Here is a 131,082-nt window from a genome sequence, read left to right on the forward strand (position 1 = left end):
TTTTAGATGATACCTAAGGACTTTCTATATTAGTATCCAAAAAATCATAATATCAATCTGTATGCTCAAACTCTAGTAGGTTGATTAAAAATTAATCTTAACAATCACCTCTACTAGTTAGTTTTCAAATGCAGAGAGTGTACTTGTAGTCAGAATTATAGATTATAGATTAGAACCACCTGTGTTTAGAGACCAATGTCTGATCCCAGCTTGCTAGCCATGCAGTAGGTAAACCTGAGGCCTTGGAAGATAGACAAGAAGACAAATCCATAAGTGAGAAGCGAATGTTGGTATAGAAACAAGTGTGTGCCTGTGTGAGGTATGTGTGAATATGTACATTTGGGGAGGTAGGAGTGAGTCAAGATAAGTACATGTTCAAATTTCTTTCAAAGACTTTGGGAGGCTGACAATTTCTGAATTAAGAACGAGAATTTGATCAAAGAGAGAAGTTTGGAAATGATCTCTGCCATTCGTATAGCTTGGATATTTGTTTTCACTTATGTCATGTCTGGGAAGAACTGAGGTTTGAATAGGCGTGGGTGCTTGTGGGAGCTGATTTTGCCCTGGAAGGAAAATCAGGAATATGCTACTCATTTGCATCATACTGTCATAGTCTCAGAAAATCTGATGAAGATGATGATGTGAGAGACAATGAGATGATGGGAGTGGCAGAATGATGGAGACAACAGTGATGATGGTGGGGGGGATAATGGGGGGATGGTGGTAGATGGTTGGGGGCATAGTGCTACTATTGGCAGACAGTGATGATATCAGTGGGGACAGTGGTGGCACTAGTGGGGAGGACTATGGTGCTGTTTCTGCTGCCACTGGTGATGGTGACGTTATGGAGCCTAATTGTTTAGATTTTTGCATCACCTTTGGCTCAATTGGCTCTATGGAAGCAAGCCATGTGGTCTGCAGTTCTGTTATCTCAAAAGCAAAAATACAGATAAGTCTCTCATGTTTTGAAAAAGTAGAAGAAAATGAACCAAGTGAGTGACCAGGTATCTTATCAGCAGTGATGTCGGTACTGCAATGTGAACCTGGAACTGGAGCCTTCATCCAGAACTGGCATGCAAGTCCCATCAGCATGCCAGGATACTCAGGACTGGCCTGAAGTCTTGTTGCTATCTGGTAAAGGTTAAGGAAATGTTTGTTTTGAAGTTAGTTTCTCTAGAAATACAATTTTGATCAGCACCAGGATTCATGCAAAGTTTCCAGAAGCTAGATGGATTTGAAAAATGATTTGATAGCATAGCATTACAGAATTGAAAGCTGGAGAATCGAGTTCTAATCACAACTCCTCACCACTCACGCTAAGTGAGGTCAAATATGTGAACTCCAAACTTCAGCTGCTCATTGTGAAATGAGGATTAGATTCAACACATCACATGGCAGTTACAAGGTTAAAAGAACTTCATCTGGGACTTGTTGGCCAACACGTGGGACAGAGGGAGTGCTTTCTTGGTGGCCATGGCCCTTTTTTGCCCTCTCAGTAAGTGCACCATAGCCATTGGCTTGCTGCCAGTCTCTGTGAGGTGCACATAGAAGCATGCAGACAACAGCAAGGGGCAGGGGCCAGTGTTTCAAACACCTGCGCAAAGCTGTGTGGGCCCTTTAAGGAGATAATGCTTGGCTACAGTAGAAACGTAGCTTGCTGAGTGGCTGCACTTTTGTTGCTTAAGTGTGTCAAGTAGCAGAGTGTCTTGAATGTCAATGATTAGCCAGCATACTTCCATCCAGAACTAAGAGACCCACTTCCCCTTAGCATTTGTTTGGCAATCAAGGCCTGTGATACCAAAAATGGAAATAGACTGAGATTCTCCCCTATGATAAGTCCAGAGAACCCACTGGAACTAAAGTCTATCTTGCACTTGTTTTTTTTTTTTTATTGGAAAGTCAGATATACAGAGAGGAGCAGAGACAGAGAGGAAGATCTTCCCTCTGATGATTCACTCCCAAAGCAGCCATAACAGCCAGAGCTGCACCAATCTGAAGCCAGGAGCCCAGAGTCTCTTTCAGGTCTCCTACATGGGTGCATGGTCCCAAGGCTTTGGGCCATCCTCGACTGTTTTCCCAGGCTACAAGCATGGAGCTGAATGGGAAGCTGGACTGCCTGGATTAGAACCAGTTCCCCTATGGGAATTGGGTGTGTGTAAGGTGAGGACGTTAACTGCTAGGCTACTGTGCCAGGCCCCATCTTACATTTTATAATGAGTTGTTGAATATGACTTAGCTTCAAAATAAAAGTGTATACAGAGAAAATAACGTGCACAGGTATCCTGGCACAAAAGTGTTATTCAAATACCATCACACATTTTAAGCACTTCATGAACAGTGTGGGATTCTACAAATGCTTGGCAAGATGCACTGACAACATTTTATTGCCTTTGTATTTTGGTGTGGCTATAATCAAAGACCTTGGGAGTAGAGGAACTTGAGTTCTCCATCTGCACTGAGGATGTGTGAGAAAGAACAGTGCATCATGTGCACAGATACCATAGGCACATGTGAGGGGGCCAGGGGGAAGTCACGGTTCTTGGGCACTGCCTTGAGCATCAAGAGGTGGAAATAATGGTCTTTCCTAAGTGAATGATTTAATCACCTTTATAAAAGCAAACCAAGAGCCTGTTTATTTCTCAAATTCTCAAAATACCCATTGTTGGGCCAAACTAAAACTGGGAGCTGGGAATTCAGTTTGAGTCTCGCATTGATAGCAGGAACTCAACTATTGGACCATTTCTTGCTGCTCCCCAGGGTGTCCTTTAACCAGAAGTTGGAATTCGAAGCAGACCCAGGACATGAATCCAGGCACTCAGATTGCAGAAGGCAGCCATCTTAAGCAGTGTCTTACCTGTTGCACCAAATGTTCACTGGGTTCTTTTTCTAAAAGCTACTTGTTGTTGTTTCCAGTTAGACACGTGATTTGTTTCTGATGAGCAACATCATGCTTTTCATAATAAGAAAGTTTTGTGGAAAGGTGATAAAGGGATGGAAACATAAAACAGGATAGATCCGATTTCTGATTTTCCCAAACTAGGGCCTCCAACTGAAATTACACTGTCTTCGCATTTCTGAGATATTACTACATACCCCCTTCTTGGTTCAGTTGCTAACATGAATCCCTATCCATTGTCCTGCATCCCTCGTCCCCAGCCTTTGGCCCCCACTCTGAGGTGCTTCATGTGCAGTAACATGAGAATTATTCAAAATATTCATGGGACATGAAATTAAAATCTATGTTTTGATGTAAAATGTTCAGGAATCCAAGTGTAAGAGGAGGTGTCAAAAATTTCATGAAAACGCATTTAGCGAAGAAATTATGCCACCCAAGTACATGCAAGTTGGAATTTTGTGTTCCATGGATGTCTTAAAATCTCATGTGTTTATTCCCAGGAACTAGTTTTGAGTATGCTTGATTTGTCCTTAGTGGCCTTCAGCCCTTGCTACCAAATGTGTACTCTTCTAGGCCGTACATCAACCACTCCTTGCTAGATTCCAGCAGTCTTCTCCAACTCCTGCCAAGCGTATCTGTGAGTAGCATATACTGCATCTGAGCTCAAGCTCTTGTGAGGTCTTTAATGAAAGACTTAGTGATGTGCTAAGTGTAAACCACCACGTCCTTTAAAATTCTGTGTTCTTAGAGTTTCAGGCTCAGACTCAACCTCTGTACACTTCGCCCATGTTCCACAGGGCACCGGGGAACCTTAGAGTCCAGACCCACAAGGAAGCAGGTACTTCCTTTCCTGGGCCAACATCTAACTCTCTTCTCCAGGAATAACCGACAATTGTCCCTTGCCCTGGAAGGTCCCTTCCTCCAAACATGTGTGACCCTCAGAACTCAGACATGGTGATCATAGCCAGCAGAGAAGTCTCCATGTCTGGCGTAGCTGGCCAACAGCAATGCTCATGGAGGCCATGGAGGCCACCCAGCTTGCGTGCCATTCATCTTCCATGCCTTCCTCTGGCTGGAAACAAAGCGAAGTTCAGGAAAGTTCTTCCTCACCACGCTGGTGTTTGCTCCCAAGTTTTCAAATACAACTGTTTGGACAGTAAAGTAAACATACTTCCCATGAACAAACATAGTTTTCTAGAAAGTACTGCGGAGCATCATTTTGCAGCTCTTCAAATAGCAGATCTATTATTTTAGTTCATCCACACTGCCAACCACCTAGTAGCATCTGAGCCTGCTGCCCCCGTATTCCCTCTTCAGATCCCAAGTTCCCCTTTCAACAAGGGACAATTGTTTGCCTCACATATGAAGAGATCTTACCAAACAGTCCACCCCACCACAAGGAGAGGCCCCATCTCCAAAATGCTGTTGACATCCCCCACTAAGGCTCTGTTCACTCTCTAAAACCACGGTCCAAGTGAGTTATACCCCACTACCTGCATGGTAAGATTTTTAAGAAAAACATTTCTTAAACTTTCAAGCTCAATTTTACAATCCCAGAATATTAACTCCTACCTGTCCCTGTCCAACTGCTATGAAGACTGAACTAGACAGCCCCCATGAAAAACAATACAACCACAGGAGTTAAGTGAGATGAAGGGAGGAAGATTTATCAGACATTCATGATATTACAGAAGGTAGTTCAATAATTTGTTAATGTCAGGTTCCCTGCCCACACCCCACCCCCACCCCCAGTGTAACAGCAACAGGCAGTAACTGCCTTCCTGGTTTTACAGGCATCATTGCGCAGGTGCAATTTCCTTAGCTATTTAGATAACATAGTTGGTGTAACAAAGAACGCCTGGGAGAAAGCAAGATCATAGATCACTTTCAAGTGCAGAATGGTTTAATTGTTGTTTTCAGCAATCCTAGCCTGACAAAAGGGATTATCACTGAAGTTGTGCCGATGGCATTTGTGTTAGACCAAAAGCCAATGCTGACTTCACTAGTTTTTCTTCTCCCCTGCGGTTTACCTAGAGCAGATGAGCAGTCAGGGAAGGATGATTGTAACGTATAAATGCAATCCTCCAGATAGATTAACTTTGAAGATTCTGGAGCCACCAAGGGAGAGTGGCTACACAGATCCAAGGAATCCCAGAGTTGGAGAGGTGTGGCCATGCAGTTTCCTTGGTCAATGTTTTTCCCATGGGCTTGTTCATAACTTAATTCTGCAGGATGCCTAGGAACAGGACATCCTCAGCTAAAATGTGGGCAATCATCCCCTGGGTCTCTGCCTGCTAACCTACCTGAGTGTAGGTGTGTGGCCTGCAGCCTACCTGAGGCCCAGCTTCCAACCCTGCCTGCAGAATGTGGCCTTTGACATGACTGGAAGGTCAAGTGCAATAGACGTGCCCTTTATCCAATAACCTTTAAAACTTGTAACTTGTGCATAATAAAACGGACATTCCTCACCAGTTTGTTTCTGGTAGTTCTGTAGTTCTGCAGCTGAAGAACACCACCTCAGTGTCTTCGGGGCCTGCTGGCAGGCTTCCCTGAGGCTAAAACCCCACAGAGTAGCATACAGCACGGGTGCTGGGGAAGAACTTGTTGAATTAATGTCTCCCTCTGGCTTACCAGTTTTACTGGATGTGAAGTTATTTAAAACATCGTTTTCATGCTATTTAAAGCAAATCTGCACCAAAAGTGAATCTGAATGTATGCAGGCCCCATTTAGGAGATTGGAGACTCTCAAAATGGAAGGCAAAAAGTCACACACTGACCTTTGTAGCTTTGACTCTATGACTCTTAGTCTCTTAGTCTCTATGACTAAAGGCAAAAGAAGTTGGATACAAGATTATCCTCCAGTTGCTGCAATACGTATCCATGTGGATACGGATAACTCAGACAGCAACTACATGTGAATCCTGGAAAATAATTATTATGTGAATGGAAGACAGCCAGTGCAAGGTAGATTTGTGAGTTGGGATGAAAACTGACTGGTCAGCAATGGGTGAAGACTAGAAGGATCCATGCGTCAATGGATTAGAGTCAGAAGTTTATGTTGAGCTTGAGTTTATGGATACAAATGTGTATGTACTGTGGTTACAGATAGACAAATTTATAGAAAAGTGTTTTTTCTCTGCCTGCTAAGAGGGCTAGAAGACAAATACATGCACACCTAGCACCAAAGCTTGGTTTCAAATACTACATACCAGGAAAAAGAACCAGTACTCCTTGGAATAATGGCTGATTCTACATTTGGAGTTGGGAGTACATAGAATGAGACCTAATTATCTTTTAGTGCCAGAAATAACTGTGAGGAAATCAACAACAACAAAACCAAGCCCCCAACAGCAATGGTATGTCAGAAGAACCCAGCAAGCAGCTGACAGAGCTCTTAACTGGAGCAATTTGAGCAATAATAAAGTAGAAGTTGATTATGATAAAAGTATGAAATAAGTATTTATGAGTCTATACTTACAGAAAGTATTAAATAAATAAGAAATAGAACCAGGTTTTCTGTGCAGAAAAGTTCCAAATAATTTGCATGCTTTTCCCTTCAGGACATGGAGGTCAAGCCACACTAGCTGCATAACTGCTTAACTGTGAGTGTGCTTAGAGAGTTCCTTCTGAAGATCCAATGAGGAGAGGAGAGGTTGTGTTGTGATGCATGGGTTAAGCCACTGCTTGCTTGCAATGCCGGCTTCCCATGTCAGAACATTATTTCAAGCCCTGGCTGTTCTACTTCCAGTCCAACTCCCTGCTAATAGACCTAAAAAGACTATGTAAGATGGCCTAAGTGCTTGGGCCCCTGCCATGCATGTGGTAGACCCAGATTAAATTTATGGCTCCTGGTTCAGGTCTGTCCCTGACTCTGGCTTTTGGGGCCATTTGTGGAGTGAACCAGAGGATGGAAGATTCTCTCCATTCTCACCTCTTGCTCCAACTTCCCAGTAGAATGCCACTTCATCCCAGGAGCACAAGGTCAACACCAACAATGACAAGTCATACCCTGGAGGGGATGTGATGACAAGTGCATTTTAACTGTACTTTAACTCCTAAAAACCCATGACCACAATCCAAGCATGAGGAATAGGAGGAAAAACTTCAGCTGAGGGACATTCTGCAAATGGCCAACTATTCATCCTCAAAATTGTCAAAGCCATCAAAAAGTAGGGAAGTTGGAGCCGGGGAGATAAGAGAATGCTGAACCAAGAAAAGACTATAAGGTAGAAATGAAGGAAATCTGATTTAACTACGATTCTCACTGAATAGCAATGAATCTATGTTAGTTAATTATAACACACTTACTACATCACAACAGGCTTATTACAAGGACTTGGGTACAAGGACTAGAGGAGTTCTCTGTACTATTTGCCATTTTTCTGTAAATCTGGCACTGTTATAAAAAGCTGTTTGCTTGTTTCATTTGATGGGTCATGGAGTAAAAGGCCAAGTATGCATGAATCTTTCCAGAAATGCTGGACTAGGGAATACCCCAGGGGAGGCAGAGCAAAGCTGGAGTCTGCTCTGACATACAGGAGGTGCTTGGGGAGCAAGGGTTATGGTGCATGAAACCTCATCTTAAACCTTGGACTTTACCTGAGATAACTCCAAGGAAACTTCAAGGATTTACGATGACTGTTTTGTTGTTAAAGGAGTGGAACAAAGAGGCAGACTTGGAGTCCTCTAATGATTAACTCACATATTTACATTATCCTGGTTAGAAAAAAATTTTTTCATTTACAGAGAATTAAATTAACCACTTATCAGTAAGACTTACTAAAATATTTTACTTTCATAACATATAAAGATGATAAGTAGGGCTGCTTTATTTTAGCAATACTTCCTTGTTCACTTTTAAAAGCCTTTAATAGTTTATAATGACTGTACGTATTTATTCAAATAATTCCCTCAATCTCATTTCAGTAGTCTCCTTCTTCTTTGCCTTTTACTCTTTACAAAGCTAACATCCCCAATGATTCTAGAGGATAAGAAATTTCATCAGTTTAGCTTATACTTTAATACTGTAAAAGTCTGCTAACATATATTGCACTTACATTGCTTCAATGTAGGCTTGTAGTACTTGTTAAATTATAACTTGTGTTTTAATCCTTAGTAAATCCCTTTTGGTTATGAATTAAATGTCTCGTTAACTACATACACATTTTGTTAGGTGGGATACTTTTAAAGACGTGAGAAGTGAACTTTGACCTTTTTTCCAATCCCTGTCTATCTTCCTTCCAAAATGCTCAGAGAGCATCTACTCTGGTCAGAATTCAGGAAAACCAGCATTATAATCATAAGGGTAGGGAGGCATCCCAGTCTAGTGGTAGGAGCAGGTGGACCAGATCATTTAACAGCATTACATGAGTTAAGGTCAATGATGTACAAAGGATGCACCCATTGGAATCCTGGACACAAGGATGCTAGGCAGAGATGGCACTGCCTCTGTTCAGCCCAACCCTGGCTGCTTCTTCTGTCCCAACATGCATCTGAAATTGGATTACTCTGTCAGTTGTCAAATGCATCAGATGTAATGGAATCGCCCAAGTCCTGGCTTTACTTAGCAAAGACAAGTACAAAATTAAGTGTCTGTGATGGACCCTTGCAAGGGCAGTGTAATTTATTTTGTCCTCTAGCTCTCATCAATATTGAATAGATAAAATAGAAGGGGGCCAGCTAAGTGATCAGGTTGAACTGCAGCACACATCACTCAGCCAAACACTTGAATAGAAAGCCAGATTTCTTGGAAGCTTTAGAAAGCCATAAAAGAACTTCTAATTTCTTCAAAATTGACTGATTTAGGGATGCCTGTTTATTACATAAATCCAAAGTGACAAGTAGCCACCAGTCTATAATCTGATAGCATTCATCTCAGTGACTGTATTAGAAAAAAAATGTGATATTGCAAGGGGCCAATGAAAGCCTGCCATAAGAGCCCTGCTCCAAAATGTGCTGAGTACCATGGACTCGCATCATCCCACAGAGTCTGGTAACACCTGCATCAGCACACAAGACTATACTATGTGGAAGAGATAAGAGCCACCACCAACGCTAAACCAGACACAAGAGCCCTGAAACTATCAATCAGTCCGGTCTTCCAACCATCAAACTTGGCAGGAGACAACTTAAGCTTCTGATAAAAGGAAGTGTTTTACTAAAATTCCTAAGTATCATTTAATTTAAGAAAGAGATATTTTACATTTGTGAATATTAAAGAGAATCATTATTCACAAGGGAGGTTGGTGTTACAGGCACCAGTTTTACTTGGTGTGTCACAATACTGGTCGCAACAAATAGAATTTTTAGGAAGTATTTATTTACCTCATCTTAATTCAAGAGACAGAGATAGAGCACTCTCCCAAATGCTTACAGTGGTGGGGATTGGCGCAGATCCAGAACCAGAGGCCAGGAACTCCATCGCATCACATGGATGGCAAGGACCAAAGTACCTAAGCTGGCATTTGCTGCCTTCCAAGATGTGCACTGGCAGGAAACTGGCATGGCCAAGACTCAAAACTCAGGCAATTCTTTATGAATGAGGGTGTTCCAAATGGTGTCTTAATCCCTAAGCCAAATAGCTGTGCCTAAATATTTCTTTAAAACTGTGTCCTGTAACAGTCTGCTAAGATCGAATGCTAATCGAAGGTATTTATGAAATCATCAGAGCGACATATGTGAGATTCAGTAACTTCTGAAAAGAAGCTGTTACCTCCATGAAGGGGTTAGTATGCTCCCTGGCTCCAATAAACTGTGGGTGTGAGTCCAGGTGCCATTTTGATTCATCAACAATAGTTGCACTAGATAAGGAAAGTCCCCCAAGGCAGTTCTTTGATAGACCAGCCTCACTGGCAGATCTTGCTTCTAATCTACTCCAGATAAAGAGAGTGCTGTGGAGCAACTGTACGGGCACCACCCAGGGCAAGAGCTAAAACTGGTGCCCTTGCAGGTGTGAGCAAGAAAAAGCTTTCAGTATGGCTTCTACTGAGTCAGGCCTTGTTACCAGGGCAAGAAGCAAGGCCTTACAAGAGGTCAGCAGTTCAACAGACATATCCTTAGTCACAGGGCTGGGCTTCATTCACCTCCTCCTGTCACCACCCGCAGAGTGGCCCTGGGCAGTAGGAGGGGAAGAGTGGTATACCTGTAGTGTGTGTGTGTGCACAATGTGCAGGTCCAGATGTGTACACACAGTGGACACAATACTATGCACACTCCTCAGTTAGCCACCCATGCGTATTTCCACTTTGCTTTTCACGGGGATTTACTTGGCACGCCTTGACTGGCACTAATTCTAATGAGATAATCCCAGCAGAATCACTTACCATGTTGCTCCCCAGCCCGGATACTGTTCCAAGTTTTAAAGTAATTATTTCTGTCCTTCTCTCAAAGGTGATTAGGCCACACGAATTTCCAATCTCATAAAAAATGGCATGCTAGGCAAGTCTGCTACCCATAATATTGGCACCTTTAATGGGTTCCAAAGCACCCTATTCAAAAAGGCATAAGGATCAATGGGGTCACAGAGAACTAGCAAGATTTCCTGAGCTCCTGAAATCCTCTCCCATGACTACAAGGAAAATTAATGCTTCCAGACACAAATGTTAAGAAAGTGGTTCCTAATTCAACAGAATGTTATCTGGCCAACTTACTCATCAAATATGACTTTCATATTTTCTCCCCTCACAGCAGAGAGGTTGATAAACTTTCTGGAAGGTATAGATGGTTCTGCAGCCATACAGTCTCATCTCGTTACTCCACTCTGCCATGGTATGGGGAAACAGAAGTAGAAAATCAGCCAGCATCGGTGTAGTGGTATGTTCACAGGACTGGAGAAGTACAAGGAAAGTTTCTAAGGGTTTTATTCTGGATTGTATTGGGATTTAAATGTCTGCTCCACTGGTTCACAGCTGTGTGACACTGGGTAGATATGTCATTTAGCTCTCTGTGCGGTGATTTCCTTATTCTGACACAAGTTCACCAAGGTACATACTCTGTTGAGTTGTGAAGATTAAACAAAATAATAACACACAGGACACTATAATTACCTACTACATATGTGTCATATGCATTTACATGGCCCTTGGAAACACCACATTTATCACCAAGAAAATCAAGCACTGCTTCAACTGCCTGTGAGCTAGGAGTGTTCCCAGCCACTGTGGAGTTTGGCTTCTTAGAACTCCCTTGCTCTGACTGGCTTGAGTGCAATCTTACCTAAATTCCACTTGTCAGAATAAAAAATCAGGTAATCAAGACCTGTCTTGAACTTGAAGCAGTGGAAAAGAACCTGAGACCATTTTGCACTTACAAAATCCATTTAATGTGGTCATTTAATGCGCTTGCCAAATTTTCATATTCTTCTCCCTCTTCCACATTTGGTGAGTTGGTAATTAACCTAGTACCTATCAGGTATCAAGCACCTTGTAAATGTCTTTGGAAGGTGTGTTGGACTGGACATGAGGGCCAATGTAAGAGAAAGATACCTGGCTGTGGCTCTCAGGCTAGTTCCTTGGAACGAACCAAGAATTCCAGCCTTGGTATCCACACCCTTCCAAGGGAGGATTCTCAGGACAAAACATGTTCTTCAGCTTCTCTGTGCTAATAGAGAAATGCTGACTTGGAGTTCATTCTGTATACTCACTCAGACAAGACTGTAAGTCAGTTTCTTATCCATGCTACTAAACTTCTGCTTCATTCAGTGGCAGAGACTTAAACTCAGTTAATCCAACTCCACTGTCTTGCTTCATCCTTGGGTCCAGGCTTTGTGGGGCCTGGGGTTATCTTTGGACATCAGCTGTCCAAACCACAGCCCTGAAAGAACTGTTGTCCTGCCTGTCTCTTCCTGGTCACCAGACATACACGGCCACATAGACGCCATTCCTTGTCTGTAGCAATACTCTTTGTGCTCTGTCCCGGCTGCTTCTAGACACCCAACAGGGACTCAGTCCTCTGTAGTCTGGCCTCTTTCTTCCCTAAGACTGTAGGCAGGAATGTCCTACATGATTTACGGAGAAGGGCAAAGGATCCATAGAGACTTGGTAGAAACAAATACAGAAACAGTGCTAATTAACATTTTAAAATTGTTCTGCCACATATATCATTCAAATTCAGAAGGATTGGACAAGAGGAATGTAAACCTGGCTGGGAAGAGCCCGCATGAATCTCGAGTACACAATTTGGCCTGTGGCTAGATGGTGTTGGGCAATAGACCTGGCTTGCTCAATCAGATAGATAAAACAAAACACAAACGTGAAGCTATTTGAGTTATCTACACATGAAAGTAGTTGATTATGAAAGTAGTTGATTATTGGCCAGTGGGTTACTGGGAAGAAATCCTCAGCTGAGACTAAATGCTGGCTTAGACAGAGACCTATAGGTAGGGTTTGGAATAAATATCTTCAGTATTTTCTCAATTATACAAGGTCTGAAATTTTAAAGAAGGGATGATGTGTGCTTGTATGTCTAAGTGCACATACAGAGAAATACAGAGGGAACTGGCTCTGGGTATTTGTGGAGATTTGATAAATCCCAAATCTGCAGGATAGGAAACCCAGGTATGAGGTGCAGTTGGAGTCAAAGGTCACCTGCTGCAGAATTCCCTCTTGCTCATGGAAGATCCTTTACCTGATGACATGAGGCCCACCTATATCGCTTCTTATGTTAAGCTTGCTTCTTAAAACACCTTCACAAAAACATTTAGAATAATGTTTGACCAAATATCTGAGCATCTTCTGGCACAGTCAAGGTGACACATACCCATCACCCTGTGGTTCTCCACAAAAACTCATTCCAGGTCCTGCCTAGTTTGCCACATCCTCACAATGAGTAACATCAGGTATGTCTGATACAAAAAGCAACTTTTGAGATACTGAGATAAATGATGCTGTACAATTACCCAGGTTTTCATCTTTCTTCCCTATTTCCAACCCTCTTTCTGGTCTCTCATCTTCTCTTCTTCCTCCTTTTTCTGGGAAGTGAAAGAGGTTAGACAAATGGAGAGAAGTTTAACGGGAAGAGCTTTGTGATGCAATGTCATGACTTGCTACAATGCTGTTCTGCCAAAGGCAAATGCAAAAAAAGCAAAAAAAAAAAAAAAAACCAACAAAAAAACAAACAAAATCTTGCATTTTTAGGAGTATGTACTAAAGTAATCAATCAGCACTTACTCATCATAGATTCTCCATGCCTTTACATATATTTTTATTCTTTTCAGATAAGCCTTTTTCAAAATGAGAATTTGAAGTATAAAAGGTAAGGTTAAGAAGTCCATGCTCATGTGATTATTCACACCAAAACTTTATTGCAAAGGGGTCGATTGGATGTCAGGCACTCTCGGCTGTTGCTCCCTGCCGTGCCCCTACAGCTAGCAATGTTTTTGATGGCTCAGATGTGGGTAATAAACAGTGTTTCCATCTCCATATGGGAAGTCACAGGCCTAGTACAATAAACGCCAAGAAAGGGATACCTTTTAGGACATCAGGTATGCCAAGTTCCAAGGAACACCCTCGCCTACTCATGATCACCTTTCAGAACTCATGCTTCAATAGGAAGAACAAATTCAGCTCCATGATTCCAAACCAAACTAGCAGCGCACTTGCTAATTACTACATGAATTACGTTATGATGAGTTGTTCTAAAAAAAATTGAATTAATTCACTCAAAATGCTGTCAAAGGAATTTTTAATCAAAATATCCAAAACCTAGGGATGATCAACATACCCATCAATTAGGAAATAGATAAGTTGTGGGAGAATAGTACTTATCAATATAAAAAGAAAAAAAATCTTTGCCACATGAAACAAACTGGATAAATCTCAGAAGCATTGCATCAAGTGAAGAAAGCCACACCCACAATACTACACACTGTATGTTTCTACTTCCATGAGTTTCTTGCAAAGGCAAAACTGCAGCAAAAAGAATCAGACTGGTTATCACCAAGGGCTGAGGGTGACAGGAAAAGACTGACAACAAAGGGGAAATGAGGGAACTTATACAGGTCCTAACTGTTCACTGCGATGGTCACATGACTGAGTCAGTATGTTAAATTCCATTAAACTCTAACTCCTTAAGAGAGTGAATTTACTGAATATAAATGTACAAATACAAAGTGTAACTTCTGAATAATGATGGATAAATGATGCAGATGTCTGGAAAGAGAGATAATATTTTTGGGGAAATGGTTTCAGAAGGGGAAAATTAGTGATGTGGAAAATGGTGCAAGGCTCCCCTGCCAATACCACAACGCAATGTCACAGAACAGAAGTAGTGAAGTACAAACCATGGCTCTCAATACAGGTACAAAGACTTTGCTCAGCTCTGCCAGGGCTTTGCCCTGACAAACACTATCCTTGTCTAGTTAAGGACTGAAATGCACAAGTCAATTCAAACCTTCCTGCTACAGGAAGATAGCACAGGGCCAGCCCCCTGATAGGAGCTCAGCTTCTGCTCCAGCTGGTGTACCTTCCGCTGGGGTGTACTAAAGGGACTCCAACTGAGAGAGTTCCTTTTCCTTCTTGCTATTCCTGGATTGGTGCCTTAGGATAGCATAACTACAGGAAGAAAATTTTTATTTGCCTGAAAGAGTTGAAAGAAGAAGACCAGGAGAGAGGGGCTTGCTAGAAGAAGTTTTAGGGACAAGGAAGTGCCATTCAAAGAAAGCAGCAGCCAAGTATTTCATTTGGACCCAAAGTCAGGGACTGTTGGCAGAAAACAATATGACTGAATTCTAATGTTGAAACACAGGGAAGAGAAGTGAAATAGGAGATTTCAAAGGGGTTGGAAGAGAGTTGAGGGAAAGGTAAGAGAAGGCACGTTTTAAATGATTGAAGAGAACATCTCAAATGGCATCCAACTGTGGCTTGAATTTCTCAGCTACTTCCAAAGGGTACTTTAAATATCTTACATTTCTACTTCAACCTCTGTCCTCCGCTATGCTGGGGATTTTAAACCAGCTTCCTTCTCTGCAAAAGAGTTTCATTCATGCACGGTGTATGTTTCCTATCACCACTACCCCACAAGGAATGTAGTGTGGCTATTTTGTGCATCCCTGTCTTGCTGCTGACTGCCATAGAGTTTGGAGAAGACAAAGTGTCACAAGCCAAGTCAAGCACCCCACAAACAGTCTGCTGGTCCTACTTCTCTTCTCCACTGGCTCCTCCCATTAACTTGACTTTGGGGATGTCTCTTGCCTCCCACTATGCATAAATGGAAATAAAACCCAACTACTCTCACGCAGAAACAAGCCCTCTTTTTTGGATAGGCAGCTCCCAATTGCTTCCTGTTCTTACCAACAGAGTCCACACTTTTGATTGTGCTGGGCCTTCAGCTCTGCCCATTCTCCTCCTTCAACAGCCCCACTTGCAGCGTTACAGCAAGGCTAAGTTTATACAGACGTTTTTTGAGACTCCACACTGAGCTGGTGATGAGAGAAGTTGCCTGAGGAACAGAGGAGGACTCTGGCTCTGAGAGGTGGAGATGAGAGCCTGGGATAGGGTGAGATCTGCTGCTGAGTTCTACTGACATAGAGATGTCAAAAGGGAATCAACACCCAGAAGGCCAGTCTTTCTTTGGCAGGACTGTTATGGCAGCCAGCATCCACAAGACTACTGGCATAGCTTACAATGAACAATAACTGGCTGCTTCAAGGTCCAAAAATGGCTCTGATTCAGTACAACTATTTATTTCCGCCTTCTTCCACACAAAGATGGCATGGAATTTTTAGTCACCGCCTCCATGGAGTCCGTAGCTGCTGTGTACACTGCATCATCTCCATCCACAAGCACGAGTCTTCTGACCACCCTGCCCCTTCTTGTTTGCTTCTTCATCCTGAAATCATCAGATTCCATATCAAGCTCATGTGTCCTATATTCACACTCAACGGTTCCAGCGTGGGTTAAACCTTGTAAGAGAATCCACTCGGGCTGAATGGTTTTTGATGAAGGTCAGAGTACCTCTTAAAAGCCAAAGCAAGCCCATGGCTTCTCTCTGATGTCAGGCTTATCCTGTAGGTTAACGGGGCTATAAAACAGAGTATAGATCAGGATTTCTGGCCTGTAGATTATTCCTGTTGAACTAAGAGCAAATCAGAGAACTGTAAAAAGAATGGGAGCAACAAAGGAAGACATGAAAATTAAAGAGGCCAGTGAGAAATGATACAGGCGTTCAGAACAGGTGGGACTAGGAAAGAAAAGGCCTGGAAGGTGGGGAGGGAACAGCCTTCTATGGACTTGGAAGCGTGACTAGAATTGCATGAGGTGGAGAAGTCTGCAGAGAGAACTAATGAAAACAGAAAATGTGGAAGGAAATTTATTGGTAGAATACATGCATGTAAGTGTCCCCTCAATGATATCAGATGTACGATGAGCATTTTAGAGCAAATAGTGTGCCAAAGCCTAGGGGAAAGCAAGAGAGATGTCAGCAAAAGATGCACAAGTGTAAGAGAATGTGTCCTTCCTCCCTGAAGTCCTCAAAGCAAGATTACCTTTCAAAAGTAGGAAAAGCGGGGCAATGCTACAGCTCAACACTCTGATCCTCCACTTTCAAGCACAGGCATTCCATGTGGGCACCAGTTTGTGTCCCCACTGTTCTGTTTCTGACCCAGATCCCTGACTGTGGCCTGAGAAAGCAGCAGAGGAGGATCTAGGTCTTTGGGAGCCTGGACCCATGTGGGAGATCCGGGAGAAGCTCCTGGCTCCTGGCTTTAGATCGCCTCAACTTCAGCTGTGGAGGCCATTTGAGCAGCGAACCAACAGATGAAAAACCACTGTCTCTGCTTCTCTCTGTAACTCTGCCTTTCAGGTACAAATAAATGAACCTTTAAATAAATTTTTAAAAAAATGTAAAAAATGACAGCATTTGGAGCCAACAAAAAGAAGTATCCCTTGATCATGTACTGGCAGCCCTTGCAGAGCTACTGGCTACAGAAGTACAGACTTAGCTGGGTTTTCAAAAAGTGTGACTTTAAACTCATAATTTCTACTCATGGGGTGGGTTATTACGTGAAACCACAGATGATATGTTTTCTCCTTGTTCTTGCGGGCATCACAAAAGGCAACAACATTCTTTCCTAAAATTTCCTTGGAAATCACTACCCTGTGATAAGACCCATTGTAGGGCTTTGGTCTTGAGTTAATGTTTTATGCTGGGGAGCCTGTGAAACAGAGATTACATTTCTAACCAGAGAGGTTTTCTAATGGCCCCAGAATCACTGGATCCTTCAAAATTATCCTGTTTTCATTGAAATGATTTGTGAGCTAAGGAGATCTAACCTCGCTCTCGTAATTGCTGTGTAAATTCATTGTACTTTCTCTGTTCTCATCATGTTCCATCTAATCCATTGCCACTGGAAAGATCTGATAGACATGAACTAAGCATTGAGCAGGCCCTTCTCTGTTATTGAAGCTGGGATTAAAAATAAGTACACTACTAATATGCTGCTTTTGTAGATGATTTATTTTCATATGTTTTATCACATCAGGGTGTCTCAATTTCCATTACTGGTTTTCCCTTTTTTGAACTACAGAGAACCGAGAGCTGTTTCCGGGTATCACTATAACAAGCTTCATTTTTCACTCCTGACTTTCACGTCACAGAAAAAGCAGATTCTCCCTTTTTAAACATTTGTCTTTGAAAAATGTGAGCTTTTTTGATCGGCAGGGAAAAATACATGTTTCTTCTCCACATTTCACATCAAAAATCTTTAGATTTCATCAAAACTGCGAAACACTTTTTTCTCTTAATTTTCATAATCTCCTTTCTACCAAAAGAGGAACAGAAAAAAAAAAAAAGCCCTCTGGGGCCGTTAATATTTATTTTTAACTGTAAATACATTTAGGCTTTTTACAAAAGCATGAACAGAAAAAAATTGTGTGTGTGTACACACAAGTGTCGGAGCTAAGCAGGGAAGCAAGTATTGGCATGAAAACCAGTGTTCTTGGTCCTCATGGTCTAGGCAATAAGGCCTTCAAGTAAAGCATATTTGTCTTAACTTGGAACAGTCCAAAGGAGGTTTGACACAGTAATAAAAGACCAAACTGTTGCCTAGCCTGGAGACCTACATTTTGGCTGGATATTTTAGCTCGCCATCAGTGCATGGTGAAAAGCAAAACGCCTTCTGGAGGTGTGCTTGTCAGCTCCAATTTCTTACCTATGGCCTCAATGAGATAGTATAAGACTAGGCTTCAGCAGGAGGCCTCTGACTTGACTGCTTTGGGAGCCGCAAGGGTGTTGGAACTAATGACTCAGAATGCTGGGACCTCTTGGAGGGTTCACGGCCCCATGGCTCGCCCTGCGCTTGGCACAGAGAATCGAGCCTTGGCTGATATTTCATTATGATAATATGGCACAGGATCCTCTTGTCTCTCAGTACCCACCCCTTCACAAACTTTTTGAAACACCCTCGTGTCTGCCAGGTTCTGAACTAGTCATGATACTTAAGTTAGCTTGCTTCATTTTAAAGATTGCTTGATCTTTTTCTGTTGGCTTGAAAGGCAGAATTACAGAGAGAGAGAGAGAGAGAGAGATTGATTTTCTGTCCACTGATTCACTCTTCAAATGTCTGCAACAGCCAGAGCTGGGCCAAGCCAAAGCCAGGATCCTAGAACTCCATGTGGGACTCACACACAGGTGCCAGGGGACCCAAGCACTTAGGCCATTTTTTTTGCTGCTTTCCCAAGGGCATTATCAGGGAGCTGGTTTGAGAGCAGAGCAGCAGGGACTTAAACTGGTACTCATATAGGATGTTGGTGTCACAGGTTGAGGCTTAACCCACTACCTCAACCAGCCCCAGTTTCCTTCACTTTGAAATCTACCCTCTGAGAAAGGCATCAGTAGCTGCATTTACAGATGAGACCACTGAAGCCAGTGAGGGTCCCTAGTCAGTGTAAAGAGTGAGGGAAGGCATTCCAAAAGCAGTAACAGGGATGACACCCTCCATTTCTTTTGTCCAAATATGTTAAAACCAAATTTACCCGGCAGCTTGGCAATCACAGTAAGGATAGGATATGTAAGAACTGACCACACAATTGATATTTGCCCAAGCGCTGTTAACTGTGGGTAGTAGCATCAATATGTATGAGATGGAACCATCTGGAATAGAGCTGGGCTGAGCTGATTGAGCACTGAAGGAGCAGTGAGCCTTTCTTTGCTATCCCACCTCTCCCCGACTCCATCCCACCCCATCGCCCCCCCCACCCCAATATAGCTCCTTGGAAACCAAGGCCGTTGCCCTTCTGGCTCTGTTTAGATGCTGGGACCCATCTGTCAAGCACAGGGGCTGGCTGTGTCTGAGCCCAAAGGAGTCACTTCACCATCTCTGGTCACACAATAGCAGGGGGATGCCTATTCTTTCACTGGGCTACCAACAAAGAGACATTATGCCCTTATATGAAAAGTCACATTTATGTTCATTCTGTGCAACCGCTCTGGGGGACCCTGCACGTGAATATGGCTGTCATGCCTGCTGCGACTGAGTCAGCCCCATTGGAAGCGATGCCGTGTTTGTTTTCTTTCGTTCCTTTGTAAAGAAATGGATTAGCGAATCCATGTCTGTTGGAAAGCAAATTCCTTTTTGATCAAAACCTCAGCTCTGTGCCCTGGTTTGAAGATCTTTCTTCTGCATCTTGTGACACTGACCTAAGGAGGGGCGGTGAAGTTCAGGAAGGACTCATGTCTGGGAGTATCGGAGCTGAAACACTGTGGTTCCCTCAGCTCACACACATACACATTCTCTGCTTGCTCAGACAACCCCTACAGGGCCAGGCTGTCTGGAGTTGCTGCAGGTGGCCTCTCGCCCCCGCTCACAAAGCCTGCTTGTTAACCAACCCCATCACGTGTCTCTTGACCCCCTTCCTCCCCAGCCCTGTCCATCTTTCTCCCTGCCAACCGCCACTACTACTTCTCAAAGAGAAAGCACTGAGACATTGGTCAAAAGAGCTATTCTCTTGAAGACTCCTTAGTGAGGTCCAAACTTTCCAGTAAGTTAGACCAAGTTAGGCTTGGCTCCCCTCCCCCTCTCTAGACATGGTCCTGTCCTCCCCTCCCCATTCCCATTGGCTGGGGATGGTAAAGTTGATTGACTCTGTTCTGGTTTGGGAAACGCCACCAAGTGCCCCTCTGGTCAGAATCCGTTAGAGGTATAAAACCGCAGGCAAGTGATCCTGTGACTAAGCAGGGTGTGGCAATGGGGACAGGGCCCAGGGCAAGGTAGAGTTTAAACAGGGGATACGAAAGGCAAGCCACCGTGCTCCAATCTGTGAGGTTGACAAGTCTAGGTGTGTTGGTCCTCCCTGCCCACTTTACATAGCTGAAAAGTTGAGATTGTTCATTCTACACATTAGAACTTGGGGGGAGAAACACTGTAATAAGGGCCAGGGGAGAAGACTCTGGACTGGCCTGGATAGGATGGAGATGATTCATGTCCATTTGGTACCATAGGCCTGAAACTGAAGGAGGCTTGTCTGCATCCACAGGTTTTATTTACTTCCCCAGATCACCCCATACCACCCCACTTGAATATTAAACAACAGGTGTCTCCTGATGGAAATCATGTTCTCGGAAACCCCCAAATAAAGCAGGTTAAGCTCCACTCATCCCCCCCCCACCCCGGCTTTAGTGTGTTTTGTACCAAAGAGAGAAATAAGAAATCTCTCCAGGGTTACATGTGCTGTGTCAAAATAAGGTTTTCTCCATGCTGGTTATTAGTAAAATGCTCACAGAGTCACAAGAATGTCTTACAATTCTTTCATGGGCACATTTACTATGAGAACCGTAATGGAAAAAAAGAGAGAAAGACAACAGGCCACCCTACTGCAAGAATGAATGGGTACACACACCATAGATAAACAGGTTAATAAAATTTTATAACAATTGGCCAACAACATATTCTTCCTAGATAAATAGCAGCTCCTTTTGGTCCTGCCCCTGGGTCATCCTCAGTAAAACCTGACGGTGAGTGCTGGTAGATGTCTGTAAGACCGCCACCATGTCAAGATATTTTCATCGATGGGCTTTGGCAAATGACAACCAGGTCGCAGAGGTAACTGCATCCAAGCGCAAACAAGTCAGAGGGCTGGGCAGGCTGCAGTTTCTAGACCTAGCCAAACCAGAACTGTGGCTGACTGCAGGGAAGACAAAGAAAGCAATGTCCTGGACGGGAGTGCAGGACAACAAGAGGGCAGGTGATGTTTCTCACCTGTGTTTCGCAAGCGGCTGGAAGCCTGGGCTTTCAATGACTGTGTGGGACTTTGGATTCATCCATTTCCTACAGGAGGTTCTGACCAATGGCCACAAAGGCTGCTGAGATAATGACATCTGTTTATTCTTTCAAACATAGGCAGTTCCCTTAGGAACGTGGCTGGTCTCTACACCTCCCTCCTTAATTCTGAGAAATCTGTTCTTTTATATGTACAGTTCAATAGCATGAAGTACATCACACTGTTGTGCAACCATCACCACTCACTCTAAAACTTTGACCATTGTCTCCACATGCAGTCTGAGACCTATTAAGCATGAACTCCATGCACAGCCCACCTAGACCCTGGCAATCTCATATCAGCGCAGTGGCACGGTATTTGTTTATTTGTGACTAGCTTACTTGCTGTCCTAAACCCAACTTTCACTCATGTTGAAGCCTAAGTCAAAAATTCCTGCCTTTCAAAGCATGAATAATATCCCATTCTCTCTTTTGAGATATAATTGACACAATATTTAACACGTTGAGGGTACAATAATTAATAGTAATTGTACTAAGCGGCTCAAGCATTGTCCCAATCTAGTTTTAGAACTTTTTTTTTATTATTTCAACCAAATCCCTTATGATTGTAGTTAATCCCCATTTGCATATCCCTTTACCTCCTCCAGCCCCAAGCAACCACTGATTCACTTTCTTGTGGCAATAGATGTGTTTTCCTAGTTGTTTTAACAGTCTGTCTCTGGCTCCTTTTATTCAGACTGACATTCTTGAGAAGCATCTACATTGTAACAAGTGTGACTATTTCATTCTTTTTCATTGCTGACTGGTACTCCATTGAGTGAAACATTATTGATTCATTCACTAATCAATAGGTATTTGAGCTGTGTTTCCTCTTTGGCTACTCTGGCTAATGTTGTATGAACATTGTGTGCCAGACCTAGTGTGTCTATATTGCCATTTCTCCTAGGAGTGGGATTGCTGGCTCATAGGAAAACATTATTTTGAACCTTTGAAGAAATTGTCAAACGCCATCCCAAAGTGGCTGTCCCAACAGAAGGCTTTCTTTTGGCATCTGGACAGAGCAATCAAATGGGCTTGTTTTTTTCCTTCGTAATTTCCTAATGTGAAGTATGCTGCTTCTTTCCAACTCTGACCCCAGTTCAGTTAGAAAGCCAAGCAGTGAAAGTCATGAATTAATTCCTCAAATATTTCTCATTTTCATATCCTAAACTCACTGTTAAGTTCACCTTTAAAACCCAAAAACCTTGGAAGATTAGAACAGTGCTATGGAATGTTCCATGAGAGCCTGGGCAAGCTGTGCTGCTAGCTGAGAACCTCACAGGCTACATTTGTAAATAGCGGATTAGACCTGGAAGATGTTTGATGTTCCTTCTTGCCATTCACCAGTGGAAGTGTCTGTAGAAGCAGAATAATTCTTTGATGGCTAAGACACGTGTTTGCATCTGTTCACTTTACCCAAATGGGTAGGATAAGTTTCTCACTCACGCATGTGCCAACACAGTTAAGGGACCGATCCTCTCTCTTAACCAACATGGGAGAGGGGGAGGACCGGGTAAAAACATGACCATTGTCCTTGGAAGACAGAACCAAGCTCCCACAGGGTGTGTGAGGGCACAGCTGACTTTCCTGTTGCAGTGCTCAGGCATACTCCTGCAGTAAGCATTAATCAATATGTCTCCTGCATGTCACCCTATTACCAGTTGATGTTTTGAAAAAAATGCTTACCTTCTGTCATGGAGACACATCCCCTGTCATGCCCTGCAGCATCTTTTCCCCCAATAATTGAATTAGGCTACAACAACAAAGTACCCAAATCTGGGTGCCTTAAAGCAATAGAAATTTAGTGCCTTATAGTTCTGGAAGCTAGATGCTAGGGATCAAGGAGTCTGACGGGGAGGCGAGGGACGGGCTGCAAGCAGGAATTCTCCCTGTTTTGTCCCAGCATCTGGTATGTGTTCACAATCTTAGCCATTTCTTGGCTTACACATGCATCAAACAGGCCACCTTCTCCTGGGTGTCTCCTAAGGCCAGTCCTTTGTGTCTTTCCAATTGTCCCTTCTCAGAAGGATGCTGGTCATACTGGATTAGGTTAACTTGATTACTTCTGTGAAGATCTCACTTTCAAATAAGATCACATGCTAGGGGGTACTGGGGCTTAATGGGGCTGGGGGCAGCTTTGGAGAAATACTGCTCAATGCACAAGTAGTCACATTTGGAAAAAAATGAGGTTTGCAAGAACCTCATAATGTGTGTATGTCACTGAATACATGTCTAACTACACTGCAAAGGGGAAGGGACTGTCTTTCTTTTTACCCCTGATATCTGAGTTCAGTGGTGCTGGGACACACACATTGCAGACCTCCTGAGCCTCTGGCTCTAAGTCTTCTGTAGTTTGAGATTCTGATACCCTGCATTGCTATTCAAATAATAATTTCAGTTTGGCCAGGAATAAAAAACAACCCATTGTCAGTGGTTGGATGATGACACTATCAGTTATTCAGAATTCTCTATCCTGCATAATGCTACCAAGGAATAAACTCGGGCAAGTAAAGATGTTGGAATGGTCAAGTGGGACACAAGGAAGTGGTGCCTTAATTAAAGGCTGCAGATTAGCTGAAAAGGCAGCTTGAGTCTATACCACAATGAAGACAGAGATGGCTCTAAGTTGGCAGCCGAAAGAGCTGGTGATTGCTCTGGGAGGAAAGAAGGGGAGGCATGGGGCCAAGGACACCTACAGGAGCAGCTCCTGAGGGCTTTGCTCATTTTTACACCACCGTTTTTTTCTCCCCTCCTTACCCCCTCCCAAGCCCCTCCATGGTGGTTTTGGGTGTGATGGGGCAGACCCAGCTTTGAGTGCACCTTGAGGTTAGGGTATCAAGCACATTCCCTTGGTTTTCCAACGCATCCCCTGCCTTCTCATGTGAGTGGCACTCTCCTCCCAGTAGGTAAAGCTTCTCTTCCTACTTGCCTCCCGTCCAGCTCACTTAATCCACTCACGTTTCTCATCTGATTCATGTCTTCCTTGGGGGGGGGGGTTCCCCCCACCCCTTCCTGCTACAGAGGAGTCCTGAGTCCAAGCTTTGTTCAGATATTTCCCAAGGATTTCCCTCCTGCCACCCCCCCCCCCCCCCCCCCGTGGAACTCTCTTGAAGCTTCTCTCTGGAGTTAAAATACCCTGGAGGGGAGAAGGCGGGCAGGGTCCTTTCCACCCAGACCTCTTGTAAGGGGTTGTGGCCTATGACCTTCACCTTGACTCATCTTGTTTGCTCTGTCTTTGCAAGACTCCTGCAGCCTCTTTCATTGGCCCCTGGGCATCTGAGCACCACCTCCAGAGGGAAAATTTGGCTTACTGGAAGGCTACCATACCCTTTCAACTCAAAGAGATCACAAAAGGGAATTCTCTGGCTTTCCTATGGGGACTGATGTCTTCACCATTCCAGGGCTCATCTTCAATTCCACCTTAAACATTCCCACTTAAGGCAGTGTTGCTGTGAAGTTTAAGAGAGAAAAGCCACTTAACAGTCTTTGGCACCAAGATCCTGATGCAGAGGAAGCACCTTGGAACAGATACTGTTAACAGCCAACAGGTGAGGAACCAGTCCCTGTATTCTTCAAGGGTCCCACACGCCGTCCATCTTGTTTCTTCTGCCAGCCCCCTTATGAAAGTCCCCTACCTGATATCTGGACCCAGGACAGAAAATGTAAACCAATCTCCCTGGCTCCCATCTCTGGCGCTGTTTCCTAATCCTCTCTGGGAGACAAAATTCCAGATAAGACTAAGGAAAAACTCCCCGGATGATGTCATCCTGTCACTCAGAAATAACGCTTTCTTGTTGGTTCAGACAGAAAGCAAACGCTTCTGAGCCAGTGCCTCACCGCATTCCCAGGCGCGTCTCCAATATCCACGCTCCAGGCCGACTGCAAGAAGTCTCTCTCGCCCACGTCCGTTCCTTTGTGGACACCATTCTCTCAGGCCGGAAAGTCCCTGTCGGCCACAAATAGAAATGTTTGTCATTCCTCCAAGTCGCCTTTCTCCATGAAAACTCTTTTTTTCTGTGTGTGTGTGTGTGCGTGTTTCCCCACTTGGAGCCCCTCTGGCCCTGGCTTATCTTCATCTTAGAACTTGCATTTTCTCTCTTACTCACCTTTCTTTATTCTCCCTCCCAATAACTCACTCAGCACTTCCTAAGACAGTGCCACTCAACATTTGGTGACTCAAATAGAGCACCTTTCTTTCTCGAAGGTCAGAAATAGCTCATCTTTACTGGGGAAGCAGCATGTATGAAGTAGCTTTGATTCAACCTTCATGCTGGTGACCAGTTTGCATTTCCATGATATACTCTGATGGTACACCCTTCATAAGTTTACCCTATTGCTGTTCTAATTCCAGATTCCTTTTTTTTTTCTAAAGGCAGATTTTACAGAGAGATAAGAGAAGACAGAGAGTTCGTCCATCCACTGGTTTAATTCCCAAATGGCCTCAATGGCTAGAGCTGTACTTCTTCCAAGTCTCCCACATGGGTACAGGGGCCCAAGGACTTGAGCCAGCTTCCACTGTTTTCCCAGGCCATTAGCAGTGAGCTGGATGGGAAGTGGAATAGCTGGGATTAGAACCAATGCCCATATGGGCAGTTGGTCGCTTAACCTACTGTGCCATGGGACTGACCTCCAGACTTCTTTTGTTAGTGCCAAAGCACTACTGTCTTTGTGTCTTCCCTGAATTTCCTAAGCTCTAAGCATTTCCTTGACAGAAGAGAGCCTGTGGACTAACATCATGAAGCAAACAGCTCCTCTTCAATGCCCTGGTCTTTATCTCAGAGCCCAAACCCTGCAGTTAAAAATGTCATGAAAATGAACTGGTAAGAGCTCGAGGCAAAACACTGTGTATATCAACCCCTACTGCACTGCAAGGTGCAGGTTGCAAGTTCAAGTAGAAGTGTTTATGAAATGCATTAGCTGACTGGAGCTAGGCTGAGGCAGTCACCTCCTTAACCAGCAATGGCAAAGCATGTGTGAGAGTACGGGGGTCTCGTGTGCATCTAGCTTTTGATTCTCTTCCTCAGGAAAGATGAAGCCAGCTTTATGAACATGTTGTTGGCATAATAAGATGCACATTACATGTCAGCAGCTACAGTGTAATGTATTTTGTGTGAGCACAGCAAACTGCTAGGAGACACAGTTTACTTGGCAGGGAAGCTGAACGAACCTTGGAACAGCTGTCCCAAGCCACAGAGCCAATAGGTGGTCTTGTCACACCATGGCAGCTGCTTCTCCTGATTCTATTCTTTAGCTGGTCTGTGTATCAAGAATAAATTAGATAAGGCGAAAAGGCATAAAGGGTGCTGAAGTGTCTCCTGTGTCTTCAGGACAGCGTTTGTTTCTCTTGTGGGGTGAATGTCCCCTTCCAAGGGAGCATGCAGGACCCCCAGGCTGGGGTCTAGGAAGCAGCACCTGCTGGAAGCCCCACTTTTGCCTTCTCCCCACATGTGCCTGAACTACCTGCACCTCCATGAGGCTCTGGCATCTTTCCCGTGCTGATGACTTGGGAGACACCTGCTAAACAACACCTCTCCCTCCTGGGTCTTTCCACCTGAGCAGGTCAAATGCTGGACTCTGATGGGTAGTAACAGAGTTCAGCAGAGTTTGCTGTCCTATGCATTCAAATAACTTCTCTCTACTTTGGGAAGGAAAAAAAAAAATCAGACTGGTTTCCAGTATTCAGAAACACAGCCTGAGGCAGTAGGGCCAGACAGCTCTTGGTTTCAACACCAGGTTGACTACTTCTCCACGCAGAGCCCAGGCACTCTCAGCTTCACTTTTTTCCTCTGTAAAATGGTGCTAACAGTAGTCTCTACCCTGTAGGGCTGCTTGGCACAGGGTAAGCACTTAGTGAACGCTGGTTCTGCTCCCATCCCTCCATCTGTGCCCATGTAACTGCTTAACTCTATCCATTCTCTTCAGAGAAACAGGTCACACAGGAACAGGACAAAGCCAGGCTTCAAGAATATTTTTCCTTGCTCAGTCCCCTTCACCTACTTCCTCTTCCAGGACCTGCCATGTCACAGGCACAGGTAAGGAAAGAAAGCACAGGAATCTCAGGGGACCCCTGTTTCTCCTATCAGTAGTGCTCGCTATTTGGCAGAAGACCTCAAGTGCAATGAAAAGGCCAAACGCAATGGGAAGGCCACATGAATTTTATCCCCCCCCCACTTGGGGAGGGATCTTATTCTTGTTCCGTTTGATGAAACCCCAACCTGGCTGCAAAGTCCTGGGAACTGTCCTCCACGCAGGTGTCCTGTAGCAACACCCAGGGCAAGGTGCGAGGGCCTAGGCAGCTGCAGGAAGGGAGGTGGAGTGATTGGATCACGGTTGTCATCACTCCCGGGGAAGAATGTGTTGCCGGAGGACTGTCTCAGCGCATGACTCACTGGGTGTACACTCAGGTGCAGTGGCCTGCGGAGGGCCTGCCTGTCCCAGCCAGGTGGAAGGCCAGCACTGTACAGCCGGACTCTCGCATTTTACCTCTAGAAAACTGGAATTCAAAGAGGTTGAGCAATTTGCTCAGAGGCTTGAGCAGGACCAGGAAGCTGCAGTTTGGGCCGTCACCCAGTTCCCTCCCGCGCCCCCAAACGCCCCCCAGGTAACAAAACCGGACTCCCAGGAGCGACTCGGGCCGCGGTGCTCCCGACCTCTCCCAACCGGCCTCCCACCCCCCCTCAACCTTGCTTCTCCCAACCTGAGGGCCGCGGGGCACCTACACCTAACCTGAGTACCTGGTGGCCAAAGGAAGCTTGCACGCGCCACAGCTCGCGCCTCCCTCAGCAGCCCCGGAGGTCGCCGACGGGCAGCGGGACCCCCGGGGCTGGGGGTTGGGGGTTGGCCCGCGGGCAGCGCCCGGCAACGGGCTGAAGGCGGAGCCCCCAGAGCGGGGAGCCCGAGAGCGGGCCTGGCGCGCGCGGGGAGACGGTGGCGGCGGGCGCGCGGGAGCGGAGGGGCGCCGGGCGCGGGGACTGCAGCGGGGCGGCGGGGGCCGGGCCGGGCGGCGTCACCGGAGGCGGAGGGGGCGGAGCCGCGCGCGCAGCTGCCAGCCGGCCGCGGGGCCCAGGCAGACGACAGCCGCCCGCGGCCGGGCACGCAGAGCGCGCGGTCCCTCTCCGAACAATGCTCCGCGGCGCCCGGCTGCGTCCCGGAGGACAGCGACGCGGTGACCCACGGCCAGACCTGGTTAGCGCAGCCCCGAGGTGAGCCCCGACTGCCTGCTCCGAAGTCGGCCTGTTCTTGTGTGTGTGTGTTCCATGGCTAACGTGGCTGCATCGAGAAAATCGGCGGCAGCCGCGCGGGCGACCCACTGTCGCCGTCCCGCCGGAGCTGACAGGCGGCAGCCCAGGGGCTAAGTGGGGGAGCGTCCTGACCGCGTGAGCCCAGCGGTGGTTCCCGAGTCCGGAGCAACCCACGGGAAGACTCGGGAGCCGGAGGGTTGTTCTCGATTCATTCGAGAATTGCGCGCTCTTGGAGAAGGGGAAACTTTCCTTGGAGTTCCGGGATGGGGGGAGCGACTGCTGGAATGGTCTTGGCTGCTCCATTTACGCCGGGAGACCCGAGGTTTGGGAACTGCCTTTGACTGAAAGCTTTGTCACTGGAGCTGCGAGCTAGAGGCCACCCCGTGTTGCTCGGCCTGGGACCCCGGCGGTGATGGTTTGGGGGCGCGAGGTGATTACCTTTAGCGTAGCGGCGTGCCTGCGGAGGGCCGGATTCTCTAGCCTGCTTGGTCGCTTGGAAGCCCAGGCTGAGAGCACGTTTTTCCCTCTGTGCCCGTGTCGCCCGCTCCTGGCCGGGGACACACACACACAGTCCACTAGAATGAGAATGGAGGCAGCGGACAGCGTCGCCTCGCTGTGTGTATCCTTCAGGTGACGCTCAGGCGGGAGGGAACACGGTTTCCCAAAGCCGATACCAAAGCCCACAGGTCTGGGGCCCAGGAGTTGGGCAGTACAAGGGTAGTCACGGCAGGTTCCTTGGGCTTTGTTGAACCCTCCCAGCTATCCTTAATAGCCCTTGTCCCCTTCCCTGTCGGGGACGGAAATCTGACAGAAAGTCCTAAGGGAATCCTGCAGTTCTTCAGCCCTCCTGGGGTCCGGTGAAACTCAGGTAGCCTCCTTGTTGGCTTAAATGTGGGTGCAAAACCATATTCCTCCTGCTGAGGTTAGATGACACAGCACTGGAGAGAGAAAAAAAGAAAGTTGTGTATCTCAACTTTGTGTGTGTGAAGGTTGTGACCTTTTCCTTTCTGCTCTGGCCATCCTGGCCAATGGATCCTGTTGAAATGCAAACACTTTTGTATAAGGATTTTCTTTTGCTGGTGTTGCATTAATTTAGTTACAATATATAGAAGAAACTGTAGACTCCTTCTGTTACCGCCCCCCGCCCTCCCCCCGAATTCTCTCACTACATGAGCAACTACCATGCAAGCCTAAGGGACATGTTGAGCTAAGAACTTGAGTCCCACGAGTCTGGCCACTCTGATTCTTGAGATTCCTTTTGAAATGGGGTGGGAGTGCATCTGACAGCTTCGATCTTACACATGGCAGCCACAAATGTAGTGCAGGAGTTTGCAGAGGCAAAGATATTTTATCATGACTTGCATCAGAAAGAATGCTGAGATCTTTTGCTAATCTTACATGGCAGCCTCCTACTGGAATGGGTGAATTTGCATAATTCTGGGGGCTGCATCCCCTTGGAGGGTAGGAATGTGGGCTGGGGAGGTGCCATTCCCAGGCTGTGGAGAGAGCTGGCTCTGCTAAGGCTAGCCCCGGGGGTGTTTTTTTTTTTTTTTCTCCCCTCCTCTTTCACTTACAACAAACAGGAGAGGATGCCAGGCGCAATAGTTAGGGAGGGGTTCAGGTTCGATGTGTTGGTGAGTTGCTTGCCGGGACCCAGAAACCAGTGTGAACACCATGGTGGGAAGACCAGGGCTTCCTGTTTTCCCTTTCTCACAACTTCGCCTTAAAAACCTGCGTGTCTCCGGGCAGCTGTGTTGCCTAACCATTGGGGTGTCTCCTCCGCTGAGAAAAGGGCTCAGACACTGGTGAGCGGTTCCCAAGGAAACGCCTGGCACAGCCTCACTCTCAGGGCTGCAGTGTGCCATTGGCTGCAAAGGTGGGGGCCTGAGAACATGGGGAGGGGTCCAGGGCACCAAGCAGCCCCCTACCTTGTGACGTGTTTATATTGTCAGGTATCTGCTGAGGAAGTGAAAGGTAACCAATTCCAATGGTAAACCGGTGGTAGTCGCCGAGGAACTGGTTAGATGCCCATCTCCTGGGATGAGGACCTGGCTGGCAGCTGGGAGCCCACCTAGACCTGGTTTCTAAGCTCTTTCTCTGCCGTACCTCACCCATGGGCTGTGGGGGCACCTGCTGGTGCCTTTCTTTGGGGCAGTGTCAGTAGCCTTCACCCATCAGCTGCCCAGGATGACAGCCACTCCACCCTACTAAAAATCAAAATAGTCCCCCTGCTTTTTGCCTGCTTACAAAATGCAGCAGCAAGCCAAAGGATTTTGTGGCCCAGGTTTGTAGTAGGAAGAAAAAAACCCTGCTCTCGGCTTCCTCTGTCTGTTGAAGGAAGAAGCCCAGTGACCCCTTCTGGAGGATGTGGCTTGAGAATGAACCTGCTAAAGGCATACCCGGAGGGAGAGAAGAACATGACAGTCATCTTAAAGAAAGAGACCCAGGGACTAGTGTTGTGGTGGCATGTTGGGAAAAGCTTTCGCCTACAGTGCTTTGCATCCTGTGTGGATGCTGGTTCATGCCACAGCTGCTCCACTTCCGATCCAACTCCCATCTAATGGCCTGGGCAAAGCAGTGGAAGATGGTCCAGGTATCAGGACTCTGCCTCCCATGTGGGAAACTTGGTTGTCACTCTCTTTTTTTTTTTATTAAACTTTTTTTTTATTAATTACATTGCATCATGTGACAGTTTTTTTTTATTTTATTACTTTTTTATTTCATTTTTTATTGGAAAGCTGGATATACAGAGAGGAGGAGAGACAGAGAGGAAGATCCTCCATCTGATGATTCACTCCCCAAGTGAGCTGCAACGGCCGGTGCTGCGCCGATCCGAAGCCGGGAACCTGGAACCTCTTCCAGGTCTCCCACGTGGGTGCAGTGTCCCAATGCATTGGGCCATCCTCAACTGCTTTCCCAGGCCACAAGCAGGGAGCTGGATGGGAAGCAGGGCTGCCGGGATTAGAACCGGCGCCCATATGGGATCCCAGGGCTTTCAAGGTGAGGACTTAAGCCGCTAGGCCATGGCGCCGGGCCCTTGGTTGTCACTCTTGGCTCCAGGCTTCTTCCTGGCCCAGCCTTTTCTGTCGGGGCCATCTGGGGAGTGAGCTAATAGATAGATGATATCTCTTGCTCTGTCCATTTCTCTCTCAATTTTTCAAATAAATAAATCATTAAAAGAAAGAGAAGAGAGAGAGGAATCCAGTGTGACTGCTGACAGACGAATACTTGCCTTTATTCCCAAGTGTTCTGGCCACATGGAGATTCTGTAGGCTCCCGTGCTGGCTTTGCAGGGATGAGAGGGCCCTGGGCCCAGCACTGTTGCGCACCCCTGTGTGTAAGTGTGGGAGTGAGACCAGGAGCACTTCCCACGGAGAATGGAATGATCTCGGAGCTCCTGGCACATTCCACCTGGTTAGTCCTGTTGACAGTTTAGAGAGCATCAACCTCCAGCAGATTCTCGTGGGAGCAAAGCCAGGCCTGGGGCCAAATTGCCTCCGTGTAATGAGAATCTGTTCACCATGGGGTCTCCCAGAGGCTTTCCCAGGTACCCTCCCCCAGCAGGAATCCAGTGCATAATTCTAGGTCAGCAGGTGGACCCCAGCAAACTCTTGGTATCCCTGGACAGTTCTTGGTTTTTCTTATAAAGATATACTTATTTATATGACAGATAGACAAAAGGGAGAGACTGAAATAGACAAGACAAATTCTTCCATCCGCCGGCTCACCCCCCAGCTGTCCGCAACAGTCAGGCTGTTGGACCAGGCTGAAGCCAAGAGCTTCAGGTAGATGGCAGCGGTCCAAGTACTTGGGCCATCCTCTGCTGCTTTCCAAAGTATATTAATTAGCTGCATGGGAAATGGAGCTGCCAGGACTCACACCTGAATTCCGGCCTGATCTTCCTACCTCACAAGCAGCAGTTTAACCTGTTATGCTACAATTGATGCCAGCCACTAGGTCTTGGTGTTTGCCTTCGTTTTTCCCTCTGTGAAATGGGGTTAATAGCAACTAGATGGGATGTCACTTCAGTTAATTGGGTAATTATACATCTTGGAGCTCTTCCCCAGATAGTGTGAACTATCTCCCAGTCATCTTCTATTCAGTTACCACATGGACAAAACCTGTTTGACACTCCCTGCTTCCCATTCTGTTCTATCGGCCAGGCCTTGGCAAGGATAGCAGGCACTGAGCTGCAGTGACCTCACTCAGCACAGGTTGAAGGATGCACAGTAAGCTGTGTGTGTGTGTGTGTGTGTGTGTGTGTGTGTTGGGAGGGGGTGTCCTCAAGATGCCAGACCCCCGACAAGTTTTGTCCTAGGGGACAGGTCGGCGCCACAACGTCCCCTCCTCCACCTGCTCAGAGGAGTGCATTCCAGTGCCACCTTCACTCTCACATGATTCTCAAGCAAAAAAATTATAACTTGTTATCTGGGAACCACTACTCTGATTGGTCACGCACTTTGAGGTCCATGTGTTTCTGGGGCCAGTGTCACAGGCCCTGCACTCCCAGTGAGCAAAGCACAAGCTTCCCATCTCAAACTCTGCATGATTCCTTCCGGAAGGTGGCCAGAAGCCTCCAAGCACCCAAGATTTTAGGGGGGCCCCAGGTGGTTTTTGTTTGTTCTTCAAGTCACGAGGAGTGTTTAGCTTTTATAGATTTGATAAAGCCACGTTACTCAAAAGTGTGTAAGGGCTTTATGCGAACCATGGAAAAAATGGAACATTCCTCCTTAGCTCCCTCTTCCCCATGAAATAGACTCCAGTTGCCCACACTGGCCTTGGGTAGGGCAGGTTTCTAATTAGGTGAGCTGTCTGTCTTTCTAGGAAGTCACTCTGGGACCTACCTCTTCCACTCACCAGGCCACACCAGCAAGCCAAGCACAAGATGAGCCAGCACCCCATGGGCCCAAGATGCAGCACACCGTCCCACTGACCCTAAAGAGCCTGAAGATGTCAGCGTGCAGTGACTTTGTGGAGCACATCTGGAAGCCCGGGTCCTGCAAGAACTGCTTCTGCCTGCGGAGCGACCACCAGCCAGCTGCCGGTCGGCCCCAACCCCGAGCAGGCAGCCTGCCCTCCCCTCCTGCTCCTCGCCTGCCTCCCAAGCCTGACAGCGGCCGCTTGGAAGATGAGGCCGTGAGTGGCTCGCCCTACTCCAAGCCCACCATCGCTGTGAAGCCCACCATGATGAGCTCAGAGGCCCCTGACATGTGGGCAGAGCCCAGCATGAGTGCCGAGGTCTCACAGGTAAGGTGGCTTTTTTCCAGGGGCTGCTTCTCTTCTGACCCTGGGTAACTGGTGGCAGTCAGCGAGGGCTGTGGGAGCCCTGTTCCTGCAGGTTGGCTTCCAATCCCGAGCCCCAAGAATGGCTCTTTCCCAACTGGAGTGTGTAACTGTAGCTACCCTCCCTTGTACGGATCCCCTAGGCAAAGAACCATTTGACGTTGAGATTGTAGATGGGAAGACAAATGAAGCTTTTTAAAAAGAATTATTAGCAAGAACTTTATGATTTATTTTCATATTGTACAATGCCAGTTTTATAAAAGTTTTATCTCATTATTTGGAAACAGAATGACAGAGAGAGATCTTCCATCCACTGGTTCACTCACTCCCTAACTGGCTGAAATGGGCAGGACTGGACCAGGCCAAGGCCAGAAACCAACAGCTTCCTCCAGATCTTCCACAGGGCTCTAGTTGGCCACCTTCTACTTCTTTGCCCAGGCCATTAGCAGGGAGCTGGATCAGAAGTGGAGCAGCTGGGACTCAAACCAGCGCTGTGATATGGGTGCCAGTGCTACAGACAGAGGCTTAACCTCACAGTGCCACAATGTGGCCCGCAACAAATGAAGCTTTTTTAAAGGAGTTTTAATTTTTTTTTTTGTCCAACTGATAAAATGATGCATGTAAGTAGAAAGCATGGCTTTAAGTATGTTATGTACCCAAAATGTCTCAAGGCAACTTTAGCCAACATGAAATCATAACCCACAGCTCCCACTTAGCTCCTTCCTTGCTGTGCCAAGCACAGCTGATTGCATCATTTTCACGCATAACTGTCAAAGACAAAATTCTTTATTAAAAAAGTATAACCACAGCATGACCACGCTGAGAGAAGTATCAGCAGCAACGGCATGCCATCATCCCCTGCCCTGCAATTCCATGTCCCAGTTTTGAAGTGGGGGTTTCAGCAGCTTTGTTTTCGGGTCACTGAAGACAGTTGCATCTCCCTGGGGGGCTAGACCATTCCAATCTGTCCCACAGAGAACTCTTTATTAAAAAAACCGCAGCCATCTAGAAGGCACAATGACCAGGCCTGTTACCTGTAAACAAGTGTGGGAAGCCGCAGGTCCCAGACACCTTCCAGGAGCGCTGGTTCCGTTTTGGGCCTCTTGGCCCCAAGTGGCCTTCCTCAGGAGTGAGTGGGCCAGGAAGGGTGTAGGAGCCATTGTTCAAAGGTCAGTTTCAAATCAGACGACACGTAACTGAGGAATGGCATTTCTTGGGGAGGCGGTGAGCTTCAACATGGCTGCCTTTCTCAGGGCTGCCCGGGTTGTCCTATGCCAGTTAAAGCCCATTCGCCTCTCACATGCTGAGCAAGGATTCTGGGTTCAGACCCCCCCAACCATCTTCCTGGTGTGGAGGAATGGGGGGCTTGGGCAAGAAGCCAGAAGCCAATGCTGTTTGAGACTGCTTCTAGCAGTGGGGATAGGCAAGAAACTGAGAAGAGAAGGGGGATGATCGTGAGCAGTCGACTTCTGGATCTCGGCACCCCCACCACCACCACTACCGGGTCCACCTGTGCCTGTAGCCAGGAGAAAGAGCCGCAAAGCCAAGCCCAGGAAGCAATGGCCCTTAGCCATGCCCCCTCCCATTCTCCTGCCCTGTCTGTACCTGTCCCCCTCCCCCAAGGGTTTTAAATCATCCTGACTTTGGCTTCTTCAGGAGTGCCTGGAGACAGGCTTAAGGGCAAGTATGATGGCTCAATGGGCTAATCTTCCACCTACAAGTACTGACATCACAAGTGGGTGCCGGTTGGAGTCCCAGCTGCTCCACTTCCCATCCAGCTCCCTGTGTATGCTCTGAGAAAGCAGGATGGGTCAAAGCCTTGGGACTCTTCACCCTCATGGGAGACCCAGAAGAGGCTCCCGACTTCGGATGGGCTCAGCTCTGGCCATCGATGCCATTTAAGAAGTGAACTAGCAGATGGAAGATCTTTTTGTCTCTCCTCTCTATAAATCTGCCTTTTCAAGAAAAGTAAATAAATGTTAAAAAAAAAAATGAATGCGAAACAAAAATTAAACAAAACCCAAATGTTTGTTTTGTTTTTAAAGCTTTAGCCATTGAGTCACAGAGAAAGGAAAGAGTGCACTTCATCCATTGGTTCACTCCCCAGATGCGGACTGCGTCTAGGCCAAGGCCAGGAGCCATGGGTCTCTCACGTGGGTGCAGGCACCAGTCTTCTTCCATGGCTGTCCCAGGTGGATCAGAAGTGGAGCAGCTGGGACACCACTCAGCACCTATATGGGCCGCAGGGCCCACAAGCTACTGGCTTTACTGCTGGGCCAAATCTTTTCTAAGCCTGTAGGGGAACTTACTTTACTTGACACCTGTAAGAGAACAAGGAAAAATGCCTTTTCCCTCTTCCCCTCAGATTTATAAACCAAAAGCGTGGCCGACCCTGGGAGGGAAGCAGAGGCTGCCTGCTTGCAGTGGAGGGGTGGTCTCTCAGTGGCCTTGGCCGGGGACAGCCGCAAGCCACTTCCCTAACGCCAGTCTCTTAACCCTTTAGGGCATCTGGAGGCGCACCCCCGGCAAGCTGCCCCTGCCCAAGCCGGATGATGTACCTCTGGTGTACCTGAGCAACTTCCGCGGCGTCCCCAAGCCCACCAGCCCCTCGGCCTGCTCTGGCGGCAGCCCCCGCTGCCCACCCGCCTACGCCATGGTCGGCCTGCACAACCTGGAGGCCCGGGGGGAACGGAGCATTGCCTTCCATCCCGTGGGCTTCCAGGACGAAAAGGCAAACCGAGAGGACAAAGCCTCCTTTCCACACACGGAGCTGCCTTCGGCTCAGGAGAGCTTCCGCCAGAAACTGGCTGCCTTCGCGGGGAAGAGCTCGAGCGGTGTTGGCAGCCACCGAGGGCCCCGGTCCTGCCCTTCCCCGCAGCAGCCGCCGCTGCCGCCACCGCGGGGATCCCTGCCCTCTGAAGATGACAGCGACCCCAGGTGCTCGCCCTCTGGGGACAGTGAGGGTGGCGAGTACTGCTCCATCCTGGACTGCTGCCCTGGGAACCCCACTGCCCCGGAAGCCTTGCCCGGGGCTGGAGACTGCTCACCGCAGCGCTGGGAGCCCACTGCGGAGGAGAGGCGGGCACTGAGCGACAGTCAGGGCCCCTCCGCCAGCACGCCACCCTGCCTGGGCCCCAAGAAGCCTTCCCTGGCCTCTGAGGCCGCCAGCTCCTCCGACGGCCTCTCCTGTGGCAGCCGCAGCAGTGGCGCTAGCAGTCCCTTCGCTCCACACCTCGAGAACGACTACTGCTCCCTGGTCAAGGACCCTGTCCAGGGGAAGCAGCCGGACTCTGGCTGCCACACCTCCCTAGTGACCTCCAGCAGGTGCCTGGGGCCTACCACGGAGCCACAACTCCCGCCTCAGGCCGGAAGCGCTGCTCCGCCAGAACCCATCTATGCTGAGAGCACCAAGAGGAAGAAAGCACCTTCAGGCTCTTCACGGAACCAGGCCAAGACAGAACAGGCAGCCCAGGGCCAGGCGTGGACAGGTGACGCCCGGGCTCCGAAAGCAGCACAGGGCAGGGGTCGGGACAGGGAAGGCTCAGACCTGGTGCCCCAGGTGGCTGCCACCATCACGGTCATGGCAGCCCACCCGGAGGAGGACCACCGCACCATCTATCTTAGCAGCCCTGACTCCGCCGTGGGTGTGCAGTGGCCGCAGGGGCCGGTGTGCCAGGACATTGAGGCAGGTGAGGACGAGACTCCCGCGGTGAGCTACAGGGAAAGCCAGCATCCTCACGGTGCTGGCAACAGCACACCCAGAAGGAAGCCTGCCATCCCCCCGAAGCTGTCCAGGAGCAGCCCTGGGGGGTCCCCTGTGTCACCTTCTGCCTCCCCACTGGCTGACCTCAGCGACGGGAGCCCAGGCAGTGGCAGCCTGGGGCTGGCACCTGCGTGTAAAGGCCCTGCCGACCCCACTCCTGCCTGCCGGACCAATGGGGTGGCTGCAAGCAACTCTGTCAGGTGCCCAGCACCCGCCCCTTCAGCCGTGGACCCCAGGCGGCCCAGGTTCCAGACAGGTGCCTGGAGCCGGCAATGCCGGATAGAGGAAGAGGAGGAGGCAGGACACGAGTTGCTGAGTCACAGCTGGGGAAGAGAGTTGAACGGTCCCTCTAGCTCCTCCACCTGGCATCGGGTGCAGCCCCCAGATGCCGCCTCTTCCGGGCCACATGGCAAAGCCAGCACAGGGATGAGCAAGTCGGCCTCATTTGCCTTTGAGTTTCCCAAGGACAGGAGCAGGATGGAGACTTTCTCACCTCCTCCCCCACCCCCAAAGTCCAGGTGAGTACCCTGTGTGTATCTTTGAACATGTGGTCTGGTTGGCTTACCAGGAAAACAAGAAAGCTCATGGAGAGGAGAATGGGGTTAGAAGATGCGGTTCCGACAAAGTTGGCAGTGTCATGAGCTTACTTTTCATTTCCTGCTTCATGAACTTTTTACCTGTTTGTGGGGAGGACTAGGCTCTCTTTTCTCCAAGTCCTTCGGTCTGCACCTGTCTCAGTACCTTCACAGCCTGCGGAGAGTGGGAGTGGCTGCCTGCACTTGAACTCAGCATACCACACACTCCCTAGGCCCCTTGTTTTTATAATCTGGTCTTTGTTGTATCTCCATCTCTCTGAACTACTAGCAGGCTGTTTCAAGGAAACCGTGAAATTTTTCTGCAGCAGCTGTCTTCGCTGTTTGCTTTGACGTTGGTGCTGGAAGCGAGCGAGACTGCATAAAGGGAGAAGCCGCTGTACCCCTTGAGTTTGAGCATCAGGGCGTTGAGTGCTGTGACTGCATTGCCTGGCTTTGGTGCTGGCTGCTGAGCCTGCACACCAGGCGTTTCCCATTTGCACAAGGAAATGCCATTCTCTCTGCTCTCTCTCTCTTTCTCCTCTCTCTCTTTCTTTCTCTCAGGTGGGGTTTTAATTATCATCTGAGTTGCCAGCTGAGATTTGGGATTTGATTTGTTATGCTAAAACCCTTGCCTTCTATAAAGTTTAAGCCCAATGGGATTTCCCAGAGGGTCTGAATTCTAGTTCTTAAAACCCAAACAAAACAAAAATTCTTACTTTTTGGCACTTGGGGGAGAAAAATTTAGGAGACACTGTTTAAGGGAATATGGGTGGAAAAAGCTTCTTGTACTGTTTTAAAAATAGCAGATCAGTGTTTATTTTCACTTAGGGAGGTATTTTCTATTTATTATTTTTCTATTTGAAAGGCAGAGTTACAGAGAGAGATAAGGGGGAGGGGGGGTACGTATATATAGAGAGATCTGCTGGTGTACTCCTCAAATGGTTGCAACAACCCAGGCTGGGCCAGGCTGAAGCCAGGAAATATTCCATGTCTCCCACATGGGTTGCCAGAGCTCAGCAAATCCACTGCTTTCCCGGATACATTTAGTAGGGAGCTGGATAAGAAGTGGGACAGCTGGGCCTCAAACCTCCTTCCCTACAGGATGGTAACACTACAGGCCATAACCTTACCCACTGAGCCAAAGCAGCAGGAAGCATTTTCATGTTCCAGGCTGTTAGATTTGCTGCTCGCCAAGATGTTAGATTCGCCACCAGGGAAAGAATAACTCAGCCAAATATATAAAAGAATTTAGATGGCCTTTATTTCAGGGAACCACGGTCATGGGCTTCCCTTCCCCATGCAGCAGACAGACAGACATGACGCTGAAGGCTGCAGAGGAAGAAGAGTGTGGGAGAGATGGGTAAAGGCCTTTTTAAACTCTCCTTGACCCAGAAGCTGAAACTGGGGTCTCCTTGGCCATTATTTGGTGGAGGGATATGGGTTTGTGTCCCTCATTGGTGCAATCATGGCTTCACAGCCTGAGGGGCCCACCAGAATTCCGCCATCCGTTCCAGGTTTGGTGGAGGCAAACTCCGCCTTCCTCAGGTTACCATGGTAGCCATCACAAGCATGACTGTCCAAATCTGAATTTTGACCTCTTGCCAGTGAAGCTATGAGAAGGCAGGTGCACACTATCCACACACCACAACACTGACTCTTAGCTCTAAAACTGAGGAGGATGCCAGGAACTGTGGCAGCCTTCAGATCTCCCAGTGTGAGAATGCAGTGCATCCTGGATCCAGCACCCAGACCAGTACAGACTGGTGGTCAAGAAAAAAGGTAGATCATGGAAAAACGTGGGTCTTCAGACAACATAAGTGCTTTGGTTACCTTTTTCCAATGGGGCCAGTGGATGGTGTGTGTCCAGTGGATCTAGTGGGTGGTGCTTCCGGTGAGCGGCTTCATGTGGGAGTGATGTGGAGGTGTGGCAGAACCTGGAACAGCGTGGGTAAGACAGGGCCCCATCTGCTTTCCCGGCCCATTGTGGAGGAGCACATTTTCTGCCTTGCCCATCATCCTGTCTGACAAAGCTGACTTTGGCTGGAGAGGAAAAAGAAGCAGATGTTAAGAATTGCTAGGTTTGCTAGAGCCTTACTCAGCAGAAGCTTGTGTGTCTGAGATTTTGTGCCCTGTAACTGTCCGATACCTTCCCGAGATAACACCTGTTCAGAGGTCCTGGTGATGTCCGTTTGGTGTGCTTGGTGATCCAGGCAGGCAGGTGAGGGCAGAGTCTCACCAAGTAGCTTCCTTCTCACACCTGCTTGGAATGATAGGGCCCTTGGGCATCCCTGGCTCACAACCCCTGTCTACCGAGGGTGAGTGTATGTGGGGAGGACTGGTGGATGAGTACTGCTGTGTAGGAAACAAAACCCTGCAGGCCACAAGTGTGGAGTCTTAGTGCAAAGTTAGGTTCAAGACTTCAGGCAGTGCCTCGGGAAATGATACAGATGCCACACCAGCAGAATTCTCTCTGCCTTTGCTGCAAACCTGGTTTAAAATGACGTAGCACTTTGGAGTGATGACACAGCTCAGAAAGGAGTGATGGGCTTGAGCACGGACGTGGGCACTGGGGAGCACAGGTGACTAAGTTGTAGACAGGTTAATGTGGCTGTTGTGTCCAAAGCTCTGAGACTCACTCAAAGTCAAGTTTCTACCAGCAAAAGGAGAGGTGTTTTTGGTTGAGTCACTTGTGTTAATTTTGGCACTAATCACTCTGTGCCATGTTCTTGCCTTCCTCTGGGTAGGACACTGGCAAGCCAGGGCTGGGTCTGTCCTGGGCTTCTGTGTGCCATTAATCCCCCTCCCATGCTGCTTCTCAGCAGACAGACAGATTGGGACAGTGTCACCCAAGGAATCCTGTTCTGTCCACAGAAGCTGCCGTCTTGCTATCCCACGGACCCCAAGGACTTCTAGGAATGGATTGTGATGACTAAGATGGGTGTTATCACCATACTCCGTGTCCACTCTCGTCACAGCTGCAGATGCCTTATTTTGCATTACAATGGGCTGGCAAACCATACACTGGAAAACCCTAGAGTTGCCATGCTTTCTAGGCTTGTTGCAATGACATTTTGAAAAATCTCTGATTGTGGTGTCGGAGTTGTAGCTTAGCAGGTGAAGTGCACTGCCTGCAATGCCGGCATCTCCTATGAGCACTTGTTCAAGTCCTAGCTGCTCCACTTTCAGTCCAGCTCCCTGTTGACAGCCTGGGAAAGCAGTGGAAGATGACTCAAGTACTTAGGCTCCTGCTTCTCATGTGGTAGACATGGAAGAAGCTCCTGGCTCTTGGCTTTGGTCTGGCCCATCCCTAGCTGTTGCAATCATCTGGGGCATGAAGTAGCAGATTAAAGATGTGTGTGTGTGTGTGTGTGTGTGTTTTGCCCTCTCTCTATAATTCTTTCAAATAAAATGAATGAATCTTCAAAAGAAAAAGCTCAGTTTGCATTAGGAAGTACTGTGTGCTTGATGGAGCTTCAAGGACTTGGCTAGAGATCAAGTTGGTCAGAAGTGAGTGAACCCTGGGAATGCTTCAGTGAGAGAAGATACCCCCACGCATTCACACAGAGTTTGGCAATCAGTACAAAGCACGTGCACCAGCACTGCAAGTTTATGTTCTGCCCCATGCCAGGGGCAAATTAATAGTTGGCTTCATCCCATGAGTTTGTGGGTAGAACCTGGAAATACGAGACATGGAATGATGTCATTAGTCCTGAGTGCTGGATTTGATTCCTAGTGTCTGGTTCTGTAAAGTTTTAAATTGCTGACTTCACACACACACACATTCAGAGTTTTTCAGTAATTTTAAGCATACGTCCTTGACTAAACCTTAGGGATCAGAGACTTTGAAATTCCCAGTGCCTACTAATTGCCTCCTTGGTGTGAGGCAGTGTGCAAGAGCTGCTCTGTAAGCCAGTTCTTGGGTGGGATTCTTTTCCTTCAGGATCCTGAGAGTTGAGTGGGTGTGGCTTAAGGCAGCACATGTGCACTGTAACCACTCAAGATCCACTCCAATCTCCTTCCAGTTGGCAAGACGGTATCTCAGAGAATCCGTGTTCTCTGCAGAAACTCAAAGGTGAAACTCAGCTCAGACTCAGGCTGTTGACAGTTCTTCCGGTAACTGTATTTTGATCCAAGCCTTAGATTGCTGCAAGCTTGTAAATAGTCATTCAGTTTTCAAAAGTACATAGTAAAGTAAGTAGATGGTAAGGTAAAGAGCATGCTTAGTCATCTACAATTCTATAAGGTCCAGCTTGGGGCCTGGTGCATAGTTTGTGCTCAAGAAGAATTCCTTAAATGGACAGTTGTACGCAGGGACCATGGCCTGTGTATTTCATCTTCCAGAAAAGCACATGACTCCATGCTTGGCGTATAGTAAGTGCTCAAGAAACGTCAAAGAAACAGATAGTTTTAGCCACAAAGTATTCTTGTGAACCGGGTCTCCAGCCTGTCCCAGTGCACTGTTCAAGCCTCTTTGGACACAGTTATCATAGTGTCTTGCCTTGCATTGCATTGAAATTGGTCCATGCTTACAACTTCTCAGGAAGTTGTAACTTCCTAGGAATGTGACAGTTGTGTCTCAGACTTCTTTCTTTTTATGAAAAAAAAAAAAGATGTATTTGAAAGGTAAAGTTGCAGATAGAGAGGAACCTTCCATATGCTAGTTCGTTCCCCAAATGGCTGCAATAACCAGGGCGGGCCAGACCAAAGTCAGGAGACTGAAGCACCATCCAGGTCTCACATGCAGCTGGCAGGGCCCCAAGTGCTTGGGCCGTCTGCTGTTGCTTTTCTTGGAGCCACCAGCGGGGAGCTGGATCAGAAGTGCTGCAGCCAGGACTCAAAACAGTGTTCATATGGGATTCTGGTGCAGACAGTGGCCTAACCTGTTACGTCGTGGCACTGGCCCTCATTTTTCTTGACGTGCCCATGCCTCAGCACAGAACTTGATACACTGCAAATGTTCAAAGGATTAGTGAATTCTCAAAAGTCCAGAGTGACCAATGTCTGCACAGTACTTGGTCTGCCTTTCCAGTGGACACCTGTTATGATTTTGTGGCTATCTTTGCTCAATGTAGCATCATTTCCCTGGAGAGAGACACTGAGGTCACTAATGATTAATGCCTCAAGGTGAGCAAAAGACCTATAGGCACAATGCATCTTAAAAAAAGAAAAAAAAGATTTACTTATTTTCATTGGAAAGGTAAATTTAGAAAGAGAAGGCGAGACAGGAAAAATCTTCCACCTGCTGGTTCATTCCCCAAGTGGCAACAACAGCCAGAGCCGAGCTGATCTGAAACCAGGAACCAGAAGCCTCCTCTGGGTCTCCCATGCAGGTACAGGGTCCCAAGGCTTTGGTCCATCGTCTACTGCTTTCTCAGGCCACAGGAGGGGAGCTGGAAGGGAAGTGGAGCAGCCAGGACATGAACGGGCACCCATAGGGGACCCAGCACTTGTAAGGGGAGGATTAACTATTGCGCCAGGCCCACAATGCATCCTTTCATGGACTAATTACTCTGCAGAGATGGTACATTTCACTTTCGCACGAGGTTCTCCTACTGTGACCTTTTTACCCCCAGTTATTAAGCTGAGCAGGTGTGCAGAGCCAGGCCCCTCTCACCGTAGAATGTTCCTTTCAGATGGTCATGATCATGTCAAGACGTTGTTTTTTCCATCGGAAGGTTGCAGGCAACTCCAGGGTGTGCGTAGACTTTCTGTGCTCTGTGGGGTGCCTTGGAAAGCACAGCCAGGGAGCATAATCTTGTCCCCGCCGCCCACCCTGCTTTCGGAGGGACTTTGTTCCCATACTGGCTGGTCTACTCTTCAGGGGTGGAGTACACCAGCTGGTGAGAAGTTTTTCTGTCCAGGACCCGAGCACTTTTTTTCTTTTTACTGTGATTGTGAGATTGTGACGTCCTTAGGAAAGGAAGCCCATGTCTTTTGTAGGCTTGCTAGACCAAGTGCAAAGAATATTGCCTGTCTCTTTCTTCAGCTAATCCGTCTGAGATTTTAAAGATCTGAGTCTAATTCCTCTGTATTTAACTTACTCATTCTTTTCTTCTGTGGACTTTTGGGTGGATCCCTGAAATTGTGTTGCTGTTCTCATACCACCCGGTAAATCTCCCTGCCTCAGTTGCTTCCCTCCACTGTCCTGGGTGGCAATTCTTTCTGTTGTTCCAACAAGCAGACTTGCACGGACAGCTGGACTTCACTGGGTGACCTGGGGACTTTCAGGTTGAAAACTACACTAAGAACATCCTTCCCCTTTGACTCACTCCAGTTAGTTTTTCTTACCTTGCAATTGTTTTTATTTTTTTTTAAAGATTTGTTTATTTTTTATTACAAAGTCAGATATACAGAGAGGAGAGACAGAGAGGAAGATCTTCCGTCCAATGATTCACTCCCCAAGTGAGCACAATGGCTGGTGCTGCGCCGATCCAAAGCCGGGAACCTGGAGCCTCTTCCAGGTCTCCCACGTGGGTGCAGGGTCCCAAAGCCTTGGGCCGTCCTTGACTGCTTTCCCAGGCCATAAGCAGGGAGCAGGATGGGAAGTGGAGCTGCCGGGATTAGAACCGGCGCCCATATTGGATCCCGGGGAGTTCAAGGTGAGGACTTCAGCCGCTAGGCCATGCTGCCGGGCCCGCAACTGTTTTTAGTAAGTATTGCTAGCACATGATCCCCTTGGCATCCCAGTAGCCTGGTGTTTAGTCAATTTTTATGTATTTCTTAAAAAGAAAGAAAGAAAAAGCTCTATTTTGTTTATTTGAAAGGTTGCATAGAGCAGGAGAAAGACAGAGAAATCTTCCATTTGCCAAGAGCAAGGATCTTCTTCTGGGTCTCCCTTGTGCGTGCAGGGACCCACGCATTTGGGCCATCTTCCACTGTTTTCCCAAGCACATCTTTAACTTAATTAAGGAACTAAGGTGTGAAATTAATGAACAATAAAATAGCACTTCATGTCCATCAGATTGATGAAAAATTCAAAGTCAGAGCATGACAAATTTTGGCAGTAATCTAAGAAAACAGCTCTCGCTCTCACTCTCTCTCTCTCTCTCTCTGCACTCTGCTGTCCAGAGTGTGGGCTGGAGAACAGAACAGCATCAGAGTAAAACGATGTATGGGAACATACCCCACACCCGCCATCTTCATTCCGTAGTGTGTGCCGCAGAGAAGCACACACGTCAGTGCAGGGACTCCATGAAGAAGGGCATTACAACATTGTTTACAATAGCAGGAAGATGGAGCAAGCCCATGTGTTCATCGTTAAGGTCATAGAAGAGTACAATGTCCTGAGTGTGAAGTGAACTGCTTCGTAGCTGTTGGAAGCCATGTTGAGTTCTGAGCGCCCAGCTTTGACCTGGTCTGGCCCTGGCTGTTGCAGGCATTTGGGAAGTGAAACAGCAGATGGAAGATCCGTGTCTTTTGGTCTGTGACTTTCAAATTAAAAAAAAAAATGTGTGTTATGTGAAATTTACCATCTTAACCTTTGCTAAGTGTTCAGTTCAGTGGTGGGGTCCCATTGTGGTACAATCAGTGTCTAGAATGCCTTTCATGCTGCAGAAGTGAAACTCTGTACCCACCAAACAGCACATACTGTTTCCCCTTCCACTGGCCCCTGACAGCTACGGTTCTACCTCCTGTCTCTGAATTTGTCTCATCTTGGTGCCTCCTAGCAGTGATTATGGAGTTTATGGGCTTCTGTGATTGGCTGTTTCACTTAGCATAACGTCTTTATAAGTTGCACTCCTGTGTTGGAATTTATCAGATTATCTTTCCTTCTAAGGCCCAGTCCTATTCCCTTGTGTGTGTATATCACATTTTCCTTATGCATTTGTCCATCAGTGGATGCCTTAATTGCTTCTGTTTTTTGTTTGGTTTTGTTGGCTGTTGTGAATGATGATGCCATAAACATGTGTGCACAAATAACTCTTAAGATACTGTTTTGAAATCTTTGTTGGATCATCTGGCGATTTTGTTTTTGAAATTTTTTATTTATTTGAGCAGCAGAAAAATAGACAGACTTCCTGCCTACTGATTCACTTACCCAGATGGCTACAGTGGACAGGGCTCAGTTGGGCAGGATCCAGGACTCCCATGTCAGCGACAGGAACCCCTCATGTGAGTCTTCCCTGCTGCCTCCCAGGTCTGAATGAACAAGCAGCTAGTTGCTTCCCATGTTCTGGAACACTTGTCTGATCTTATGGATAATGACCATCCTAAAGGGCATGAGGTAGAGTCTCATTGATTTTGCAGTCTCCTAAAGAGTATTGATGTTAAGTATCTTCCCATGTGCTTACTGATCATTTTTTGTATATCCTTTTTAGACTAGTCTCTAAATTATTTGCCCATTTTTGAATTGGGTTTTTGTTGTTGAGTTGCAGGAGCTCTTTGTATAATTTGGATTCTCATCCCTGCTGTGATATATAAGATAAAACATTGACAAATGTATTCTCTTCATTTATGGGTTACTTTGAGGTATAAAATCATTTTGATACAGTCAAGTGTATTTTTTTATTGTCAATGCCTTTAATGTCACATTCAAGAAATTATCGCTAAATCCAGTGTCATGAAGGTTTTCCTTTCTGATTTCTTCTAAAAGTTTTACAGTTTAAGTCTTATGTATAAGTCTTTGATCCATTTCGAATTTCTTTTTGCACTTGATGATAGGTAAGAGTCCAGCTTCTTTCTTTCTTTATGTGGATGCCTGTTCCCCAACACCATTCTGTTTAAAAAAAAAAAAACTGTCCTTTCTCCTATTTAATGGTCTTTACAGCTGTGCTGGAAATAATTTGAGCATATGTGAAAGGGATTCTTTTTTACCATCTCTAATTTAATTCATTGGTCAATATGTTTGTCTGTATATCAGTACCATACTGTTTGGATTACTGTGGATTTATAATCAGTTTGAAATTAGGAAATATGACACCTCCAACTTTGTTCTTTTTCCAGATTCTTTTGATTACTTGTGGTCTCTTAAAATTCCATATGAATGTTGGGATTTTGTTCTACATCTGCACAAAGTACCATTGAGATTTTAATTTGGATAACATCAAATCTACAGGTCATTTTGGGTAGTACTGGCATCTTAATGGTGTTAAGTCTTGTAGATTATGCACAAGGAATATCTTTCCATTTGTTTATAACATCTTTGTTTCTCTACTTTCCTAATATTTTACTTCTAGGTAAACCATTATACTTATTATATGTTATAATAAATGTGTAATGTTTATCAAATTTATTATATACAAGTGCCATACATGTATACACCTACACACAGATTCATAGGATTTTCTTTTTAAAAAGTGTAACAATAGAATAGAGCGAAGGATGAAAAGAAACTAAAATAAGGCAGACCAACTGGATAAAGTATCATTAATGAAGCCATGTGATTGTTTCACCTCACTGCTCCTGGAGAAGTGCAAACAGGAAGTGAGACTGTGAATCAGAGGAGGAGGGTACTTACTGGAAAGAAATTAGTATGGTGATTAACAAGGTCAGTGAAACTGGTGAGACTTTGGAACAGCTGCTTTTGGGCCACTAAAAATATCACCAGGGAGCCTTGAGAGCTAACGTGAAATAATTGTGCATGGCTGGACCATCTTAGAGCAACAGTGGAGTGCCTGGCGTGGGGAAAGATGGTAGATGTTGGGTTATTCAGGGTGGGGAGTTTGCAGCCAAGTGTAAAGACAAGGAAATTGAGGCACAGCTAGGACAATATTGAAGAACTACCTGGAAGTGCAGACGAACCTGTAGGGCATCTGGCCCTTGTTGAACAGTAGGTTGGGCCAGTGTGAAGAATGAGGGAGTAGCTCATTCTGGTTAGTTTATTCCAGATAGCCTCCCAGCCTAGTAGGCTAGCAATGAAGTCTGTATAAATGCCCACTGGTATAAACCAGATGGTTTGGCTCAAAAACTGAGTCAACAAAGTGGGCTAAGAAATATTCGCTGAATCAAGAGAAGGAGGCTTGAGAATTCTAAAGGCAGGGTTATCAAAATCAGTAGTCTAGAAACGAAAGATTCCCATGAGGCATGGATAGTGTTGGTGCATGGAATCTGACTGGAATGGGAGGACAGGACTGCTGTAACTCCAAAGTTGGTAATGACTCACTGTTGTTGACTTAGCTAACCTCCGAAAGATGTATGTCCTAGGGATGGAAAAGTAGTGTGGAGAGGAAATGTCGTGGGAGTTTCTTGTTTGCAGAGGGGAAGATGGGTTAATTTGGAACTCTTCTCTTTCTAGATTTTCATGTAATGAAAACTAAGTGATAGAGCTAAATGAACTGATTATCTGAGAAGTGTATCAACCCCCAGATCTGGGGTTGCACCATAAATAGTCAAACTCTTGAACACACAGATCCGAAATGAGTTCAGATTGATGGACATATAAATTCTTTCTCATTATCTTAGAATAACACATGTCCTCAAAACATCTTGTTGATTATCTCTCTTCTTTGAGGCTCTCCAAACTGTTGTAATAGAAGTGGACACATCCAGGTAGAGCAAAATCTCTGGCCCATCTGATGTCATCTTCTGTCCTTGTAGCAAAAGAATATTACACAGTTTATAGGAGGCTGCTGAAGTCATCTGTTCAGGCATCCATCCATCCATCCATCCATCCTCCTATGTATCTAGCACTTTCTCAGTCTTTGAGAACACACCTCCACACACACTTCCAAGGCCAATAGGAGCCTGAGGCTATTTTACTTGTGCCTCTTGCCAGTTATCAATCAAGACTTCCACACCTCTTCTTTCCATTCAATTAATTTGCTAGAGCAGCTCAGAGAACTCAGGGGGAAGATATAACATCACTGATTTATTGCAAAGGATATTACAGAGGATACCGATGAACAGCAGGTCAAAAAAAAAAAAAAAAAAAAAGAAAACATGTAAAAAGGAAGGGTGAAAGGGCCTGGAGCTTCCCTCCTCCTTCAGGGCATGATGCTCTCCAAGAACTCTGCATGTAGAGATACCATGTAGCTCTCAAGATCCTGTCGTTTGGGGTTATTATAGAGTCTATGTTACTTACACGTGATTAGTTGGATCCTTGGCCATTGGTGATCAACTTGACCTTCAGTCTGTCAGACCTCTTTGGAGATGGGAGTGTGGGTCTCAAAGTCCTAGCGCCCTGATCCTGCCTTGGCCTTTCTTTTGAATAGTTCCCAGCCTGCTGGGGCTGCCAGACATTAGCCAACTCCTTAGTGCACACACATACACAAAGAAAACCACTCCCGCATCGACAGGGTCCCAGAATTTCAACAGTGTATGCCGGGAAACATGAGGGAGGGGGTAGATTTCACAATATTGAAGCTTCCCATGTCTTTTAAATAAGCATGGTCTTATAGCGTCCATTTTTAGATGGTTTTCACTGAATGCAAAGTAGAAGCAGAGAGCTTATGAAGCCTAGCAAAATTACTGGGGCATTAGCTACCATGCAAATCAGAAGGCCTGCAGCCTGGGGACCATGGAGGTCATCTGACCACAGAGAAAGCTGCTTTCGTATATTTGTGCACGCTGAGACATCACTGGGGAAAACATGTCCCTGGAACAGACTGACCCTGTCAGTCACTTCAGGCGGCACTGACACACTTGCAAAATAACTCAACCTCAACAGACAAAAGCATAGAGACCCTTCCTGTGTAGGCATGTGCTTCTCTCACCCCAACTTCCGCAAAAATCAAGGTTCGTGCACATTTAGGACATTTTTGAACAGCTTTATTTGGTGAACGTGAGGGAGGTTCCACTACTGACTTGGTCATCTTGATGGTGGTTGCCAGTTGTTTGGTGTTCCTGCCAGGCAGGTGTCTTTTTTTTCCATCAAGAAGGGCTTCTTCTCCCAGATGCCACCCAGATGTTGAACCAGAGACAGATAAACGGAGTCAAGAAATGATTGTTCTGCTGCAGCACACCCAGACTGTGACACGGCTGGCTTCTCAAACCCCTGCTTCCTCACAGGTGGTGACAAGCCTGTTTCCCAGGAAATAATTAGAATAATCTAACCATGCTTTTAACCCAATGCGCCGTGATATGATGTAGGCTCAGCTGGCTGTGAGGGCCAGTGGGGACAAACAGCTCAGAGAAGATTGACGGTGTGGGGAGGATTTGGAGGTAAGTGAAATGGAGTTAGGCTGGAAAGGTCAGAAGAAGGAACACGGGGTGCTTTGAGGACAGTCAGAAGAGGTGGCGAACCTCCCTGGAACCAAGAATTTGTGAAGAGCAATGGTAGGGTAATAAGTAATTTCGTAAGACTGTTTCTTTCCAAGCCTGAAATCTAGGTAGGTGATGAGTATGCAGGCAGTGTATTGGAAACCATCACCATGGGAGTTTTGAATTGATGCAATATAGTTGCCAAAGTAAAGAGATCTTCCAGGAGGAGTGCAGGGTCATCCCACAATGGTGAGAGCAGCAGTTTAGAAAGACCGGGTTGGGATGCTCTGCCTCTGGGGGTGCAAATCATTACTGCTGGTGTGGCTGGAACTCTGTCTGCAGGAGCGTGGCAGATCTCTATCTGCCAAGCTGTGTGTTCACTGAACCACAAAAGTGGCACCAACTGTGATCCTCGACGTCCCTCTAGCCCTTACTGCAGTGCTAGACACTGAATAGACAGTGAGTGCTGAGAAACCCAGGCCTGGGATTCAAGATAGATGGGAAGGAAAATGCACTGGAGACAACAATGGTAGAAGAAAAATAGAAACTAAATGTTCTTACCAAGCAAGCTTGTCATTCCATGAGTCCAGTTTCAGATGTGGCTGCGTTGTAGAGAATCCATGGGGTGATGCTGCATGTCTGCTAGGGTGGACGTGAATCGGCTCTCATCCTGGAGCCCCATGGGACAACTGGAGATTAAAAGCCACGAATCAGAGAGACAGAGCCGTCCTATTTTCCTGTGCTTTCGCAGGAAGTGCATTTTATAGAAAAGTCGGAAAGGAACTGAGAGGGTACGGAGAGCTGCGGGCTGGGGAGGCCACAGCAGCCGGAGGAGTCACTCGGGCACAGCCTCTGATGATGGCCCTTCCCTGGCCAGTGCTTCTCCTCCTGACACCGAAGCCCCTGTCCCCCAGCCTGCCGGGGAACTCTGGGCGGCTGTGCTGACAGCGACGGTGCCTCCAGCCAGAACCTAGGATGGTAAGAGGTTCTCGTTTCTTTGATTGAGATGTTCACTGTTTGATTCTAAAATCAGTTCTTTCACTTCTTGTTCATGACTGAACAGCGTGTACAGGATTCGGGTTGACTCCTCCGTGTTTCCAGATCATGAATCTGACTCTCTAAAACTTTCCTTCAGACCTTCTCTAAATCGTCAGTACACCTGGTAGTGAACTTGACCGTTCCTGAGACTTGGTGGTGGCCATGCCTGCTGGGAATCTGAGAGCTTGTCTCTTAGGAGAGTCACACCGCACAGGGGCAAAATGCCCTCAAGGGTGATTTGCTTCCATCACACTTGGCATTGTGCTGTCACAGAATATTCTAACAGCCAAGCTGGCGATGGTATTTCTGCTGCATTGGTGGGGGTGGGGATGGCCAGAGTGCAGGAGTGGCTATGCTGAAAGCTCCCATTCTGGGATCAGGAGGTATTTTTAGATGGGGCTGGTTACTACAAATGAGGAAGTCTAGCAGATGGCTCTTCCGGCTGGTTCCTTTTTTTTTTTTTTTTCCCCCAGCTTTCCACCAACATAGAATGGACCTATTCTGGCCTGGTTCCTGTGTCTGAGGACAATGGGGGGAAAAGTCATTCTGAAAACCTCCGGCAGTTGTGCGAGGTTGCCTCTCAGAGAACACTGTACCAGCGGCTGGGGCAGTTCACCCGTATCCCCAGTAGCTGAGTGTCATCAGCCATGGGAGCCTGGACATGCACACAGCGTGTCTCATGCGGCGTGAGCTGAGACATCCACAGAGGCCCCTCTCCCCGCCTCAGCTGATCCAAGTCACCCCCCGCCCAGGACAAAGATTAACTAGGCTCTGGGGGGTTTGTCCACTGAAACCACTTCCTTCAATGCCACCAGGTCAGATTTCATTTTATAGAGATGGAGTTTGCACTGGTTTTATGAAAGACAAACGATAGTGAATGAAGGCAGAGTGCCTTTTAGGGAATTTGAGTTTTGCATGTGTGCTGCTGCTTAGCCTGAGCTCTAAGAAGGCAGCACATGGGACTCTAAAAGCCAACTTGGGATAAAGAAGCCCTTGGCTGGGAGCCTCAGGAAGTCTGTGGTACCCAGACACGGCAGATGCGAAAAGCAACTTGATAGGTAACTCTCTACTTTGATGACAAGCTTCCCTTTCATTTGGAAATCTGATGTGGTTTTTGCTCCTTCCCTAATGAAGGTGGCAATTCCCAAAGAATGTAGCCAGCACAGGTTTCCAGGGTGGGAGCTGTTTGATGCAGCTCCTCTTGGATGAGCCGACCCGTCAGAAAAAGGCTGGCCTCGTGTGTGTGTGTGTGTGTGTGTGTGTGTGTGTGTGTGTGTGTGTGTGTATGTGTGTGTGGTGAGAGAGAGAGAGAGAGAGAAAAATGCATGTTCTTTCCCTGTTACTCCTGAGTATTCTGAAGGCCCACTGGAATTTCATGAGCACTTGCTTCAGCTTTTCCAGTAGAAAAGTAACAGTTACATCCTCAGATACCAAGAAAATTCCTCTGGGGCTTAGAAATGAAGATTTCTACTCCTGGGGGCTCCCCTGCCAACACGCACAGAGCCTATCCTGTCATCACAAATACTAACCGATTGTGGCTGAGGGTATGTGGACGCTTCCAGAGGTGGTCTGCCCCGCCTTGGGTCCTGATGGGAATTCAGGAGAGTGGGAGGGCTGGGGAGACTCTCCGTGGGTCCCTTGGCCTCTCAGAAGTTCAAGAAGCACATCCCAGGAGCGGCCATCCTAGGGTCCATTTGGGTGGTCACTTGCTCAAAATGTGTATGTTTCCTCTGCCCAATATTTCAAACACACAGATTTAGAGGATAGTGTGACATTCTGGTATATGCCACTAAGATATTTTAAACATTAGCATTTTGTCATTTGTTTTCTAAAACTTGAAAGATTGAATACTAGGGTAGTATTCAATCCTTACCCAATTCTGTTTTTATAGAACAAGGCTAACATAGAATGTTATCCACAGCCAGCCTTTTTTTTTTTATAAATAAAGATTTTTTTTCAGATTAAAAAAATGTATTTGAAAGAGTCATTGAGAGGGAGAGAAAAAGAGAGAACTTCCATGCACTGAATCACTCCCTAAATGATGAAGCCAGGAGTCAGGAACTCCATCCAGGTTTCCCTCGTGGGCTCATGGGCCTAAGTATGTCGGCTTTCTGCTGCTTTCCTAGTTGCATCAGCAGGGAACTGGATCCAAAACAGAGTAGCCTAGACTCCATCCTGAGCCAATATGCGCATGCTTAACCTTATAGGAGTCATCAAGTGTGCTTGCCAATCTGTGCTTCATTAAATAGGAGAAGAAAATTCCTGTGCCCTTAGCAATACCTGATAAGGGCCAGTCTGATATGCTAGGCATGTAATTTCCATCTGGCTTCATTTGGAACTGGATTGGGAGTAAGGTCGATCATCTTGGCTGAGTCAGTCTGCCTTTCATGTTTCTCCTTCTGTTGTATCCACTGCCCTTTCCAAAGAGCTCATGTGTCTGTTTCTTAAAGGTCCAAGCATTCTTGTTATTTCCTGGAAGTCCCTACATTATCAGCTGTGTGGGCTGCAGATACACGAATTGTCCAAACTTTGTTTCTTCTTTTTCTTTCTGGTGCCTTTTATCTGAGAGAAATTTTGAAGTATTGAAATTTGTCTTTTAACATTTTTATGTCACCTCAGATTCAATCTCAGAGCTCCTTTCTTGCCTCAAGAGCCTAAAGTTATCTTGCAGTACTTTTTTTAAAATTAATACAAAAGTTGGCGAGTCTCCCATCAAAACGTCATGTTTGTATATAGCTCTGCTTTCTTCTCCCCAATCCCTTGTTAACAGGTGTCATGGGTACTGTGAACTGCATTGTACCCTCTCATCCAGGTCATGCTGCCTTTGCCACAAAGTCGCTTCCTGTGCACGAGGGTTGCTTCTTAGATCTCTATTCTCAAAACATTGGCCTTGGTTTCTCAGAACTGAATCTTTACTCATGTCTCTTCTACACCTGGGTCTCGATGCTCCCAACAGTATATGTAATGAAAGCTTCTTCCTCCTGCTTCCATGTGGGGCTCTCTCTTGGTGTCTGCTCCCTAGGAATGTTTCTCTCTTTCCAGCTTAACTGTTCCTTTAAATGATTATATGTGTATATGTTCATGGAAAAAATGGAATGCGAAGACAAGTATATTCTGATGTAAAGATAGTTGGAAATCTTGTATGGATTCATTATATAAATTGTCCATGAGGTTTTTGAACACACCCTTCCACTGTGCCAAAATAAACTAAGATGTTTTAATTCTGCTTTTCCATAAGCAGTTGGAGGTGCCCTCCTGTAGATACACGGACACAAGTGTGTGATTTTTGGCTGTCTGTGTTTGCGTTTCATCTAGAGGCTCTTTAAGTTTGTGGAGCAGAGGGCTCGGCAGCTTAGTAGTCATGGTGCTTGAGTTTGTTTCTACCTTGGTGACTTTCAGGTTGTGAAGACCAAGCAACTGTAGAGACCACATTGCCTGGGCCTGGGTTTCCAAGAGCTGGGTTCTCCCCTTGCCCCAGGGGTTATTATTGTTGCTCACAATCACATTAAGCTGGCTTCTTCTGAGAAAGCCACCCTGGCTGCCTCTGGTGGAATAAACATAGCCTAGAAAGCTTCCAGTGAGGGTTGACCAGAATCTGCTTCAATTTTAAGCTTCCTAAGGAATGAATATTCGACAGTTATCTCTACAGTGAGAGAGATGTAAAGACAGCAGTTAGTCCAAGCCTTGTCCTCACTGTCGTGCTTTCAGCACTTTTAGCACGCCCCTGAGGATTGCAAACAGGGAGAGGCGTGTTTTCTGCAGAGCACTTTTGAAGGATAGCACTGGGTCATTGTGGGTTAAGCTGCTGTTTGGGATGCCTGCTTCCCTTCCTCAAGTCTCGGCCACTGGCTTCTGATCAGCTTCCTGTTGATGTGATCCTGGGAGGTGGCAGGTAGTAACTCCAGGGATGAGACCCTGTCAGCCACAGGTGATCTGAATGGAGTTTGGGATCATAGGTTTGGCCTGGACCAACCCCAGCTATTGTAGGCAGAAGATTGCTCTCTCTATCCCTGTTGTTCTGTCTTTAAAATAAAAATAACCTTTTTGTACAACAACAATTTTATCAGAAGCTATTAGATTTTTCTCTAAACTTTTCTGTTAATGAACAAGGGATTCCAAAGACTATATAAAATAACATGGGAGGGGGTCACTGGTGTTGTGGTGAAGAGGGTTAATCTACCACCTGCACTACTGATATCTCATGAACACTGGTTCATGTACCAACTACTCCACTTCTGATCCTGCTCCCTGTATTGTATCTAGCAAAGTTGAGAAGGATGGCCCAAGTACTTGAGCCTCTGCACTCATGTTAGACCTGGAGGATGCTCGTGGCTCCTGACTTCAGCCTGGCTCAGGCGTGGCTGTTGTGGCCAGTTGGAAATTGAACCAGAAGATGGAAGATATTCTTTGTCTTTCTCTCTGTAACTATGCCTTTCAAAGAAATAAATCATGTAAAAAGTACCACAGTGCCTGGCAGTGTTTAATACCAAGAGCAATTGATCCATTTTTGATGGTAAGGTCATGTACATAAGGTCGTACATGAACTAAGGCAGTTCTGGTGCCAGATTATAGCCATCTTGTGTATTTGCTGCAGTGGATATGAGACATGTATCCACCATGGTGGGAACAGGAATGTCATCAGGAAGGATCAGATCAGATAAGCATGGGTCACCTCTGGCCTGGGAAGAGCTGAGTGAGTGCTGGCATGTCTCAGCTCAGAGTGGAAACATCAGGTCAGACGTGAATACACATGTGGCTCTTGCAGAGAGGGAGGGGGGACTCCTTAAGGGAATCACTCCATAGCAGTGCTACTGTTTGCTCCACGGTGAGTGCTCATGTCCATCTTGGAATTGGCATTCTTGTCCTTGATGTGGCAATGATGCTGTCATTGAGATACAACAAAAGACTGCAAAGGAAGACAAAGGGCGGATTCCATGGTTCTGGAATAACAGTTACATCAGTTTGGTTCCATCCAAGACTTGCCCTGGAAGCCTGGTTCCAATTTAAATAAAGTGAAGCCAGTGCTGTTAAATTCCTGTTTGCAAAGCAGGCATCCTATATCCAAGCACAGGTTTTAGTTTGAGCTGCTCTGCTTTGGATCGAGCTTCCTGCTAAGGTGCCTGTGAAGGCAGAGGATGGTGAGTCAATTCTTGAGGTCCCTACCACTCACATGGGAGACCCAAATGGAGTTCCTGGATCCTGGCTTTGTCCTTGCCCAGTCTAGCTTTTGAGGAGTGAACCCAGCGCACAAAATCTTTTTCTCTTATCATTCTACCATTGAAATAAAAATAATTTTAAAAACTGTGACTTAATCCTTAACATTGAGGGAGAAATTTCTGTCTTTGAAGTCATGAGAGGAAGGTAAATAAAAGGCAAGTCAAGAAATCTGACCTTCTTGGTCCTGGTTTACAGTTCATTTGCCCTGACGCCCTGCAGAAGTTGCTGCACTGATCTGTGTCTGGCGCTGGGCATTGGCTTGTATGATGCTATTTCAGTTTTCCCTGGTAGAAGTGTCTTGACAGATGGGGTCAGGATGGGAGTGGAGTGGCTCCCAAACCAGAGGTTTGTGTGGCTGGGATTTCATGGACTTGCCTCTCCTAAACCACACCCTGGAAGTCTTCCAAAGTGCATGTGCCTGCGGTTTCAGAAGAAACATGCTCTCTCTCTTTGCTGTCTCCCTGAAGTCATCTTTTTAAAATTATCTATTTTAAAAAAGTGTTTATTTGAGAAGCTGAGTGATGGAAAGGCAGACAGAAGAGAGGTCTTCCATCTGCTGCTTCATTCTCCAAATACCTACAACAAACAGACAGGTTTATACCGGACCAAAGCCTGGAGCCCAGAACTCAGTCCTGCTCTCTCATGTGGGTGACAAGAACCCAACCCTTTGGGCCATTACCTCCTGACTTCCCGGGTGAGCAGTAGCAGGAATCTGGGAATCTGAAGCAGAACAGGAACTGGAGTTCGGGCACTCCAGGAAGGGATGCAGACCTCCCAAAGCAGCTTCCTCATCACTACACCAAACATCCATCCCCTCCTGCTGGTGTTGGCCAAGTTTCAAGAGCTCTCGGCCACCTTTCTGCACAGAAACCTGATGAGTGGCTTTTCTTGTTTATTCTTGCCTTTTCCAGGCACCTTTTGAAAATGAACAAGAGCAGCTCTGACTTGGAGAAAGTGAGCCAGGGCTCTGCAGAGAGTCTCAGCCCGTCCTTCAGGGGTGTGCACGTCAGCTTCACCACCGGCTCCACCGACAGCCTGGCCTCGGACTCCAGGACCGGCAGCGATGGAGGTAATGGCCTGGAGCTTGACGGAGAGGCTCCTGTTTTCTCGGATGTGCAGGGCCGGTCCTGGGTTGATTGGCAGAATGGGAGTAAGGTACTGCACAAAGGCTCCTATCCGGATCCTGCTTTCCCTAGGCAGTAGTCTCTACCGACGTGCAGCCTAAGTTAAGCCCTAACTGAATGGTGGACAAGCTGCCCCATCGCGGTCATGATGATGCCTGCCTCTCCATGGCCACAGGAAGGGAGAGGAGGTTGGAGTTGATAACAAATTGAATGGCTCTAGATTCCTTGGGTAATGAGCCATCTCTATATGAAATATAAATCTGCTTTTTATTTCTGTCCATGATTGAGTCAAAGGGGATTGGAAGCATGCCCAACATGTTCTTTGCTTGTTGCTCAAGCGCTTGCACACACGTGCATAGATGTGACAGGTGTGCTTACCTAAGGGTTTGTTAAATAAAAGCATAGAACCTCTGCTGGGCTGCCATATATCCCAGTTGCCAGATTAAGCTCCATGGCATCAAAAAAGGGATTCTTAGTTTCTGGAATTCTGGCTTGACTGTGTGGGATGTAAAAACTTTCCCCCTGTCGGCAGTCCTCCTGTGTGCTCTCTCCTGGGTCTCTCTCAGACCTGTGTTGGTGTGTTGGAGTAAGGTGTATGCTGGCAGGATTTTGCTGGCTCCCTCTTTCTCTCGGAGCTACATTTGTTGTAGAGTGTTTAATGGTGAATTTGCTGTCAGGTGACATTTTTCTGTCTAGATAATGAGTACCAGCCAAGATGAAAGTGTATATTCTGAGCTGGGCTGTGGTGTTTTCTGATTGGAAACCTCTGATAACACTCCATAGAAAAACAGGAAATATCTAGTCTTGATTTGGGAAGAATGTGGCAAAAAAAAAAAAAGATTTTCTTTTTCTGCAGATTTTTCCGGACTCATATCTTCTTCCTTTTCCCATCCCATTGTGCGAAAGTTCCAGGAGACAGATTCTCCCATGGAAGACTGGCCCTCTGCGCACTTGGCCACCGTGTTGGTCACACTAGGTCAGCTGGAAGCATCTCTGCCTCCAGCCCCCTGGGTCTTGAGAAGAATGGGACTCATGGGCTTCATGACTTTGCTTTTGAGAGCCAATTCTGATGTCTGCTCTCAGGGCTGTTAAGCTAGGAAAGATGAAATTAAAACACAAACAATGTGGGTGGGTGGGAGAAGATAAAGAGTTGAGCTGCCCAGGACAGAAGTGTTTGTAAGGGCTTCTGGAGAAGAAAGCAACCGATTAGGACTGATGGAAGGTTGGGGCAGACTTCCTGAGAAGAGGAGAGCCAAGCTCCTGTCTGCCGTGTGGTTAGAACTGGAGAGGCAGCTTGGAGGAAGCACGGGCTCTGCAGGTTCGGGAGACCATGAAGAAGACTAGAGGCACTGAGGAAAACATGTGACCGGTCTGACCCACCTCAGGGAACAGCCAGCTGGGGGAGAATGGGATGCCAGCTGGTGGGAAGCAGGGGGCACGTCATGCAAGGCTCCTGAAGCCAACTTGCATGGGTGGAATGCAAGGAGCTGCTGAAGGTTCATGGGCGCAGTGCTGACACCCACCTCAGGCATTTTCCCATGTTGCTTTCTAAACAGCATGAATTATAATGATTTTATTTTTCATGATGAGCCTGCCTTTTATTGGAAATGCACTTTGGTATTGAGATTCCCAGGGGTGAGGACTTTGCCTAGTGCACATATCGCACATCCAGAGGGCCTTGGTTCAGTGCCAAACTCCAGCTCCTCACTCCAGCTTCCTGCTTATGCACAACATGGGAGGCAGCCAGATGTTGGGCTCCTGCCACCCACATGGGAGACTTGAATTGTCTTACTTTGCCCGGCCCTGCTTTGGCCATTGCAAGCATTTGGGGAGTGAGCCAACATCTATCTTTCAATCCCACTAAATTTCATGATAATAGAATGCTATCTTTGCATCTTGTTAATTCCGCCTCTTGGTATCGCTCTTGGCTCTCCTACCCCTCCCGGCAACCTGTTGTATGATCTCTGGTGCAGACAATTCCCTTAAACAGTGAGCTGGCTCATTGTGAAGTCAAAACCATCTATTTGGTTTATTCTTGGTTTTAAAGGGACAGATCCATGGAAGCCACCAAGGGGACAGTTACCTGTGCTGAATTGAGAAGTGGACATGAGAGGGAAAGGATGGGCTGAGTGATTGTCAGAAGACCTGAGCTTTAAGTAGTTGCTATTAAATATGTAAACTTGTTGGTAGGATAAGCTAGCTCATTTCCTTCTTGCATCTAGGATATCATTACAATTAAATTCAGCAGTTCACCACACATCTGTGGTGCCAGGGGATTAAAGGAGGAAACAGAGTTCAGTGTCAAGCTCAGATGTTGGCATACTAGCCACAGACCACAGGTCTATGCTGAAAACCCAAGTGAGTACTCACTTGCATACAGATACAAGTGAGCTAGCTAGCTGGAAATAGAAGAAATTTAACTATCTAGACAATAGTCTTCTGTTTTTCTCAAAAATAATGCCAAGCAGATTTAAAAGAAAAATGCAGGCTTTCAGTTAATGCATCAGTTGATAGCTGTTTGTTGAATGTTGGCTATGTGCTAAGTACTAAGTACAGGTCTAGATGCTGAAGCTTTGTCCATGGAAAGCAATGCCCAGTTCCTTCTTCTCTGGGCTTACATTATGGTGGGCAAGGTGGACAAGAAGGAAGATAAAGGAGGACACAGCTACTGTGTCTGGTGGCCGTTGGTGCTTAGAGAAAGATCAGGGCAGGAGTTGAGCAAGGAGCAATGGAGAGATAGGAAGTCCACCAAGATCAGATACGCATCAGGATGAGTTGCAGCCTGGCTTTGCTCAGGCACATTCCCCCACTCAGCATGCTACCTGAAACCCTATTCCTATTTCTGAGAAAGAATTGTGTTAAATGTGGTCTTGGTAAAAGCATGTAAAACTGTACCTAAATGTAGTATCTTTTCTAACTGTTAAACAGGCTTATTAAAGCACTTCATCCTAAACTTGCAAATTCAACTCAGACTTTTTGATAGTTATTTAATTCATTTGAAAAGCAGACAGATTTTTTTTCATCCACTGGCTTACTCCCCAAAAGTTGCAATAGTTGGGACTGGGCCATACCAAGTCTGGGAGCCTGGAACTTCATCTGGGTTTCCCATGTGGGTGACAGGGGCCCAAGAACCTTTTCAGGTGCATTAGCGGGAAGCTGGATTGGAAGTAGAAGAGCTAGGACTCCAGCTAGTGCTCATATATGGGATACTTGTGTCATGGGCACCTTAAACCACAGCCTCACAACAACCAGTCCCACATCTAACTTATTATGCTATGTGTTTTGTTCTGGTACAACGTGTATGCCCCATCTCCACACCCCCCACGAAGATAAACTGAGTCCTGGGTTCTGGTCCAGGAGATCTATTGGAGAGGGTATTTTCCCTCAAGACATGAGACTATGTCTGCATGCTGAACAAGCATATCACCGAAGGGAAGCGTCAGCTTCATTTGAGCTACTCCCTTTACACTGGGTGCTAAGCCGTGAGCTCTTTCTTTTGTTGTGTCTAGGATAAAAAAGTAAGTGCTGGAGACAGGTGTGCAATGAAAAGTCAGCCTTCCCATTCCAGCTGCCACCAGCACCTTCAGCAGGTTTTTTCTGTATCATTCTAGAAATTTCTGTCTGCATATCAAATATCTAAAAATTCCGTTTTCTATGCTTCATCCTTCATGTGTCATAAAATCTTTCAAATCAGATCTTCTTTTCTCCACTTCATTTTTAAATTGCTGGGATTTAAAAAAATTGTATGAACTGGTCAAACCCCTGGCTTTCTTATACCTGTTGAGGTATTTTTCAACACAGAAGTACAATGAAATCCTATCTGCAACAGGAGATCCTCTAAGACATGGGAAGGATATGTCTGTCTCAATGTGTGTATATGTGTGTGTGTGTTTGATGTTGTTCCCCAAGTATCCTCTACACGTGTCATTGTGTCCCTCCGTCAATGGCCTGTGGAAAGTGCACAGAGCAGACTTAAAATTTTTCTAACTTGGGAGACAGCTTCTAACAATTGTGTTGAACAAGAATTTGAAACATCACAGGGCTGGCACTGTGGCATAGCAAGTGAAGTTGTCATAGTGTATGCCTGTGATGCTTCAACCCCAGTTGAAGACTGGCTGCTCCACTTCCTATCCAACTTCCTGCTAATGCACTTGAGCAAAGCAGTGGAAGAGGGCCCACATACTTGGGTCCCTACCAGCAAGAGGGTAAACCAGAGGAAGATTCAGGCTTCTGGCTTCAGCCTGGTGCTTGCAGCCATTTGGGGAGTAAACCAGCAGATGGGAAAAAAGATCTTGCTGTGTATGATTCCTCCTCTGTCTCTGTAACTCTGCCTTTTGAATAAAGCTAAATAAGTAAATCTTTTTTAGAAAGAAAGGAAGATCATAGTCCCACCTACGTGGCCATAGCATGGCATCCAATGATCTGGAGTCTGCTGGCCACAGTGCGTGGGTGTCTGTTTGTTTGCTTGGGAATCATATCCCCTCCTGTCTTGATTGATGACCTGGCCTGCAGAGACTGCCACGCCTCCCATCCCCTTGTAAAATGCTAATAATAGGCTTCCAGCTTCAGACCTGCTGTCTGGCTGAAAAGGCAGAAGTTGTTTCTGCGCTTCGCTGCCTCTTCTTTCCCCATTTCACATTGCGCCTGCTCTGATCTGATTCTGGAACCGAAACAGACATTGCACCATTGTCCCAGAGAAAGAACAAAGTGACGTGTGGAGCTAGAGCATCCTCCTGCCCCCCTTCCATCTGCCTGGGTGGGAGGGACAAGGGGCTGTGGGTGTAACCCCTGTAACAACTACTTCCTTTGTGACATTGATAAGGTGCCCAAGGCAGTGGCTTCTGTTTTTAGCAAGAGGTGACTGAATTAGCCCCCATGGCAGGGCCAGGGTTTGTTGTTGTTTTCTTTCTTTCTTTTTTTTTTTTTTTGTTGTTGTTTGTTTTTGGCTGCCTTGGTCCCTGTGCCTCACAGTTAGTAAATGCTCAGGAAACACTGACTGGTGAATGGGAAAAATATATATAGCTATACAATCTGTTTTCCTCATGAAAAGAATGATCTGCTAAATAACCCAATTATAGAAAGTAAAAAAGATTCAGTTTGTTGGACCTTACAGCTGGAGACGAGTCAGGTCGAAAGGCTAAAAGCTCAGGGGAATTTAGTGAGGACACACTGCACCTTTGGCCTCTTGGTTTGCACAGGCCAGCTGCTGCCAGTCAGCAGAGCCATGCCCGATATGAAGCTGATGCAGCCTATTGCTGGGCTCTCAACAGGCCTGACCACTTCCTCTGTAGCCCAGCACTCATTTTGTCTGCAGAGAACAATGAAAGCACCCATTAAGTCCCAGTGAGAAGACAGGCCTGGATGAACTTGTGGGCTGCATTTCCACCTAGGCGCTCAGCTGCTTTTCCAACCATTGAGTCTTCTCGCATCTCTGCCTTCCACACAAAATGACACCAAACTAACACACCCACCCCTCAATCTTATGTTCATTTACTAATGAATTATTTGTTCTCCTTGAAAGGCGGAGACAGAGAGAGAGGAAGAATAAGAGAGGTGGGCAGAGAGAGGTCTCCCACCTGCTGATTTATTCCTTGGATGCCTGCAGTGGTCCAGGAACTCAGTCCAGGTCTCCTCCCACGTGCCCAGCAGGGACCTAACCACTCACGCCAGGGGAACATGCAACCAATCGGCAGGCTGTAGAAGGCCTGTGCTGTCATTTTGCTTGGCTCTACGAAGGAAACTGCAGGCAGGGCTTGAAATTCAATAAATCTGTAGCAAGTTTATTTTTCAGTTGAAAAGTACGCACGGCCCATGATTATTCACATGGCATAACTCAGTAGAAAAAAGCTTCCCCCACCCTGGGCCCTAAACTGTCACCTGCTGCTTGCGCATGTGTGCTAGCAGGAAGCTGGATTCAGAGCTGAGCCAAGGCTTGAATTTAGGCACTCTGAAGGGAGATGCAGGTGGGATTCCAGGCTTTCACCTGTTGCACCAAAGACCCCCCTCATCCTTGCCTCACCCCATCCTGACAGGCACTTCCCAGGCGGTGCCCAGCATGGCACTTCTACCCCTTTGCTCTGGAATCAGCTGCTTCCTTTCTATGCAGAATTGAACCTGTGACAGAAAATTTAGAAGCTGTGTTTTAAGCTTTCTATCCCAATTCATATGCAAAATCATTTAGAAACAAGAAAGGAAAAAGCTTCTAGTGCTGTAACTATGATAAAGACAGAGTTCCCAGGAAAATGTTTCCCATTCTCACTCCTCTCACAGTTCGTAACTGTAAGCTGGCAGAATCAGGAAACAGTGCTTTAATCCCAGATACACACCAGCTGCTGGTGGGGTTCCTTTCATGCTCCATTGACTCGGAATCCTGAGTAAAGCACTGAGCCACAATCAGTCGGGACATTTTTAGGCAGGGTGTTTTGTTTTGTCTTCCTGCACCAGTGACTTGCCTGTGAATTTTGAAGCTATTTTAGCTGTCAGGTTATATTTTTCTCCTCTCTTCTTTCTGACCTTTCTAAGTTTAGCAGGTGGCTACTACCCTAAATAGTAAGAAAGGAACAACTGTATGGCCCAGAGCCAAATTCCTGAAGAAGTGATTCCCCAAGAGTTAAGAAAGTGACAGTTGCAGAGGATCTATAGGAGCTGTTGGAGGGCGCTGTGCTGCTTGGGACCCCGGGGAGAGGCGAGTTTCATCTCAAATGGCCACGTTAGCGGCTGCTTCAAGGTGGTCCTGGGAATATTACAGCTGAGAAGTGATAGGATCCTGGGTGCTCTCCAAGTGAATGACGGCCTCCTCAGCAGTTTTCCTCCCACACCTGGAGAGCTTTAAACAGCTGGAAGTTCAGGAGAGTGTATCAAGTTGGAAGGTAGAGTGTTGCTCATACAAAACTCATGCTATGACGGTATTTGTTGAGGGTCAGTGTCGTGGTACCGTGGGTTAAGCTACTGTTTGTAATGCCAACATCCCATATAAAAATGCATGTTCGAGTGCCAGATGCTCCACTTCCTGTACAGCTCTCTGCCAAGATGCCTTGGAAAACCATGGAAGGATGGCCTGCATGCTTTGGCCTCACCACCTACATGGATGACACCTGAATGTAGTTTCCTGGTAGCTGCTTTGGCCTGGCCCAGCCATTCCTGTTGTGGCCATTTGAGGAGTAAACCAACAAATGGAAGATCTTTTTCTTGCTCTTTCTATCACTCTTGTCTTTCAAATAAAGACAAATATTTTTTTTAAGAAAACAAAGTCCTTAAAAAATAGAATTTTAAAAAGTAAGTTTGTTTTGGTGCAAAAAAATTGAAATGCAGGTATAACCTATTGGTAAGATGCCCAGTCCTCATTACACGTGGGCCTCATGCCACCTGATAAGGTTTGCGCAGCTACAGGCTTGCGTCTGCTGGGGACGTGTATTCTCTTCAGCAGTGCTGTCCTCTGATGATTGTGCCCTTGCCCAAGGGATTGTTGGGTTACAAACATACAATGTAAAGGCGCTAGCCCAAGTGCTAGTCCTTTGAGCCAGGTTTCCCTCTGAAAACCCTCGGACCACTTGCCGGCTTGACCCGAACAGCCATGGGTTTAGATCTGATGCAAGCCAGTGATACGCACGATGTCTACAGGAAACATGGGAACACAAGGATACCAGGAGGAGGACGGCACTCTCTTGCAGCCGAAAGCATGCCACTCTCCTGTGCTGAGCCCTACTCCGCAGCCTGCAGCAGGCTCTTCCTTCGGGCACACCTAGGGACTGAGACACTGAGGCTTGTCCCAAGTAACTTAGGATTCCACCTATGAAGGGAGGGTGGTGGGGTGGTGTGGTGTGCCACTGAGGTAAGAGCCTTTTGTCTGGAGCTACTTTATTTCAAGATGGTGATGAGACAAGATAGAGGAGTCAAAGAAGTTGCAAGTGAGAAGAGTGACTGAAATCCACTGGTGCTGGACAGGGCCGGTCCAGGGATGCACTTGGTCGGTTGTCAAGTGAGGAGACTTAACCCGCTAGGACCAGCTGACTGAGTGGCTGTTAAGGGCTTCTGCCCTGGGGGCCCCAAGTCAGAGAGGAAATAGGCCTTGGCTGTGTTTTGGACATCAGGGGAGCTCACAGTGATGACAGGAAAGACAAAGCAATGGAAGCTGACAGTAAGCACCAGGCTTGGAAAAGGGTCAAGCCAAGAAGTGATGGTCAGAAGCGCCTTTGTCCTCCTGTAAGCATTGCTCGGGCGGCCTGTGTGGTGCAGTGGGAGCCAGACAGAGTCGTAGCCATCACAGCGCCGTCCCCCAGTGGCACTGATAACAGCTGGGCAGACATTCTGATCGCATTTTGCTCCTGTTTCCCAGCCCCAGCACTTGCCCTTTGGGTGATAAGCTAAGGCTCTGCCACTTGAATAGTGGTAGCTGCTGGTGCCCAGAAGACACAAAGTTGGAGAAACTGATGGGAGCTTTCTGTTGCTGTGGTTTATGATTTATTTATATGAGAGGCACAGAAAGGGGGAGGAGAGAGAGAGGTTTTCCATCCACTGATTCATTCCCCAAATGGCTGCAATGATCATGGCTAGGCCAGACTGAAGCCAAAAGTCCAGGGTTTCTTTCAGGGCCACCCAGCAACCCTGCCCATGTGGATGCAGAGGATCAAGGACTTGGGCCATCCTCTACTGCTTTCCAAGCGCATTAGCAGCGAGTTGGATCAAAAGTGGAGCAGCTGGAACATGAACAAGTGCCTACATGGGAGACTAGCATCACAGTGGCAATTTTACCTGCTAAGCCACAGTGCCAGCCCCCCACAGTAGATGGGAATGTTTATCATCTGTCCCCTTGCCCCTCAGGGCTTACTGCCTTTGGAGAGCCCAGAGGCCGGTGGTCTTGCACCTCCTTTTCTTAGCGGAGAAGTTGGTGGGTAGTCCTTTTCCTGCCCCTCCTCCCTCACTCAGCCTTCTCTTTGAAAAGGAGGCATGAGAGGAAGTGACTCACCAGGCTCAGCTGTAGTGTGGGCTTGTAGGGGAGTCATGAGCTCCAGGGCTACAGAGCCTGCTGAGCTCAGCAGCGACCGGCTGGCCCCTCCCCCGACTGGCTCTGCCTCATGCACCTTTCGCTCTGATGATTGCAGAGAAATCCATGGGTGTGGATTTATTACAGGGACTGCACCACTGCAGCCTGATTTATTATTAACCTGAGCCCTCCTGGAAGGGATATAAATCACTCATTGAGCCCTGTTGGCCGGAGCCCAGCCTACTGTTAACAAAAGCAGGGCAAGGCTGCAAGGGCGACTCTGATCAGCCTCCAGGAAGCAAGGGTGACTGCCTGCTGCAGGCATGTGGTGGAAGGGAGGAACTCGAGAAGCAGTCAGCGCTGGCCTAGGAGTGGGGAGAGCCAGGGACCGACCCCACAACCTCACTCAGTCTTAGTGGTTGCACAAGACTTCTCTTTGCATGAGCTCTCGGCGCCCTGCTCCTGTGCCCAGTGGGCAACAGCATGCAACAGCTGTGTCCCCCCATGAGTTTTGCATCTAGGGTTCGGCTGTATAGGAGGTCCCCATGGTCACACACTCATGTTGCTGTGGGGAGGCCAGTACCTCCCAGGCCGGGGCCTGACAAACCCCAAGGACAGGTGCCTCCACTGTGCTAACTGGGGAGCCCTCCCTCCATACAGAACATGCATGGCAAGAGTCTCGATCTGGGGTGCATGGCATGCTGGTGGTTGGGGGTGGGGATAGAATTCTGCTCCCACTTGGAGTAAGCAGAGGGCTTAGTGTCAGCCTAGGAGATTATTAACTACCCAGGAGCCAGCCAGATTGGTTGGTCACTGCCTCTGAGTGAGAGAGCAAAGCTCACAGACCACATGCTTCCTCTGGGGACCCCCCCACACACACACACACCCCTCTGCACCAACACCTTGCCTTAGGCCTATTTCGTTGTCATTATGATCACTACGCTGAAGTGGGGAGGTGCACAAGACCGATACTGAGTGCACTGCCTTGCAGGCGACATGGCACAGTAGGCTCCTTAACAGGTTGTAAATACCCATTTGTTTGAATCTGAGGCACATGCTGCTGTCAGAGTTTAACCTTCAGGAGAACAACAGGTGTCTTCAAAAAGCTCATGAGAAATGCATTATTGGAAAAGCTGTGTGGTCCAGTGTCACGGCGTATCCGATGAAGCTGCCGCCTATGACACCAGCATCCCATAGGGAGCACCTGTTAGAGTACCAATTGTTCCGCTTCCGAACCAGTCCCTGGCTCATGCACCTAGGCAAGCACCCTCTAAAAACGTAAAAAATCAGTCAGACCACGCATGTAAAACTGTTGCTTTTAGCGCTCACTGTTTACAAAAACATTAGAAATAATCTGAGCATCCACCAAGAATGGATGAGTGAAATAAAGTATGATATTTGCATCTAATGATGCATTATGGTATTGTTGTGGAAAAAGATTTAAATGTGTGCCTCTGACATTGGAGTCTCCCCGGGATCTGAAAGAAAAGCGGTATTCCAAGAGAATCGACACCGTTGACTCCTGTGTCTGTGTGTGGGGGGTGCTTATGCACACACACGTGTTTGGGTTGTTGGTTATTTGCTTTTATGGCAGGGATTATGTCTTAAAGGGTGTGGTAAAAGGAAGACTTAGTTATCAGTGGGTACCCCTTTTGCATTTTGAATGTTGTCTACTGTTCTTTTAATCAAAAAAATGGAAATAAGCTAAAGTGAATTGCTCTAATCAAAAAGAAAAAGAGAGAAGAGAAAGCATGCAGATTGGAAGTGAGTGGCATTGACCATGAAGGATGTCTAGCCCAGTCATCTCTGCTTCTGTCTTGCAGGTCCATCATCTGAGCCCACACACTCCCCCACCATCAGTGGGAAGAAGCTGTTTGCTCCTGTTCCATTCCCTTCTGGCTCCACGGAGGACATGTTCCCCAGTGGCCCTGCACAGCCACCCCCACTGCCCCAGAAGAAAATAGTGAGCCGTGCAGCCTCTTCGCCCGATGGCTTCTTCTGGACGCAGGGCTCGCCAAAACCACGGACCACAAGCCCCAAGCTGAACCTCAGCCATTCAGACACCAATGTCTGTGTCCAGGATGAACCTCACTTGAGCAGTTCCTTGAACTCTGGAGGCCACCACCATCATGTCTTCTCCTCTTCAGAGCCTCTGGAGAAAGCCTTCAGAGGCACTGGGCACTGGGCGCCTGCCCCAAGCCTGGCAGGCAGCCACAGCCGCTGTGGTAGCCCTGGTCCACAAGGCAAAGGGCTCCCATGCGCTTCTTCCTCCCAACTGAGTGTGTCCAGCCAGGCCTCCAGCAACAGCACCCAGCTGCAACTACACAGCCTCCTGAGTAGCATCAGCAGCAAGGAGGGCACCTATGCCAAGCTCGGGGGACTCTATACCCAATCCCTGGCCCGCCTCGTATCCAAGTGTGAGGACCTCTTCATGGGCGGCCAGAAAAACGAGCTGCACTTCAATGAGAACAACTGGTCACTGTTTAAGCTGACATGTAACAAGCCCTGCTGTGACTCGGGGGATGCCATTTATTACTGTGCCACCTGCTCTGAGGACCCCGGAAGCACCTACGCTGTGAAAGTAGGTACCACCCACTCCCTTCCATTCTGCAGACTGGTCCTGATCTGGGCAGACTGTGGCTCATGAGCGTCATTGCATCTCTCCAGGCACTGGGAGGAGACTTGATGCTTGAGTTTCTCTTTAGATTTAATAGGTGTCTGTTGGTTGTTTTTGACCAAGTACCTACTTGATACCAGGCATTTTGCAGAGATTACCTACATAGGAGTGAATCTAAGGTTCCTAATATAGCATAGAATTTGGTGATGAAAATGAGCCATGAAGATATTCTTCACGTGTATGAGACCAAAGAGCAGTAGACCTGGCCATCATCTTGAAGAATACAGGGATGCTAATTTTCATTGAGTATGTACTGTGTAAGCAGGCACTCAGCTGCCTCACCTGTAGACCCATCAGTAGTCCTGCAGGCTAGGTAGATTTGACAGCTGGGGACTTTGAGGCTCCAGGTGATAAAGGACTGGCCCAGTTTACACCTGAAAGGGATTTCTCTGCCTCCAAAGTCCGTGCTGTGATTATATCACTGCCGAACAATGAAGCTTATGACCAGCATGGTATAAACATGCTTGTACAGTTCTTGTTGGTGGGTCACAGCTATTGCCACCACACTCATTGTTGTCTCTCAGCGTGCAGTTCTGAGTGAGCTGGTCCAACCTGCTGCAAGCATTTGGTCCACTGTGACCGCTGCCATGGACCCCTGCCTCTCCCTTATGGCCATCTTTGAACACCTGCCACTGGTTCTTACAGCCCTTCCATGATTGCTAAACTCTATGCTGCCATACCCACTCCCACAACAGACTTTTTTTTTTTAAGATTTTATTATTATTATTGGAAGGCCGGATATACAGAGAGGAGGAGAGACAGAGAGGAAGATCTTCCGTCCGCTGATTCACTCCCCAAGTGAGCCGCAACGGGCCGGTGCGCACCGATCCGATGCCAGGACCAGGAACCTCTTCCGGGTCTCCCACGTGGGTGCAGGGTCCCAAAGCTTTGGGCCGTCCGCAACTGCTTTCCCAGGCCACAAGCAGGGAGCTGGATGGGAAGTGGAGCTGCCAGGATTAGAACCGGTGCCCATATGGGATCCCAGGGCTTTCAAGGCGAGGACTTTAGCCGCTAGGCCATGCTGCCGGGCCCCCACAACAGACTTTTTAAAATTCTTTTTAGAAAAAGATTTATTTACTTTTATTGGAAAGGCAGACTTATAGAGAGAAGAAGAAAGAGAGAGAAATATCTTCTAAGTGGCCACAACAGCCAGAACTGATTTGATTCAAAGCCAAGAGCCAGAAGCTTTTTCTGGATCTCCCACACAAATGCAGGTTCCCAAGGACTTGAGCTGTCCTCCTTTGCTTTCCCAGGCCACAGACAGGGAGCTGGATGAGAAGTGGAGCAGTTGGGACACAAACCCGTGCCCATATGGGATGCCAGTGTTTGGAGGTGGAGAATTAACCAGTTGAGCCAACATGCCAGCCCCTTTTTATCCATTAGATGCAGAGTGAAAACTGGTTTTCCCTGGTCTCATGGATGACTTTGAGATAGTAGTGAGTTTTATTTGCGGGTTTTCATTTTAAGAAATTGAATTTTTGAAGCCCTGATTGATAAGTTGGAAGTACTATAGAAAATCACTCACTACGTTTACAGGCGGTGGGGATAAAAATGAGTAGCCAGAGATCTAGACACTATCATCAAGATGGCAGGTGTTAAATGAGAGAGAGTGCAAAGGTCTTGGTTAAAATTCTTGGATATGCTTTCTTGAATGTTGCAGCTTCCGCACTATGCCCACCACCCCCACCTCCACTCCCCCAATGAAAATATAAAACAAAATGAAGCATAGAGCCCCCCAACACTCAACCCACACTCATGCAGGTTGCGTCTGTATGCAATAGAGGAAAGAATCCTGGGGCCCTCCCCTGAGGTCGTCACGACTGGCTTTGGGTTGTCACTGTCAGCCCAGGGCCCTGTGATCTACCCTCATGGGATGAAAGGGCCACAAGTTGGAGCTCCTAGGAAGCTGAGGTGATGGTGGTGGACTCCAGCAGTCCCTCACTTTCACTAGCCACAATCCACAGGACTGACTGCAGCTCATGCTTCTGCTTGAACCTTTCTGTATTCAAGTACATGCGTGGCTATCATCTTCCCTCCTGAGTCTGGCCTTGGGTGTGCAGCATCCAGAGACCTCTCTGTTTTGAGGAGGAAGGAGCTTGTGGAAGAGACTCAATGCCACCCCCTTGCTCTTGGGATAGAGAATGAGGAGATGGATACGACTGCAAAAAAAAAAAAAAAAAAAATCAGACCAGGCTGCCTGGTACACACAACATCTGGCCTTGCCATTGAATCTGAGCTTTGCGTTGTTTTTGTGTCCATAAGTGACCAGGCTGTGCTTCCTGCCATCATGTGCAGGTGCCCTGTTCAGTAACACACAGCAAGAGAAATTCAAATTTTCCCAGAGGATGTTGTATTTTTTTAAAAAAGTGGGGGGGGGCGGGGCTTGCTTCTTAGGCTGTTTATTTTCTTAAACTTCTAAGCCATAAGGAAACCCAAAGATAAGCATTGGTCCCCTAGAAAGCCCCCAGGGCATTCCCTATTTGTCCCAAAATCTTGGTAGCCAGCTCCAGAAGCATCTCTGTACCGTAGATGAAAAGAACAGTGCTTACTGGGATCAACAATACCAGTTTGCCAGTGTATCTCGCCTGGGGATCAGGAGGTGGGGTGGGGACTGCGAAGCCTCCTTTCGTGTGCCTGCAGCTGTTTGGCTTCATTAGTGCAGCAGTCTAGACAGAACGCAGTCCTCTGGGAGTCCACGTTTGGGAGGGAAGGAGGGAGCGGGTCTCCACGCCCATTTCGTCTGTGCATGTTAAGCAAGCAGCCCGCCCAGCAGTCAGCGGATCCTTGGATGTGGAGTCCCTAGTGAACAATGGCAGGCTCCCATCTGCACCTGCTGGCTGCGGATGCAGGACCCTCTGAGCCTGAGCTCAGTGACCTGCAATGGAGAAGAGATAAAGCTGGTTCTTGTGGCTGGAGGGAGGGGAATCATTAGCTGCACGTGCATTTTCAAAAGCTGTTTCCTTTTTCAGCCACCCAGAGCTTCATTTTGGTAATCTGGGACTTTTGAACATCCTGGAGCCTTTTTTTTTTTTTTTTTTTTTTTTACTAATGTAAGCGAGGTAACTGAGCTCAGATTTGCACCCATGGAAATGGATGACTGGAACATATAAAATGAGAGTTGGCATAGCAAGCAGTTTGAAATCGAAGCTGGAGTGAAGGTCTGTACCAGGTTCTAGAGCCTAACATCTGAGTGTGGGACTTGCTGACAATGCAACCAGGCGAGCCAGGGGAGGACAGAGAAGAGGCCCCAGCCTTCGTCCCCTTCTCCCACCCAGCACTACGGATAGAGCCTGGGGGTTGCCCACGAGAGCTCCAGGAGTGGGTCTGGGTCCTACCCCTCTTCCCCACAACACTTATTCTGAAATGCTTCCAGTCCAGTTGCCAGGGACTCCGCTCTTTCACTTACATCTCTGTGCAGAGACCCTCTGCGGCTCCATGGGAGCCCCTGGTTTTTGATCCCCTTGAGGAAGAAAAAAGGGGTTGGGCATTGGAACCACTCCCCAGGTCCCTTGCAGCGGCCCTCCATGAGCTGTTCCACATGTGCGAGCAGGGCTTGCACTGCTCAGCACCCCCAGACGTCTGCAGTGGAAAACGCAAGGGCTGTTTCCATAGCAACCTGACCCACCGCCTGTGCACTGCACCATAAGACAGGCCGGAGTTTGGCAGTCATATCTGTTGCATTTCGGGGCCTCCCCATGGTGGTCCCAGGGCAGGGGACTGTCATTGCCCCTTTATACAGAGGAGAACACAGGCGTTGTGATAAATACCATTGACCTTCATTGTCTGTGTTTGAAAAATGTGTTCACAGTCCCCACACCAGCACTGTGGAATGTTCTCCAGTCATCAGTGGGTGCTCACAGGAGGGGAAAATTGCTTCCCCTCCCCCCACAGCATGCATGTTCCCAGGCTCAGCTCTGCCATATTGCTACAACTTTCCTCCTGCCAGAGTCACCTGCAACAGTCCACTCAGTATCTCATGTTTCACTTTTTTTGTTGTTGTTGGCATGTGCTTTTTGTTTGTGAAGATACAGCTTAAAATGTCCCCTCCTTCACCCCCAGGCATAACCCCACAGCACTATGAGGTTCCCAAATGCAGTAAAGCCATGATGCACTGTACAGGGAACATACGTGTGGTAGATTAGCTAGCATCAGGCAGGTGCGGTCATGCCGTGGACCGTGAGCTTGATGCTCACTGGCAAACTGTCTTTGAATAGAAATATGCATCACATTCAGTCACATCATGAATGGTTGGTGAGAAAACTGACTAGAAGTTTGCAGGAATCTCACCCAGTGCTTCCCCTAGGAGCAGTGGTTCCATATTCACAACTTTGTTATTTGTGGTTTGTATACAATAAAACATAGCTACCACAAGGAATGAGGATCTCCTACAACCACTCTCCCTTACTGAGCTCATGTTTCGGATGCTGATCTTGCTCATTCCAAAGCCTATGCTTTTGACCTCCACAAATTTTCCAGATGGGCAATCTCACTTCCTGGAACCTCAGTTTCCACGTCTATAATAGCACCTAGAACTTTGGGTTTAGTGAGATCCACTGTGACATTGCATGGAAGTTGCATAGTAGCCCGGAATGTCGCACTGCAAGAGTCTAGCAGATATCTGAGAGGGACACAGTAAAGTTCTTCCCACATACCCACAAAGGTCAAAACAGAGTGCTGGAGTGTTTGCAACACAGTTCTTTTATTTATTTATTGTTTATTTATTTATTGCCAATTGAAAGGCAGAAAGGAAAAAAATAATCTTCCGCCTGCTGATTCATTTTCTAAATGCCCATATGTCAGGAACTCAATCCAGGTATCCCACATGGATGGCAGGGACTCAAGTACTTGAACCATCACCCACTGTCTCTAAGGGTGCACATTAGCAGGGAGCTGGAATCAGAATCAGCACTGGGGCGTGACTCTGGCATTGCAGTATGAGATGCAGAGGTCCCACACAGCGGTTCAGCCACTGAGCCACACATATGCAAGAGTCTTTTCAAGACCTGCTATTCCCCTGCCAAGGTTTCTTGAGTTTGCTGGTATACCTGAGGCTGCCATTTAAAATCAGAGCACAGGGCTTGGCACCATGGCTTAATGACTAAAACCCTCACCTTGCAAGCACCGGGAACCCATATAGACACCAGTTCATGTCCCAGCTGCTCCACTTCCCATCCAGCTTCCTGCTTGTGGCCTGGGAAAGCAGTAGAGGATGGCCTAATCCCTTGGGAACCTGCACCTACATGCGAGACCCAGAAGAAGCTCCTGGCTCCTTGCTTTGGATCAGCTCAGCTCTGGCTGTTTTGGCCATTTGGGGGAGTGAACCAGCAGATGGAAGATCTTTCTCTCTCTTTCTCTCCATAAAACTAATCTGCCTTTCCAATGAAAGCAAATAAAATCCTTAAAAAATAAAATAAAATGAAAGTACAGTGAATGAGCTAGACAAACACAGCCTAGGTCAATTTTGCTTGCACATGTATTTCAGCATCATTTCTGCTCCTGCAAAATGAAGCAGTGTCTGGGGTAAAACACATTTTCCTTTTCATTTCCATTTAGTTTCCATAGTAGAAAGATCATGAAATTAATGCATTTCCCCACCCCCACCTCCAATTTGCTTTGAAGATGTTCCCTTGGCAGACTGAATGATCTCCTTTGTGCCAGGTTTCATGCTGAGAAAGCTTGCAGAGTCGCAATATAAATAAGTCTCTGGAAAGACACTTGCTGCACACATAGGCTGCACACATAGGCTGCACGCATGTGACACTGTGTCTGTGCTGTTGGGCTCACCGCAAAGCAGGAGCCCAGAGCAGAACAAAACAGGCGAAGCGATAAAGCTAGTTGGAAATTATTTTCAGGATGGTTTATAGGTAGGTGTGAGAGGTCTTTCTGCTCGCGATTGCACACTGATCCTTGCTTCTACAAAGCATGAGCAAGGTTGCACAATATCTGAGTGAGAGAGCTGATAATCTACCACCTTCCCTCCCATGCAGCAGTAATTACAGGGGCCATTAGGGCCGGCTCAGCACCACAGCTGAGTGGCGCCGGATGGCGATTAGCACTGCTAGAGCTCTTCAGGTGGGTGCCGCTGCGAGTGGACAGGGCAGACACCAGGCAGACATGGGCACCCTTCCCACAGAGCAGCTGGAGGTGGCGCATTCCCTCCTTCAGTTCAGAGAGGGTCTGAACAGGGTCTGGACAGCCTTCTGTTTGCTTTTGGGTCATTGTGACTCACCCTTGCACTTGGCAGTTCTACCTGAGTCAGCTCTGCAGGCTGTGCCAGCCAGTAGGTTTGAGTATCTAGAAAACGAGGGCAGCCGACAAGAACCTGGCCAAGTCCTACAGATGTCCGGCCTCCCACAGCCCCCGAGATGGTCCAGGGAGGAAGCAGGCCAGCGGTCCCACTTATCTGCTGCCAGGCAGCCACCTTTCCAGGTGAGCAAGATGGCAGATGAGGCCGATTGCTGCGTTAACTCCATCTGGCTTCATGAGAATTCATTCAGTGCATTCTAGAGGGATGTCTTCCTGCCTGTGCCACACTGCATGTGGCTCTGCAAGGAGCCCTGTCTCAATGGGTCACTTTTTACGCAGTTGCCTAACTGTGCTCCATAGTGGCTACTCCGTGTGACATTCCCACCAGCCTTGTAGCATGGCTGCCATGTCCCTGTATCTTTACAGTTTCTTGGTATTTCCTGTATTTTATCTTTTTTATAAAATAAGATTTGATTTTAGTTGAAAGAGTTACAGAGGGAGTCAGAGATTTTTAAAATGTATTATTTAATATTTTAAAATTTTTATTAGAAAGGTAGCTTTACACAGAGAGGAGGAACAGAAAGAAGCTCTTCCATCCCCTGGTTTACTCCCCAGAGGGCCACAATGGCCAGATCTGAGCTAATTAGAAGCCAGTAGCTTCTTCTGGGTGCAGGGGCCCACATACTTGGGTCATCCCCCGCTGCTTTCCCAGGCCATAAGCAAGAAGCTGGATCAGAAGTGGAGCAGCTGGGATATGAGTCAGCACCCAAAACTGTTACTAGCACCACAGGAGGATACTTGGCCTACTTCGCCATGGCACCAGCCCCAGCCTATCTTATGAAAGCCATGCCAGTGGATGTGAGGGGGCCGTTTCATCTGGTTTTGACTTGCATTTTCCTCACAACTAATGATGTCAAGCATCTTTCCACATGCACCTGTCTGCTTCTGTAGATCTGGTGAGTTGTCTATTCATACCTGGGCCCATTTTTAAATTGGGTTATTGCCATATGACTGAGAAGTTAGAGGGGTTTTGTTTTGTAAATTCTAGGTGCAAGTCCTTTATCAGATATGTGTTTGGCAAGTATTAGATCTTCCAGCCTATTCCTTATCTTTCAGTTTTCTTCAATGATGTCTTTTTAAAAAAACTATTTATTTGAAAGCAGAGTGACAGAGAGAGAGAGGGAGGAGAAAGAGTAGGTTCTATCCCCTGGGTAGAATGCCCACAACAGCTGGAGCTGGGTTAGGCCAAAGCAAGAGGCAGAAACTCCATCCAGGTCTCCCACAACAGTGGCAGAAATTAGGCACTGGAGCTTCACCCACTGCCTCCTGGGCACGTTCTAAGGAAGCCAGATTCAAAGCAGAGGTGGGATCCACCCCATTGACTTAGCTTTCTAAACCACTGATTTGAAGTCAAAAAGTGCTTGACTGGTGAGGTAAGGTTTAACTTTATTGTTTCTTTTTGTGAACCATGCTTGGTCCAACCTAAGGTTTCAAAGATTCTCTCCTGTGATTTTTTTTCCCCCTAAAATTTGTGTTTGTCTGCTCGTAGCCTTAAGTCTGTGTGTGATGCGGTGTGAGGTAGGGGGAAGTGCAGTTCCACCTGCATGGATAGGGTTCCCTGCTGACTTCGCTTCTGCTTGCTTCCTTCTCTGCCCTCACAGATCTGCAAGACTCCTGAGCCAAAAGCAGCCTCCTACTGCAGCCCCTCTGTGCCCGTCCACTTCAACATCCAGCAGGACTGCGGCCACTTTGTGGCCTCCGTGCCGTCCAGCATGCTGGCCCCTCCCGAGGCACCAAAGGACCCTCCGCCAGCCCTAACCGCACAGCCCCCTGCCCAGGAGCAGGACTGCGTGGTGGTCATCACCCGCGAGGTGCCACACCAGACTGCTTCCGACTTCGTGCGGGACTCAGCCGCCAGCCACCGGGCAGAGCCGGAGGCATATGAGCGGCGCGTGTGCTTCCTGCTTCTGCAGCTGTGCAACGGGCTGGAGCACCTGAAGGAACATGGGGTCATCCATCGCGACCTGTGCCTGGAGAACCTGCTGTTGGTGCGCTGCATGCCCCAGGCCACCCCGACCCCCAACCCCGCCGCTTCAACCCCCGGCCCTGGCCCGGCCGCCTTTTCCACCACCGCCACAACTCCCGGCCCAGCTGCACCTTCCTCCGGCAGCACCTCTGCGGCGGGAGCCGGAGCCACCCCGAGCCCCGCTGCCACCCCAGCCTGCCAGGGCGCTCCCGGTGATAAGCAGTTGCCCCGGCTGATCATCAGCAACTTCCTAAAGGCCAAGCAGAAGCCGGGCGGCTCCACGAACCTGCAGCAAAAGAAGAATCAGGCGCGGCTAGCCCCCGAGATTGTGTCGGCCTCCCAGTACCGCAAGTTCGATGAGTTTCAGACGGGTATCCTCATCTATGAGCTGCTGCACCAGCCCAACCCATTTGAGGTGCGCGCGCAGCTGCGGGAGCAGGACTACCGCCAAGAGGATCTGCCCCCACTGCCGGCCCTGTCCCTCTACTCGCCTGGCTTGCAGCAGCTGGCGCACTTACTGCTCGAGGCCGACCCAATCAAACGCATCCGCATCGGCGAGGCCAAGCGTGTGCTGCAGTGCCTTTTGTGGGGGCCCCGGCGTGAGCTGGTGGAGCAGCCGGGACCCTCGGAGGAGGCGCTGTGCAGCACGCTGCACAACTGGATCGACATGAAGCGCGCCCTGATGATGATGAAGTTTGCTGAGAAGGCAGTGGACCGCCGGCGGGGTGTGGAGCTGGAGGACTGGCTGTGCTGCCAGTATCTGGCCTCGGCGGAGCCCCGTGCGCTTCTTCAGTCTCTGAAGCTCCTACAGCTGCTCTGAGCTGAGCCCTCCCACCCCAGCCCTGAGCTTTGGCTGCCCCTCCCCCACCATTGCCCTTGCCTTGCCTTAGAAACACCCTTGTCTTCCTGGGAAATGGTACAGATGCCTGTCACACTCGGATGTAATGTATATATAAAATGTCTATAAATATGGAAGACCAAGGGTGGCCTCTGCCCTTGGCCTTGGTCTCGTCACCAAGCCCTCCCCTATTGTCCTCTGTAATGTTATGCATTTCTAGTACAGGTTTTGTCCCCAATGAGATCTGGTCACCCTTTTGGTAAATTGTTATTTAACAAGAAAAAAAAAAAAACAATTCCATTAAAAAATATGTTTGGTTGGGTCTTGAACAAATTTCTTTTATCTCCAAACACAGTAATGTCTTGAGTGGTGAAAGTGACTGTAGCCCCCTTGCTCTTACATTAATGTATCAGCTAGAGCCTCACTCAACCAAGGCGTGCGCCTGTGGGGACCAATTCATCCTGCCTGCTTCACCCGAGCCCTAGCAGTCTTCCAGAAAGAACCCACCCTTTGCTGTGTGAGCCCCTTGGCTGGGAAGTGCACCCCATAGCTTCAAGCCCATCACCCTTTGTATCAGTCAGCAGCCTGGTGGGCAAACAGTCCTCTCCCGGTGGTTCAACTGCAGAGCCTTTTGCCGGGGCTCACTGTGGGAGGCTCACTGTGGGCTCACTGTGGCAGGGTTAAGAGAGCGGAAGATGACTAGGAGGCAAAAGCCAAGGCCCAGCATGCAGACCGGGAGGGGCCATTTAGGAGTAGTCTGCAGCAGAGTTGGAAGAGAACGAGAAAAGTTACCTGTTTGCTTCCCTCTTGCGCCCAACCTGTCATCTGCATTATTTATTTACTTGAAGGAGGGCAGGTTACTTACAGGAGGACAGAGCTTGGGTGATGTAGTCGGCAGAGTCAGTGCCAAACAGGTGCTGGGAAAAGGTGTGGGAGAAGGTACAGAATGAATGGAGTGCCAGTGGCAAGCCACCCGCTCTGTACTGCACTAAAATAGCTGTCACAAACCAAGTCTCTTTCTGTCCCTGTTGTCTGATCTGAATTCCTTCAGATCTCCCTTCCTAAAAACCCATTCTTTGTTAATTCATTTATTGGCACCCCTGTCTGGTCCACAGTTGCTCCTGTGCCTTTAAAAATGCATAAAGAGTGTTAGGAGGCACCAAATCTTTTCCTCTCCAAGCCAGGTTTGTTTGAAAAGTCAAAAATTAACTCATTTGAAAGGAAACAGCCCCAAACCCTTATACTTCTACCTAAAGGCTTCTGGTTATTACACTAACACAGTCTTGTTAGTGTTGCTGAACGACATCTCAGATTTGCTGTTGGCATTGCTGCAGAACCCCCAAACTAGGATCTCCTCACTGAATCCAGAAAGCCAACCACTGACAGGAAGTGGGAAGAGCAGGCATTTACCGTAGGAGTGAGCAGCCAGGTAGCTAATGTTTCGTTCTGCTCCTCCAAGGAGTTAAGAGTGAAGGTTCTTACAGATTGAAATGGAGATTGAGAGGTGTGAAACCAGCTCCTGTCCAAATTCCTCATTGATCAATAGTGCCCATGACCTTCCTTTGATTGGTCAGTGGTGCCATGCTCTTTAAGGAATTTGTGATGGCCTGGTGGGGCTCCAGTTGACCTGTGAGGTTTCCAAGTAAGTGGTAGTTACCTTGTGTCCCAAACCTGGAATTTCCCTAAGCAAACCTCTCCAGGCAATAGTGGCCACTGGTTTTATCAGTGCAAAGGACTTCTTAAGTCCTGTGATTAGAACCTTGTGGAGTCAGCTGTTTCATTCCCTCAAGCCATGGAATTCTTTGATAAGGGACAGTCAGGCTAGGAGAGACCAGCCATTATGGAGTTCTGTCTCCTTCAGAGCTCTGGACAGTTTCAGACGCGGAGATCTTAATGGGTGGCCAAGACATCTGGAACTGTGGTTAGTGACCAAGAGGGGAAGCTCTCACGTTCACCTGCATATTCACTGCTTTTGCCAGGGCCACCTTCAGCCTCTCGACTGCACACACATCCCCATTTCCTGCAATAGTGGCCAAGAGCACCTGCGAGCACATTTGAAATGTGACTTGCTGTTTGCACCTTGAGCAAAGACCCCTTTCAAGCCAACTCCCAGCTGTGTGTGTGCTGCACCACTCTCTGTAGCACCTATCTGTTGCAGAGGCTGTTATTTTAACGTTGTTTGTTCCTGGGAATTTTCCAGGCAAACCCTCCACCCTCCGTTTGCTGTCGTTTGCTTTCTTGTTCTTTCTCATTTCAAGTAAACAATGGAGAGGGAGGAAACAACAATTTTGCCAGGGAAGTACAGTGCCACTTGGAGACTCGCTTCTCACAAGGCACATTTGCAATCCCTGAATTAATTACACCTTGTTAATATGCCACCCACCTCAAGGGGGAAAAATAAAGTCATGGAAGAGATTTTTTAAAGCAAAAATGAAACAACAACTAAGGGAGAGCAAAGGAAAAAATGTAGCGATTGGTTGAGAAGCATGAAAGCAATTAGACCTAAAACTAACTTCTGAGCTGCCCACCAACCTAGAAAAAAAAAAACAAAACTGATGATGGAATTCTTTTATGTGAAACTTAGGAAAAAACTCGTCAGGTGGAACAAGCCTTTTCCAGTGCTTCACTGTGAAGGAAAATTGTCAAAGACTCTTTGTTTGAAGGCATTGAATAAGGCCCGAATAGTAGTTGAAAAAAAAAAACAAACTCTTTTTTCCTAACATAGGTCACCTTTTTCCATCCACCTGTAGTGAAATGTACTGTGTAGGGTTCACATCTGGCTTCATCCATGCCACCCACTCATCTCCATAGCTTGGCCTCCTCCGTGATTGACATACCATGTGGTACAAATACAAAAACACTACAAAAAGTCAATGAAGAAATGAAGTTCAAAAATAAGCTTGTCTTGGTGCAAGAACTTTTTTGAACCTCATGTGTAATTTTTTCATAATATGCTGCCCTTGAATTTTCTCAAGACCTCTCAAATTTGACAAACAACTGCAGTCTCACTAAATTTGGGAGTTCAGTATTACAGGGTTCTTGCTACTTCGAAGTATGCCTCGGGTGCATGACTGTATTCCTTGGGAAGCTCCGGCCTTGAATAGATGAAACCAAGAAGCTCTCACTGGTCCTGCAGAGTTGAAGTTGGAGGCCTGTGTGAGCTTGTCCAGCGTCCATCTGGGCTGCCGTTGGCTTTCAACCCAACAATTGACATTTAAATCTCTGCTTCTCCTCCCCGGCTAGAGTCAAATTTCCCCCATGTCCTCCCCGCATTTGTAATTTGTTCATGGGTCTTTCTCATTTTTGTGCCAAATGTGGGATCTTCTCCTTAATTCTTGCCAGTAGGCATTTAGAAGCCTCGCATATAAATTGCTATATTCCTGCCAGAAGTAAGATAGGAATTGCTTATCTTAACACAAGGTTCAGATCTGCAAAGACTATTCTCTGAGGAGCTGTAGTCAGCCACTCTGTTTCACACTTCCTGGTTTTTAAGAGCTTAGGGTTGGCAAAAAAAAAAATGCTTGTGATGTACACATGTACACAAAACAACCTAACAGTTCAGAATAGGGAAGACACAAGCTGTTTGAATTCTCTGAAATCTGTTCTTGGAATACACAGCCAATCCACGAGGCAGCCTTTCCCACCCGAGAGTCTTAGAAGAGCTAAGGATAAGCCTAACCAAATCTCACTGAAAGTTAGAGCTTTGCAACGTAAAATCCCCTTGTTACACCTAATAGTGATATGAATAGGATTGATCTATTAGAAGCAAAAAGTAAGCCTCGCTGATGTCATTGCTCAAAATGAAAGACTAGAATAAAGTCTTTGGGGGCAAATAGAGTAAGATGTCTTCACAAATTGTTCTTTCTCTTGGCAAGCACTAATGAATGCAAGTAAACGGGGCAGCCTTGTTTGTACCTGGTATTCTAGGGAGACGACTTTGACACTGGGTGGCAGGTGTGGTATGCACCTTGATGGTTTCTGGGACATGGAAAAGGAGTCCCAAGTAACCTAAAAATGGTATTGCTGAGTTTGGAGAGCGTGGGGTTGGATCCAGAAGACTGTGACCAATGTGGAGTGTTGCCCAGAGCCTAGACACCCAGTTGTTTCTGGTCCGGACCATTCTGTCAAGACTTGAGTGTGTCAAGAGCAACTTTATGGAGTATGGGAAGGCCAGTCAGGTTTCCCCAGGATTGCTCTGTATGCCAACAGAGAAATCTTGTCCTGCAAAGATTTGAATACACTCATGGGTCACATACTGTAAATGCGGGATTCGAATCTTTTCAGTTCCCTTGCTGGCCAGATGTAGTTAAAGCTGGATTCTAGAAAACAACAGCCGTATGGCAGATGTGCTTAACCTGTCAACAATCAACATGCTCTCATGGACCTAAAGGTTATTTCTTCAGACTTTCTGCCTCACTACTTTGTCAGGGATAATTGGGCATGGAGGAAAGTTAACAAAATAGAATATGGAACACAAAGAGGGAAGAGAGGCAGGAAATAGGAATGTAAAGTTTCAAGGCAACCCAGTTGTACCACAGACCTAGACCCAATCCTGCTAGATGTCCCATGATCCTGAAAAGCCATTTATGCCTGCCGGCCCTTGACATGCAGATTGCTGATCTCCCTTAGGAGATCTCCAGGGAAGAGGAACAGACACCCGTGTTCCCTTTTCTAGATGGTGTAGGATTCAGTTTCAGGATGAAAGCGAATGTTTACTTGAAAGGCAGAATTTACACACACATACACACAAACACTTATGCCAGTTCCAAGAGGAGTTTAATCCTACAGCACTGTACCACAACCCAGACCCTGCAAAAGCTATTTTTGTCTAAGGGTGTTTTGAAAAATTCAGGGAATCAAAGACAGAAAGGGCACCTCCAACTGTAAGTTCATTTTCGCCAATGCTACACCAGCCAGGGTTGGTCCATGCTGCAGCCAAGAATCCAGAGAACTCCAGCTAGTCTCCCACTCAGGTGGCAGGGGCCCAAGGACTTGGATCATCTGCTGCTTCCTTCCCAGGCACCCTACCAGGGAGCTGGAGAAGAAGCACAACAGTTGGGCCCTGAATCAGTACTCTGATATGGGATGCCAAAATGACAGCAGTTTTACTTGCTGTGCCACAACACCGGCTCCTTGACTTCAGAGTTTATAATAGATTTTTAAAAACTGCTCTTTGCTGATGCCTTCAGTTTACTGATCATTCCCACCACCACAATGCATTCACAGATGCATTTCAGTTTTTCTGAAAGAATCATAGGGGTTGTCTCACACTCAGCTTCACTGGTTTCAGTACTCAGAGTGCGCAAAAGGTAGCAGGGCATCCAAAGGCCAAAGCATTTGACAAGGCATGCATGGACATGCCAAGTGCTATCTCTCTGCCCCGAGCCTTCTGCCCTGTTCCAGTCCTTCCCCCCTTCCACCTGCTCTTATCTTCCTGCTGCAGTAATTAAACTCGCCAAGGTCTGTCTTATGCCTCCTCTATTTAGTTAGCACACATGAGTTGTCACAAAGACAGCTGGTGTTTTTTGGCTGCTGGTGCCACATCCTCAGAATCAACTAACCATGACCTGAAAAATATTTGAAGGGTGTACTGTATAAGTACTGAATATGCCAAACTTACTCATCTTTATTTACTAAACAGTACAGTGTCACAGTGATTTATATAACACTTACAGTGAGTTAATAAAAACAATCTAGTGATGTGTACAAATATACAGAAGGATGTATATAAGCTATATGCAAGCAATACTTTTAGATGTTTGTATCTATCTGAAAGGCAGAGTGACAGAGAGGGGTAGAGACAGAAAAAGAAATTTTCCATCTATTGGGTCGCTTCCCAAGCGACCACACAGCCAAGGCCAGATCAGGCTAGGACCAGGTACTTGGAATTCCATCTGCGTCTCCCACATGGGTGGCAGGGCCCCAGTACTCTCCCAAGAACAAGAGAAGGATGCTGTGTCCAAAGCAGAGCAGAGGGAAAATGAACTAGCACTTATTTGGGATGCTGGCATTGAAAATATTAGCTTAACTCACTGTGCCACAACACCAGCCCTGCAAAAGTTATTTTTTAGCTGGGTATTTCTGAAAAATTCTAGTGTGTGAGAATGGGCTACCAAAGGCTGAGGAACCAATGCAGGACACACGTAGAACTGCACAAAGTGTAATTTCTTGAAGGGACTTGGGAAGAGTGATTTGAGAAATCCCTGAGACACGTGGCTCTCCACAACACGAAACAAGAAGATATTTCACAGACAAGGCTGTCCGTGACTATCCAGAAAGCACCAGGACATTCTTCAGATACATCAACATTATAGCAATTGGCTAAGATATTTTCTTTCCCCATACTTGGGATGACCTCCAGGGTCACCTTGGGAACAAGATGCAGGCCAGCACCGGACTGGCTATCACCCTGTTCAGCTGAATCCCCGCAAAGGGACCAGTGCAGCTGCAGATGTTGCTGCTCATGGCAGGCCTGGAACCATGCCCAAGTACCAAAGGAAGACTGAAAGATTTCCTCTTTTCTATACAAAAGCTGGCACATTAGAAATGTAGGCGTGCTTTGATTTTTCCCACTTAGCAGGATGCCAACAGGAATATTCTTCAACAAAGGAGGCGTCTTGATCTCCCCGACCTCAAGTCAGAGAATTGACAAGGTGAGAGCATCATGTGCACCTGCTTGGAGACTATTGATTCATTTCACTTTCCATCATTCCTTGGGTTGGGGCTCTGGGCAAATCCACTGACTTCCTATTGGGGAATGTAGGTTATGTCCACCCAGGTGGAAATCCTGAGATTTGCCCCAAAATTACTACAGCTGGCCTTGGCCACAGTCCTCAGAGGAAGATAATAAATTCCACCCACAGACCCTTCCTTGTCCCCAGAGAGACATTGCTAGCCCTTGCATCTGAAACTAAACACAACTTCACTAAGTTCTGCGCTGTTCCCTGGCAGCCGACCCAAGCTGGAGAGTGTATCAGAGGTTCATGGTGCCAGGAAGGTCTTTCAGAGATGATCTTAATGCCCTGTCAGGGATGTGCTCCTCTGTACCCGTGCTCCCCAGTGGCTCTACTGTTGTGCTCATTTCCCTCCATGGCCCTGTAGAGCTGCCTAGGCCTCCTCGGCTGCACTCCTCTGTGGCCCAGACCACAGAGCTGAACAAACACCGCCTCCTGATGCTGTCGGTCTTGGCTGAGTCTGACACGAGTCATGTGCAGTTCGAAGGACCTGACTGAGCATGGGTTAGAATGGAGGAGCTAGCTGGGGCTTAGCCAATGGCACGGGTCCATGCGGAAACAAGGGTTGGGGGCGAGAGCCACACTGTCAGCCCAGAGGCTGTGCAGGGTAGAGACTGCCCAGCTGGGCCCACAGCACCTCTAAGCTGTTGCTGGCAATCGCCACCCAGCCATGAGTCATTCATTTGCTCGCAGCCTTCATCCTGCACACAGGCAATGTCTGCCCCAGCAGCAGGTCCTCATTCTGCTCTTTGTTTCAGCTTTGAACGGGCAGCAGCCTGGGAATGCAGAAACTCAAGGGCATTGTGAAGTGGGGCCGGCAGCCATTTGTGTTCTTTGAGGGGAAGAAATCCATTGCTAAATACCCCCCACTCCTAAGTGCACCTAAGAAAGGGCTTTTCATGGGGGCAGGGCCTCTGCCGGGGTGGGGGTGGGGATTATCACATTCCAGGGGAGGGCCCTGTGAGGTCTGGAATGCCTCCTTTGTGGTAACTCTCAAGTTACCAGGCCCGGGAGAGAAAGACTGGAGGAGACAGACACTTACTATTCCTGGACTGAGGCTGTGCAGAGCTTGCCACAACCCAAGGCTGAACAATGGCTACACATGGACTCTACTGGGGGCCTGCCTGTCTGGAAAGGGACCCCGTGCAGCCCGGCAAAGAAAAACCAACCTTACCTCTGAGTATCTTTTTTTGGTTTTTGTTCACGCATCCTTACAATCTGAGCACCCAGGAGGAATTCCTAAACACCAGGTATCTATGATTCACAGTACCCTGGGTGGCTTGAAGGGAGGTTTTTAGTTTAGTGTCTGCTGACCATATTGAAAAGCCAGGAGAGGGAGGGTGCACATGAATTTTATTAGAAGCATTTTCCCTGGAATTGCCCTAAATGCACTCCCAGAGCTGTGATGCCCTCTCCGGTCCCCAGGAGGGAGAACTTTGTCTCTTGGGTTACCTGTTCGGTCCAATCCAGTGCTCTGCCAAACTGCCAACGCCCACTGCTGTAAGGCCGTTGCATGAGGGAGATGTGCCCAGTGCCTGCCTGGATCAGCTGCTGCCCAAGCCCAGCTCAAGCTTCTGCTGTGATCTCCCAGGCAGCACACCTGCATTCAAGCTCCTGCAACTCCAAGAGCCCCTTTCTGCAATTGCCTCCAGCATTCAGCCTTATCCATCTGCTCCCTGACGCCAAACAAGACAGAATAGGGAGGACAATGTAGGTTCTTGGCCAGTCCACTTCTATTATTTATGTACTTACAAAGAGAAGGAGGCAGAAAGTTCTTCCCTTCGCTGGTTCACTCCCCAAATAGCCAAAATGGCCGGAACTAAGCTGATCCAAAGCCAGGAGTTTCTTCTGGGTCTCCCATGTGGATCCAGCGGCCCAAGGATTTGGGTCATTCTCAACTGCTTTCCTACTTTTTCTACCTTCTGAATAGGAAGTAGAGCAGACAGGACACAAACCTATGCCCATATGGGATGTTGGCTCTTGAAAGTGGAGGATTAGGGCCCAGCGCAATAGCCTACTTGCCCTGAATAAGCCAGGATCCCATATGGGTGCCTATTTGTTTTCTGGCAGCCCCACTTCCTATCCAGCTCCTTGCTTGTGTCTTGGGAAAGCAGTTGAGAAGAACCGGCGCCCATATGGGATCCCGGGGCTTTCAAGGCGGGGACTTTAGCTGCTAGGCCACGCCGCTGGGCCCAGGCCAGCCCACTTTAAAACACCAATTTGTTCTCTACATCCAATGAGGCTGCCTGGGCAGAATGTAAGTGGGAATCTTTAAATTTGCCAAGCTGCTAAGTTTCAATCTGTGTTGTGAGATTTTTCTCCTTACATCTGATGATCGGTTTTAAGAAGACACCAGTGTGGGGACCAGCGGCATGGCCTAGCAGCTAAAGTCCCCGCCTTGAAAGCCCCGGGATCCCATATGGGCGCCAGTTCTAATCCTGGCAGCTCCACTTCCCATCCAGCTCCCTGCTTGTGGCCTGGGAAAGCAGTCGAGGACGGCCCAATGCATTAGGACCCTGCACCCGCGTGGGAGACCCGGAAGAGGTTCCAGGTTCCCGGCTTTGGATCTGCACGCACCGGCCTTGCGGCTCACTTGGGGAGTGAATCAGCGGACGGAAGATCTTCCTCTCTGTCTCTCCTCCTCTGTGTATATCTGGCTGTAATAAAATGAATAAATCTTAAAAAAAAAAAAGAAGACACCAGTGTGGTCAGATATCACCATCACTGAACCTGTGACACAGGGCTCAGGATAGCAGGAGTCAGGCTGAGAGGCAAGCCGGACAGATGCAGATCGTGTGAACATGGTCAGCAACTCTGTGTGTGTGTGTGTGTGTGTGTGTGAGAGAGAGAGAGAGAGAGAGAGAGAGAGAGAGAGAAAGGTGAGGAGCTTTCCTCCACTGATGGCCTGCAGCATCCAGAAATGGAGCGATTCAAGCAAAATCTCCTATCTGGATGGCAGCCACCCAAGTGCCTGGGCCGTCACTTCTGCCTCCTGGAGTGTGCTTTAGCAGGAAGCTGAAAATAGAAGTGGAGCCGGAACTGCAACCCAGGGACTCCAGCATGGAATGTCGGCATCCCAAGCTGCAAGTTCATGGCTATGCCAAATGCTTTCTCCCACCGATGATTTTAAAGGAAGACTTACAATCCCTTGAGGGAAAAAAATCCATCTATGAATGTGCATACCCTCCGTGTCTCCCCAAGTTTGAATCTACTTTCAAAGCCACACTTGAGTTTCCTGGACATGACTCCAAAGTGCCTTCTTTTTGAGCTGTTCCCGCAATATGTATATATATTTTTTATCACAGTAAAGATTCAGTTTTCTAGAAGAATGTCTCAGGCTTGTTGAATTAAAGGACATACAAACCTCGTGGCTCTATCCCACATTTGTGACAATTACCAGTGTTGGAGCTCAGCCCCCAGCCGACTCCCATCCCCTTTGTGGTAGGAACGTGTCACCACGAGTGAAACCCGAAGAGTATTATTTCATCAGACTCACTGTGGAATCCACCAGAAAGAATCTCATTTCCAACTGCCTTATGAAGTGCCTGGGCGATGGCGACTGCCGTCTCCTGGTGCTCACATTGCAGGAAGTAAGACTACGAGATAGCACAACTTCTTGGCACACAGGCCTCTTCCCTCCCTCTCCTCTCTCCTAACAAAGGCTCTCTGGAGGAGTGACATGTGCATCAAAAGCTGTGTGCTGCCCAGTGGTCTCCCACACAGGCAAGTGTTTGTTTTGGCAGAGGATGACAACATTCCGTGCAGCCGGAGCCAGGAGCCGCTGGCTTCTAGCTGCAATGGGGAGATGCGTGGTTGCTGTGCCTTTCCCAGGCTCCCACAATTCAAACATGGCTAACAATTCTAAGACAACCTAACAGCAGCTTCCAGGACTCCAGGCCAGACCCAAAGATCTCTGAAAGGATGAAGAGGCAGCTGAGTATCACACCCAGATCAAAGCTCGTCTTAAGCTTCTAAGTTGGTAACGTCCAGCTCTTGGTGAAACTCTAGGATCTTAAGGGAAGTTAAAATGGACTAAAACTATTTATTTATTTGGAAGACAAAGTGACAGGAGTGGAGGGAGAGGAGATACAGAAGCAGAGAGATCTTCCATCTTCAAAGGCCTACAACAGCCAGAGCTGGGCGAGGGTCTCCTACAGACATGGCAGGGACCCAAGCACTTGGGACAACTTTTGCGCTGCTTTCCCAGGCATATTAGCAGCAAAGCGGTGTAGCTGGAGCTTGAATCCATGCTCCCAAACGGGATGCTGCTGTCACAAGTGGCAGCCCAACCTGCTGCACCATATTTCCAACACAAAATTTGATTTAAAAAAATTTATTTTACTTGAAAGAGTTTCAGAGAGAGAGAGCAGGAGAGAGACAGAGAAAGAGATCTTCCATCCACTGCTTTTTTTCCCCAAATATCCATGGTGGCTCTGAGGTGTTTCTTAACCACCATTTCTACTCAGTATTTGCAGGTGACTGGTGGAGAGACCAGTTTACAAAAGTTTCCTTTTACCATTCTGCTTACCTGCTTGGAGGTTCAGTCTGCCTCTGCCAGGCCTTGTGAACTTGTGTCTTGACTTGTGAATTGCTAGTCTTTACAAATGTAAACAACAGCCTTATGCATTTCCTTATGGTCTGTGTATGAAGTTTCTAGGGCATCTTTTCACTAAACAGCTCAAGATGCTGGACAGATAAATTGTAGGTTGTTATTTACCTAATTTTTTTAGATCAGAAAAACTTCTATACATTTGAATGTTGACTGGAATAAAAAAGTAGAAATGGTTCCCAGCATAAATAAAGGTTGTCAAAGAACCTGTTAGAGCCACGTGGATATGAACTGTAACAGAGGAAGTTCAGAGGGCACATGTGGAGCATGGAGCAGGAGAGAAGCCAGCTTTGTCTTCTTTGGAGAGAGACAGGAGATCACAGAGGGAACGCCAGAGGTGAATGAAGGATGGGTGGGGATTTTTTCACTTGGGGAAAAATTGGAAGGATGTTTTATTGTATTTTTTTTACATTTTAAAATATTTTTAAAAGTTTGATTGCATTTATTTGAAAGCCTGAGTGAAGCAAAGATGGAGTAGCACAGAGAAACACAGCGAGATTTTGCACCCTCTGCTTCACTCTTCAAATGGCCCCAATGGCCTGGCCAGAATCAGAAGCCAGGAACTCCATCCTGACCTCCCATGTGAGTGGCAGGTGCCCAAGGACTTGGGCCGTTGTTTACAGCCTTCCTAGGAGCATCGGCAGAAAACTGAGTGAGAATGGAGCAGCTAGGTCTCAAAGCAGCACACTGAAGTAGGATGCCCGTGTCACAAGCAGTGGCCTCACTCACTGCGCCACAAGGTCATAGCCAGAATACTTTACTTCTAATGCTAGTTTGAGGTGTGATTGATCAATACAATTAATTGCATATGTTCAAAGTATAAATAAGCTTGATAAATAAACCTGAAGATTTTAGACATCCGTATAGTTATGAATTGCTGCATGGCAGGATGAAGTGCTGAGAGCTGTGTTATTAGGTCATTTCATTATTGCATAAATATCATGGAGAGTACTTACAAAAGCCTGCAGATCATTCAGCGGGGTCTCTTGATGCAATGAAGAGATGTAAGCAGCACAAGATGTGGGATGCTGCTGTCTGCAACACCTGGTACATCATAAGAGCTTTGTTTTATGTAAGTAAAAGTAATGCAATGTGAGGATAAAAAGTATAGCCTAGTAAATGCATAGACGGTACCATGGTCTTTTGGGATCGTTGCCAAGCCCCATGTACCACCATGCGTACTTGCATCTACTGTACCTTGCCAGGTCTGCAGCATGGTGGGTGTGTTTACACCAATGTCAGCACACACAAGAGGAAGGGACTTAGCTAGGAAGTAAGATAGTGACAGTATCATCAGGAAATAGAAAATTTTCAGCTCCATCGTAATCCCAAGAGACCTCTTCGGTATGTGCAGGCTATGGCGGGCTAAAATGGTACATGGTACAGGGAACCACAGTCACAGACGAGGTGATGAACAAACACTTCACCTGCAAAGGTTTTCCGCAGCCCTCTCTGATCCTTCCCTCCTGCCTCACCTGACCCATTCCCACGAAGTCACTCATGTGCCTTCTTCCAGGTTACATTCATTTCAGTGTTTCTAGAATTTGATGATAGAATGTGTCTTTAAAAAAATATATTTGTTTTTATTTGAAAGGCCGATCACTCAGAGTAATCTTCCATCTGCTGGTTCAATCCGTAAATGGTTGTCAAGGAAAGACCTGAGTCAATCCGAAGCCAAGAGCCAGGGGCTTCTTCTTTTTCTCCCAGATGTGTGCAGGGGGCCCAAGGCCTTGGACCATCCTCATTACTCCCCAGGCCATAAGCAGAAAGCTGGATCTGAAGTAGAACAACTGGGACAGGTGCTTATAGGGGATGCCAGAACTGCAGGAGGTGGTTCCACATTCTGTGCCACAGGACCAGTCCTGAGAGACGCATTTCTGGTGATTCTGTTAACAAAGGACTCATGGAGGTGAAATCTTAAAATCTCTTGTCTTACAACCCAAACTGCTTTGCCTGGGATTCCGTAAGCATTTACCTTTCTCACAAAGATTTTATCTTAGTAGCCTTTACTTCTTTAAATTGTTCTTTTCACTCAGATCTTGCTTCCTCTATTGGGACAGTGGGGACAGAAAGGAGCCTCGAATGTGTTCTCGTTGTTAGCCATGCTCTGCTGGAATCCTCTGCTCTCTGCCTCATCTCTCTGGGATTGAAGGCCATCTCGTACAGAGGAGGAGGGTGTGCTGGGCTGAACCCCGAAGACACTGACTCCAGGTGGTGCTGAGCCCGGTGGTGACGAGAATGGGAAGACATTGTCAGCAGCATCCACAACTAATTTGCAGATCACGAGTTGGATTTCGACCCAAGCGTAGGAATAACTTGGAGCCCCTTACAGCCTGATTAAAACAACAGCTTTTTATTTTTGTGTCTCTGAGGTACCATTTCGCCATTTGTAATCACCTAAAACTATGCTTTGAAAGAGTAATTGATCCAGCTGTAATATTTTCTGGAAAAATCCACCCAGGGGCTGCATTAGGAGATAATTTCTAATGTCTATTCCATTTAATGGCTCTCCTATTGCTATTCCTTTAAAAAAAAAAAAAAAAAAAAGAAGAATCCCGCTTCTATCTTTTCATCAGTGAAAATTTCTGTGTTGCACAGATGTTTGAGTATTTTATGGTGAATACAATCCCAGGTTAATCTTACCTTAACACTGAGTTTGGAATTCAGAATGTGCTTTGTCTGGCAAGTGTTAACTCACTGTGCTTTGGAGGCCTGGTTGGGAAGAGGTGGCAGCTATGGAGAGGTTTGCCTCCAGAGACAACTGGTTTACCCCAGGCTATAAAGGGCAGAGGAGTGAGGGGTCTTTACAAACCTTAGCTAGGGCCCAGCGGCATGGCCTAGTGGCTAAAGTCCTCGCCTTGAATGCCCCGGGATCCCATATGGGCGCCGGTTCTAATCCCGGCAGCCCTGCTTCCCGTCCAGCTCCCTGCTTGTGGCCTGGGAAAGCAGTCGAGGACGGCCCAAAGCTTTGGGACCCTGCACCCGCGTGGGAGACCTGGAGGAGGTTCCTGGTTCCCGGCATCGGATTGGCGCACACTAGCCCATTGTGGCTCACTTGGGGAGTGAAACATCGGATGGAAGATCTTCCTCTCTGTCTCTCCTCCTCTCTGTGTATCCGGCTTTTCAATAATAATAAATCTTAAAAAAAAAAAAAAAAAAAGCTTAGCTAAGCCCAGCTGAGGAGAAGGAACCAAAAGGAGGGATTTCCTGACCTGCCCCAAAAATAGCAAGGGCACTGACTGCCCTTCTTTTTTGCTGGCGCTGGGGTGGCATCTCAGGTGGCCTTTCTTGTAATGGATAAAAGCTCTGAGGGTCCCGTCATGCAGTCTGCAAGATGAACTGGATGCAGCCACTCTTTCAACTTAAGAATCAAGTGACTCTAATAGGCGAATGACGAAGCTCCCCTGCAGCCACGATCGGGGTGACTGAGCAGGACTCCATCGCGGTCTGAAATATCTCCTAAGTGCCTTCCTGTTCGGCTAAGCCATTCTCCCAGAGGCTGAGACTTCCTCAACTAGTGATACTGAGATGCTTTATGAGAACTTACCATACATGTTTAAATTTATTTGAAGTCTGAAGAAGCAGAGATAGACACGGAGTTTCTTCCTGCTGGTTCACTCCCTCATAAACGTTCACAACAGCCAGAGTTGGGTCAGGCTGAAGCCAAGAACTTAGAACTCAATTCATGTCTCGCAAAGAGATAGCAGGATCGTAATTATTGGAACCATCATCGGTAGCCTCCCAAAGTACGGGAGGCTACACACAATTTGATAGTAGAAGTCATCTGGATAGGAAAGTTTACGGGGGATGGGGTCAATGTCATGAAGTAGTAGATTAACCCTTTGCTTGTGGAGCTGGCATCCCATATTAGCACTGGGTCAAGTTCCACCTGCTCTACTTCCAACCCAGCTCCTTGCTGATGTGCCTGGAAAAACAACAGAGGATGGTCCAAGTCCTTGGGGCCTATGCACCCATGTGGGAGGCCCAGAAGAAGCTCTTGGCTTCCCATTTGGGGAGTGAACTAACAGATGGAAGATCTCTGTGTCTCTCCTTCTCTCTGTAATTTTGCCTCTCAAACAAAAAATAAGTCAAACTTTTTAAAAAGTATACAGCGGAGGTGTGCAGGTGCTATGCACTGTGTGCCATTTTATACAACAGACTTGAGCATCAGCATATACTAATGCCCACAGGGGTTCTGGAACCAATTCCCTGTGGATCCCAAGGGACAATGCCACCACAGGTGTGTCACAGACCTTCCTGAGAAGGCATCCCATGGGTCTGAGGCCACAGACGAGGGTGTTACTAAATAGAAGCCAAAATTGGAGCACAGACTTGATGTCCTGGGTTGTGCAGCAATCTGAATGCCATGGCTGTGAGCAGTGAGAGCATGAGGGCTAGTCCCAAGAGGCAGCCTAAAAGGCTCCAGCAGGTGGGCAGGCCAGCTAGCCTTTGATGCTCACAGGCTGTGCATGCTATGCCTGGACCAGGCTCTGCTCTCAGCATCCCTCATGCTCCTGGGAGAAGCCAATGGCATAGTCACAAAGCAGTAAGTGGAAAGCAATTGACATGCCCCTAGTGCGGTCAGTCACGGCCTGGTTGGAAGAGCCCCAGCAGACATGGCTTCAGGAGAAGGAAGACATCGAGTTTGTCCTTTCAGTTGTCCTCTCCGGCTCTCACTTCTTACAATAGTGCTATCTTACTATGCCAACCCTCGAGGAAGCCCAGTCCCTTCCTGTTGTTACACTGACAGTTCCCTTCCTGTCAGTCAAGATATCTTTTTATGCTCCCTCTTCTCACCTTCAGTGTAACAAATAACCTCCCAGCAATCACCCAATGCTGAAGAAGCATGAAGATGCGAGAGGCTCACAGTGGCATTAGAGAAATACTCCGGCATCATCACACAGGGCAAGTGGTGTGCTGATGCCAAAAGGGGACCAGTGGAGGTAAAGAAGGGGAATATGCCCGGGAGACAGGGGGTGGGGAGAGAGAGTACTCAGAGGCCAGCTGAGTCTGCATTTTAGTTTGAAAGGTAAGTGTGGTCTTCCCGACAAGGGAAGGGTGTTCAGTCTAGGGAGAAGGGCAGAAGCCTGGGATTGGAGAAGCCGTCCATGATCTGGAACTTTTGAATATTTCTATGAAGCCATTCCACACAGTTAAAACATGAGCATGCGCGTGCACACACACACACTCATAAACAGCACATAACATTTCCTGCAGGCTATGTGTATAAGATGTGTACAAGTCAAATGAATTTCATGTTTGGATTATGAACTATCATCCAAGATATTTCATCATGGATATGTAAGCATTCCAAAATAAATTTTAAAAAGGAAAAGAAGGAAAATGAAAAGGAATCTGAATTTAGATTCCTTGTGGTCCTAGACATTTCCGGCAAGGCTGTGATTACAGGGCAGGTCAGGTGCTGGACTGGGCGTGGCATCTTCCAACACTCCTCTGCGAGGGTCTGCAAACTGAAGGAAACTGAAGGGAGCCTTGCTAACACTTCTCAATCTGTCTCCTCTCCTCCTCCAGCTAATTCCTCATTATTTCCCTGGCCATCGGTCCTGACTCACCCTTGCCTGCTCTTACCTTGGCCCCTAACGTCCAGCTACCTTCACTGCCCTCTCCCCCCACTCCCATTGCCTCGGATGAGGAGGGAAAATTGAATGAGATGAAAGAGTAATGGAACAACAGGACCAGCCACATCAGGCATCCCAACCAGAGTGTTAAACAAAAGCAGGAAGGACGTTTCAGGGGAAAATACTCATACAGGAAGTTGGGAGACAAAAATAAAAAAAGAGAGAGAGAGAAAAACAACTTAGGTCACCTGTGGAAATCAATGACTTATCTCATGAAATACAGGATATGACAACACGAGCTAGAAAAAGCTGGAGATGTATGAATAAGAACTAAATTTATAGAACAGTCACTAACTAGGCACTTTCCTAGGCATAAAGCATTTAATTCATTTAAGCCTCATGGAAACTGAGTTGAAAATTATTATCCAACTCACGAATGGGGAGACTGAGGCAAGGAGTGGGAAGGAACCTGTGGATCCACGCAGTGGATGTGAACTACCCACCTGCACACACTGTGACTCTCACAATGAATTATTTAAGTTAGAGATTTGGGGATGGATTCTCTTTGCTTACCATTTATCTGCTGTTCTATGTCAAAGTATAAACCACACATACACTCTGAAGAATTATGCTGTTCATTTGGGAGTAGGGTAGGAGCACGGCATGTGGTACACACAGGTGCACTCTCAGGTTAGCAGGGCATTCTGATGGCGCCGCAGTTCTAATTCAAAGTTGACTCTGCATCTGAAGTCAATGGCAGGAGCTCGTAATCACTAACACATTGGGTAGAACGATGTCCAAACAGAAGAAAAAGGCAAAAGAGAGATCATCTTATTCACAAAGAAACACAAGAACAAACCCCCCAAAAATCCCTGACAACAAAATCTAGGGTTAGACCAATAAACACAGTGATGGTACGGTTCTGTCACCTGTGATTGAATAAAAGGCTGTTTTTATGGGGCGATGTATGAATGGCTTCCGCATTGATGTAACCTAAAGTCCAGGCATAGCCTGCGTTTTAACAGGAAAATAGGATCACTAGCATTTTTCTGTGAAGAATGAACATATTCTTAGGTTATCATAATCTCAACCCAAGGAAAGTTAGTGGTTAAAAATACATGTATATCTTAGGGTTTCTGCTTAAAATTCTAAAGTTTCAGTGAATCATTTTCTTTTCCTATTATTTGGACATGAGAGTGTTTCTGTGGCCAAATCTGACTCCAGGACATAAAAATAGATTTCATGGCATTTAGGTTGAGATTGGCTGCTCAATGCATTTTTCCCCCCCATCTTGATCCATTGTGATTCCGGAGGCCTGACCTTTTCTATTCATTTGAATGACATTTTGGTTGACTGAAAGGGCAGTACTCTAAAAGGCAAATAATAAAAGCATTTAATCTCTTTAGTCTGTCTGTATCCCTAGGTCATTTTATTTTAGAAGGGATGTGTGTGGATGGTGTCCTCAACTAACTCTTAATCAGTATGGTTATATCTAATACAACAAATAGCACTCGACTCTAACAAAATAGGAATTTTATAGTGTGTGTCTTGTTATTAATTCTACCCTAAGGGCCTATTTGATTTAGCATCAAATATGAGATTAAGGGACTCTACACTTTAGCTGAACAGCCACTCAAGGGATTTAAATATGATCTCTTTACACAAAAGAGTGCTAGCAGTTATTTGACATCCCCTCCAAGAGAACACCTGTTTGTGCATATACTGCATCTCTTTTTCCTAATGCAGATTGTTTATTTGAAAAGCAAATGAGAAGTAATACTATGTGTTCTCAAAAAATTACCTGCAGTTGCATAAAATCTGAGACCAGATAACTCTTGCTGGGTACGAAGGGGTAGGAGGGTACTATGACACAGCAAGTTAAGCATTAACCTGTAGTGCTGATGAATCCTGGTTTGAGTCCTGGCAGTTCCACTTTTGACCCAGGTCTCTGCTAATGGTCTGAGAGAGCCATGGAGGATGGCCCAAGTGCTAGGGACCCTGTATCCACATGGAAGATCCTAACGAAGACCCTGACCCTTGGGTTTGGACAAGCCCAGCTCCAGCTGTTGCAGCCACTTGGGGAGTGAACTAGTGGATCACTTTCTCTCTCTCTCTCTTTCTCTCTCTCTCTCTCTCCCCCCCAAATAAATTAAAAAAATTTTTTTTTACAAAGGGTAATTTTACTAGTTCTCATTGAATAGTCAAGAAACGCAAATGAAGATTATACTAACACTAACTCTGTAAACACATAAAGTATGCTTGTTTACATACATCTTCATGCAATATACACATGCATATTTGAATGGGTCAATGTGAAAGGCATCCTCTGGAGGTGAAACGACTTTTCAAGCCTAGTTATAGTCTCACTGGGGTTCAATCTTTGGTTTTCAAAGGCGAATTCTAATGTCCTTGCTGTAACTCTAATTGCAATAAAAACTTGCAGGGCAGAGGAGAAAAATTCAGGTCACATTTCTCCAGCAAAAAGCTGACGGTTACATGTTTTTGTGTTAATGACACACAGTGTATACTTGTCTCATGAGTTTAGTCAAATCATTTTAATAGTTTAAAGACATAACAAGGGAAGAAAAATAGGGAAGGAGGAGACATCAAAAAAGATAAAAGTTGTCTCTCTCTTTCAGTCTCTCTCTCTCTCAGTCTCTCTCTCTGTCTCTCTCTCTCTCTCTCAATCTTTCTCTCCATGAAACTTCAAAATTCCAAAACATAACACTATGAAGTTCAACACTGGAGAAACAGGCCTGAAAATCAACAAGGGACTGGAGGGAACAGAGCACAAAAGCAGAGGAGGTTGTAGCAACAGCGTGCAGCCTGACCAGACGTGACTCCACTGGCTGGGCTTCCCGTGATCTGGCACCAAGTGAGCAAGGTCACTTGGTCTGTTTGCAAAGGAGAGGAAATGTATTTCTAATATTTGACTTTTGATTTTGCAAGACAAATGCAAACACTGGCATATGTGATCACATTTCAATGACAGGGATGACATAGTTACTTTACTTTTTTTTTTAGAATTAATTATGGCCATGTTCATCATGCCCCAGTGCACATCCAGTGCTTGAGGAGAGGAAGAGTACAAAAATTGCACACCACCCTTTTGTTAACAGTGCATCACAAAGGGTGTGCATATGCACTGCTTATACAACATTACATTTTTTAAAGATTTATTTTTTCTTGAAAGTTATATATACAGAGAGGAGGAGAGATAGAGAGGAAGATCTTCCTTTCATTCACTCTCCAACTGGCCGCAACAACTGGAGCTGAGTTGATTCGAAGCCAGGAGCCAGGAGCCTCTTTCAGGTCTCCCACATGGGTGCAGGGTCCCAAGGCTTTGGGCCGTCCTCGACTGCTTTCCCAGGCCACAAGCAGGGAGCTGGATGGGAAGCAGGGCTGGCGGAATTAGAACCAGTGTCCATATGGGATCCTGGTGCATGCAAGGCAAGGGTTTTAGCTGCTAGGCTACCACACCAGGCATTTTAATATATGACGGTGAAACTAAGCCTTCAAAAGCGATTTCTACTTTTTTCCTTTTTTAAAATTTTGCTTTCTTTGATCCTCCAAAGCCCTAAGTTTTCCACCAATAGAGTAAAAGTACTAGCTTTTGTTGCATTGCCTCACCCATGTGTCAACTCTTCCGTTAAGCAGGCCTCTGGCCCTGGTAAGAAATGCTGATGATATGGCAACAGCAACCAAATAAAAGATTAGGTGCTATGGGGAAAGGAGTATTACTCATGATTCAGTGTACATCCTGTCAATTAGCTAGTCCTGATGAATAGTAGGTGACCGGAAACAAGGAAGCGCTCCACACCTAAACAATACCATCTCCTTGAAGGAGTAGGTGGAGCAGCTGAGCCATTGCATTCCGGGTCCGTTGCCACACACACACACACACACACACACACACACACACACCCAGTGTGGTGTCCTCCAGACAACTGCCGCTCAAAGGTGGGGGTCTAAAATACATGGACATTCATTATATGTCTGGCTAGCAACAAGAAATCCTCACATATATGTTAATAAATTGTATGGAATTGTTTTCCTGTGCAATTGTTTTACAGTAAAATGACAATTTCATAGATTAAAGCAAATGAACAAAAGAAGACAGTACAGGGTGCTTGTCACATTTGAGAATCAGAGGGTATTCCAGTTGACTCCTGAATTATCTTTAAAGGGTACTATGATAGAAAATTCAGCTTTGGAATTCACTTGCGCAAATCCCTAAAGCATTTCTTCATCTTTGTGACACCTAAGAACTGCTTAACAATACCAGGCACGTGTTTTCTTTAAAAATAATAGTGACTTCCAACACCTTATGCTTTATGTAGATTTTCACGTACATTTTGCTTAAGGCTGGGTAGAGTTGGTGTGATTCACAAGCAAACTTTCCTCAGGGACTTTACGCCTCCCCTCTCACAAGGGGGGCTGGGATGTGTGTGGTCAGCCTAGCAATATATGTTGCTATCCTACGACCTTTATCTGTGGAGATCATGCAATGACAAACCTGAACTCAGGTGTAAAAGAAAAGTGCAGCCACTTCTTTTGCTTAAAGCATTTGTGGTTGGAGATTTCATTCTCAGGGGACCTGCACAAAATTCTATCTGTACCTCCACTCTGGGATGCAAAGAGTACAGGACGTTTACATGGAACAGGAGGAGGACCCACATGTGTTCTTCAGCTTGTCATGGCTGATCACATAATTCTCTGAGTCTGTGGTATTTACGAGTGATCGAGCTGCTATCACTCTCAGCAAAGCAGATTTTTTTCTTTCTTTGTTGTCAAGAAGTCTATGGGTCTGCTTTCTGCATGGAGTCCCCCTAGACCTATTGGTAAGGATTGGCATCTAGCACACTTGGGCTGTTGGATATTCCTACAGAAAGGAAAGGTAGATAGGAGATGGGAAGGAGGAAGGGAGGGAAGGGGAAAGAGAAGGAGAGAGAGAGAGAGAGAGAGAGAGAGAGAGAAAAGAGAAATAGAGTCTTAACCTCTTCTGGGACACAGAGCACATTGTCCTCAACGAGTTACAACATTGGAACAAGAGAAACGGAGTTGTTCTCCTCCATTTTTTCCACTTTTTGATCTGCCAAAAGTGCCAGAGGTGAGGGAGTTGGGCACACCAGGGCAGAAACGGAGGTAGCAGTGTGTTGTCCTGGCATGCGTTCAATGTGTTAACTATGGAACCAAAACTGACCCACAGTAATTACTTCATTTGATCTGAGACAATTGAATTCCTAAACATTCTTTTTTTAGTATCCTGTTTAAATATTAATTTTAAATGGTGTGTCAAGATTGAGAAAGTGCAAATGAATCGGCAGAATGACAGAACACAGCTTCAGTAAAGATCAGTAGAGTTTTTCCAAATAAATCCATCCAAAGACAAATATATCATAACCCATGCATCAGGAAAGTGAAGAAAATGGAATAAATATTGCCTTGAAGTTCAGACAGGGCCAAACACAGATAATTATAGTTTTCTACAGTGATAGCACAATTACCTTGACAAAATAAAGACTCCATGGTAGTTTCAGACAGAAAGAGACAGAAAATTACAACACTGAGAACAAACAGTAAGAAAATTCAGAATGAAGTCTTTGTGTTTAAAGACTTATCAACCCCCTCTCTTCCATTTCTTGATGTGGGATACGATATAAAATGAAAATATTACACAGAAGTCTAAAATCTAAAAATCCAGGAAAAGGCATTAAAAAGAAGAAAGTCTTAAGCGTGATTCAATGACTTTTATAAAGCAGATACTCATATTATGCTTTAATTGCCATGGACTACAAGTCTATGAAATTGGAAATGTCTCCTTAATTAAGGACTGTAGCACACCCAGAGGGCTCTCTCCATCACTGAAGGACACAGTAAAGACCTTACACGGACTGTGACTTTAGTTTTCTCTTACATATCACAATTAGTCCTCAGCAATCAATGACCCAGGGTCCTAAAAGACCTACAGATTTCAGTATTGTAAAACTCCTGACATGCTCATAGCTTTTTCTTTTCTTGCTTTTGCTTCATGCATCTATTAAGTAGTATAATTATTACAGTAGTTATAGACCAGGATTCTATCAAAGCATGTAATACTCACATTTCTACTGGAAAATAACCTCTGAATTCTCTCTTTAAAAAAAAAAACATTGTTTTTATTTGAAAAATAGATTTATAGAGAGAAGGAAAGAAAGAGACAGAGAGCTTCCAACCCCTGGTTCACTTCCCAGACAGCTACAATAGCTGTAACTGAGCCTGTCTTACGCTGGGAGCCAGGAGCTTCTATCTACAAAGGTGCAGGGTCCCAAGGCTTTGAGCCATCCTCTGTTGCTTTCCCAGGCCACAAGCAGGGAGCTGGATGGGAAGTGGAGCTGCCAGGACTAGAGCCTGTCTGCTGCCTTGGGTGACTTAACCCAAACTGCTGGTCAGGCCATAGAGCAACTGCTAGATTTTTTAGCTTCCTTAGCTAAAAGTGGTCACGCGTAGTCAACTAGCCCAAGATTACCTATTAGTGGAACAAGAACTGTATGCACAGTGATTAATAAATTTACTGCACTTACGTGAACTCCAGTGGGCTCATGGAAAACATCTAAAGGACTTCTGGTCAAGCCAAGTGGCTCCTTGATTTGGCAGGGAATTTTCCTCAGCTTCCGTTATCTGGGTAGCAGTAAAAACTGCTCCTGCTTCTCCAACACGATTCTTACTCTTGTTCCTTTTATAGCCCTTTTATACACAACGTAATTGTCAAATTTGTTTCTAGATTTCAACAGTTTCATGTGAAAATTATGATTACACAGGGATTCCAGCCAATGCCAACAACTGATTGTTAACTTCTGGCTTCTAGAATAGAGTCTAGATGAAAAGGAAAGGGAATTTTATTCGCTGATGGGGCAGGGATGACACCCTGACTCATCTGCGTAAGAAGTCACAGGAACAAGTTTGCACATCCTAGGCAGCCTAGGCAGCAGCCACATTGCTGAAGCTTCCCTTGCTGTGCACTGTCCAGACTCCCTTTTCCTGCCTTCCCTGCAAAGGAAGACAAAAACTTCCCCAAGTCCCAGAATGACACAACCTAAAACCAGTTCCACCTAGACATCCAGTGTGACTGCAGGCTATGGCTCTGTGATAATCTTCACATCATTATAGTAAAGTGGCCATGATCAGCACTCTCATTCCCATTATGCACCTAAAAAAAAAAGTCAAGGAAAGGGTCGATACTCACGCCGTGACCCCAAATCTAACCCTTTTGAATAGTCAAGCCCTTCCCCAGACACCATTCCCCCAGGCCTCTAGATCCAGCAAAAGCACCGCTCTGTCTCCTTGAGTGCAGCTCCCTCTTCTGAGTATGTCCACACTCCTTGAGTGTGTACTCTTGCTTTGTATATAAATAATTCTTGCATCTCCACTGACCTTTTTATCTCTACCTGCAATTCCTTCTCACATGGAGATAAGAACCTGGACCAGGCTTCGTCAGGAGCCACTCCTGCAGCAAAGGCTCATCAGCCACCATCCACTCTTCATTCATCTCCTGAGTTTGTAAGGATTTAAAAGATACTAAGAAGCATCCCCGCTTGCTTTTGTCTTGCTATTTTTGCAGTTCTGTGTCCATGTAAGTTTTCATTTAGGAGCCCATTCATCTGCTTTGATCGGTCTGTCTGATTGGGTGTGTTATCTAATGTCATGCACATCTGGATCACCCAGGCATTTCACAACCGGCTTCTGACTTGGTCATTATAGCTAGGGGTGGGGAGCCCCCATTTCTTACCAGTGGGGATGCCCCCATTGTTGGTGTGCAATCCTGCTTGTGTAGCTACAAGCATTCGTAGGGATGAGCAGACCTCTGGTGGCCACAAAAGAAACATACAATCATTTCATCATGCATTCATTTATAAATTCTGTAAGAATGTTTAAAAAACATATCCCCCCAGATGCTAATGACTGATACATCTCTCTTTTTAAAAATTATTTATTTTTGTTGGAAAAGCAGATCAGATTTACGGAGAGAAGGAGAGACAGAAACCTTCCATCTGCTGGTCCACTCCTCAAGTGGCCGCAATGGCCAGTGCTGAGCTGATCCGAAGCCAGGAGCCAGGAGCTTATTTTGGATCTCCCATGTGGGTACAGGACCCCAAGGCCTTGGACTATCTTCCACTGCTTTCGCAGGCCACAAGCAGGGAACTGGATGGTAATTGGAGCATCTGGAACATGAACCGGCACCCATATGGGATGCTAGTGGTTGCAGCATGAAGATCCAGTCACCAAGCCACCTCATTGGGCCCAGACTTAGCCAAGTCAACCTAGCTTGACTTGGACTCTGTGAATCTGGGATTTGGTACCATTCCAGAGAGACCACACAGCCAGTGATAATCAAAGAAGGGACATGTTTAGTCTACTTGAATACTAACACAAATGCACTTTTTTCCCCTTTGAAGGAACATGAGAAACAAACCCAGTAGTAGCCTTTGTGTACAAATAATTAATGAGTTACAACTGATTTGTCTTCATTAAATGTTTTCAAAAGTTCTCTAAGGCTTTTGATGTGATACTCTTATTCCTGTCAGGAAGAGCCATAAATTGCATTTCATCTCAGTGTGCTCTCAGTCAGTCCCCTCCATGAATCAGACAAGCCTGACTTTAATTAGGAAAAATGAGGGTCCTTTCAGAGGAATTCTAAATTTCTCAGTTTTTGGCTCCTCTCAGTCTGTGCTGCTCAAAACACAAAACATAAAGGGTTCTGCCATGTGACTAACCATTGTCAGTGGTTCAGATGAAAAAAGGAATCCATAAAGATTTGAAAGGATTTAGTTTTGATGATGTTATTTTTCCCATTATTTGTCCATGGCTAAAAATATGCTTTTTTATTTTGACTGTCAACAGACGTATTTCCTGCCTTTGGCTTGGTCAATAGCTGAGTTTCTCAGAAATCATCTGTTTTGAGATAGTGACAAAACTGATATCAGTTTAGGATGGAAAGTAAACATTCTACCTCCCCCCTAGAATGAGCATATTCTCAAAGGTTAAGTCTATCCAATTGCATCAAATATGCAAATTAATATTAGTGTCAACTTTATATTGTCATAAGCCTCTAGCCTCATGTACAACCTGTCATCCATCACTAAGCCACAGTACTGAGAAGATACCAGAAATGGTCCATTAGCTCACGGACTTTCCTTGAGTCCAGCGATACCCGAGTGTTCTCATCTTGGGTCCTCCCCAAAGCTGGCCTGTTGCCTTTTGCTGGCTCTCCATTTAACACTATGTCCATTTATGTTACAAGAGTTACACAGATTCTTAAATGTTTACTCAAATCTCTTGTTTATCAGTCTTATTAAAACATCTGTGGTCATCATCACCGTTAATGACCTGGATTTGGCAGTTACTACAGGAACTTCCAGACAAGAAAATCTCAAAGGCCTCTAGATGGGGAAGTTAATGGATTGGGTAGTTTTTTTCCATAAAAGTCTGGTGGGTTAGAAAGTACAGAAAGGTAGTAAATTACAGATGTTCTTACATGTTTAGATTCTCCAACACCATATAAAATCCCATCTGCATCTGTAAATCAAGGCTCTGCACGTGGCTGATGGACACAACCAGACCAGACATCACCTGGTCATGGCCCTTAGTGAACTGACACTAGAAGTCTAATTCCATTTTAAAGTCTCTGTTGTAGAGGTTAACTGAGTGAGTGTTAACCATGCCTAGCAGTGGGTTTTGCTTATTGTAGTTTGTTACAAGGTATAAAGAAGGCATAAGCATCTCAGTAGATATTTCCTAAAATTTAAGGCATCAATTACTTTCCATATTAAAATTCAATAAAACTCTTCTTCAAGTTCAGTCTAATTGAATTTTTCTTCACAGCACCAATGCATGGAACTCTGCTGTGAAGTGAAGCAGAGAACATCGAGGCAATGATTAGAAGTGTTCAAACTAGATCAGAAACATATGGTGCCACATACCAACCCTTTGCAGCAACTTAATGGAAATAGGGATGAATCCATATCGGCAAGAGAGAATACATGTTTCATGATTAAAAGCCTAAATCACACAAGAAACAATTTGCCTATATTGTCCTATACTATACCTGTGATCTCCAATGTCCCAACCAAAGGGATCCAAAGATTTCGAAGTGGATAAAGAAAACCTTAGGGAAAACCTAAGCCATGCTTGTGTAAATTTGGGGAGAGTCCACCTCCCACAAGGGGATGATTCACACCAGCTTCGAGCCTCTTACACCTGCACATTAAGTGGTTCATGTTGTAGTGTTATAGTCACTGACTTCTACCATCCAGAAATCCAAATTTAAGATATAACCTGGAGCATTAAGTGGGTCCTAGGGTCAAACAATTCAAACTTGGAAACCATGAAAGCAAAAGAGTTGCATTTGGGGGTCTGGAATTCACAATTTGGGAAATAGATTCAGACAGCCCAGGAAGAGTACTGTGAAGAAACTCGGATTGTGAAAGAGGAGAAGACTCCAGGGCAGTTCCACAAGCTACATGGAAGTTGATTGGCAGAGAGATCCTTGCCTCCCAGGAGGCTGTGACATGACTGATGGCTAGATTATCTCTAGGTGTGAAGTTCATTTGTCATTTGTGACAGTGGCGGGGATGCAATCTTCAATAAGAGATGTTAATGGCCTTGTGGGCCTAGGCTGGGTTCAAAGGTTTACATTCCTGTGCCACATTCTCTTACTCAACTCAAGAGTTCATTTTTCCAACCATAACCAGAGAGTAAGCCCTGGTCTACTAAGGACTTTTCAGAACCATTTTAAAATGTTCTTGGGCTGTTGCCTCCTGGGCCAGGTATGATGGTTCTAGTGGCTAATCCTCTACCTCCAAGCACCGGAATCCCATATGGATGCTGGTTCGTATCCCTGCTGCACCACTTCCCATCCAGTTCCCTGCTTATGGCCTGAGAAAGCAGCAGAGGATGGCTCAAAGCCTTGGGACCCTGCACCTGCCTGGGAAGCCCAGAAGAAGCTCCTGGCTCCTATCTCCTAGCCCCTGGCTTTGGATCAGCTCAGCTAACACCATTGTAGCATTTGGGGCATCAACTGGTAGATGCAAGATCTTTTTCTCTGTCTTTCCTTCTCTCAAGATCTTTCTTTCCCACAATCATAAACAAAGCTTACATTTATTTATTTATTTTTTAAGTTGCTTCTTGCCATGACGTATCTGCTGGTTTTCACATTAGCAGTTTTCACTTGAAGTAGAATCAGCTCAGTCAGATGGCTTTCCTCCTCCTCCTCTTCAAGGTGCTTGTCAATTCTAGAATCATCTCGGCCATTGCCCTTTCGAGTTAGGTGAGGCTGGCAAAGTTGCAACACAGACTAAGGACTAGGTGGGGCAGAGGCTCAGGCTGCAATGAATAGACAAGTGAATGCTGAAAGTCAGGTCCCCGAAGGAATGCAAAAGCAGAGCCAAAACAAACATTCCGAACTGGGCCATCGGTCCAAGGGGCCAAGTGATGAATGGGAACGAAGTTTAGGTGCCAAATGGGTTAGAAAAACAAAACGAAAGAGAACAGCTGAGTGAGTCCCCAACAGGACCTGAACAGCCAGCTTTTTGAGCTCATGCCGAATACACTTGGGAGTCTTAAATTAGCTCAGAACTAACACCAAACTCAAAGGCACTTCCAGGATCTTCCTTTTTGGGGTTGCCTGAATTTGCCTGTTAGAAGCCAAGGGTGGGGCTGGATCTAAATCTTGCATTTCAGAGGTCCCACTGTCACACAGGACAAGTGACTGGAGCCCTTCTCATGAGCTGTGGGTGTCAGGGTCCCATATAACATGGTGTGGACATTCAGAAGAAGGAAGCTATAGGTAGAAGGTTCTGAGGCTGGTGGCCTCTGACTGCATGAGGGGGCCAGAGCTCCTCTGGTTTCAGCAAAAGTCGGGTCTGCTAGATCTGCAGGAGATCTAGGTATCTCCCAGGTGCTGCCCTCCAGGAGGGACTGATAGCTACCAGGGTATGATTGATTTCAACTGTCAGCACAGTACAGGTTTGACAAGCGATCCTTTGAGGTATCATATCCCCCAGGCCCATTGTTACAGAATGGGGTCTTCGGAGGAGTGTGCCATGTACTGTCACAGCCAACACCACAGAAAGCGTATGAGTACACTAGTTATTTTGTTTTCTGTAGAGCTACAGAGCATTGTCCATTTGCCAAGCCCAAGATGCTGAAGTACTTATATAAATCCAGCATTCCACATGCAATTTCCACTGGATGTTTCCACATTTTATAGCTGGCCCTCCCTGTCATCCTGACACTGCTCTCTTCTCCACAGTTGCCATCTGCCCCAGTTACCTTTCCTGGGCTGCCCTTGGGTGGTCCTGGATTGTCTGAGGATCCTCCCATGCCTTTGGCCAGTTTCTCTCTCAATATTTGGCACAGGATCAGGCAGTGGGCAAAAAGAGACTTGAGGGACATGGAGCAATGGTTGGAGAAGTGTTTCCTCATCTGAAGAGAGACGTATGAAAATAAGCAACCTGTCTTCTTTCATTTTTCCACATTGTGCCCAAATCCAGTTTCTCTTCTCACACGCACAAACTCACACTCACTCTTTCTCTCTCACACACACACACACTCACACACACATTCACACTCACTCTCTCTCTCACACACACACACTCACACTCACTCACACACACATCACCCTGGGGAATATGGTGAGTCACAATCAGAGAGATCTAGGCACTGGACATGGGAACATAGAGCTTTGATTATTCTGGGGGCTCCTTGCCCAGGTGCTTATGGGAGAGTTGGCCAGGTAGCCATGAAACTTGGGAGGCCTGGAACCAGTGGAGCAGAACCCTGGAATCATATGTCAATGAAGAAAAGAGGAGCTTGTATGCATGAATCAGAAGTGCCCAGCATTATATAAAGGCTCTTACTCATCCCTCATGAGTCACCTGCACTGCTATTTTCTTGGTGATGATTTCCTCCTACATGCCAGGCGTAGCCCACCCCTGTGCGACACGTGCTCTCACAGCACCCCAGGCTTGTCGTGCATGTCCTAATTGCAGCAAGGCCAGTGGCTAAGGTCTGTCTTCCCTGTAGACTACAAATTCTTTCCTGCTCCCCTTCCTCTATGCCCAACTCTGCCCCAGCCGTTCACCTTGTTTACATATCAGATGACATGGCTACATCTGTCAGATGAGGCAGGTCACCTGTGGGAAGTGGACCAGCCCCTAGCACAGTGTTAGTGTGGGCAGGGAGTAGGGCTCCTGGGTGTCAGCCACAGGAGAGAGCCAGTATAGGAAGTAAAGAGAGCATGCTAGCCTGACACAGTGTGGACCAGAAACGAAGGAGGCGGCTGTGGCTTAGAATTTTGTTCCCAAAGTCACACAGACATTTGAACTCCAAAGTCAGAAGTGAATGCTACTTAACCCAATACGGTGTCAATGAGGTAGACTCTGATGAGGTTTTAGGTTGCTGGGGAGCTTGCCCTCTGAAGGAAATTTCCAAAGAACAACTGCTTACAAAGCAGCCATCTTCTGTGCTTCCTGATTCTGTTGCACACACTCTGCCACCCTCATCAGAGGCCAGACCTGAGGACCCTCCCCCCATTTTTGAACTTATTTTTTCTTCACCAATCACCTGTCTTAGACATTTGGTTATAATAAGGAAAAGCTGAATATAGAGACCGAAGGTAAAGGAAAGATAAGTCTCTTATATTGAAAACTTTGCTTGGAAATTTCCTATGTAGGGAATAGTGTGAAACATGACCATCACACAAAATACACACACACAGAGAAAGTGACAATATACACACTCATTCTACACACACACACACTCACACACACACCACAGAAAACTACAACATGGGTCGAGCTCTGTCCTGTAATGCCAGAATTCCCATTTCGGAGCTGCAGTTCAAGTCTCAGATGCTCTGCTTCTGACCCAGCCTCCTGCTGATGTGCCTGGGAAGGCAGCAGCGATGGCTCAAGTACCTGCTCTCTTGTTACGGACATTGGAGACCCAGAAGGAGATCCTGGCTCCTGGTTTCACCATGGCCAAGTCCTGGCCTTTAAAAAGCACTTATCTGAACAGTAGTTAGGTGAAGTAAATGGGGAAACTGCATGTTGAAGGTTGGTCTCCTCTCTGGAGATCAAAACTGGGGAAAGTAACTGTTTTTCTTATCCAGGTTGAATTTCCAGGACCTAAAAGAGTATTTTGTGCATTTGGTGAAAGATTGAGTGATACGAGATTCATCTTTCACTCACTCCCACATGTGTCTTCCCAATACAAGTGTATGTTGTGGGCCTCTCACATCCGACCCTCCCATGGAAGTCAAGAGTTGTTCAGCATCCTGAAGCCCTTAGCTCCCTCTCTAGCTAGCTCCCTGCGAAGCCCCCGTGGCCCAGTCATGACACTGACTTCAGGACTGCCGCATCTGGGCCTCCTGCTTAGATTTTCCTCTGCCACTTCCGAGCCTAAACACAACACCTCCTAGTCATCCTCACGGTGAGCTCCCATGAGCACCCATGAGCACCTGAGGCTTCCCTGCCGAGGCCAGCCCCTGCGTGAAAGCATCGCCTGGCTCCTGCCATCACACCATGGTCCTCTCTCTTCCCAGCCTTGCTGAACAACTGACTGGCAATGGCCTTTAGCACATCTGTGTCCCAACTCATGGAGAGGAGTGTGAGGAAGAAGACACAGTGGGCTTTTTCATGAAGCATAAAGAATCTTGGCAGTTTGATTTCACGTATTCTGGCATCTCAAGTCCTGTGCTTCTACCCATGACTTGATGATGAGCCTGAGTGCAGTATCTGCGAAGTTGGCAGAGCGTGTTCATGAGACATTGATTGAAGGGAAAGCTCCTGAGGCTGAAAAGTAACTGAAACATAATTAAATGAAACAAGAGGAGAATCAGAGTACTTAAAAGAAAATAGTTGGAGGTGGAGACATTTAGAGAAAGGAACATTTGTCACCACGGCATGGCTAGCAGGCACCAAGAAAGTAAAACCAGCACCCTAGTTAAAACAAAAAAATGTCTTTAAGCTAGCATGAGGGCACAGTACCATCAAAGCTAATTTCCTTCTGCTTGCATCGACATCATCAAGGGAGTGAGGGCAGGAGACAACAGGCGCATTGAGAACAAGCCTGTGCCAAGAGCATGGGGACCAACAAAAATGCAAGTACCAGTTCTTCCCCTCCATGAGGCCCAGAGAACTGCAGCCCACTAGAGCTGGGACGAAGCTGCAAGATCATCGAACTGGTCATCCACAGAAAGGGCCTCAGAGTCCATCCAATCACCCCCGATGCCACGCAGCAGCAACGGCAGAGGAGACAGCTCGGCTCTTCCCCAGTCCTGATCGTCCCAAAGGGAAAAACGAATGACACGCTGCTTGTGAGCAAAGTGTCCAATTTCGGTGGAAGCAGTTGCTAAAAGGAATAGCCACTGCTCATCCTCATTCATAAACCAACACTGATCAAATAGGAACTCTCTGACCTCACCGAAGTAGGTAACTTGATCCACTCCACTTCTAAAGTGCCATGGGAGGGTAGGAGCAGGCCCGAGAGATGGCCAGAGAGCTGAGAAGTGGTGGAGGGGACAGTTTGAGAAAGAGTGGTAGATGCCTCTTGTCTTCTTTGGACGTCTGCTGAACACAGATTCAAGCACCTGGGCAAGTGTAGGGATGACCTGGCCCTGCTGTGATGAGACCTTCAAGCTGGGAAGAGGAGTGGATGTCCAAGGAACATGAAAACTTCCAAAAGCGAGTGGAAAATGGAATTAAAACGTAAGTTTGTTCTGATACAATATGTATATATAAAATCCAAGAATCTAGAGTCTTTAAAAAGTTGGTAGGGGCCCAGCATGATGGTTCAGTGGCTAAATCCTCATCTTGCATGGACTGGCACCCCATATGGGCACTGGTTCATGTCTTGACTGCTCCCGTTTCATTTCCCAACCAGTTCCCTACTTGTGTTCTGAAAAAGCAGCAGAGGATGGCCCAAAGCCTTGAGACCCTGCACCTAAAGCAGAGACCTGGAAGAGGATCCTGGCTCCTGCCTTCATATTGGCTCAGCCATTGTGGCCATTTGGGGAGTGAATCAGCAGATGGAAGATCTTTCTCCCTATCTCTCTGTAAATGTGCCTTTCCAATAAAAATAAATAAATAGTTTTTAAACAGGAATTGGTGGATACATATGGAAAAAACGAGGCATGCATTTTTTTTTTTTTTTTTTTGCACCAAATAGAAAGTGAGATTCTATCATGCATCCCTGATGGATGACTTCAAGGTTGAGAGAGAATTCCGCTCTAGCCTGATACAGGCACCACAGAGGAAGAGCCAGGTCTCCCATGAGAGCCGAGCTCATGGGGAACAAATGTCAGACCTGAAACAGGCACTGCCCTGGATATGCCCTTTTAGAGTAGTTACTGACCTTTGGATCAGAGCAGAAGAAGCTCACAGTGTGGCAGCAAAAGAGGTGGGTGACAGGAAAAGTAAGTATCTTTCTAATGCAACTTAATCTGCAAATTATTTGCTGTAAAAGGTGTGAGATTTTCTTTCAGAGAATAGTTAGTAATTATCTTCAAGCACAGCTGGGTTCACTGTGTTCACTAAAGTTCTCAAAACTCATTCCACCTCTGAAATGTTATTTCACAAAAACAGAGTGACTTTAACAATTGACAGTGACCACAACTAAACGTGGACAATGGCAGCTTTTAACACAGTGATAACGTACATACCACCACATCATCTCCTATCACCGGACACCGAAGCTTATAGCTATATACAGAAATTCTCCCACTTAGAAACCTTTCAATTACAGCTGTCACAAGGTAAGGACCCACTAATTCTGCCTGTTACAAGCACATGGCAGGAACCTTTATGGGCCAACAAATTAATCTGATAATACTATGGTTTGACCCGAGGTGTTAGTTATCAGTCTAATAAGCATTTGCTATGTTCACATCCACACATCGTCATTGATGTCACCCTAATGAATGCAACAACCATAAAACTAAGAGTGTAACTTTGAAGAAATAGATGATTAGAATGGAAACAAACGCAGCAATAGAAAGAAAATGATGTGACTAAGCTCCTATTTATCGGTTCATAGGAACATTCAGCATGGGGGCAAAAAACCCAGAGCATGAGGAACTCAAAACATGAAAAAGAAGGTGAATATCAGGTACAGCAAGATTAACTGAGAAGCAGGCTACGAGATCACCCAAAGTTTCATCACGGTAGGAGCAGTGAGTCGCTGTCACTTGGTGATGAGCTGTAGATGGCTAGGCCCACGATGCAAAAGCCAGCGGTGATGTGCCCAATGCAGGTGGAGCAGCCGCAGCCTTCTGCCTGCAGACTCAGTGCTACGTAGAGGTACAGGAGCAGGGAGCAGGAGAAGGGCTGGAATTCCCTGCCTCCCGGAAAAGTCCCCGCAGCACCTGAGGCACACATTCTGGAGAGGGGAAACCTACCTACTCAGCTGTAACTGAACCTGGTCTGGTTCAGAGATAGATGCCCTGTAGAACTTAAATCAGCCAGGATGGAGAGATCTCACGCGTTTTCAAGGCCCTCAGAACATCCTTGCATTGGGTGAAATGCACGATAGAACAGCAGACAGTAAACCTCTCTGGATCATTAGAACCAATGTTATGAAAAATGACTTCTTAACTTCATGGGAGTGCTTGGCTGTACATACAAAAGTTCACTACTTGCACAAGCCAATTCTATCAACAAATGGTGTCTCCTTCGTCTCCTCGCTATCCGAGGAGTTCTATTTTTTTTTTTTTCTCTGCTTCCTGTGCAGCCATGAGTTGAGCAATTTCCCTCTGAGACCAGCCCCTCGGCTCCAGAGTGCCACTGTGTCCACAGATGGGGAAGCTTTTTAGCAAAATGGTTAAGATGTTGCTGGAGATGTCCATGTCAGAGTATCTGGGCGCGAGTGTCAGCCCCACTTCCCATTTCAGCTTCCTGCCAGTGTGCGCTCTGCAGGCAGCAGGTGCTGGTTGGAGGAGGTTCTTGATCCCCGAGCGAGACCTGGACTTAATTCCAGGATCCTGGCTCTGACCTCACCCAGCACACACAGCTGGCCTGGCTCACAAGATTCTTTGATCAAAACTCTCAGCGCTGGGAAGCGCCTCTTCACCCAAAGCAAGGCTTGGCATTATTAATAAGATGTTTGGATGGAATCCCACCAGCTTAGTGTGAGAAATTGTTCAAATGAAGCAATGATAGGACAAAGAGTTATATACAGTAACCAGATGAGTTTGCAAGTGAAAAGCATTAGTCCTTTTCCTATATAAAAGATTCATGCGGCTGTGTTTTGTAAAACAAAACAGAACACAACCACAACGAAAGCAAATGCTGAAACATAACAGCTTTACAAAATGCCTGTGAAATTACTTTGGGAGTTGTCTGTGCTTTGAGATTGGATCAATCAGGGTTTGCCTGTGTGTTCTTTGTGCGAGTTCTCCCTACGAATCAAAGATTCTAGCAAAATGCATTCTGCTGCATCTTCATGTCATTTCTCACCACTAGTCATTTGAAAACAAAAACCCTGTAAATATTTTGTGGTGGGCATTGCCGAAGGTTAACCATCATGTTTTATGTGAAGAATCTTTTTGCTATTCATTGCTGGGGAGGAGTCTGGAGTCGTGGCTTGCTGGGATTCGTGGAGATTTATTGACTTGGAGCTAATTAAATTGTTGCCTGCTGTTCAGAGATTCTGCCACAGATTCCGCGCTGCCGTTTGCACATGCTTTGTGCTGGAGGTTGGAGCTGCATTGTAGCACAGACCTTTCCCGAAGTGCTTGCCTGGGGTGGGGTGAGAGGTGGTGGGAACGGGACGGCCTCGTGGCAGCGTGGCAGCGTAGGAGGGAACACTTTGAGGCCGGGCTGCTTTTCCTCTTGGTTGGCCTTTTTCTGCTTGTAGTTTTGCTCTTTTTCCCTTTGGGAGCTCTGTGTTTAAGCTTGCCACACTTGCCTTCCAGAATTTCTCTTGGAATAGATGTTCTGTTTGGCAGCCACCCCATTTTCTTTTAATATATAACTTTTAGGGAAAGTTACAAAGCCATACATATATTTTTGCTGCAAGAAATTGTGGATGCATTTGCCTTTTGGGGTTACTTTTGGAAAAACACAGGAAAAACTAGAGGGTCCAGCATGGTAACCTAGCAGCTAAAGTTCTCACCTTGCATGTGCCAGGATCCCATATGGACACCAGGTCTAACCTCAGCGGCCCAGTTTTCCATCCAGCTTCCTGCTCGTGTTCTGGGAAAGCAGTTGAGGACAGCCCAAAGCCTTGGGACTCTGCACTCACGTGGGAGACCTGGAAGAAGCTCCTGACTCCTGGCTTCAGATTGGCTCAGCTCCAGCCATTGTGGCCATCAGTGAATGGAAGATCTTCCTCTCTGTCTCTCCTCCTCTCTGAAAATCTGACTTTCCAACAAAAATAAAAATAAATCTTTAAAAAAAATAGAAAAGAAAAAGTGCTTCAACTTGGAGTTTGGGCAGGGAAGCAGTAGGAGTCAAACCAATCCCTGTTTTGTTGACTGCAGCCAGGGACACCCCTTGCGTGGGGCATTCAGGATTAGAGTGATCCTACATCTAGGCTGTGATCTGGAACCAAGCTTCCTTGCTCTGACACCTACCACGGATGTGGCCTGTTTGTCATTTGCGAAGCATTTTCTCTGTGTAGCCTCAGTTTCCTCCCCTGGAAAAACGGTCGTGATAAGTGGACTGTCTTGTAGAATCACTGTGAAGATTAGCAGACAAAACACACACGGCGTTGCAAATAACAGGTCAATGTGGGTTGGCACTGTTGATTTAATTTTATCATCATAGTTACGCTTACCAAACTCTCCCATTTGTGCTGACCTTTCTTTGCAAAAGCTTTCAGAGTTGCCGTCTCATCTGAACTCAACCCACAGCGTTAAGTCGCCTGTTGCTTTTACTACTTTGTTTTCGAGATGAGGAAACTGCAGTCAGCAAGGTTAAGCATTCAGCCAGAGATGGAAGCAAGACTCCTCGATCGAACCCCGACTCGGGTCATCTTAACTGTTTACTGCTTCAGTCTTTCCCTAGTGTCACTGAGTTTAGAACCGGGAGAGATACCAGAAAACATCTTATCTAAGCCCTCCGTTATGCTGATGGGAAAAATGAGGCCCCGACCAAAAAGCATTTGTCCAGGGTCAGATGTCTTTAATAAGACTCATACTTCTGGACTAGAATCTGAAAGGCTTTTCTCCCTACCATTTATCAGATAAAAACTCCAGTCAGGGATTAAGCAGTGATAGCATTCTCATACCAAGAATAAAATTTTCTTCTAAGAACTTGATAGTCTAATTTATTTCTCTTCTGCCTGCCAGCCAATGGTGTAGAATCACTATAAAAGGCAAATGTGCTTCCCATCAGTTACTGTCACATTCAACCAATCCCTGCGATTTCTCGCTTGGTGCAAAGATGTTCGTGTCGCGGCCCAGTATTTTCTCCTTGTCTCCTGGAAAATGCAGCTGCCTTTTCCTGCTGCAGATATTGTCCTGGCTGACATTTCAAGGAGCTTCCAAGTAGTGATCTTACTGGTCGTCCCAGTGGATCATTTCAAGGAAGGGTGTTTTCTCCGAGCCCCTCCCCAGGCCACTTTGTGCCTCTGACCCGGGGGGCCTTGCGTCCCAGGAAGGCCAGTGGTGGTTCTCAGAGACATGTTCCAGTGTTTGAGCCTCGACATGTCCTGCCTTTCCATCCCGAACTGCCTCCCGTGCCTGCTGGCTTCTTATGCTCGTTTAAAAGAAAGGTCCCTTGGGGGCCGGCTAGAGAGTCTAATGGCTAAATCCCTACAAATCCTAGGGTTCTGAAGTTGCTGGTTCATGTCCCGGCTGTTCCACTTCCCTTCCAGCTTACTGCTTGTGGCCTGGGCAAGCAGTAGAGAATGGTCCAAAGAAAACAAGATCTTGGGACCCTGCCTCTGCGTAGGAGACCCAGAAGCAGTTCCTGATTTCGGGTTAGCTCAGCTCCGGCTGTTGTGGCAGCTTGGGGAGTGAAACAGAGGATGGAAGATATTTCTCTGTGTCTCTCCTTCTCTGTGTAAGTCTGACTTTCCAATAAAAATCATAAGTAAAATCTTTAAAATAATAATAATACAATAAGGTCCCTTGGCCATGCTTGTATCAACAGTAGGTCACCCAGCCTTGCTCATGTTTCTAACCACCTCCTGCTTGGCTTGTGTGTGTTCAATTCCAGCTGGACCATTGACTGAAAAATCCAGAGGATCTTTACATATTTTCTGTTGTTTTAGCACCTAAAGCATCTTCTACTTCCTAAAGTGAGACATGGCAGGGACTGAGCATAAGTAATTAAATTTAAAATTAATGGTGCCAGAAAGCGTATTATCCATCTCGTCAAGATGACCAAATCACTTCTAGTAAATTTTTTGGGTGCCTGCTTTATACTTATGAGACATGTAATAGACACGCAGCTCTCCAAAATGTGGAATACAATGATTACTTATCATATTACAGATGAGAGAACTGAAAAATAGAATAACCCGTCTGCCATCGCATACCTCGTCAGCCTCAGTGAGAACGTACATCTGGGATTCACATTGCGAAGCCACGGTTTACAAACAGCCGCCGGCAGGTGTCTGCACAGATCGCCTTGTGCTCAGGGTCCCTGGGTCCAAGCCCCAGCTGCGCTCCTCACTCCGGGTCCTGCTCAGCTGCACCTTGGGTGCACCCTGGGGGGCTGCAGGCGATGGCTGGAGCAGCTGGCTCCCTGCCCTCCCTCTAGGAGCCCTGGTGTCAGTTCCTGGCTCCTGGCTATGTCCTGGCCCCGTCCTGCCCATGTGGAGTAAATGTGGAGTAAATCCGATCAGTGTGCTGCGATTTGAAATACAAACTAAAATTTATTTTTAAAAAAAACCTTAAAAAATAAGAAAGCTTCTCAAGAAACATGATAGTTGCATAGAAAAACAATTTTTTGTCGAAATGAGAGGAAAAAAAAGGTCCTGATGAAGAGCAATTACCCAATCCCGGCTTAAGTCAGGCTGACCGCTGGGTCAGCCTGCAGCGCCCTCTCGTGGTGTCGAGGAGACATAGCCCTCCCCCGGGAGTAAGTTCCCATTTTTAAGGGAGACAAATTCATTGGGCAGGGGGTGTCTAACTGAAAACAAAAAGGCTAACTAAAAGTGTTGCTGAAATGGAGGTAATGAAAGAGAAACGTTAGCAATCCGCGAACACAGAGAGGTTGGCGACAGGCTCACAGGGGATAAAGATGTAGCCGACCTGAATGGGGCCTTACTCACCAGCGGTCACCTGAAGGACGCCAAAACTTCGGGAAGTTGCCCTGATCCTAGCCCGCCTGAGGAGATGTCTGTGAGGCAGCTCTCTATGGTTGTTGGCCTGTGGAGCCGGCCACAGGTGGTCCCTCTGGAGAGCAACACGACTCAAAGCCAGGCCCCAGTAGGTCTGTGGGCCCACAGTGGGTCACACCCCAGGTCCCAGGCCACCGTGGGCCACAGTGGGTCACACCCTGGTTCCCAAGCCACCGTGGACCACAGTGGGCCATGCCATGGGCTCCAGGCCACAGTGGGCCACAGTGGGCCATACTCCAGGCTGCAGGCCACAGTGGGCCCTGCCTCCGGCTCTGACCACAGTGGGCTACAGTGGGCCATGCCCCAGCCCTGACCACAGTGGGCCACAGTGGGCCATACCCCAGTCCTGGACCACAGGCCACATTGGGCCACAGCCAGCTGTGCCTCGGAAGCTACAAATTCAAGGGTTCCAAAAAGACTGTGATGCCATCAGTCAACAGGCCAATCAGAAAAAGAACTTTAAGAAAGTTATTGATTCTTGGAAAGTTATGAAGGCCAAGACTGAGGAAGTTCTGTGAATATCGAATAGCAAAAATACAAAGGCAGCATGACATGGAAACACAGATGAGAAAAGCTAAGTGAATATTGTTTATTTAAAAATCTATCTCATGAAGAACCAACTTCCACTTCTATTGGATGGAGAACACAGCACACCCCAAGGCCAAAGTAAAAAAGCCTTGGAAACACACCAGCCTGTCTTGCTGCACATCCTTGCAATGACATCTCCTGGAGGGGAAATCACGATTTGTCCTCCTGGGTTTGCCCTGAAGTCCAGAAACCTTAACACAAAGTTAAGTCATGGAAAGAAGGTAAAGTAAGATGTGCATATATACCTATACGTATATATATATGTGTGTGTGTGTGTGTGTGAGGAATGATGACAAGAAAACCAGATGTGTCCAGCACTGTCTTTCTCCTTTGTTTGCTTTTTCTGGTATTTCCCATCCAGGGCACTCCACTTATGTGGAGCCCAGAGACACAGAGGCCGACCGCACCGGACATCCACGCATGGCTCAACACACAGAGACCACAATGGCTTCCAGGGAACGTTAGAGCCAGGGCGCTCGGACTGCACTTTGACAAAGAAGGGTAAGGTGGAGACGGTAGTGGCTTGACTTAGAGGCGTGGCCCATGTCGGGGATGGAACGTGGCAGTGACGGTGTGGTGCGCTCACAGCTGTTAACAAACCTCAGCGGACGGATGATCCTCCGTCGTTTGGGAGGCATGGGAGTAGCCCAGGCTCCCTCCTCTACTTCAGCCACAGGCACGCAGTCAGGATACAAGCAGACCTGTGTGAGACGCATGTCTTCAGGACCAAAAAACTGTTTAAAAGTACACTCTGGGCATCAAATCTTGTTTTCATCTTTTGTCACCAGTGACCAGAAAAATCTCTGAATATAGGATAAGCTCATCAAAGACAGTACAGAGGGTTTCTTTGTGTTGTTATTAAAATGTGTTTATTTTGATTGGAAAGGCAGACTTAGACAGAACGGGAGACAGAGAGATCTTCTGTTTCCTGGTTCAGTCCCCGAATGGCCACAACGGCCAGAGCAGAGCCGATCTGAAACAAGGAGCCAGGAACATTCTCTGGGTCTTTCATGCGGGTACAGATTCCCACAAACTTGGCTCATCCTCTACTGCTTTCCAAGGCCATAAGCAGGGAGCTGGGTGGGGTGTGGAACAGCAGGGACACGAACCAGCACTCATATGGGATGCCAGCGCTGCAAGGCAGAGGATTAGCCATCTGAGCCACCAGGTCAGCTCTGTGGTGAAGATTTTTTTTAAAGTGCTACCTATATTCCTTAAATGATAACATTCTAACACCAGCATGACATTTATTCATTTCTTAGTGTCAACTGTTACAACGTTTGGATTTCCAAACACTTCAGTAGCACATCTTTGTGCTTATTCATTGAGACATTCCTACAAATGAGGAAGTATAGTAGATGGTGGCTTTCTGCTACACCATTTTTTCCCAATTTTCTACCAATTTAGTATAAAGAAACCTTCACCAAACCTCATCCAAGTCCAAGATTGAACTTTCCGTGACCAATTGGAACAGTGGGGAGGGGCAGAGAGGAAGTTTCATTCTTTACCTATGTCTACATCATTTTCCCCTCAGAATTATGAGTTATACTTGTAGATGTATGAAGACAAAGTAGGTACACAATCACCTAAATCAGTGTCTGAGGGGCTTGGCTAAAAGTGTGTCTGGACAGGACCTGCAGCCGTGGGCTCCAGCCGTGGGCTCCTGCAGCCGTGGGCGCCAGCGCTGTTAGGGTTCGGGCACTTTTCCTGAATTTTCGAGTCTTCCTGGATACTAGAGGGAGGCCAGAAAGGGAGTCTGCATTTAGTTATTTACAAACAAGTGTTCTTATTTCCTTGATTTTTTTCCAGAATTGTTTCAGAAAAGAAACTAACGATAAGACGTTTCCATACACTTGACATTGGGCTGCAACTGCTCCTTATGGCCACCAGATGGCACTGTGTGTTCCCCCAGTGAAAGACAGTTTTGAGAACTATAAACCCTAACAGGAATTTACAGAAATTTAAGAAAGTGGACATATCATCAAATGGGCCCTCAGAGAGATGAAGCACAGGGGATATTTAAAAGTTCATATGAATTGCTTCTCGGCCTTTTGGCTAAGATCAAGTGTAAAAGATCATAGGAACTGCATAATCTGGGGGGAAAAAAACAAGTGAATTTCAAAATGATTTGTCACCAAAACAACCATGTTCTAATTTCATTCTTCCGTGTGCTTTATGAAGTCCCCTTATATAGGTATTTCTTTTTACTTTTTTATTTTTTAAAAAGCACAGAACAGGAAAATCTCATCTTCTAAGACATTTTGTTTTTGCTTAGGAAAAGGTAGCATTCTGAATATTTGTTTGCCACAACCTTTAAGACACACATTTCACTAAGTACAATGTGCATCATGTACACATAGTCGCTGCATTCCAAAGCTTTTGGTTAATCCTTTGCAGCAAAAGAGAGCTGTATCTCAGACTTGCCCTCGCCCCAGGAGACCTAAAAACACTCGCTTCTTGGAAAGAGGTGATCTTGCGTTGGGGAGTTGGGCAGAGAGAAGGTTGCCCTTTGCTTGGCCTTGTTGTTGTGTCTGGGCTTCCAGCAGAGGGGCTGTCACCTGCCCGGGGAGGGGAACCCAGTCTGCTTTACCAGTCCCCTGAGAACCTAATCTGAAACGGCTTCCAGACACCCAGAATCATGTCTGACCAAATACCTGGGCGTGCTCTGGGTCAATCAAGCTGACACACAGAATTAACCATCACACCTATGCTGTACTGCTAGCAAAGCTCAACAAATAATGGATTGATTGATTTTGGCTAGAATCAAACTTTTTATTTTGTTTTAAAATTTATTTACTTATTTTTATTGGAGAGATGTAGGTACAGAGAGAAGGAGAGACAGAGAGGAAGATCCTCCGTCTGAGGATTCACTCCCCAAGTGAGCACAATGGCCGGTGGTGCGCCGATCCGAAGCCAGGAGCCAGGAAATTTCCTCCAGGTCTCCCACACGGGTGCAGGGTCCCAAGGCTTTGGGCCATCCTCGACTGCTTTCCCAGGCCACAAGCAGGGAGCTGGATGGGAAGCAGTGCCGCCGGCATTAGAACCGGTGCCCATATGGGATCCTGGCGCATGCAAGGAGAGGACTTTAACCACTATGCCATTGTGCCGGGCCTGAGAATCAAACTTTTTAGAGTGGGAATATTCACGGGGTAAAAACTCAACCCCCTGCACAAGGATCTGCCCTAACTCTGCTCCCATGGAAATGTGAATGCAGGGATATTTTCTGAAAAGACATACTTCATTTATTTGAAAGGTAAAATTACAGCGAAAGAAACACAGGTCTCCCACCCACTGGTTCACTCCTAACATAGCTACAACAGTCATGATTGGGCCAGGCTGCAGCCAGGATCCAGGATCCAGGAGCACCTTCCGGGTCTCCCACATCAGTGCAGGGGCCCAAGCAATCAGGCTGCTGCTTTCCCAGGCCATTAGCAGCGAGCTGGATGGGAAGCAGGGCTGCCAGGACTCGAATCAGCGTCCATGTAGAATGGCAGCACAGCACCCCACTCGCCGTGCCACGACACGAACCATTAAATGTATTGTTCCCCACTTCCTGTCTTGCACAGGGTTTCTTAAAGACTTTTCCCTCACCATTTGTTTTATTTATTTGGTTGGTTGTTCTTCCTTAGGTGTGTTTTAGCTGTCTTCTAAAATGTTACTTACAAACAATTCACTTATCAACCAGTGTCATTGGAAATAGTCAAGATACTCCAAGCAAACAAGCTAGGTCAGACCTTTCCAAGAGCAAGACACGGGCAGGCAGGCGGGCACAAGTTAGGCATGGTGAGAGGGAGGGAAGAAGGCAGGCACCAGCGTACAGGCTATGGGCCAAAATTCTTTGAGTTTGCATTCTGAGCACTTGGACAAAAATGTAGTATGTATCTTGGTGTAGCCTTTTAAGCCACCGACACCTATGACGCCAGCATCCCAAAGTGTGAATTTGCAAGTGATGGTGGCTTTGCTTCTGGCCCAGCACCCTTCCAATGGCCCGGGAAAGCAGCAGAGGCTGACCTGAGTGCTTGGGTCCCTGCTGTCCATGGGGGAGTCCTGGATGGAGGTTCTGACTCCTGGCTTTGGCCTGGTGTAGCCCTGGCCTTCCAGTCACATGCACAGTGAACCTGCAGATGGAATAACTCTCTCTCTGTCCCTTCCACTCTCTGTAACTCTATCTTCCAGATAAATAAACTGCTCAAAATGAAATTAAGAGGCTGGGAAACACCGTGGACTGAAGTTTGAAACTTAGAGTTGAGACTTTATTCTTTTTTTCTGCCAGGGACCATTCAAAGGTTTCAATTCTGGGGTGTGGGGTGGGGGGTGAGTCAGGGTCATAGCAAGATTATTCTGGAGGCAGCCAGGAAGGTCGGAGGCATGGGCAGAGTCTGTGAGAGTGATTTAGGGAGGAGGAGACGGTCTGAGGCAGTGGTCCTCAAACATTTTTGCTCTGGAATTCTACTATTGCTTCAGCAGGATTTGCCCCTTCCAGGTCATGCTGATGCTTACACTGTGAAGGCTTAACAATGGCTTAAGAGCCAATGCCCGAGTTAATTATGGTACAGGAGGTTTTCAGGTCCTTTGGGTTTGCTGTTGGAAGGCAGCTCCAGCAAGCGGGTTGGTTCTACAAGTGGAAGACTCACATTTAGAGCTTTGTTCAAGTTTTCTTCTGGGTTGAGTTTGTATCATAATTACTGATAACATATAATTGATTCAAGTTTTATGAAATTTTTTTTTTTTTTTGCTGGCTCTGTCTTCAGACCAGAGAGGGTATACCTAAGAAGCCGTTGAACTTGACTGGACAATAAGATGCTGGACTCTATGTTTGGTATACGCTTGCAATGGGGGAATCTCAACTGAACTTGAGCTGTGGTTATGCAACAAGGTGGAGGAATCCACCATGGTGGGAGGGTTTGGGGAGGGGTGGGGAGAACCCAAGTACCTATGTAACTGTGTCACATAATACAATGTAATTAATGAAGTAAAATAATAAATAATTAAAAAAAATCTGCCTTTCAAAGAAAAAAAGTTTTATGAATATTTTACACATTTTGATAAATCAGCCATAAAAAGGAAGTTCATCCTTTTGGTTCATGCATCCAAATAAACAAATATTATTTATTTACTTACTGAATAATACAATGTTCACTAGCAACTATTAATTTTAATTTTTAGAAATGTAACCACTGAAAGCACTTATAAGTAGTTCAGTCATAAGCAGTGGGTTAGTAGCTAGAAATGGAAGAGATTTGGATATAGCAATAGCACTGAATTGTGCTCTATCTGAGCTACACGACAAAGGTCAAGGTGTTGGGGACAATGTTGTGGTGCCAGGTTGGGCCACCACGTGCAATGCCAGCATCTCATATAGGCACAGGTTCAAGTCTTGGTAGTCCCACCTACCAAGCTCCAACCTAACTCCCTGCTAATGCGCCTGGGTAGGCAGCAGAAGATGACCCAAGTGCTAGGGCCCCTGCTGCCCACATGGAAGACAGAGAAGACTCCTGCTCCTGGCATCAGGCCAGCCTTCTGGGGACTGTACCAGGAAATGGAAGATCTCTCACTCAATCTCTTTCCTTCTGTCTCTCCCTCTCTGTATTACTCTGCCTTTCAGATAAATATTTGTTTAAATTTAAATTTGTTTAAATTGCCTGATTTGCAAAGCAAAATTCAAATTCAGCTATCAGAACCCTTCGCGTTGTCCACAACAACATCGGCATCTGAGCCTGCCTGTTCCTGAGACGGCCTGAATGTGGTACACGGTGGGAAACGATATGTCGAAATGTGAGACAAGGTCTGGTTTGAGCAGCAAACTGGGTTCACAAACCTTTCCCTACATCCATCCCGCCTGAGTTCTTGGGCAGATCAATTTTTAGGAAATTATATTTGAAGCTGAAAGTACAAAATTGGATTTTCTTAAAAACTAGCCATGCCAACCTGCTCTGTGGGAAGCTTTGCATACCTCCATGTCACACTGTCCCTACTTGTAGAACCTGGCATTCAATCGAGGCCAGCAACTAGATGACAGACAGAAAAAGGCAGAGCCAAGCCATTCGGGGGGAAGAACCCTGGTGTGGCAGTGAGGAAGTCAAAGAAACTGGCAAAACATTTCAAGCTGGATGGAAACAAGATCAATCTAGAAAGTAAAATATGTCTATATGTTAAGACAGTCTTTTTAAAAAATATTAAATATTTAAATATTTACTTATTAATGTGAAAGGAAGATTTGTAGACAAAGAAAGAGAGAGAAAGAATCTTTTAACTGCTGCTTCATTTTCTAAATGTCCACAATGGCCAGGGCTGGGCCAGGAGAAAGACAAGAGCCTGGAACTCCATCTGGGTCTTTCACATGAATGACAGGGACCCACGCACTTGAGATAACATCCTTCTGCCTTACCACATGCATTAGCAGGGAGCTAAATCAGAACTGTAATGGCCAGAACTTGAACTAATGCTCATATCAATACCTGCATCTGACAGCAGCTTAACTCGCTGCACCCCAACACTACTTTCCAATTATTATTTTCATTTTGCTTGAATATCAGAGACACACAGACAGACAGAAACAGGTCTTCTATTTTCTGGTTCACTTCCCAAATGCCAACAACAGCTGGCTGGGCCAGGCAGAAGCCAGGAGCCTAAGTGTCCATCTGGGACCCCTCAGGCTGGTGTCAGGGGCTCACGTACTTGAGCCATCACTATTGCCTCCCGGGTGTGCCTTAGTAGGAAGTTGGGTCAAGTGGGGAGAAGTTGGGCTTGAAGCAGGCAGCCTGAAGAATGGCCCTCCAGAGTGTATGTCTACAGATACAGTACATGTAAGGGGCATGGGTCCATTCAGAAATCAACTGAACAGGTGGCTGCGGCTCTTGGCACAGGTCTTTTTAAAAATTTTTATTTATTTTTATTGGAAAGGCAGATATACAGAGAGAAGGAGATACACAGAGAAAGATCTTCCATCCACTGGTTCACTCCCCAAGTGGTCGCAACAGCCAGAGCTGAGCTGCTCTGAAGCCAGGAGCCAGACAAGAGCTTCTTCTGGGTCTCCAAGGGTGCAGGGTTCCAAGGCTTTGGGATGGCCTCAACTGTTTTCCCAGGCCACAAGCAGGGAGCTGGAAGGGGGTGGAGCAGCCGGGACACAGACGGGCACCCATACATGATTCTGCCAGATGCATAGCAAGGATTTAGCCATTAGGCCATTGCACCAAACCCAGTTGCTTTTTCTTACAGCCAACACAATGGGGAGATAATCACAATGGGGAGATAAACAACGCAAGCTTCCCTAGGATTCCAGCAGAGGATCTGTCTCAGCCCCTCTACAAGTCCACTGAATTCTCCCACAAAAAAAGGGGCAGCAATGAATCTTCTAAGTTTAGTGCCCTACCTTCTCCACACCAGAGAATGGCAAGTTTTCAACTCCAAAATGCTCTGGCCTTTGAAATATCTCATTCCCTTCCAATGAAGTGCTACCCTCCAGCATGCCTCATCTCCCTTTGCCCGCTGGGGCCCATCCTGTGTATCAATCAGCAGGTCCACCTTGGTGTGATGGCTTGCCCTGACCCCCATCTCTCTGTGTCCATGGCTGCTCGGTTGCCTGTTTTTCTGTTTCCGAACAGAGGGTCCGAATCTGTAACCTCAGGGCTGCAAGAAATGTTGCATTTCTTCATTTTCTTTAAATAAACCAGAGTCTGATTTTGAACATATTTTCCTGTAGGATGGAATTTTATGCCAATTTTGCTATTTTTAATATCTTCTTGTGCAAAAACTGGGCCTGGCACAATGGCTTACTAGCTAAATCCTTATGTTGTGCGTGCAGGGGTCCCATATGGGTGCTGGTTTCAGTTCCAGGTATTCCACTGCTTGTGGCCTGGAAAAGCAGTAGAGGATGCCCCAAAGCCTTGGGACCCTGCCCCATGTGGGAGACATGTTAGAAGCTCCTGACTTAAGATTGGCTTAGCTCCAGCTGTTGCAGCCATTTGGGGAGTGAACCAGTGGAGGAAAGATCTTTGTCTCTCCTTTTCTCCACAAATCTGATCTGTCTTTCCAGTAAAAATGTATAAAGCTTAAAAAAAAAACCCAACAAAGGTCTTTGTTATTCATTATCCCAAGCTACAAGTTCCTTTTCAGGTATAAGAACTCTGCTGCTTCTGTGGCATTCTGTTTGGGGTTGGGGCACCTGTGGTAACCTGCAACACGACTGTCTCACATCCTCCCCTCTAGTTGCAGCACAAAGTTGGCTCCTCCCAAATATTAAGAAGGTGGAGTAGTATGAAGATTTCCCACTTTGTCATGACATTCTAGATCTCTACCTTAGAAACCTCCTATCACTAATGCTCAAGATGGTTTCTCTTCTCATCTTCCCAGAAATTTACATAAGTGCTACACTGGTATAGGTTTCGATTGACAGGAAGAACACTTTTATGATTTGTGCCAGACCAAACTTCTGAGGCCAGAAAGTGAAGCCCTGAGTGACCGAGCTGAGTCTCCGTGGTTACAGTTATCTAGGAAGGACACAAACACTTGTGTGACTTCTTCGGCCACGTGCTCCAATGACGTGCTGCAGTTTGTGCATTAAACTGAAGTTCATCCCATGCAGGCTCATTCACGTCCAAAAGCAAACAATTCCAGTGATGCTGCGATTCTGACTTGGGAAGGCAACAGGCAGGATGCTGCCCCTTCGCTTGCTGACTGTAGATTCCTAAGACAGCAAGAGCTGTTTCTGAATCACACAAATGAAGAAGAAACCAGCATTTTAGCCTCTGAGTTCAACTTGAGGACAACCTCTGTCTATCTGTGGGAACTGAAATCATTTCTACTGGCTCAAGAATTGTAGTGGAGGCTGGCATTGTGGCACAGCATATGAGAACACCGCACAGGACGTTGACATATGAGGCCTGACTGCTCCACTTCTGATCTAGCTCCCTGTTAATGTGTTTGGAAAAGCAGGATAAATATAGCCCAAGAGCTCAGCTTCCTGCCACCTACATGTGAGACCCGAATGGGGCTCTTGGTACCTGCCTTTGGCCAGGCCCAATCCAGGCAGTTGTAGCCATTTGGGGAGTGACCCAACAAATGAAAAGATTTCTCTGTTAACTCTGCTTTTCAGAAAAAATAAATCTGAAAAAAAAAGTAATGTAGCGAACCCCTGAAGCTTAAACACATTTGTGACCAAGAGTTATAACTATACAGGCCACTACATCTTGCAGAGAAAATACACAAGGACCACTGCCCAACACCAGCCTTGGACTGACACCACCCTTGTCGTTGAGCCTAGTAGCCAAGGACTATTGCTGCAAAATAACTTAGGCAATCCTACCCATTTTTCCCCCTGAAAAACATACCCTTGCATCAAACTCCTCGACTATGCAGCTAGAGTAGCTCCCTATGGCACACATATTCTTTTTATTGTTTATTTACTTTTAATGACTTGAAAGGCAGAATGGCATCCCTCACCCACCTGCACACACAGAGAGAGCAAGAGAGATAGACAAAAAAGAAGCCTTCCATTGCTGGTTCACTCACCAAATGTCTGCAAGAACTAGGGGTAGGTTAGCACTAAGGCAGGAGCCAGGAACTCCACCCAGGTCTCTCAGGGAGGTGGCAGCGGCTCCTGTCCTCAGGGAGCTGGATCGAAAGCAGAGCAGCTCAGGCCTTGAGTCAGCATAATTCAAGTGTAATGAGAGTGCATTACATAGCAGCTTCACTCACTGTGCCACACAATGTCCCAAATACAAGGCTAACCCCACTCTGAGACACACTCGTCCTGAGGGGTTTCAGTACCTGTCCAGCTCCCTGGCTGTAAAGTATACCTTGCCCAGGTCAATTGCCTGCCCTCAGGGTCATCAGCTGTCCCAGGCCCTCCCCTCAGAGTCAATCCCAAATAATTTACACCTAGGTGTGGCTTAGTGGGGCCAGTCTGCCTAGGTCCATGCAGTTCTACCACACAAAGCCATGCAATCCTCCAGCAAATCATTGAACGACTTCGTAATCTGTAACAGAACACCACTTCGTAAGATTTTTCCAATGATTAGACGTGACCCCCCACCACATTTTGAAATTAAGCACATATTCTGTTGAAATTAAGGCTATTTTATTTTTAACATCCTAATCATGACCAATACAACATGCGGCACCCCAAATAATAATCTTCAAGGATAGATTTAATTTTGGTGAATATCTCAAATCTCTTTAGAGGCAGGTCTACAAGAGAGCTCATTTATCTTAAGCTGTGGAATAAACATCTATGAAACAGACTTAGCAATTCAAAAATTATTGGTCCGAGAGGAAAATTGGTATCATTGAACAGGTCATTTCATTGCTGGCCAATGTTGAAAACAGTTACTGCTATTTTATCCTCAATTTACCTGTTTTGTCTTATTTGTCTTGTTTTTCCCCTTCAAATGGATAAACTTGATCACTAAGAAAGCAAAGCAAACACTAGTCTTGAGCTCTTGAGAAAATTACTTCTGTTATTTATTCAACCTTTTATTCTCAAGAAAGCAGATGTTCAAACTTTGAATCAGGGCCCAGGTTGTGGTCCAAGTTAAGCAGTACTGGCAGCACTGGCATGCTACGTTGGAGTCTGGGTCCTGGCTGCTCCACTTCTGACCCAGCTTCCTGCTAATGTGTCTGAGAAAGCAACAGACGCTGTCCTAGCAGCTGGGCCTCTCCTGAGAGACCTGGACGTAGTTCCTGTGTCCTGGCTTCCGCTTGGCCCAGCTTTGGTCTTTGTGACATTTGTGCAGTGAATCACTGGATGGAGGATCTCTCTGACACTCTGAGTAATTTTCTTTGGTAGAAGTCTTTGAATCAGTTTTCCATGTTTCTTTCTTTCTCTTACACTCTCTCTCTCCCGATCTCTCTGCACTGTGTGCTGGAAAGGCTCCACTAACCCGTCCTTATCTGCATTCTTTCTTCTATTCAGGCAACCTGCCCAGTTTATTTCCTTGACTCATTCACTGATTCACTAAACTCTGATTCAATGTTTCTGTGGTCACAGGGGCTGTATGAGGAATGCTTTTTATTTTTTAAAGATGGATTTATTTAAAAGGCAGAGATAGATAGATAGAACCTTCCATCTGCTGATTCATTCTCCAAGTAATTTGGGTCAGTTCAAAGCTAGGAACACCATCCTGGCCTCTCATGGGTAGCAGGGGTCCAGTCACTTGTGTAACCTTTGTGTTCCAAGAGGGAATCAGCGAGGAGTTGGATCAGAAGCAGAGCAGCTGAGACTCAAAAAGGCACTCCACCATGGGCAGCTGTTGTCACAAGTGATGGCTTAACCTACAGCACCACAACTCAGGCTCCTGAAGCACTCTTTTTGGTTTTAATTCTTCAGTCTCTTTAGTTGCAACAACATCCTCAAGTCTGACAAGTTTACCTCATCTAGGACTTTTACCTTCCTCAAATGTCTAATTCCACAGTCTGTTGTTGGGCAGCAATCATTTGGGGTTTAGTTCAAAGGTGGCTCGCCTCTACAGGCCACAGGGAAACTTGGAACACGAGGGAAGCCAGCAGCTGGCCGCCTGTGCCTGACGACTCCCCCTCCCACTGGGTTGCCATAGCTATTGTACCAAGTCTCCTGTGGTCCAAGATTCACACTCAACATAGTGGGCTGAGAACAATGGCTGCTGCTCTCTACTGTTGAGTCCACATTGGAAGGAGGGTCAAGTGACCTCCAGCCTTCCCAGGAACAGTTCTACCAGGGTGCCAAGACCTTCGAGAGAACACTCACACTTCCCTGTAGCTACTTGCTTTGCATTTGTGCTTCTCCATTTATGCAAAGCCATCTTATCCTCTGGCCTCACTGAATTCCTCATCAGTAGTTCGGACATTCCTCAAAAGCATGAGTCACTGGAGGGATTTGGGGTTCCATAATGCCATCTATTTGGTTTTCTTTATGGTCCCTTTTTTAAATTTGGGGAGCGAACAAAGGCAGAGGTTTTCTGTTTGGTTTTGTTTTGCTTTCTTTTCACTATTCATCCTTGCACAGTCTCCTTTCTTAATTAGCATTTATTTCCGCTTTGTTTAGTGGTCGCCCACAGACCCTTGGACCTTTTAATTCAGCCATCTTCTTTAAGTGTTATGAGCAAAGGGCAAGCAGAGTGTTACAGAAACCAGAGTGAAGGAAACTGGACTGTGCCTCGATGACCGAGAGCAGGACATGTAGACAGGTGTCTCAGGGTTGTGGCAGCTGGCTACCTGGGCTCAGCTGCTGCAGTCCTAGCTGAACTCAGGCACTAGCAAGAGAAGAGAAAAACGTCTGTCAGAATCGTTTGCTGTTTTGTTTCTCTGGAAACTACATGGAAGGTGCAGAAAGAAAAATTTTCAGAGGTTTAAAAAAATTTATAGACTATTAGGATTTTATCACAGAATTGGGGTTAAATGAAATTTCTGTTAGCTTATGTGTTCATACACATGAAAACCACAGAAACCCATCTCTGTGTGGCGGGGGGGGTGCAGACAGGATACACTGATGATGTGGACTCAGCAGCCCGTCACCTGACACTGAGAACTATGCAGGTATTCTCATTTATACTAGACCACAGCTGTGTTTAACTGACAGTTAGTGGCTTTTTATTACAGGAAAAGTAACCGAGCACTTCAGAAACTGCTGATAAGATACTGGTGAGGAGTGGCCATTCTTCAGATACTTTCTGTGGAATTTCTGAACAGATTTTTAGCTGCATAATTGCAGGAACAAGGGTGGTCCTCTAGAGTCATTTCTGATCTCATATTTGATTTAAAGATTTCATATTAAAAGATGATTTATTTCTATATGGCAAACTTAGCTGGAAAACTGTTTGCAGAAGTAGTCAAGTCTATGTAATAAGGAGAATCTCAAAGGGGGCTAGCAAATACACAAAAATTATAGGGGTAGGGGACTTTTTACTGCCAAGGGCCATGTGGCTCCTTAACAGCAGCATTTACAGGCCAAACAAGCTTATAAACTTAAAAATCAGC

General features: G+C 46.7%; 1 protein-coding gene and 1 long non-coding RNA gene across 3 annotated transcripts; one reads left to right on the forward strand and one right to left on the reverse strand.

The window, feature by feature from the left end:
- Positions 1-28,158: 28,158 nt before the first annotated feature.
- Positions 28,159-78,576, forward strand: PRAG1 (PEAK1 related, kinase-activating pseudokinase 1). 2 transcript variants are annotated; one of them, XM_058669855.1, is made up of 6 exons: positions 28,159-28,348; positions 33,212-33,634; positions 36,174-37,951; positions 57,313-57,470; positions 68,332-69,089; positions 77,093-78,576. In XM_058669855.1, exons 2-6 carry the CDS (start codon positions 33,299-33,301, stop codon positions 78,275-78,277), a joined length of 4,215 nt encoding a protein of 1,404 aa, XP_058525838.1. In that variant the 5' UTR covers positions 28,159-28,348; positions 33,212-33,298; the 3' UTR covers positions 78,278-78,576. The 2 variants fall into 2 exon arrangements, with proteins under 2 accessions (XP_058525838.1, XP_058525839.1); XM_058669856.1 differs by having other exon boundaries at positions 33,248-33,634.
- LOC131481373 (uncharacterized) lies at positions 49,701-50,983 on the reverse strand. Its single transcript, XR_009246261.1, has 2 exons — positions 50,708-50,983; positions 49,701-49,789 (listed from the first exon to the last, which is right to left on the reverse strand). It is a non-coding gene; the product is annotated as an uncharacterized LOC131481373 (long non-coding RNA).
- Positions 78,577-131,082: the final 52,506 nt, after the last annotated feature.

The sequence above is a fragment of the Ochotona princeps genome, chromosome 11 (assembly GCF_030435755.1).
Source record: "Ochotona princeps isolate mOchPri1 chromosome 11, mOchPri1.hap1, whole genome shotgun sequence".
Classification (NCBI taxonomy): Eukaryota; Metazoa; Chordata; class Mammalia; order Lagomorpha; family Ochotonidae; genus Ochotona; species Ochotona princeps.

Excerpts from the sequence above, each read along its gene's own strand:
- PRAG1 (XM_058669855.1), top strand. The coding sequence starts at position 33,299 with ATGCAGCACACCGTCCCACTGACCCTAAAGAGCCTGAAGATGTCAGCG. Across the intron at positions 33,635-36,173 it reads TGAGTGCCGAGGTCTCACAG|GGCATCTGGAGGCGCACCCC; the intron begins GTAAGGTGGCTT and ends TTAACCCTTTAG. Across the intron at positions 57,471-68,331 it reads CAGGACCGGCAGCGATGGAG|GTCCATCATCTGAGCCCACA; the intron begins GTAATGGCCTGG and ends TCTGTCTTGCAG.